Below are 123,026 nucleotides of genomic sequence, written 5' to 3'. Positions count from 1 at the left end.
TCGGGGTCACACACCACCAGCAGCACCCTTCCCTCGGGGTCACACACCACCAGCAGCACCCTTCCCTCGGGGTCACCCCCCACCAGCAGCACCCTTCCTCGGGGTCACACACCACCAGCAGCACCCTTCCCTGGGCCGTCGGGCGGCCTGACAGCAGAGCCTGTGCGGAGCCCCGCAGGAGGACAAATTAGCAACACGAGCGTGCCTGGGAAGCAAGGTGCTGCACAGGTCTTCCCAAGCACCCTGGCTCATGGTGTGCAGACGAGCTTAATGAACAAAGCCATTCTATGCTGGTGAGGTCAGGTCCCCAAAATCCCTCCAGCCTGCAGGGCACTGAATGATGACTCCAGCAGCAGAGCTCGAGGAGGAGGTTACGCAGCTTCATGCAACACAGCATGTGGCCCCCGTTGCAAAATTAACCCTCCTGTTGGCTGGCCATGGATGGTGCTTGCCCCAAATAACCGTCTGGCAAAGGCAGTACTTACCCACTACTACTGCGCGGGGCAATAACAAACACAACGATTACGCTGCTCGTTAAATGATCTGTACAGCACAGCTGTGATGTGCAGAATCGAGCTCTACAACTCGAGCAGAGTTACAAAGCACGTATGTTTATTGCAGTACCAGGTGCAAGGGGGATCGCTCCTCCTTACTTGCGCACCATGTCAACAAGCAGCCCGATATTTATTATACAAAGTCATGCATATACATAAGGTTTCTGAACATTCAGAACCTCCTCCCTCTGGTGCCTCTTCAAGATGTACTTCTCATCTTCTTGGGCACTTACCTAAAGTTCCTGTTTATCTTTGCATACATTAGCAGTCTTTGTCATTTAGTTTCCGTTGTCTTAAAACATCTGCTAGCTAAGGATTAGGCCTTCCTTACTGTCCTCTCTAAACATGTCAAGCTAATATATGCCCACTGGGTTAGTTTTAATCTATATCAGTGTGATCCCCAGACAGGGGATCCACCTTCTTTGCGTGGGGGCCATGTGTGTAGGAGGTTGCTGATCTACTACCACAATTACTTTACCTTGGTTTATTTTCTTTTAGCAGTTAGCACGTCCCCGTCAGAAGGCTCCTTATTTACATTCTTGTTGGGCTTATCTACATCGATACTAATTGTCCCTTCTCGAAGCGCTAAGCACTAAGATCCCACCCTTCGCTCTTTCTGGGGTGTTAATGTTCTGTTATCTATGCAACTTCTGTCTGCAGCAGAGTTCTAGGTTTTTCACTGTATCAGCCGCCCCAACCGGAGCTCACAAACCTGAACGCTGTCCTGAACATGGGGCTGAGCTTTGGAAACAAGGGGGTCAGCACCAAATTCTGCTCTCGGCCGGGCTGTAAGTTAGAGGGAAGTCACCCAAGGGCAGACACTGTCCCCTCCTTCCCTACACCACATCACCTGTGTGGGTTTGTATGTACATACATTAACATGCACAGATGAGCCCTTGTTCAATGTGGATTCACGAGGACAGAATCAGAAGGATGGTTTGTGCAAAGTTAAATGACTTCACAAGGTAGTAATTAAGAATAAAAAGTTCCTTAGTAGTTACATGCAGCATGTGCATGCAGACTGAAGCCATCAGAGGTTTTCAGCATCAAGGTAAGCATGCCTGAATGCAAATATTGCCCCCCTTAAAGATTAAGAAAAAAGCTGAAATCTAGTTAAATGGCCTATTTTCACTTTAGTTTTGGTTAATCACAGGAGGCAGCAATACATACAAGGCTAACGCAATACTCCTGGGTGTCAGAGATACTTAACCAAATTTCAGAAATGCCAGACAGCACAGAAAATACTGCAGGAGAGAGGGCAACAAACATGCACCACTGTTGGCAACTAACGGCAGCTTATGTTGACAGTGCAGGTTTGGAATGCAAAAGCTAGGGAAGCAGCTGAAGAACATCTGCCAGAAATTTACATTTAATGAATTTGCAGTGTCACAGCTGACACTTCACACTCTTCAGTAAAGCAAGGGAAAAGATCCTGGGCTGATCTATTTGTTTTCCTTTGTCCATCTGTTATTCCAGCTGCTTACACAACAGAAGGGTTGGAGATAAGATGACATAACTTCACACTGAATATATATTGATACGAACTTTGATATGTACAATATAATAGGGCAATAAACCAGTAAGTATTGGTATTGTATCTCATTACAGCTGCATTATCAGTCATCATTGACATGGTCTGGAAGGGCAGACAATAACCAAGTATCACCTCTCATTCAGAGGGGTGAACTGGAACCCCGGGGTAAGTTGTGCAGCACAGAATGTCTAATTTTATACTGCTGCTGCTGACAAAAGCTAACTGGGGATCTGGAACTGCCATCTCGTTATTGCAGCTCTGAATACCAACAAGCGGCTTGTTGCTTCTGCTGCATGCACATCAGGTACCTGGTCTGTCCTGCAGTGCCAAACTTTGGGAGCAGTTTGCTGTATTTCATCAAATAAATAACAGGTCAAGTTCATCTGCTGTTTGTGGAAGAAGCTCACTGACATGGGTGGGCATGATGGCTGTTCTGCATTCAGCCAAAGTGAGAGGTTAGCTCCTGCACAGGCTTGCTTAGCCATGAAATTGCCATCCAAAACACAAACTATTTGTGAGGTCGAATGATGCAAGGAACTAGTTCCAGTGCCAGCTGACTGTCAGTGCTGACATGAGGGACTGGTCTGATTGCAGCTGGGGTATGTGGAAAAGAAAGAACAGAAAGATCAAGAAAAACACACAGGAAGAGAAGGAAATTGTAGGTATCACCAGAGGAGCCCTTATAAATCTCCGCTGAAGAAAAGCTCAGAGAACTTTTTGGTAAAATTATGGTAGAAAGGCATAAAGATGTTTCACTACAGAGAAATTATCTCCCAGCGTATGATGTGTACATTTAATCAATCCTGTTTATATACAAAGATGTGTTTGAACCCATTACCTGTTTCTTCTCCTAAAAGAAAAGCTTTCAGGAGCCTCATTTTATGCACATTGAGGAAAAAAAAAAACCACCACAACAAACCACAAGCCAAAAAACAATTAACAAAAAAAAAAAAGTGTGCTTCCACACAGTAGGTGAGTGTCTGGGGATGATGAGCGCAGCTGAGTAAGAACAGAGAGAACAGGAAAGACCCCATGGAAAACTTTAAAAATATAGCATTCTATATAGAATAATTTCTCTGATGTGAATGAATAAGGAATACTTAATTGATAATCTCAGGTGCCTTGATCAAAGGTAGCTACAGTAACACAATGAGATTTTTTTGCCTAGAAAGGATGACTTCACTTTCATTACTCCATATAAAGACCACACGAAAGATTATTTTCCAGCTTTTTCCCTACTTATGCAACGCCTGTGAAATTTTTCTCCATGAAGAACCATTTCCTCATGTGCCTCTAGGGGTCTGCCAAAGCCTTTCCCCTGTGCAACCTTTTATCATCTCAGGTGTCTCAAGAACACTGTTAGGAAAAACATCAAAAAGCTGTAGCTTAAACTGTGATTGTCTAATGCCTTTTTTAAAGCAAAAATAATTGATCCTGGTATTCTAAGGAGGTTTTGATCTGGCAATTGTATAAGTAGGTGAAATTGCTATGACGTGTGTTTTAAAATCTACAACTGCATCAGTGCATCAGTACTTTGTTTCTTCTACTTAGTTTGTGTGTGTGAGAACTGAACCACCTGGTATTTATGTACTTTAAACTGTCAATGCAGACAGTCCAAATATTTGAGAATTATAATTGGGAATAAAGTGGCTGCTATCGCTTAGTCTGATTTTTAGATAAGCTGCACAAGGTGGTTATTAAGTGTCATTCTCAGCACTGTGTGCCATAGAACAAACTGAATTTTGTTCTCTGTGGTTAGAACATTTATCCTTTTCTGCTCTGTCCACTCTGTCAGTCATTTCTTCACACTAGGACATGTTCCTGTCTTCATGCCCTCACGTTTGGCTGTCAATGAGCTGTGCTACCAGGGACCTGCAACAAGCTGCAAAATCTTTCCTGGTCCTGAAATGCCAGAGACCTCACAGCATTTTGCTGCAGAAAAAGTGACCCTATTTGATGCTGTGTTGCTATGCCATGGCTCTGTTCTCATCACCTCCCCCAACGCGTGCTTGTTACATGGCCTCAGGTGCATCATGAGCTCCTGACACACGACCTGACTGATGTGGTCTCATGCATCCACCTCAAGTAAGATGAGAGGTCTGACATTACTCCATCATAAAGAGATTATGTGTCTCTGAATTTATCTTATTTGTGTCAGGGCATTCGGCCAGTTGTCTTGTTACTGTTGGGAATGTGATACGAGATTGCTTAGAAACTGAAACAATAGTGGGGATAAGAGGTCAGGCCCTGGCAAGGCTAGAAGGAGCGGATTTTCATGGATGAAGGCCCTGCTATCACGGGCTGAAGCGTTTGAGCTTCTCTTAGCTTTCAGGCAGCGGTTGTACTTAAGCAAGATGGAAAACATGGTGACTTTATACTGAAATGGAAAAACTCTGGTTTGGTTTTGTTTTGTTTCTATTACTGAAGAAAATAAAATCTTTCATTCTGAAAAGGCTGGTGTGAAATAGTGGGCTCTGTAGCCCACGGCGAGCTGGACAGCTTTTTCAGGGGCTGGATTTGAAGGTTGTTGCCTTAAGTGTAAGAAAAGGGTGAGACTCCCCTGCAGCAGTAGTAAAAGGCTAGAGGTCAGACGTGAAAGCAGCTGAATTTGAAAGATGAAGTCTTTAGAGGCACAGCTATTAGCTATGTAAAGGTTAAACTATGGGCAAAATTCATTGCAGTTCTGCAAAGGATTCATACTGTTCTCTCAGTTTTGGACAACAGCAGTGCTCTGGTACTGTTTAAGGGATATTTTATTGCAATCCACAAAAGTGATTGTAACTAGCATGGCCATAGGTAAAGACAAGTAGCACAAGTGTCGAAATGGGTGTGCCAGTAAAACGCTTTGTGGCTTATTCCTATGCCAAAGATGTTTGATTGCAAATTAGGCCTAAGATCACCAAAAGTGGTAGAATCTGGCACAAAATAGCAGATGGTTGACATAGCACTGCTTGACTGCAGAATGATGTGAAGGTCAGCAGCATTTTTCATTTTCACACATAACCACATTTTTAATCACGATTTTAATTTCAGGTTGCAATAGATCAATGTTAAACAGCATTAATTCGAGGACAGTAAATGCTTAGTTCTCCCCTTTATTAGTTAGAAGGAATCCAGCAGCAACTAGTGAAATTTAACTGTTAACCAATAACAGTAGCATATTTGGCTTCCCACACCCTGAAATTGCTCTTTCTGTAATGGTTAACTGCCCTGTTGTAACTCACAGCAGGGGGGCAATTCTCCAATCGAAGGAGGTAAGATAAAAGGAAAGAAAAATTCCTTCCATCACATGTGTTAAAATCCATTTGGAAGAACAAACATTACCTTACACTAAACAATTCCACCTAGGACGGTCTAGACCAGTTACAGTCTGGTGACAGTCTGTGGGGCAGAGAGGCTGTTAAAGGAATTCGGTTTGAATCTAAGGCATTTTCTATTTATTTTCTCTCAGGTTTCACAGCTTCTTGTACCCAAGGTGTGGCAAAAATCCACAGTGGAATCAAAGTCTCTGTATTTTATTATGCAGTTTCCTGGAAAGAGCAAAACATTAAAAAGTGTAGCCAAAAGTCATGTCCCAAGCGTGCCTAAAGTGTTTTCAAGTAAAGAGAACTTATCTGTATCCAGAATTTGTTTGGACACATCAGAGACACATCTGCTCATTGAATAAGTCCATAAGATGCATGCTTGATTGAGTTTTTACAATTTTTAATAATCTAAGGAGATTTTTTTTAAAAAATAGTCTACTATTTTGATAATGCAATACCCAAAGTTACTTCTTAAACATTGGACGATCTGGAGATGTTTGGCTGAGAATTAGCAAGGAAAATGCAACTTGCAATTGGATCATTCGTTTACGTATTTTTTTAAGATGAAAATGGTATCAGGATGATATCATGATCTGATATGTTTATGTGTGAAATCTAAGGGAGTCTTTTGATAATGGTAGAGGTTGGATCTGGTACTAAGTATATATATTAATGTATATCTGTATATACTATGTCATATCTACTATGTAGAATTACAAAAACTTACTTAGGAAAGAGTGCAACATTAACCCAGTCTTTGAGCCACAAACGGGTTATTTTCTTTTGCCTATTGTTTTCCTGTTCTATTCTGTTGATGTATTTTTGTTAAAAATAAATTGTGCCCAAGGATATTCTTCTAATTTATCAGGCTACTCTTCATGGTATATTTGAAATTCAAGCAAGTCACCTCGGAGTCTGATTAACTAAAATTATTCAGACAGAACTGCAGGTTTGGACCAGCTCAACAGAAGTGGTATTAGCTCTTGTGATAGATCACAGATTCTTAAGAGAACAAAGTGTAGCAGATTCAATCAGCCAAAGAATGATAGAAATACTGAAAATACTTTATTTTGGAAATAATTGGAAATTTATTTGGAAATGCAAATAACTAAATAAACTTACCCCCAAATACCAGGGGAGCATAGTTTAGTTTTGTGTTACTGGCCAGTTTTGCCCATTTGGATGGTAGGATGGAGGAGAAGCACCCAAACAGTGTCTCTAATGTTTACATACCATCTCAAAAAGACATTCAGAGGGCATCAAGTTAGTAGGCACATTAAATAAGAATATATCTCAGTGGCCCTTGCATATATGCAATTAATTTGTGTAGTCCAAGAGCCTAATTGCAACCTCACTGATAACTTTTTTTCCCTGCAAGATCACAGTCCAGCTTTATTTCTGACTCTCTGGAAACGTAAACAGCAAATGTCTACAGGCAACCTGGAACAAAGATCCACTTTTCAGGTGGTACTTTTAGCAACTGACAAGGAAAGTAAAAACAGACTAAATAATGGGAGGCATGATTTTTCAGTGGTTCATTTCCTTTGTACATGGACCATCCTGCACACACAAGTGGTCATCATTAGATGTTACTGATGAAGGCAAGGCAAAAATCGGGAACCAAGTAACTAAATCTCCAGTGGGGAAAGCGTGTATCAGAATCAGCAAAGGAATACAGAAAAGAACTCAGTGCAGGGAGCCTGAAGCAGTCACTCGTGTTGCTGAAATTGCCTTTGGTGAGGCCCTTACTGCCATGCTGGGCCAGCTGCCTCACATTTTCGTGAGCTTGTCCTGGATGGTCTATTAAAAGCCAGTTTTCTTCTTGAGAGGGGAAACCCTGACCCCTTTAGTAAGAACTCCCACAAACAGCTGGCCAGATGTGAATGAAATGCCTGTTTTCCAGTCACCCCTCTCCCCTGCCCACCCCGGCGGGGCCAGAGGCAGCAGGCCGCAGGCCACCGCCCCTGACCCCCGGCCCTCGGCGGCGGGGCCCGTCGGGGACAGGCTGGCGGTGGCGGTGCTGGAGACCCCCCGCCTGGCGCGGGCCGCCATCTTGGGGCAGCTCGGCCTCGCCCGGCCCGGCCCGGCCGCCGGCTTCCCCCCGCCCCGCCGCTGGCTGCGGGAGCGCGGTGCCGCCTCAGCCTGCCTGGCCGCCGCCGCTCGCCCTCAGGGCAGCTCGGCCGGCCCTTCCCTTGCGGCGGGGAGCCCGGCGCGCTGCCTCGGCCGCCGGGGAGGAAGCGGCAGGGCGGGGGCTTCCCTCGCTCCCTCGCTTAGGTGCGGTTCCCGCTGCCCCCGTGTGCACGACGCCTCCCCGTGCTCCCTCCCGCAGCCACCGCCCGGTGACTCGGCCGCCTCCGTGCCGGCCCCGCGCACCCTGCCCCTGGCCGGCGGCCCCGGCTCTGGCAGGCCCCCGCCTGGCTGGACACACGCCATGCGGGCCGCTTCCCTGCTGGGTCAGACCTACGTCCATGCAAATTCCCCCCCCCGCCCCGGGTTAATGTAATCCGCGTTAACGTCCCAGGCGCCAGGGAGCCGCAGGAGCCGGTTGCCTAGGCGGAGCTGCCAGGGAAGGGCTGCGCGGAGCCGCAAGCCCGGGGGAGGCTGCAGTCCCTCCCCGCGGCGCCGGGCTCCCTCCTCTGCCGGCCGGGAGGTGGGCCCTGCTGCCCGGGCCCCGGCGGGGCCGTGGGTGGGCGCCTCAGCCCCGGCAGGCTGTTGTCAGAGGCTCCTGAGGCAGGAATCCTCCCCGAGCCAAGGTGTGGGCAGCCCAAGCCCAGGAGCCCCGAAGCCCCCCAGCATGACTAACCCCGGCGTGAAGGGGTCGTGGCTCTCGCAGCCGATCGTGAAGAGTGTGCTGGTGTACCGCAACGGGGACCCTTTCTTCCCAGGGCGCCGTATTGTCATCAACGAGAAGAAAGTGTCCAACTTCGAAGTATTCCTGAAAGAGGTGACAGGTGGGGTGAAGGCCCCCTTTGGAGCTGTGCGGAACATCTACACCCCCCGGGGTGGGCATCGTGTCCGGCAGCTGGAGGAGCTTCAGAGCGGAGAGCAGTATGTGGCTGGTGGCAGGGAAGCCTTCAAGAAACTCAAGTGAGTGGCTAAAAAGTGATATAGGTTTTATGTGCAATATCAACATCTGGGGTTCGGCACTGTGGCAATACATCAGAGGACACCCCTCATCCCCTTTTATTAGGTGCTGCAGAAAGAGGACTTAAAGGCTGTGACCTAAGGCAAAGAGAACGGTACTTGTAACAATTAAAACTGCAGAAGAGCTTTAGAGGTGAGCTGTAGAAAGGCTGCTGTTACCATTGGTCACGTAGTGCCATCTCCTTGAGGTGATGGTAGAAAAGGAGAGACAGCCCTTTAGCCCGACATGTGGCAATGGCACGTTGCTGTGATGTGTGTTCCTAACTGAGGGGCAAGTGTCAGTATTCGTGCTCAGTGGTAACAGAGAGAAAGCTGTGGAAAGGTGGAGTGTTGACAGTCCTGCTGTGAAGTTGATGAGCCTGGGAATTTAATTCCCCACACTTTCTTTCTTGGCTATTTTTAAAATATGTTCTATTCAGCTATCCAACTCTCTATCCCTTCTGTTTATTTTGGGTAGCTATATAGCCTTTTTATGACCAGAATAGCTGGGTCCCTCCTGTTTTTTAGAAGATGACTATTTGCTTTCTTTTCCCTGCCTGGACACCAAGAATCAAGCTGACAGTTTCTCTGTAAGTGACTGGGAGAATATTGTGGAGGAGATCGGGGCTTTTGGGTGTGTTTCCTGAGTGGCTCTGCACACGATCAATAACGGTTCTTGATTCTGGCAGTGAATTTCATGGTCTCAATTTACTAATTAAGCGTTTTGTTCAGTCTTTGTGGGCATTTTTCCTTCAGCTGAGTTAAAAAAAAATAATTTCAAAATTAACAATCCCTTTCTTGAGGTGGTTGGGAATTTTTGTGATAAACTACCAGCTTTACAGGACCTTGCTCATCTTGGTTTCATAGATTGGAGGACACCACATTTTTCAGGAGAGCTCATTATGTTTCAGGATGAAACTTTGTGCAACTAACAGGATCTGTATCAGCATTCTGTACAATTTTTGTCACTGGCTGCTTCTGAAGACTTATTGAAGCTTCTTGTGCTTCAGTGGCAAAGCTAGAGAGAAAGATGTATGACAGGCTAAATATAAGCCCCTTTCCCTCTGTACTCTCTTCCATGTGAAATACAGTGCTCAGCTCTCAAGAAAGATCCACTGTATCTTTTTGGTATTAAATTATTAATTAACAGTATTAAGTCCTGTGATTCTGTGGATGGTTTAAAGCTGTTGGTTGTCAGCACATCATGTTTCACCTCCCTAAAGGTGTTTTATGTTCAACAGACATGCTAAAATTGTTTAGCATTAGCATGCACCGTGTAGAGAACTGGGCACTCTGGATTCATTTTGGATGGGAAAAAGCATTTATTTTTGTCATTTTGTGTTCTATGGTCAGAATTTTATGGTGTAACTTTTCAGGCTTTTATGGTTGCCACATGTAACAAGATAGGAAGAGAATACTTTAAGAAAAGCTAACCTAAAGGATTTGGTAAAAGTAGGCTGTGTTATATATGCCTTGATAGTATGCCATAGTCCTGTGCCCCTAGGATAAATGGGATGACTTGATATCTTTTCCATTTCTGCATTCGGAGTTGGGAGTTCTTCACTGTTAGTATTTATTGATACAGTGCTGTAAGTGTTGGCAGTGCCTTTACAAGCATTAAGACAGGCTGAAGGGCTAATGTTGGTTTTATCTCTTAACTGTGTTGTAGACATAATGATAATTAGGGAGACACCTTAGCTAGAAAAGTCATAGAGGCAGGGTTAATTGAAAGGGACAGTTTTCTGTTTTGTAGGAATTAAAGAAAAGAGCATATGTTTGTGTATATGTCACAGGCAAAGATAAAGCAGTTGCAAGTTTCTCACTTGTTTTGTCATATACAGGTGTGCTAAGTGAGTACAGGCTTTTTGGTGTATATGCAGTGAGGTGTGCTGGTGTATGGCAGTTGTTGCAGTGGTGAGTAAGAATGCACATTCAGGCCTGCACCCCAGTGGAGTTCTTCCCTGACTCTCAGCTTCCTGAAAGAAAACTGCCTACACTGGAGCAGGTTTAGGTTTTTAGCTTTTTTTCCCCCCAGCATGCTGCTCTACCCTCCTCCTTCCTTTGCCCATTTACTTGTATTTGTGCTCATTAATTAATGGTAGATTGTCCTCTCTCTGGCGGTGTCTCTTTAAACAACACTGTAGTTTCATCACTGGCTTGGATAGTCATTGAGTATTTCTGCTTTCTTCGCAAGTGGAAATACTTTTGTATTTTGGTCTGGGACTCTTTTGAGTGCTGTTATTCTAAGAAAAGCCTTTGGTCCTTGTTTAGACTTTTTCAGATTTGTAGACCCCTGAAATTTGACAACTGAATGCCCAGACCTCTGCATAGTGAATTTAAGCCTTTGACTATATTTTGCCTTTCTTAGTTCTCCTCAAAGTAATTCACAGATGCCCAGAAAACAAGAACCACAGTCAACAGATGTTTTATAGGCTGGTGGAACTATTTTACTGAGACATTGATTTCTTCTCAGTCTTGCAGGCTTTAAGACTTCTTTTTTTTTGGTCTGAAGAGCACTCCTTCCTGTTTACATAGAGAAGCTTGAAACAGTTGGTTTTGTTTGTTTTTAAACAGGAGGCTTAGATACTTTGTTTTTAAATGTTGCACTACATTGCTACATTTACCTTTTCCAAAGTATTGGCAGGACTTCAAAGGGTTGCCTGGAGGCCTTGCTGTGTCTTACTGTCCCCGCACACTGAAGCCTTGAAATCCTTGTGGTCATTCTGTGGTACATCGATAAGCAATTGGCATTCCTTCATGGAATGAACAATGCTTTTTCTTTGTCTCTCTCTCTGGTTGTGGTTTTTTTGTTTTGTTTTGTGTGTGGTTTTTTTGTTTGTTTTTTTTTTTTTTTTCTCCTCCCCCTTCCTTGCTTCTATGCCTACATTCATGTCCCATGAATTCTTAACTTTGGCCAGGCAGGAAAGTTTCCTCTGGCAAACTGTAGTGGGTTTGCATGGCAAGGTTTTGATAATGGGGGGGGATACAGGGGTGGCTTCTGTGCGACGCTGCCAGAAGCTTGCCCCATGTCTGATGAAGCCCATGCCAGCTGGGTCCAAGATGGACCTGCTGCTGGCCAAGGCCCAGCTAATCAGCAATGGTGCTAGCACCTCTGTGATAGCATATTAAGAAGGAAAAAAAATAATATCTCTGCCAGCGAGAGGGGAGTGAGAGTATGTAAGAGCAATAACTCTGCAGACACCCAGGTCAGTGCAGGAGGAGGGCAGGAGGTGCTACAGGTGCCGGAACAGAGATTCCCTAGCAGTCATGGTGAAGACCATGGTGAGGCAGGCTGTCTCTCTCATCTGTGGAGGTCCATGGTAGAGCAGATCTCTACCTGCTGCCTGGGGAGGACCGCACGCTGGAGCAGGTGGATCCCCAAAGGAGGCTGTAATCTGAGGGAAGCCTGCACTGGAGCAGGTGTGCTGGCAGGGCTTGTGACCCTGCAGAGGAGCCAGGCTGGAGCAATCTCTTCCTGAAGGACTGCACCCCGTGGAAGGAACCATGCTGGAGCAGTGTGTGAAGAACTGTCGCCTGTGGGAAGGACTCACATTGGAGAAATTCATGGAGAACTGTCTCCTATGGGAGGGATCAGTCACTGGAGCAGGGGAGGAGTGTGAGGAGGAAGGAGTGGCAGAAGCAAAGTGGAATGAACTGATCATAACCCCCATTCCCCTGTGCTGCTTGGTGGGAGGATGTAGAAAAATTGGGAATTAAGTTAAGCATGGGAAGAAGGGAGGGAAGGGGGAAGGTGTTTTTCTGATCTGAATAAATAATAAACTAATTTTCCCTGAGTCAAGCCTGTTTTGCCTGTGACAGTAACTGCTGAGTGATTTCCCTGTCCTTATCTCGACCCAGGAGCCTTTTGTTATATTTTCTTTCCCCTGTCCACTTGAGCAGGGGAGTGATAGAGCTGTTCTGGTGGGCACCTAGCATTCAGCCATGGTCAAACCACCACGCAAACGAATCTATTTATTTTTTGTCATTAACTAGGGAGCATGACATTACTGGAGGACTGCAGTTGCATTGTGAGCTCTGAGGTCTTTTGGTGACCCTGCACTGGTGCTTGCCATCAGGTATACCTGACATTCTTAGATAGGGTCTTCTAGTCTTAAAAGCCTGGCAAAGCATTTGTGGTTTCCCACTGAAAGTGGGAATAGGGAGAACCTGTAACAAATGCCCATTACCTAATGTTGGGTTAGATGTTCCTGGTGTGAAGTAGATGCCCCAGACATTTTTAGCTCTTGGCAGCAGGTGCTGAAAGGTGCTACTCTACTGAATTATAACTGCCCATGAAGGTATGTCTTCCTATGGTGCTGAGAACCAGAAACACCTTGCAGTACTGGCAGCTGCCGAGAGCTGCGTTCATGAGAAGAACCACTCTCATGGCTCTCAGAGTGCTGACAAGGGAAAGAAGTTAGCATAGCCTGGGTACCTGGACAGTTGCCTGTTTGCCAGTGTATGGGTTACTTATGCTTGAAGGCTTATTTACATCCTTTGCTTTGGAAAGGCAACATACAGCTAATCCATCACTGTGTGTTGTAACTAACACTTCTGTGTTAATGCAATGTTTTTGTGGGAATATGTACTCTGATGGAGAACAGTATTGTTCAAATAGATGTATTGTGTTCTCTTGTTCAGTTAAGGTTGTATTTTGTTTATTCAAAAAACAATTGTGAAGATGCTATTGTTTTGTCATAACCACAAGAAACCAGGATATACAGTGTTCAGATGTGTCCATGCCCTGTTGAAACACAAGTAGATCCTTTTAAACTTTAGCTGATATGCTGGGTTAAACTTGGGTATGGAGAAAAGCTTTAAATCTGTCAGAGACTTGCTGTGAGAAATTAAGAAGCAAGATAATGACTTTGAAAACTCTAGTAAGTTGATATTGTGCTGAGATTTATTGATCCACCTCACAGTAGCATGTGAGCTTCTTCCTGAGAAGGCAGTTGTTGATGGTCTGTTCTAATCACCGTGAAGGTAGGTGGTTGGTTCTCCCCTGTCTTTTGTATTAGCTCAGACGGCTAGCCTGCAGGTTTATATTAACAGTCCTTCATTAAAATCTTGAAGTAGTTATGTTTTATGTTACTTTGAGGCATGATAAATTGTAAAAGCTTCATGTGTGAAAAAACTGTAGAAATATTTGTATGGTGTAAGTTAGATGTTTCTGTAAATAATCAAAACTGTTTTCCTTCTGCAGCTATTTGGACATTGGAGAAACAAAGAAAAAACCTGCTGAAGTCAATAATGAGGTAGGATGTCTGAAGTATTTAAGAAATAAACCTGTATTTAATGTTAGTGATGTGCCCGCATTATGCCTTATTTTTTAATATATGTTTGTTATATTTAATAGTAACACAAATATCTACCATTCTGATTTCAGTGATTATTTCAGTAATTATTACTCTGATTGCTCTGAGCATGATGCACTGATTGTCTTCTACTCAGCTTTCTGAAGAGCCACATCCAGTCAAAAACCTTCAATAAAGAAAATCTGTTGTCTTCATTGGATCCGGTCATAAACCTAAGAAACCCTTTTTTCACGCAGAAAAAGATGATGGGAATGACAATTTTGGAAGTCTTAGACCAGCAAATTTTCTTCAAAACTCAGTATTTTCTCTGGAGAAGGGACGTTTTTATATGAAAAGATCACACTTGGTTGAAATGCTTTTCCCAGTCACTGCTGGTATCAGTTGTAAACTTCTGACTAGTTCTAGTCCATAATTCTCCAAGCTGTTGAACAGTTGTTTCTTTCAAACGGTGTTAGGCTATAGCCTGAGGAGATAACTGCAGGCTTCAGAAAACACTGTATGTGGATTTTTGTGAGATGCATGACTCTGCATTATTTTTACTGTTTTAATCTGTATGGAGATAGCAGTGATTCCCAACAAATGCTTGAATTACAGCTTCTGCCTGACAAAAAGCATCAGCTCATTTGTTTTTCAATTTCTTTTGCGTTGTGCTCTCATGCCACGTTCCCAGGAATTTAGTGGTTTGTGTGGCAGATGTCCTCAGATAGTAGGACACCTTGTACTAGAAGACCCTCAAAACTGAGGCCTTAGTGCCCTACATTTACTGTCATCACAGAATCACAGACTAGTTGGCATTGGAAGGGACCTCTGGAGATCATCCAGTCCAACCCCCTGATCAAGCAGGGTCACTGGAACAGGTTGCACAGTCACGTCCAGGCGGGTTTGAATGTCTCCAGAGAAGGAGCCTCCACAGCCTCTCTGGGCAGCCTGTCCCAGTGCTCTGGCACCCTCAGGGTAAAGAAGTTCTTCCTCATCTTCAGGTGGAACTCCTTGTTTGTGCCCATTGCCCCTTGTCCTGTCACTGGGCACCACTGGAAAGAGCCCGGCCCCGTCCTCCTGGCACTCGCCCTGAAGATATTTGTAGGCACTGACAGGGTCCCCTCTCAGCCTCCTCTTCTCCAGGCTGAACAGCCCCAGCTCCCTCAGCCCTTCCCCCTCAGGGAGATGCTCCAGCCCCTCATCACCTTCACAACCTCCGCTGGACCCTCCCCAGTAGCTCCCTGTCTCCTGAACCGGGGCGCCCAGCACTGGACCCAGCACTCCAGATGTGCCTCACCAGGGCAGAGCAGAGGGGCAGCATCCCCTCCCTCGACCTGCTGGCCAAGCTCCTCCTCACATCCCCCAGGGTCCCACTGGCCCCTTGGCCACCAGGTCACGCTGCTGGCCCAGGGGCAACATGCCCTCCCAGGCCCTTCCCCGCAGAGCTGCCCCCCAGCAGGCCAGCCCAGCCCGTGCTGGTGCGTGGGACTGTCCCTGCCCAGGGGCAGGACCCGACACTGGCCGTGGTTGGACTCCATGGGGCTCCTCTGCCGACCCCCCAGCCTGCCTGGCTCTGGCTGAGCAGCAGTGCAGCCGCTGGGCCACCAGCCGCTCCTTGGTTTGGTACCACCAGCAAACTCTCTGAGGGCACACTGTCCCTTCATCTGCTTCATTGATTCTTGCATACTTCTTATTCAGAGGCGATGAAATACAACACCTGCATTTTATAATTGATCATAACTCTTTTTTTGTTTCAAATGGGCACAATCAACAGGAAGATCAAGTAGAAGTCACAGATTTGATATGCTACTACAAGTACCATATAAAATTACTCCAAGCTGTATTTTCCTCCCCCCCCCCCCCATTTATATATTTATGCAATTGACCCAAACATTGTAGAGATAGTTTGTTGTTTTTGTGTAGCCATTCATTTCTCCCAGTTGTTTGGGTCTTTTTTACAAAGGAAAGAGAACAATTTTTAAAAATAGGAAAAGTTAGTTAAACACTGATGATGCAGTAAGGTTATACTCTGTTACTGATGTGTATATAAAACTGAGCAACACACCTTCATATCTGCACTACCTAAGCTTTCCCATGTCTTTTATTCATAAATTCACTTTTTGACCTCCAGCATTTTCTTATTCCAGTCCTGAGTCTCCTTTGATCAAATTTTGTAAATCTTGCTGAAACTAGTTACTTGTAGAGAATCAAGTAATTCATCTCACTTTTAATTGTGATCTAAGTAAGAGATTATAATTTTGTGGGGGGAGGTAAAATTTTGATACAGTAGCAGTATTGCATATCCCTGAACACATAAAACATAGTTCTGAACCAAAAAGCTTTCATTAGCTCCACCTCCTTTTCTTTCCTTCTTTCCTTGCTTCCTTTCTTCCTTCCCTCCCTTCCTTTCCTTCTTCTCTTCCCCCAAACCCCCACATGGTTTTAGAACATGATATAATTCGTCAGGGCTCCCACATTCATGCGCTGGACACCAGCCCATTCTCATGACCTCAGTAGTGCTGTTGTTCTTCAAGCCTGGAGACGGCAAAGACTGTTCTTCAAGCATGCTCCTGGGGATGGCCTCCCACCTTCCTCACCAGGCAGCTGGCCTGGCTCTGAGCTCTGCCCTCTGCCCTCAAGGGTGAGCAATCACAGCGATATATGGCCTTGTGCCCAGTACTCCTGAGGGCTGGTGGCGCATTCAGAATTGGTGCAGGATTTTTTGTTGCCCAGTGAAGGAGATGGTCTTGGAGCTCTTAGAGCTGGCCTGTCCTAGACTGAGTTTTGGAAGCACATTGAGACTGGCTTGGTGGTGGTGACAGTTTTTTGGTACCTGCATAGTGCTACTTATCAAGGATCTGAAAGCTTTAGAAAAGTAGCACAGAAATGGAGAAATTTGTGTTCAGTGATTAAGGATGATATCATTATGCTTAGGTACAAGGTTATCAATTCTGGTTGTATGAAGCACATATAATTTGGCATTTCCTACCTGATAAGTGTTTTTCAGTGCAGTTTTTCTCCAATAAAACAATTACAACTATCTATTTCCAATTCTGGTTAGTGAGGAAGGAGGCAAAAGGAAGAAAACTTTATGCATCAGCTGTATGTTGTGTATTTGTATGCAGCTGTAGTGTTTCTTTTGTGTTAGTTAAACTGCTAAATGTTTGACATCTGCTTTTGGGAGTTCTTTAATGTTGTTCTTCAAAGGCAGCATCTCAATTACTTTAAATTTGCATATAACTAGAAAATGTGTGCCAAACCAGAATTAAACAATAAAATTTGTGTTCAAGATATGGTGTAAGTACAGTGATCTGCATTCAGAAAGAACAATAGATGGGAACTATAAAGCACTGATTTCTTACTAAAATCTCTTTTCACTTTTCTCGTGGACTGACAAGACAGAATAAGTAGTCCATCAGAAACAGATTTATCTTCTCTAGTGAAATCTGTGAATCTGATTTTGTAAGGAAGGGGCTTTTCTTTGAGAAAATTAATAATTGTTTTAAAAATAGTTGAAGTATGACAGTAATAATAATGCTTTTAAAATTTTGCAAAATAATTGTAGTCTTGGTCTGTGAGGCCTAACCATCAATCAGAGTTGGGTCTTTTAAAAAATATTATTTAAAAAGCTCTTAGTCATTCTACTACTGATACAAATCAGGTTTGAAGGTGGTCTTCAATGAAATAATCTCATTATCTATAATTTCTTGTATCGATGATAGATTTCTTTAATCCAGTGCCTAGTTTCTTAAAATCTGGCTGTTTACCAGTCTAAGGCCTCCAAACAACTGAAATAAATGGGCCAAATGCTCAGCTGTTGGAAAATAGCTATTTTTTTTCACAAACCTACCCCAGATATGGCCTTGAACTTATAGCCCTGTTCTGGGTGAAGTATGATGTATAGACCAGTGTCAGTATAGGATGATGAATGAGGGAGGGCCTCTCTGACATCTCATTGCAGGAGAATAGAATTTATGATAGAAGAGCATGAAAATTATACTGAATACTCATTAAATGTTTCTAAGCAGCAGGAGTTCCAGTAGTGTCCGTTCATGCGCTGTCTGTATTTGGTGGTCAGTGACTCCGGCAGACTTTCAGCCATGCCCAGGGCCAGGAGGGAGATGGGATCTGCTGGTTAGGCACAAGTACCAGTGGCAGTTGTGATGCTTGTAACAGTCAATGGATTCAAGGATAGTTAGATGCCTCAATACCATTTTTACTTTTGGAAATCTTCCTCAGACTGTTGTACTTCTGCATGCGGTGAAGGGAATAGTTCAAGAGAAGGTTGGTAACTGTGCAGAAGGAAGGAAGTAGGTTATAATGGGAAAGGCCTGCAAGGTCCATTTCACTTCAGAACGTCAATCTGCAATTTGTTTAGTTTCACGTTAACATCCAGTTTCAGTTGGCTGGTTTCTGAGACAATCTTGATGCAGTAGCATTTGAGCAATTATCAAGCACATCCTCACAAAGTTATCCCCAGCTGCATGCTGCTAGAGCTGGTGGGATTTTAAAGCCACATCTCTGTCTTCCCACTTCGCCTGTGCAGTGTATTAAGTGTATTGGGCACTTCCTTGCCTGTTTGTGTTTTGCTGCCCTTAGCAACAGCAGCAGTGCAGTTTAGGAAAAGCTCCTTAGTTCTCACGCTGCTGTAACACCAGGTCCGTGTGCCACTCAGCTGATTTTCACGGTGCTGCAAATTCAACTGACTAGGAGTGTGCATGATGGTCAGAAGGGTGAGCTGTGGGTTATGAAGAGGGAGAAAGAAAGAAAGAAAGAAAAATCAGACCTAAATGCAGTGAGCAACTGTGGCGAAGAGAGAGACGGATTGTATGAGCAAGTTTGTATCTGGCTTAAGCATTTTACTGTCATGGCAATACTCCTTCCCTTCTGTTTTGCTGTTTATCCCAGCAGATAAGAGATGATACATCTCTTGCGCTGCAGCATTGTGGTAGTTGTTTTGCATGGAATGCTAGAGCAAGTTTCCTAGGAAAAGTCTGATTTTTCAATTCCCATTTGACAGCCTTTGCAACAAGCTAATCCCCTAGAATTACCGTATCCCATTTTAGTTTAGACCTTTTGGGGAGAGAGTAGGGGTAAAGAGTAAGTTCAGATTTCTGCCTTCTCCCTCTTTCAACCAGGCACAGCAGTAAGGGGGAAAGAGGACACTTGTTGCAGAAGCACAGGGCAATTGAGTGTCAGTCTCAGCAGATGGCAGCCAGGCTCTTGGCTGTTTTAAATCCTCCGGCAAAGCCCTCATGCTGTAATAATGTGTCTCAAAACTTTTTGCTGTTATGTTACTGGCAGGGAAAGTAGCAAAAAGATTTAATCCTGACCCAAGCTAAAGCTTTGGTACAAATGATTCCTCAGGTGTTTCCACCCACCACTTGCTCTGGCAACTGAACTTCTTGTTTTGCAAGAGAGATCCCTTCTGTACTGAAGGTGATTTGCAAGTACAAATACATTTTAAATGATGTGCTTGAGGAATCTAAAATTAATCTCTTGAGGAAGTATGGGACAACAGAGTTAATATTTGTTTACTGTAAGCTTAATTGTTTGTAAAAGGTACCGAATGTTATTTTCACATTAGAATGTGTTAAGTATGGACATTTATGTTTCTGTAGGCACTAGGTCGTCTCTCCCTGTGCACTCAAAAAGAAGAATTTTACTTGTCATTGGGGCTGGGTAAGCTGCTGAGGAATTAACTAGGCTTTTGTATTTGCAAATCCTATAAGCAACTATTTGTTTTAAATTGTCTTTGCTTCACAAAAATGTGTTCAACCGAAACTTCTTTTCTTCTTTGACTTCTTATGACCAACACTTTTTTGAACAAGCTGAAGTAAATGGGCTTTGCAATGTGTTTTTGTAAAAGCAAAGAACTGCAGGCACCTGAGAAAAGCAGATGTATTTTGGTGTTGCAGAACCATTTTCTTGCAACTGAAAGAAAAAAGGAAGGCCATAGTGTCTCTATGAAACAGCATCTATTACCTTAAAAGTTTATAGGGGGCCCACATTAAGCTGCTTTACTGACCATATAGATAGATTTGCCCTTGGTCAATATCAGACATTTTCTTAGGTAGTAAAAACACTGAGTTTTTTTGTCTACACTTCACTTATTCTCCTGGGCTTCTAGAACAAGGTGATTGTGTGGCAAGGTCTGACATAAGTATTTTTTGTGCTGCCCAAGATTCATTGTTGTTCGTGTTACACTTGTTTTTTTTTTACTGACTTACATTCTAGAAAAGCAGTTTTAAATTAAGAAAACTCTGCTTATATGTCTTACACTACATAAGGCACATCAAAAGTTAACTCTACACTATAAGGAGATAAAGATGATGTAGACTCCTTTCCTTAGGTTTACCACTGTTTTCTATGATGTTTAAGCAATGAAAACACCCTTCTCCACAATTTTATAACATTTGCCTACTTATGGTGTGTTTATAACATTACTACCAGTCGACTGGGAACTGCTGTAAGTATGAAAACAGGCGTAAGAGCTGGCTGGTTGTAGGCCAGGTGTGTGGCCAATTGAGGAAGGGTTGCCTTACCCAGTTCTTTGAGTGGTGGCTTCATTCCGGAGTGCTGCCATTTAGCATTACAAGTGGCTGTGTATGTCCTTTGGACTGTCAGATTCAATGATGCATGTCAGGGGCCCTGGTGCGAGGGATACACTAGGGACTCTGCCTGCCACCCACCAGCTCTTGTCCTACCTTTCCAGCTCGAGGTGCTTCCCACGTTCACCTGGGTACTCTGCAGCAGTTCTGTTGCCTGATGTGTAGTAGTTGTGTTCTGGTCACATTTCTCCAGTGATTCATCACTTTTTTTTCCCCACATAAATGTACTTTATTGTTCCATAACTCTATTTCATTTGCAGCTTTTTCTCCTATCAGGTGGTTTAGGTGTGGTGATATTTGAAGGAGTATTTGCAGAATGGAATAATCAATATTTTTACTTATGATTCTTCAGAGGACTAGTAAAGATTCCTCAAAGCTTTCATATATATATGACCTGAATATTTGTATTTGCATGCAACTCCAGAACATCTCTAGTGAAAACAGTTGATAATTACAAGGATCTGAATGAGCATTTGAACATTTTGAAACTTTCAAATTTCTTTTTCCAACCCAGAGCTTGTCAGTCCTCACATAAGTCACACACTGGATGGCACAGACATGTGCTAGGACACAGAGTAGAGCACAATCGCTTGCTAGGGGACTTCATAGAGTTTGTCTGTTCCTGTGATGAAACATGAATGCAGAATGAAACTGTGACTGGCAGAACGTGCCTTCTACTGGTGGTCTCCAGCTGCGGCACATCAGTACATGTTAGTACCGCTCCTGCTGTGGGGTCTTGCTGGCCAGGCATAGTTAATGGGCAGGTCACAGCCTAGGTCATTTAGTCACTGTGTTCCTGGTGAGATCCTGGGCCAGGAAAGGTTCCCTAGCTGTCCAGTGCTGGCAGAAGTGGGCACCATGACCTGGGGAGCTAAGGTGGAAAACAGGATGTTTGAGACTTGGAAGATCTGGACATACCATCAGAATTTTCCAAAAAAGCATCTGAAATGTTGCTATAAAAGTATTTTGAGGAGCTGCCAATTCTGCATTTCCCTCTGTTTCTCCGTATTTTAAACTTAAATTATTTTAGTATCATTTATGGCAATTTTTTCTTCTGCCTCCTTGAAGTGCATCTTTGTTGCTAGACAATGGAGTCACCACTCTTCTGTCAGCAGTGATATGACTGGATTAATCTGTAGAAATTTAATTTTGGAAGTTTATAATGCCTTGATTTCACGAATGATTTTGGTATGTTTATGCTAGGTATACCTTGTCCCTAACATACTTGCATTTTTTCCCCAAGGACATTCTCACGAAGAATCATAGTATTTATAATTATTGTTTATTTTGAACCTAGCATTTATCATATCTGATAAATAATGTACATGTCTAATCATAAGAAAAAACCTAATTTTTCAATGAGTGGACTCTTGGTTCACTTTAACTTTTGTCAATTAGAAATGGTTCATTGATATTTTCTCTGTACAGGAGATAGTTTTGCAAGGGTAAGAAAGTGCGTGAATATATATTAGAAATTATCCCAACATGTGCAAATTACAGCCATTTATGTCAAGTCAGTCTATCCTGACAGGATATTCTTTCCTAATTCTTTGCTAAGAATTAGAAAGAAACAAGCATGGTTTGTGGTACCTAAAATTACTGTGCACAAAATACTTGTATATCTGAAAGCGAATTGCCTATAAAGGTCCATTTCATACTCCTGTGCCAATATGCAAAACTAAACTCTCTTGCTTCTCTGTATCTGACCGGTTTGATTTCTTCTGTGCTGGTGTCACAGACTGCGTAAGGAGTTCCTCATTTTCTGATGCTGAATCATAATTAGGAATTCTAGTGTAGGTATAGTTTAGGGAATAAGTCTATCAAAATGCAAAGATTAAAAAACCCCATGATATACATCATTAGTCATCTGAGCAACATCTTTACTAGTTAAATCGTATATGTCATTGCTTGGTATTTAGTATCCTGGTAACATAATTAGCACAAGACATACAAAACAGATACTCTTCCTGACTGTTCATAATCTAATACCAGGCAGAATCAGAGAAGAACTGACCAGACATCCAGTGCAAACTTAAGCTATGTCCTTTTTTCTAATTGGGCCTATGAATTCATAAAACTTATCTTTATATGTTTCTGTATACCTGAATTGTGCGATTTGGAGTATTTTGATTAACAGCTTGCTTGCAGATGGATTTAGTGGATTTTGGAGCAACAGAAAGACTTGTAGAGGCTTGGTTCATACCACTGGAGAATTTAATGGTCTGTATTGAATTTGATATGAAACCTGGAAGCTGGCTCTTCTTTGATTAACATCTGCCTTGTTCTGCAGAGTTACTGCTTTTTCTGCTCTGTGAGGAGGCTGGCAAAGGAACACATGCCAGTACTGAAGCTTTTAATGAGACATGTTAGTCTTGTTACAAACTTGTTGATGCATATTAAATTGACTTACTGGAAACATGAAAACCTTTTACTTTTGATTAAAAATGATGAAAAAAAAAAAGATATTTTGGGGGTTGCTTTTTGGTCTTCAGCTGTCACTGTTCACAGGTTCAGGCCCTTCTGATCAGCCGCAAAGGCCAAAGACTTCCTTTTGGTTTAAATGACTCTAAAGAATTTGGGGAAAATACACAAACTGTGAGAGGCACAAATGGTCAGGATTGACAGTATTATGTCTGTCACTGAGTATATGAATCTGTTTTGCCTGAATAAATTCTACATTACTGATGCCATCATTGTGTGTGTTGTAAGCCATGTAGGGTATAGCGTCATGCAACTCCAGAAAGAGACAGGGGCTATTCTTGGGCTTCCAAAGCAACACAGGTATGATCTGTTTTGCAGCACTGCACAAACTAAGTGCCTGGGTACATAAGGCCATACCACTGTTTGGTTTATCCCAGCTGAATCTGGCCCCTAGTCCAATGCCCCAAAACTATGGCAGATCCCAAGTGAAACATTTTTGTTTCCAGGGCTTAGCTAGGTGAGGTGTGACTTACCCCCAGATGCCCAGGGGATATGAACTCCATTTCACTGGATGGCTGAAAAGGAGGGTGATTTACCTTGGAGGTGAACAGAGTGATTAAACATTTTGGGAATTTTGTAGGAGCTTTGTGGTCTAGAATGATCCCTGACCATTCCTTTGCTCTGGCATAGTTTGTTTCTGGCTCATCTATGCTTTACATGGGTTGAGAAGTTTGTGTACTGCTGTGGCGTTGTGACCTATTTCTGTAAGCCTGGAAATATGCTCGGTTAATAGCACTTTGAGTGGTACTTTGTATCCACACCAGTAGAAAGGCTAGTAGTCTCTTGCTCAAGGCTGTTTTATATTATCCAGTGTACCATCTAGCAAAGCAAAGGAGCCAGGGAAATGCGGATTATCCAGCTTAATTACTGTGTAGGATAACAGAAATGGTTTTGTTCTGACCAAATATCTCCAAGAGTTTAACTCTTCATCTTTCATCAAAGTGCATTAAAATGTCCATTTAACAAAAGTCATGTTTCTATTAAATAGATAAGATGTTCCCTATGCTGTAATAGCTTTAGAAAGCTTATCATTCTAATTTGCTTTTGATCACTGAACCTTGAACATTCCTTTCTTTCACATCACAGGGTGGTGATGGTGTGTATAAATGGGGTTTTGGTTCTTTTGACCCTAGTTCTACCCTAGGGGAATGCAAATATTTGTTCTCAATTTCCTGGGCACATTGATTAACAGGCCGTTGTAAAAAACTGGCAAAGCCATGGCTCATTGCATGAGCTGATAAATTTGGAATGTGACATTGTGTTGAAATATTTAAAACTTCAAAAAGTTAGTTATAAAGTGATGTGAATAATGAGTGAGATGTTCATAGCACCCAAGACTACATTAACAGAGCCATAAGTAAGGCCAGCTCTTAAACCTCTATAAATCAAACCAGCACAGATCATCAGGTTCAGGGAGATTACGGTTTTTGACTGTTATTTTGCTGCCGTAAATATGGCTTTAAAAATAGGTAGAAATCTGTAAATCTTGCAGTTGTTCAGTTGCCCCCTTTGGGGGGCACTTCTGGTAAGAAAAGGAATCAGGTAGTCATGCCATTTCTTGGCTATGGATAACTAGCCTGTGTCCTCATGTCCACTTTCACAGGCTGCCAGACCTCTTAGCATGTCTCTAATTATTTAATATTTAATATGCAATGGAGGAAAAAGAAAAGCTAAGGATGGCACATTTCTATTTGAAATTATTCTCAAGTGCATAAACTCGCCTTTTTAGAAACTAAATATGCAGCATGGTATGTTCAGAGGACAATTTAAATACTATGTAATGAACTGTATACTTTTCTGATATACAAGGACAGACCCTCTGAAGTGTCACAGGCCTCTTGCAGGTCCTGAGTAGCCAACAGGAGGTTGGGTGGTGTGCTGGGTCTCTCCCACTTCCCAGTCTATAGTTGAATAAGAAGCGTGAAAAGTATAACGTAGCATGGATAAAAGCAAAAACTTTATGCATGGGGATCAGCAGGTTCACACCTACCAAAACAAATACACATCATTTTGCTACATCTCCATTTTAGGGATTATGGTTTTTTACCTTTTAATGGTTAACACATTTCTGAAGAAAGAAATGAAGACCATTCTTTTTTATCTGTGTATTTCAAACCAGTGTATGGGTTCCACAGAGTCCTTAGGGGAACAGCCATTCTCAATAGTGATTTCCCTGTAATCCCATATATATAATGTGTATATCTCTCCCCAGTGTAACACTTCTTTGAGTTGGAAGCATTGCATGAGCAAGCCCATCCATAGTGTTCCAAAAAGGAGTTTTTAGTTGATCTTCAGTCTTTCATGTGGTCAGCTGAAGAGAAACATGATAGAAATTTTTGTGCGAAAATTATATTAAATTGGTGTATATGTATGCATACCCACGTTGTAAACATGTATACGCATGTGGACATGCACACACTAATTCAAAATGGTTTTTTACAAGATCTGTTTTTCATATTTGTATGTACGATAGTATACCTGAGGTAATGTTTTGTCTGCTGATCATTTTTTTTTTGTTTTTTTTTTTTTGCCAACAGTCAACAGTGGAAGATGTAAGTACCTGGAGTAGATTGTGCAATGTGTTGTTTGTGTTTGCTAAGTGTTTTGTCTGTGTTTGTTAAATTTCTTCATGAATATTTAGCATATTTTTTAGTATAAGGCAAAAATTTATAGAATGTTGTTATAAAGCAGCTGTGAGGATGTGCATTTTTTTTACCATGTTTCAGTTAGATGCTAATCTGCATCTTGGCTTTGTATTTTCGAAGGGATGTTTGGAGGCACTCAGCTGCAGCTAACGTTCAGCAGCACAAATTCAGCCACAGTGAATTATAACTGCAGATGAAAGCTGGGCTCTAAGAGAGTCTCTGTAGAATGTATTCTGAAATTTGAGTGTTTAGAGAGTTCTAAACCACTGCAGACTGATCCCCACTCCCAGAACCTAGCCTGTGTTGAATTTAGCTGCGTTGTTTTTTCCCAGAATCTGCAAGGTGCTTTGCAAAGTTATTTCACAGGCTGTAACTCCTCTCTGAAGCAAGAAAGATCCACACTGCTGTTGGTGTAAGAGGCACTGTGGGAAATAACAAATTCTTTGTAGAATGGGAAGATAAAAATTATGGTGGTTTTGAGTGTCTGTGATCCCATGGTGTGTTTCCAACTGTGTTTAGCTCTTGTTGCCTTGCAGATTCTCATTTTATCGACTGCCTCCAGCTAACTTACAGTTCCCTCTGAGTTTCAACTGATATAATGCTTTCTCCTTCCTCTTCTAAATACTTTGTGTTGGTGATGTATGTTGTCATGTAATACCTCAGATAAGTATCTTGCCACAAATTACGAAATGTTGGTAACATTTGTTAGTAGGATATGGAAGCTGACCTTGAATGGGTCTTTTCAAACAAACTGAAAATGTACAAAATTTAAAGATAAAATCATAATGGGGCCAGACCATTGATTAATGTAAATCTTCTTACAACTGCTGACGTAAATGGGAAAGTGCTGATTTACATCAGCTGAGAATGTGGTTGGTGAAATTAAAAGAAAATAAAGGGTTTAGGGGGCTAGTGGTGCTGGTCTCTTAATGTAAGCACAGACTTTCACCCAAGACCACATCGTTGTTAATATGTAACCCTGCAGTGCCAAGGAGGTCAGGCTAGTCCAGACACTGCAACGCTGTGGTACCTCCTACAAAACAGGAGCAGAACCAGGTATTCTTTAATTAAATCTTGCATCAGCTCTTCCGCTGGGGTGGTTTGGCATGATGCCATATACTTTAAAGGAACTACATTGATCCAGTGGCTGAGCACTTGGTCATTGTTAATGTATATTGAAATTAAGTGGCTTGCTTTTCATAACCATAAATATGGTCAGACAGAAGTTGTTCTAAACTCTTAGTAACTTGAAGACTGTGCCAACCCCTCCTCCGCCCCAAAAAAATCCACCAAAAAATCAAACCCCAAAACAACAGAGCAGCTAGGTTAAGAATAGAAGAACAGAAAATTATATTAGAAGAATAATGTATAAGGTGGAATTTTTATGTTTTTTAATTATTATTATTATTATTACAATTTTTATTTATTTTTTATTTTATCTTTTCTTAAGTCACAGTGCAGTGTAGATCTAGCCAAACTGTTTTTTGAAAAGGTGGCTTTGGAGCAGGCTACAGTAGCTTGTGCTGAGTTTTTGTGCTGTTGTGCTTGGAGAGCTTGATATACTATGCTGTAGCCAGACCACGTATTGGGCATCTATAAGAGTGAGCTGTTGTGTATTGTGGAATACCATGTTATATGATGTAGTTGCTTGCATGCCTGTATGCTTGCCAGCCTCAAAAGTAATGGTGTTGTACACAGCTCATTTGCAGCACTCCTGTGTAGGCACTTCTCTCTGTTGGTTCTTTTTAAACATTTTCTTATAATTTATATGTTTATTTTCTCCTTTCCTCTCTCCTTTGCAGCATCAGAGTGTTCCTGTGTTTACCTTTCTTTTGGCCCCTTAAGCAGATCAGATGTAAAACATGCCTTCAGGAGCAAGCAGACCCAAAGACATTACTTATCCCTCCTCTTCCAGACAAACAATAGCCTAAACAACTGCATTAACATATTCTTTTCCCCTTTTAATATAGGAAGTACATTTGATTTAAACAAGCTTAACAAAACAATGCAAAATTGTATTTCGTTCTGCTTTAGGCCTTGTTTAGGTAGAAAAGTCCAATATTAAGTCTTTGCCCCAAATGGTCCCATCTTACAGTCCCCTGCAGTTTGCTCGTTTAAGAACAGGGCTGACTTGTTAAGCCACAAAAGGCTGCCAGAAATATCAATGATTCTTTGAGAGCCTAACTCAGAAGACAGACTGGCAAGCTGATGCCACAGTATCTATTATTGGCAGAAATACAATCCATCGAATAATAAATGAGCTCTTAACATCTGTCAGGTTGCTTGTTTTCTAGGGGCCTCGTAACTGTATGCAATAAAATTATGGCCTTCTGAGGAGTCTACATGAAAATTAATGGTTTCATCAGCCTGCAGGAACAACTAAATAATTGGGCACACCTGGGACTATTCTGAAGGGCTCTTTTGTGCTTAGTGAATGCTTTCTAACTAGTTCCAGTCAAACCAGAGTGTTGCAGACTGGATCAGAGAACTTAGTGTGATGGACTGCTTGGAGTGTGTGAGAGCTTGAGCATAGGTATGAACAGCAAATAGAGCATCAGGAATGGGTGAGGAGTCAACTTTTAGAAAAAGTGGTATAAGGCTTTACTAGTATACATTGAATATTTTATGGGGGGCTAGCCTGGCGACCTAGCAGCTATACAGAAAAATGTAAGGGCAGCCAAAGTTAAATCACTCCTGTTTTGGATGCAACCTGTGTTTGGAGCCTAAATATTAGGATCTGATGCTATGGAAGTAAATCAGTATTGCCTCAGCCTTCAGTAACTTCTTTAGAAAGCTACCTTATTTTTTCTGTATTGTGAAGATCTTTATTAGGTTGCTTACATTGTGCAAATAGCCCTTAAGGGCTGACAGCAGCAATAGAAATGTTTTCAGATGTTGCAGTTTAAGGTGTGTTTTATTTTTCTTCCTAGAGACTCAGTAAATTTTCATCTTAAGTTTTGGTGACATGAACAACCAGTTATGCTCTGAAAAAATGTGCTTTAAATGTTTCTGCAAGAATGGCTGAGCTCCTAGATTATTTGGCAGTCTCTAAAAATTTCTTTGCCTCTCCTAATGAGCTGGATGATAACAACCTCTTACTCCTTTTCCAAGTCTGTGGTAGTAGATGTGAATCTTCCACTTGATTCAGAGCATACTGGAATTAACAACAAGTCTGTGAGTTGCAATTAGCTTAGGCATTAAAGCATAGCTTATGTACTGTCTTATACAGAACTTCTCATTGTATGAGGCCAAGACGAACATATCTACGAAATAGAATTTAAGGAATAAATACACCGCCTAGTTAATAGCTTGCAGAAAGGAAAGCTCTCCAGCCATTCCAGGAATGTGGACCATTCTAGCCTGGTCCACAAGCACTGTGGCACCATGCGGCAGTAACATCTTTCTTGCTGACTCTCACCTTGCAGAAGTCTCTGGCCAAAATACCCCTTTGCACTGAGCTTCATAGCACCACTGCCCTACTGCTGCTGATTGCTTCTGCTCAGTCACTTTGCCACGCAGAGCGCTGATGCTTTCCTCCCTCTGTGACCAGTGTAGGCTTTCGTGTCCTCGGAGTCTGTCAGAAAGCAGAAGACTGGGAGGGCTACACTGCTCACGAGGGCCTTTGAGAAAGGCGAGAAGCTGAAGTGAGTTGAACTCAGAATAGATATGCTTCTTTTTTAGCAGACGTTGAGAACAGATTTTGTTCAATAGATTTACCTGTTGCTGTCTTTCACTTGAAGTGATTGTACATCAAGGAATGCTAGTTTTGCTTTTGTTTTGGTGGTTGCTTTTCCTCCTGAGAGAGCTAGCATAACTCCGGAATTTATGTGCTTGGTGCAGAATTTGCTGTGTGAGGTCCTTTGGGATATGTGGGAAGTCAGATTTGATTATTTTAACAATCATTTTTAGCTACTTTGGAATATCTAGTAGGTTGAGCACCTCTCTTGCTTTTTCCAGTATATACCAGAGAAAGATCTGGAAAACAGTCTGGTCAGTACTAAATGGATTTGTGTGAAAATCGAAGCAAAGACTTAAAGCACTGGAGTCCAGAGACTTTTCCCATAAATTAAATGAGAAGTACTGGTTAAGTGAGCACAAAGTGTGATAAAGCTGCAACAGATTGTGTCATTAGACTGCTTTACGTAGTGACTGGAACATTGTCAATTTAAATAAACGTTGTAAATCTATTTGAAAGCATGTCTCTGTGCATGCTGTCTGTTTAGTCCTTTAAGCTTTTATGGTCCTTTTTTAGAAACGTAGCCAACTTGTTCATGCATGTATTATGGCTTTTGAATGTTTATTAGGGTTTGACACCTTACTTTGATTTGGTAATTATGGAGAATTAAAAAAAAAATCTTCCTGATGATTTTGGAGTTTGGGTTTATCCTTTTTTTTTTTCTTTTTAAATTTGAAAGTGTGTTTATAAATACAATAGGGAATCCTAGCTAGGCAGTATTGCATAACTTTCTGTTTAGTATAATGGTATTAATATTGAGCCACCTAATTGATCTCAATGCAGTGTTTGTTCAAAAGATTACAGGGAATAATGCTGTGAATTAAGTAGCTTATATTTTATCCTGAGAGCTAAAAATCTGCAGTTCACCTCATTTGTGAGTCATTACCCTTAAATGAGCGTAGTGTTTGGGAACTTTTATAAATCACTGATGGATTTTGGTATAAAGACCTGTACAAGAGCAGAAGTACTTATTACATAATAGCAGAGAGACCTAGAGATGACACTTACTGTTAAAAAGAGGAGACGGTTTAATTGCCTGGGCAATGGTTATAAGCGATAAAGACTAAGAAAGCAAGAACAATATTTCAAGTGTTGCTTTGGGTCTCTAGGAACAACAGCTGGGAAGTCACCAAAGATGTCTCTACAGTTCTGACCTGTCAGTGCAAACCATACGTTGTGCCGTGCTGCACTGTGGTGTACTATGCTGTGGTTGTTATTCAACACATATATAAACCTGTTGCAGTAATTATGTATGCTTTGTAGAAGGTGAAGCTTGAATGGAATAAAATGCATGTTTTAAAAACAGGAACTTCTTTCTGCAGATATGGTGCCCCTCTTGTTGGTGGTGGTCAGGGCAAACTCTTTTCCAGTGTGAAGGATGAGTAATTTCTCATTTTATTTTTTTTTTTTTGTCCTTTCAGGTCAAGCCTGTTACTCACAGTAGAATCACTGTGTCAGCACGGTTTCGAAAACCACTCCAGGAGCCCTACACTATTTTGTAAGTAGAATATTCAGTTAGTGAACTCCATTCCAGGGTTGGAGGTAGTGTCTTAACTTCAGATGAGTTTTGTCTAAAATGCTCCTCCAAATTATTTTACTTTGCTCTCTTTCAGCCTGATTGCTAACGGAGACCTTATTAGCCCTGTAGTGCGCCTCCTCATTCCCAGGAAAACACTGAATCACTGGGATCATATTCTCGAAATGGTTACAGGGAAAGTTACCCTCAGAAGCGGAGCCGTTCACAGGTACCAGGAAGCTGAATATTTGCAAGATACATTTCATATGCATCGATAAGTTTTTAAAAATGCGTGGGTAGATATAAGGGATCATTCCTGCTTCATGGGAAATTCCACTATAAGAAAATTAAAATACATCAAAAAGCCACAGAACGGAAATACATTGACTCAAAGTAATCTTCAAGTTTCATTTCAACTGCTATCTAAAAAAAGAAAAACCTCAATTTGTTTAAACTGTTATTTCTTGATTAAATATTTAGTTATCAGGCATGTAATAATACAATAATGCAATATATTTAGTACTAATAGTTAAGTTAATGTCAGAATAAAATAAATGAGCACAGTGAAGTTGGTGAAGAGTCTGCAATGTGCAGTAATAGATCTGATCCACGTTACCTTCTAATTTTGATGGTTCTTTAAATACCTTGGGGCAAACAATTTCAAGGAAAATATTATAGGTTCTTTGGTTTTTGAAGACCTGTGCTATGACTAGGATGTGCTTTATAGTCACAGCTCAGCCTCCTTATAAGAGCCAAGGCCAAAGCTGTAGTTGAGAGTTTGCCAGTTCCAGTATCTCAGCTGCTCTGAGCTGTTGTGGTGTCCCAGAAATAGGAGATGACCTCTTGGATAGGTAAGTTTCAGTCCCTTAAGGCTTTTGAAATGTAAAATAAACTCTCTAAAATAGTATATGGTAGTTGCAAGTTTTAGAGCAAAATGGTATATGCAGGTTCCATGAGAAACATTGCAGTGTAAGCGGACTGTCAAGGTGTGTGCAGGCAAATTACTGACATTCCAGTGCTGCCCCATGCAGAGTACATTACAGAAATCCATTCCTCAGATGGGAAAAGGCCTCTTGTGGAAAATCATTCTTCACAGTTTACGCAATGTCTGAGGCTAACCTTGCAAAATCTTTCTCAAATCAATGAAGATAAGGTAGTCTTTCAGTTTTTCTGATTACTTTCCCAGAGCTGATACAGAAATAAGAGATTAAGGTAGTGCTACCTGTTGATTATTAGTGCTCATTTAACTTTTCCTCTCAGCCCTGCATTTCTTTGCTCCTATTATCTGGTTACTTAGCACTTTTCTACACACGTGTTGCAGCTTTCTGGATCTGATTCTCAGCTAGTGTAACTCAGCAGTGAGCAAAGTAACAGCCCTTTACAACACATCAATTCTTTCTGCTTTCAGGTTGTTTAGCAATTTAAAAACATTTCCTATTTCATTCTCATTACTTGGTGTCACTCCTTGGTGAAACTGAATGATGTACATGAAAGTGTAAGTCATTCTGTACATAGCTAGGATTGCTTTCTCTTCAGTGCTTGGTTTTAATTGTTTAAAAAATAAGATAACATACATGACATTTTGAATTATTTAATGTTTTCCTTTTTCTGGTTTTCTATTAACCCAGTTTTCATTTTCTTTTCCTTAAAATGCTAGGAATACATACTAAAGACATTAGTAAAGTGATTGTTGTTCTTTAATAAGTTACGCATTAATTGCTGGGGTTTACTGAAAGTATGTTAGCATTATGGGAGGTCCTGTAAGACCACTGATGCTGGGAAGATATAATTTCTCATTAAAGAAGGCTAAGTGGAATTATGAGAAACTGCATTATGCATATGGCAGTTTTTCTTTTCCATGTTATTAAAAGACATACAAAGTTGCCAAGTCTTATGCAGTTTCACATGTGGCTTCTTAAAAAAAAATAATAATTGATCATCCCCATCAGAATAGTGATGTAAGTAAGAGATATGTGACCGGAGACTGTGAGAAAGTGGCTTTTCTGCTTGCCACATTGTGCATGGGGATGGGGTACAGCAGCCTGACAGGAAAGTACCTGGTGCATCAGCAAGTGGGAATTTGGGGATGTTGGTTCCACAGGTTATGTCTTTGCTGTCTCCTTTGTCAGCCTGTACGCTTGCTTTGTTTTGGCAACCACTTTTTGGCTTGGATTCAGGAAGGAAAAAGGAAGTCCACTGGCATCCCAGAGGGAAAGGACTAGGTCATCTGCCAGTGACCAGAAGAAGTGGTCACAAGGACATATTTGTTGATCACAAGGACATATTTGTTGCATAATACTAGCCTGAGAGTACCCCGCTGGTTTATGAGTGGTTGTGGCCAGGTGGGTGGGTAGAAGGCTTCAGAAGTAAGTGTCACAAAACCTGTGTGATGCTTGTTAAGTCAGTAGTTATTTATTAGTTTGAAGTTCCATTTTTTTAAAATGCATTTTTAAATTCACTTTCATCTTCAGGGACGGATTATGTTTGATTCAGTTATTGTGATTATTATTTTCTAGGTGAAAGATACAAGTAGAGATTGCCAGATAATCCATAACATTTTCAGGGTTATATTAAGCAAACAACTTTTGTGCATTAAATTTAACAGTAAAACACAAGCAAAGTGGAAGATTGTGAACAACCCCCCACAGTCATGTTTGTATGTACCCCTGTATACCTGCAGCACCACACAAATATATAATACAGTTCTTAAATGTGGTATATTGATTTGCTGTTTTTTTCCCGAGTTCATCAAAGCAGCATGTAATCTAGATTAATTCAGAAATAGGCTTCTTGCTGATTTATAGATTGCTTCTTTTATTTTCATTGTTTGTGTGAAACTGATGTGTCTGCACGGTAGTGAAAGGTAAGTTGCTCTCTGAATCGCTGGCATACCTGTGAAATGTTTGTACTAAAAAGTAAATATGGGTAATACAAATGGATTGCTTCAGAGTTAGCATACCTCTTCGCAAAGAAGCAGCAATGTGGTCAAAGTTTTAAAAAGCTGCAATTTCACTTTTGAGAACTTTTAGTCTTTGCACTTAGAAAACCAAGGTACTGGCAGGAGGCACCTAGAAAATCAAGGTACTTTCATGAGGGGAATATAAGAAGGACATGGACATGCTGGAGCAAGTGGAGCAAAGGGCCCCAGAGATGAAGGGCCTGAAGATACCTGTTATGTGAGGAAGTCTGGGAAAGCTGGGACCCTGCAGCCTGGGGAAGAGAAGGCTCAGGGGGATCCTGTTAATATGTATAAATACCCGGTGGGAACGAGTGAAGAGGATGGAGCCGGGCTCTGTCTCAGTAGTGCCCAGTGAAAGGACGAGGCAATGGGCATAAACTGAAATACAGGAAATTTCACTTGACCAGAAGGAAAAAAAGATTACTGTAAGAGTCATCGAACACTGGAACAGATTGCCCAGGGAGGCTGTGGAGTGTCCATCCTTGCAGTTATTCAAAACAGACCTAGACACAGCCCCAAGCAACCTACTGTAATTGCTCTTGCTCTGCATGGGGTGATGGGACTAAGTGGTCCCCAGAGATCGTGTCCAACCTTAGCTATTCTGTGATTCCTGGTTCCTATAATCTGCATCTTTTTTTTTTTTTTTCTTCTGTGTTTATTCAAGGCTGTGTCACCATGCAGCTTTTTCTCTATTAAGTTAAGAATTTTTGTACTTTGTAAGTCAGGGGTGTTCTCAAGGCTGGCTTTTGATACTCTTCCTAGAAGGTTAATTGTATACATGTATATATAATTTCATATCCCCTTGCACTGTGCTGAAATTTCTGAGTAACACCTGTAGTAGCTCCTGTGGAAGGCTTCTAGAAAGGCAGTTGAGACAGTCATTCAGCATTTCGGAACTTAAGAGTTAAATGCAAAACAGTTAGTGTTGCCTTTTAAATTAGATACAAATATTGTTGAGTTTTGGAATATGCTTCGTGGGAAAGAGCTTATTTGTTATTGAATGTTTCCTTCTTCCTCATTGTTTTGACCATCCTTAAATAAAATCACAAACTTGAAAATGGGAAACATTTCTATAATTTCTAAAATGAAATTATGCTTTACTTAGGAGGTCTTTAATGTCTTTCCTCTGATCCCTTTGAAGGGATCTACTCCATGAGTTCCTGACCTCTCTCTTGCCAAGTTCCACCTCCCGTCAGTGCTCTGGGCACTGTGCAGTAACTTGGGAATAACAGGACGTGCATGGCCCCACGACTGAAAAGCCAGGACCTGTCCACTAACACAGACCAAGCGGATAACACTACACTTACACTGTTATATTGCACGGATCAGAGGGGCAGGGAATGGCTGTACCTGGTGGGCTAAGGCTGGGAGTAGCAGCCAATACAGCAACATTCTAACGAGGGGCTATGTATCTTAGGCACCTACAGTACCAATAATCAATGTCTGTTACATCAGATAGATTTTTACAACAATAATTTCTGTTTGTACCCTTTATCGAGAAGGAAGAAATGCATTTGGGACCAGACAGGGGAGTGTCCAACACGTTATTTTTACATTATCCCGTTTTAGTGAGCTTAGATTAATGTAGCTTTCAACACTTTTAATACGCCTACCTGAATGTTAAGGTTTATTATATTAAGCATTTTTTTATTTTTCAGACTGTACACTTTAGATGGAAAACTTGTTCAGAATGGGTCAGACTTGGAGAATGGGCAAATTTATGTTGCAGTGGGCAGAGAAAAGTTTAAGAAGTTGCCGTATGGTGATCTGCTGTTTAGCAAATCTACAGTGAGAAGGCCACAGGGGTAAGTTCTATAGGTGATAGACTTCTCACGTGCTTGTGTGTGTCAACTTGTTTGCAAAGTACCGCCAGTAAAGCACAAAATCATCATTCCAAGAATGAGGGAGGGAGGGAGGGATGGATGGATGGATGGATGGATGGATGGATGGATGGATAAAAGCATTAGCATGGATGCAAAACTTCATTGATAACTTCAGAGAAACTTGAGATAAGAAAACCAAAAGAGAAAACAGAAATTCACAAGACATAAACCTGCCATTGATGATGTATCACAAAACTAATGTCAGAAAAAGGATTATTTTGACTAGGCTTAATTTGTTTTTTCCTGGGATACAAATGTGTACAGCTGAATTAGATTAAGTGCAGCTACACCATTCTAGATCTACTCTTGCTTGGTAATGTTTTGTGGAATATGTACTCCCTTAAGAGTGCTTTATGTTTGAGTCTATTTTTACAGGCTAGAATTATCACATAATAGAGTCCTAAACTGGGTGTCTGTAGGGAGGAACTTGGGCTTCTAGCATCTTTGCAAACATGAAAGTTGGGAGCCATTTCATTGAAATAAATGGAAAGAAGTGGAAATTTGTCCTACAAATGGTGTAGTTTAGAGAATTTGTCTCATATTCTGCATATAAACCTGGGTGTAATGTAATTTTTTTTTTCAGTAACCAACTGTAGACAATGTGAATAACTGGAAAGTATTTTAGGAAACAGCATTTGCAACAAATGAATTTAAGGACAGTGAAAAGCTATGTTGATCAATTGATGTAAACAGAGTTTTGTGGAAATTGCTGGAACTTTTAATTATAATAGTTGTATGGATCTTTCACACTGAATACTGCTCTGCAGATTTTCAGTGTATAAAGTATGCATTGTGAGGAAATGTAGTGCATTTTTTTCAAGTTAATGGTTATGCATTTAAATATAGTCTAGCAAACAGAAACGAGTGATTCTTAGTAAAAACACACAATGAATGAAACAACTCTGTTGTCATAGCTGACTTGGTTATAGATACGTAGTGTCTATGATAGTGACAGTGTACACATTTCTAAAATATGGTTTATTTCTGCAGTTCCAAAGCCTCTGTACTACCTCCAATTGTGGGATCTCGAAAGTCTAAAGGCAGTGTAAGTAACAAGTGCCATAATAAAGTTTGTTTCTAATTTTGCTTAATTCCAGCAGATGGAAAGTCCCTCTCCTTTGGGTTTTAATTAAATCTGAGGAGAAAAAATCCTCAGCCACCTGGTGGTATGCTTATTAAAACTTGATGAATCTGTAGCTATTTGCAGTCTCAATTAGACAAAAGAAATCTGAGAGAATATTCTTGCAATAATGGCTGCATTATTTTTTATAAAAACCTCCATAGCAAAGATCAACTGCTGCTTTGAGGTCTTTCCCATAAACCTTGTCAGCTATCTTTGTGTATTTATTTATTGAAATTATACACCTAAAGGAAAAACACAGAACCTTTTAACAAAAATATCTTGCAGAAGATGGTGTTTCTGCATGCTGAGTCTTAATATGGCCCTAAACCAGTTTCCCATCTGGTGTGTTTTGTCCTAGCTAACCATTAAATACAGAGCTTGAGCGTCCACTGCTTTGTATCCTGTATAGCTATTTATTTGTGTACAAAATGAGTCCACTGTGGATTTAAACCAGTGTTAAATCAGAATATACGTATCTGTTGGCATCGATTCTGCACCAGTGCAATTTACTGTACAAGACAGGGGATAGTCAAACTCACAGTGTGTCATTATAATTGTGGGTGTTGATCATGCACATTCATTGTTTACAAGATGAAAAACCCTGGAGCTGCTAAACAAAAGAAGCAGTAAAATATAAAAGTCTCTGATCCATTCTGTTGAAAATAAGTAGAAGATAAAACCTCACCAAAGAACCTACTTTCAAGTGGTGCTTGTTTTTAAAATGTGAGCTCTGCAATTCTAGCATTTATAAGAATAACTCATTAGCAGTTTTAACTTCTTGCCTCTTCTAGTATTACTTAACATGTACAGAAAATTATTTGATATTCACTTTTTTTTCCATTTTCATCCTAAATCACAGCACTATAACAGCTACTAGGAAGAAAATTAACTCTATCCCAGACAAAACCATGCCACACACACTGATAACAAGTGTCAAATCTTAAGGAGGCAAGATTATGTACCTCTGCTCTTAAATATATAATGTAACACTTAAACTGGTATAAATCGTGCAATTGTTTACTTCAATTTGGTATCTACACTTTTTTACTATTATTGCTTGGGAGTAAACTGTTAGAATTAGAAGAGACGGGAGTATTGCCATGCCGTCATTTTTCTTTACAGAGAAAGTATAAGTGGTAGATTTGATGGTATTGGTAGATAAATGGTAGATTAGATGGCATTTAAGTAAGATATTTTAAACAGAACTGATTTCTAGAAGAAGCACATAAGACTGTAATAATGTATGCCTGATTTTTAATAGAGATGTGGGATTTTGTTTAGGACTTATTCTTCTGAAAGATTTTAACTTTATATAGTATTACCTTTTTAACTTTTGCAGTGAGGTGAAAAGAATTGTCCATGACCATTGCAAAATGAAAGGTCTTTCTGGTGGGCAAATTCTAAAATGGCATGAATAGCTCATGCAGCTATACCAAGTGAAACAATGAAGTAGAATGAAATCTGCTGTGACTCAGCTAAGTTTGTGATAAGGTGAACAGTTCCAGATACTGCTAAGGTTTTCTACCCTATCTGCCTGAGTATTTTGTTGTTATATGGAGTGTTTTGACAGAACTGGATTAGGAAGAAACTACGTGTGCTGTTAGACTGGCCGAGGTAGGAGGATGACAGCCTCTAATGAGAGGCAATGATGAGGGTGTTCAGTTGGTAAAGACTTTACGCAGCCTAGAACGATATAAACAGCACCCTAAAGACCTGTTGTGTACACTTCAGATTTTTATGATGTTGATTGTGAACAGGTTTAGACTGAATCTGTCTATGGCTGGTATGTGTATGTAAGAATGTGTATGGCTGGTACACCCAGCATCATACATACATCGAAGCTGTAAAAATAAGGACCAAGTCTCTGGTTCTGTTTCTAGATATATCACAGAGCCAGCAGAGGAACTGGCTGATGGCCTTGGAGGTGATTCAGAGGTGATGTGTGGGCAGCCCTCTTTCTTAGTGTCCACTTGGCAGTCAGCATTACTGCCACCTGAAGATTGTCATCCTCTTCCAGCTGCTTTTGACACTTAGATTAATGGCCATGTGTCATTTACACAGGCAATGAATTATTCATGTTATATGTGTTACATCTTGTGGCTTTCCACACATATGCATAGATCAGATATAGCTGTATATCATATGCATGCATGTATAGATTCACCTAGCCATTCTTTTAATGAAATGAAGCATTATGTCATTGTAATAAATGTGTTACTTTCTTTTGGGAGTTGTTGAGGAGCATTTAATCAGTGGGATCATACAGTAGGTTGATTAGATAGTTACAGTTTTTTGGATCATTTAAGATACCGCTTAACTGTATTGGTTGTAAGTTAATATGCTTTAACACCTGATATGGATCCTTAGTATTAAAAGGTTGAACTAATATTGAAATTAAAAAAAAACATATTGACAAAAACCCAACAACTTAGTCATTTGCATCAGCGATAATTACACACACTTCTTTTCAGGGAAATGATCGGCAATCTAAATCTACTGTTGGATCCAGTGATCAGGGAGAAAACAGTATCTCACCTCAGCTTCCTAAAGGGAAAGATAAAAAAAGCCAGAATCTAGAAGAATTTGTGTCCAGACGACACTCTAACAACTCTACAAAGGTAAAACAGACACTAAGAGCAACAGCTTCCACAGGAGTCCTTCAAGATAATGGTCAGTACTGAGAAAAACACTATTGTAACATAATGGCTTTTGATCTTCAGTTAAAACAGTGAATTAGTTGAATAATATGCTTATATAGTTCTTGAATTGTCCATTTACTCTGGCTAACTGAATTTAGAAAAGTTATTTCTGCTTAGGAAGTGTACCTATGCATAACCACTACATTCCTGGCTTCATACCACGGAAGGCTGTATATGATTTTTAGCATACCTTGGCAGTTAAACTAATACAGTCCTATCTTTATGCTTTTGATAAAAGCATAAAGAAAACATATTTTGACTATTTTCCCACTGTTTTGCCCTGCAAAAAAGTGAAGAAAAGGAGCTGTCTGATCAAAGGACACCTCCCTGTCCCTCAGGATTCCTGGTTAGCTGCCTGGCTCAGTATAACAAAATGACCAGACCGTGGGGGAATGATGCGGACATGAACGGCAGTTAGCTGCCTTGGCTAATCATGCAGCCGAGCTGCTGGAAGCCCTTTCAGAATTTCCCTGCTCCCCACCACCCCCCATGTTGTGGCAGCAATTTAGTCATGAACATACTCTCTGAGAAACTCTTTTTCTTATCTTGTGCTGTGATATTCCCCTTCCCTCCACTTTTTTTCATGGCTGAAAGGCTGGTGCCTCACTATGGATGTTGCTACCATGCTGGGGTGGCTGGTTTTCCTCATTAGTAATAGTTCCAAAAGTCATTAATAGTGGCCAGTTAATATCTGCCAGGAGAAATAAATTATACTTTTCATAGGATTTGACATTTCTTCTCACTGATGTTTACGTGTTAATAATTAAGTGTGCAATAACAAATTGTGGTCTAAAACTGCGGTATACGGCATCCAGCAGCACAGCCATGTACCTTGTCTAGAATCATGAGTTGTAAATTTACTTTGAGTGAGGAACACATTTGTCAATTTGAGTTTTAAAAGACCAATGAAATATAACCATCTGTAATATAATTGTTTTTTCAAGAGTTAGCTTGTTGAATTTCAGGTTTATTTTAGTCTTGATTCAAATACCATTCTATCATTTTGCTGGTAAGTAAGAGACAATTTTAGCCAGAACTTTTTTGATCTTTTTTTCTTTTTTCTTGCTGAAGAATAATGATTATGTTATGATGAAAGTGACAGGAAACATTTGTCCTTTATAACTCATGGAATGACTGAATATATTCTTCTCCTTGAATTCATCATGGTGTATCCCAACTTTTTTCAATTTGAGTGATACATGCTGTTGTCCACTCTGCATATCTTCAATTGTTGATATGTTTTCTGGGGTTTTTTTGTTTGTTTTGGGTTTTTTTTTGTTTTGTTTTTTATTTGTTTGTTTGTTTTCTGAAACAGATGCATTGAATTCTGTTTGGATATGCCAGTACAGAATTCTTCATACAGATCTCAAAATCCACATGTTCTGGTCTGGTCTCCTGTTCAGAGTACTGAACTGCTCAGAACTTCCACGTGTGACTAGACAGATCTCAGTCGTCTTACATTAAGAACAGTCAAACCATGTAGTTTTCCTTATAGGTATAGTGCCATTATGGTGATTTTTCTATATGTTATTTTTTCTGGCCTGAGGATTTTTGTAAATAAGTTTTCTGCAGATGACTCCTGGAAGCAAACACACTTCTTTTGCCCAGGGGAGAGAAATTTATTCGATGCCTTTGTCGGCCTTCCATTAGGTTATCAGAGGTTTCTGATAACTTTTTTTGATTTCCCAGTGGAGGGAGGAATACTAGAAGCAGCAATAGTTTCTCTGTCCTTTCAGCAGGCAGCGGCTAAGAGACAAACCTTACTTTGGTAGGTACAGACAAATACAGGGAGGTATTTACCTCTCTATATTTTAGCGCTGTTGCTGCTCCACCTGCTGACAGAAATGGTTGGAAATCCAGTAAGTTTATTGAAGAAATGACTGCTTGCTTCTCACTTCAGCTTTTCCATGCTTTGTGAGTCTTGTGTAACTAGGAGAAGCTGTTCAAGGCAGCCAGTTCTCTGGTCTGAGCTAAAGTGTATGTTGGGAGAAGTTCTGTTCTTTCTGTGCTCCCCTATTTATCCCCGGTATATGCAGACCTGCTAGCAGAAGTGGGAAGGGGCAGTCTGAGCTGTTCTGCAAGTCTAGGTAGACCTGCCTAGCTGGTCATGCAGGCAGGTACTGAGGGAGATGAAGTCTCTAGGTTAAATTCCGATAACAGTGTGGGGTAAGAAATCCAGAGCCAGGTACCAGGTTTCTGGTGGAGTACAATCCCTGCCCTCAGTGGATCTCTGTTCACGAGGAGATGTATACTGAGTCAGGGAGAACTGTTTTGCCAAGCCCGAAAAGCAAAGTATCTCATGCTCCTCTAAGTCTTTAGGCCAAGCACAGTGACAACTGCCGACTTGTGGACATCTACAGACTTGTCTTTCCCCACTTAAGTTTCCTAATGTTTGTTCATCCAGATCAAGTGGAAAATATTCCAAGAAGCAGTTGCCTTAAGCTTTGCATCACAAGGCTACTATTCAAAGTGATCTTCAGCCCTGCTTCTATTTTAACAAGAGGTGCATCGTTATTATTACATTATTCTAGTTCAGCTTAAATGTAGTTCTTTGCCACATGATTCAAACTAAATTTAATGGTATTTCATGTATTTAATTATTTATTTTCTCCTTTCCTTTCTGGTATCTTCTGCCCCTTCCTGGTACTTTGCAGTAAGTATGACAAAAAACTTTTCTGTGATCAAGAGCAAAATTAGGATGTCCCATTTCCTGCATTTTGCTTTACAAGCCATCAATAATAGTAGCTAATACCCTGTATTCACCGTTTCATGTGAGAAACCATGTGTAATTGTTCTGAATCTGTTAGTTCCTAGTGGAAAATTTTTTTGCTATCATGTTTTTCTAAATAAGTGGTTTGTCATTGCTTGGTAAACATTTGTAGGGTGCACAGAGGACTGTAGAGAGATCCCACTTGTCTGTTTTCTTTCCTTTTAGTCATTTTGGCTGGAAATTTGTAAGGAATTGCTGCAGGTCTCTTAAAATCCACAGAGGCTGTTTTATTTGTTTGCTTTGGACTTTTTCCCCTCTCTGGAAGAGGTACAGCTGTGCTTGTTGCAATAGTTTTTGTCACAGTAGCCAAGCAATATACCTGAACCACATTCTGAAATAGGTGTGTCTCGTAAGAGAGGGTGATTCAGCCTCTGTACCCAGTTTATTTTCTGACTTGTCTCAAGTCTCACAGACTGGTAGTGGTAACAGACCTTTTAAAAAGGTTGCTGTTGGCAAAACTTTTGATGTTCGTTTTGACCCACTGAGGCAAATGGCGTGTGTCACCATTTAAAGAGAAGCAGAAATAGCCTTCTGGGAGTGGGTGGCATGTGAGGTGCAGCATTGGAGAGGACGCCGAGCAGGACTAAGAAAGAGCACTGACAGCTGTTGCTGCTTCTACTGCAGGAAGCAGGCAAGGCATTCAAATCAAATGATACATTTTTTTCATAATCACCCTGTTAACCCAGCCAAACCCAAAGACTCTACACTGAGTGCCGTTTCTTTTTTGTTTTGTTCTGAAGTATGGTGATTTGAGTAACTTACTCATATAGTGGCAAAATCTAAACATTCACGATGTTTAATCCAGTGATGACTGTATACAAGAACTTTTTAATGTGCTCTTCTTGTGAGTGTGGGACAAAAATGTAGGAAATTATTCCATAGTGAAATAATTAAGGTGCCAAAAAAAGTCATGTATTTCACCATTAACATTAAGCACTAAAATGCACCTGTAAGATCATACCTAACACCACTCAATTACTTTGAAATTGAGTGCTTCAATGTACTTAGTATACCTTTCCCTAGGATGCAATAATGCCTTTCAGAGAGATAGGAAATGTCTAGATTCATAGCTACATTTGTTTAAATTTACTTTTATCTTTGAGAATCTCTGGAGAAAACATTTCTTTTAAAAAATATTTTTTTTAAATTTATTAGTGTAATGGTAGCTTTACAGCTGGAACTATTCTTGAGCAATATACTAATAGCACACTGTGTGTTACTCAGAACTTCTCTAGGTTTTATACATACAGACAGATAGTCTATTTTGTTTGTTTTCTATTCAAACCTACAAATGTAAAAGAGTAGTTAATACACCATGACATGTTTGGTAACCAAAGTCTATCACTATATGTTCCTTTTCATTGTGCTTTCCCATGTAAATGAACAGTGGGCTTCTCTCTGGAGAGTCACAAGCACTAGGGTGTGGGATTTGTGATGATGTTGGTTTTGTTGCCAAAGGCATATTATTTTGTGATTTGATAGCCTGTCTCGCTATCAAGTTTGTTTGTTTATTTCTCATTAGCTGAATATTTTTCACCTGTGGGACTATCTGTTGAGTTAAATATAGCACAAGAGCTTGGTTAAGTATTTCCACCAAATTATCTATCTGCAGGTGGGAAGTGGAAGTTCTTAGCTGATGGATATACATTATGGAACAGAGGTAGGTGGCAGAATAGTCCCCTTCAAAAGCTTACCCTAGAGTGCCTCACCAGTCAAGTCAGCCTTATGAGCCCACTGACTGCTCGGTCAGCGGGGGATCTGAGAAACAAGTATGTGTTGAAGTAAGTGAAGCCTGAAATATTCTGCCCTTGTCAGCTTTGGCATCATTTTTATGGTGCATCATAGAGGAGTCGCCTGGCTCAGTTTTGACCTGTGCAGCCCTTTCTTGACCAAAAAAATAGCTCGCAGTGGGGAAGTCTCAGTACCGTGTTTCCTTGCTAATGAAAGAAAAAGCTTGTTTGCCTCTTTCAAGCAGACCATGTTGTGGCTGGCTTCTCTGCTTGCTTCTTTTGACATACTAAGGTGACCTTTAGCATACCAATGAAGCATGAAAGAAAGAAATGTTAGAAATATGCAAACACTGCAATTATTTTCATACCCAGATGACTTAATGTATCTGTATCCTACAGCTGGTTGTTCCTGGGTCAGTAAGCTGCTTGGGTTTAACCTGCCTGCCCATCTCTTGCTCCCGTGGAGTACATCTGAATGTACTTGCCTTCTTGAAATAAGAACAGAAAGTGTGAGCATCATCATTTGCAGTGTTCTTTGGTATGTTATCTGAGGGACCAGGTTTGCCAGGTATCCTGGCAGGTATTTCCAACTTTCTGTATGTCAAGCAACAGTGTTGTCATTGTTCTTGTCTGAGTGTTCCCAAATATACTGCTACTGAAGTTGCATTTCAGCCCACTATTAAAAAGTTCATTTCTGCACTTTGCAGAAATCAGTACCCTGAGTGGGCAGGTCTTCAAGCAGATCTGTAAGTTAAGCCCACTGCTTGTATCTGGGTCCTACTGTGGGGAAAGCCTTCTCACCTGAGCCACACTGTCTCTGACAACCTTTGTTCTGATTAACCCCATGCAGAGATCCTAGTAGAGAAGATGATCTGCAGAAGTTCCCAACTCCATTTCTACTTGTCTTTTTTTATCCGTAGAGGACATCTTGTAGGGAGTTACTGCTGCCTGCTATGCTTTCCATACTGTTGAGGTGATGCATCAGGGAGAGGCCGATTTCTTGCTAATAACTGAAACAGGTGACCTTCAAAAGCTTTCTAGTTTATACTGTAGGCTGCTGTGATGCTTTCATTCCTGTGTCATTGCTGATTGCTCATCTATGAAGCTGAAGCTGTTAATAGTGTATGTATAATTCTTTTATCTGTCTTTTTTAAAGAATATTCGTAGTCAATAATTTTTTTTGAGCCTTTCAGATTCTCTTGTTATTGGAGGTTTCATTAAGCATGAGGGGGGAAATAGGTAGAGAGCATCTAACTTCTTTCTAAGGAAATAAACCTATTTCTGAGGAATTTTTTCCTCCTCTTTGCTAGAACTGATTGAATTTGTCTTTTCTTCCTTTTCTCTCCATCCTTCTAGCTCTCTGAAATGAGACTTTTAGTGTCTGCCATATAATAACCTTCTGTTTTCCATATGAATGCAGTGGTAGTCTGGTTTCCCTCAGAAACGTTTTCTTAATGCCTTTTCAGATCTCTGATGTTGTTTTATCCTTACCATAGCTGTTAAGTGTTGTTAAGAATGGTAAAATCATAGGAAATTAATTTAAAGAATTTTGGCGATAAGTAAGGATGACTGACATGAAGTATACCATGAATTCACTAATGAAGAACACTGGTAAATCAATAGGCTTTTTAAGGCAGATTAGAGATGGGAGGTAGAAAACACTCTTTTTATTACTCTCTTGATTTGTTTCAGGTGTATTATTTAAATATTGTTAGTCTCTGTAATTTTTGCTGAATGCAAAAGTGCTGCTGTCTGAATATATGAATATATATATGAATAAGTTCTATAAAATCTATAAAATTTGGTTAATCTGGGCAAAGATGTGTGTCTATTTATTTATATCATAAGAACACATAGTCTTCTACATTTCCAAATAAGTTGAGTCAATTTCTTCTCCAAGTGTATCTAAAGAGGTGGATGATACTGTGATGTGAGTCAGTGCATTAAGATTACTCCTCTGGCTCACTTTATTTGGCCCGTGTTTTGAATTAATCCCTGAGTCCCACAGCATGGCTTTCTTCTGTTAGGTCACAGCTCAGATAAAGATTTTGTAACTATCATCAGGTCTGAACTCTAAGATCTCAGCGGTGAAGGGCACTGTGTGAAAGGGTCTTGCAAGAAGAGCTGTGGGGTTCTGCAGGAGATGGCATGGAGTCTGAAGATGAACCACTATCAAAATAGCCAAATTCCAGTATGTGCTTAAGCATGTATTTATATTTTTTTCTCACCATGTTATGCTAACACGCATGCTTAAACTTTTTAAGCATGCAATCTAGGTATCATTTCTTTAACTGAGACTTTGGCACCTGCTTGCTTAAAAGTAAAGCAGTATGTTCCTGAAAAGACCCAATTTGTCAGTCACATATCACTTAACTGTGTCTTTGTTAGGCTTAGTCATGCTTAAATTTAAGCATGGACATGTGGATTTGGAAGCTCAAGGCTTTACACATATTTACTCTGATGAAGGAGCTATTATCCTAAACCTAAAATATATAAATCACCACACAAATCATTGGGAAACCATAGGATTTTGTTAAGTGCTATTATTTCATATTTAATGGTAGTTTCCACACACATGGTGTTCTCAGTATCACCATTAAAAAACGTGGAGAAAACAGTTATATTTCATTTGACGCAATTTGTAGTCTCTGTTGCAAAAACAGAGCTAAAAGTTAATGATAAAACCTTAGAGAAGTATATAATTCCTAACGATATTAATTACCAATGGCTGATGTAACTTTCACAGAGATTTTCCAGACCAAAACCATTATGCAGGATATAAGTGATCACATGAGCGTATCTGCATTGCTATATTAAGTGAAAGAATCTATTAATGCCAGTGATATTGATAAAACATTTTTAAAAAATAATATATAAGCCAAGCCATATAAAAGCCTCTGATCTCTAGTTGTCACGTGTAAACATGTGCCCGTTGCACCTTTAGGTTTTATTCTTGTCTTCATTTATCAAGTGACAATGTTGTTAAGGATGCTTCTGTCCATCGTAAACTGTGCAATTTAAAATATAAAATGTACACACAGCTCAAATGAAATGGCTGCAGAAATATTTGAATATCCTGTCATTTTAATTGGGTGGTGTGAGTGTTCCATTAATACAATAGGAGGCTTATTTCAGTTATTTTTTTTTGTCGTTCCATTAGTTCAATAGGAGCTTATTGCATTTATTTTTTTCTCTTTATGGAAATGTTTTTAAAGGAGTTTTGGTTAAAACATTGGCATTTAAATAGCTCTTAGCTAAGACTGAAGACTCTCAGGCTGAATCAGTCTTAATGGAGAGGATTGAATTAGTCCAGAGGCAGGATCCTGCTTTTTGTGGAAAGAGGAAAAAACATGTAATGTGTGTTAGTATTTAGCAGGACTTGCAGCATACTGCTTAATTAAAGTAAAGAATGTAACCCAGCTAGTATAGGTCAATTTACTCCTTAATGGCACTATCAGTATTTTCTGACTGCAGCAAAATTGTCAGGTGACCCCAAGTTTGCCAACAGCTGGATTTCATACCTGCAGTTTTCTCCATTCCTGATACTACCGTGGAAGAAAGATTTGTGTGTCTGTGAAACTTGTTTCTGTTTGTCTTAACTCGTCCTGTGGCACCCATGATCGCTGTGGCGAGCTTACCATAACAACTCCTTCACTGTTTACCAGTCTGGCCTCCCTGCATACTCTCCACCTCCTCTTTGCTCCCTTCCTCTTCCCCTCCCATCCATCCCCACTCTTCGCTATTTCCCCCCCTGCTCTTTTCGCTACTTTCTTTTCCAGTTATTATCTGATGCTTTTTCTTGGGTCCATGTAGCACTTCATTCATTTTATCTGATGTCATCTGTTTACTTTCTATGCCATTTGTGGTCTTTCCTCAGGTAATCCTTCCTGTGCGCTGCTGATTCACCAGGATCTGGAGGTCTGGTTTCGACCCCTTTTCTGTTTCAGTCTTCCTGTTCAGCAATTGCTTGGGCCTAGATACATTCTGCAGTCAGTGAAGTATCTACAGGGAGAGAAATGTGGGTAACAGGAGGCAGTTTAGCCCTCCTAAGCTGTTCCCACCCCTCTGAAACATCCTCCATGTGGCTAAAGGCCATGTCAGGGAGCAGCTGTGGAAACGCTTGGTTTGCCAAGGCTCTTCTGGACTTGCTGCATAGGGTCAGAGGTGGTGAATGGGAAGACAAAAGCTCTCCTAGCTTGCTTCTCCACCTGGTTATCACAAGTCTTTCCTTTAATCAGCTTGGGAGCAGGGACAACTTGCTATTCTTGTCTATTTTTCTCCTCATTTTATACTTGGCCATGTGTAGATTTGCACCAAGTGGTGACACATGCTGTGGTTTTGAAGAGCAGACTTGTCAAGAGGCTGCATCAGCTGTATAACAGGCATCTCTATAAAGTAACTTCATAGCTTGAAAAGTTTTCTTTAGACTTTATTCAGGTCATAATTCATGGCATTGTAGCTTTCTTTTGGAGTGCTTTCCAAGTCCTTACATGAGTGTGAAATATAACCTTTCTCTGAGTAATACAAAGTTATTCTTTTGAATGTATCCATTAAATATATGACCTGATGCTTTTTAAAAAGTTCTTGGTATTCTTTTGATGGTTGATTTATGGGCTATGGCTTTTTAAAGCAAAAGTAGTTTTCTGTGCAATTGCAGTGTACTTTGTATCAAAATAATGGAAGTGTGTTGAGAACTCAACAGAGCAAAGATTATTGGTTTCTTGCATTTTAAGTATTCATTGCAAGTTAATGTGAATGCTGTGCTACGACTGTACACAAGAAGAAGAATCTTTAATTCAGTTAAAAGGAAAGAGGCAAACTCTCTGGACAAATTTTGTTAAAAACTAGAGAACTGTTTAATTTTTAACAAAAAAAGTCTCATTGAAGTTAATGTTTAAAGATACTGAGCCTCTGGGTTTTAGAATACAAATAAGTGAGCACGACTAACACTGACTGGCATGCAGACATGCTGTGTGTGTATTTGTGCTTATACACAGGAAAATAGTAACAATGATTGCTCCCAAGTACTGTTTTGATCAGTATAGCTCCACCATCTACTGTGAAGGCTCATTGCAATTCCTCAGTTGGCTTTGCAGGTTTATTCCAAATAATTTCTTCAAATTCAAAGGCTTTGGATTGAATAAGGGAAGCACTTACCACCATCTTACAATTTTTATTTTTTTTTTCCTGATGGATTGTCTTTTTCACTGGAATTTTAGTTATCTGCATTTGGCTGTCACTGATGTGGGATTAATTTATTTTAATCTGAAACCAATAAACTGCACAGTGAGTTTACACATGCACATTTTGGAGTATACAGAAATAGATAAAAAGAAAATATTCATAGTAGAAAATGTATCCCATATTCTTTGATGTCCTTTTCCCTGCCAATTTAGTAGCTATGTGGAATCTCCTTCTTTTGAGTGCCAGATTGCTTGAAAGTGATTGTTTCCTGGGACTTAACATCTGAAGAATTATGTTCATAATGTCTTTAAAGCTTAACCTAATCTTCCAACAGAGTTTAGTTGGGCTAGCTATGTATTTACTTTGAATGCCTTTTTTAAATACACTGAGATTTTCACCAGCATGCCATCCATATTACAACGGATCCATTTCATAATCCTCTCAAATCAAGATGATTAAAGAATTTTTTAGTGTTGAAAGCTCTTTGCAAGATTTAAATTCACACTTCTTAGAGCAAATCCAGTACACTGTGAGCTGGTGCTAGGTTTTTTGTAACTTATAAGGCATACTATTAATGTTATGCTTGGACTCTCATTGCACTGGTAGAAACCTAAATAATATTGAATGTATTATATGTAAAAATAATTGCAACTGGAAATGTGAGGTTTAGAGCTTAGACTAGTGCTGCTGGTTCAGCAGAATTTGGGCTTATGAAAGTGACACCAAAGGCACATTTAATGATTCGCATCTTGATTTATGGTTTAAAAAATAACAACAACAAACAAAATCTACTTATTTTTCGGTTTGTACTATATTCTGTAAAGATTATACTGTAGGAAGTTGAACAGAAAAGTAGCAAGCGTGTAGAAGATTCTTGTAAGAAAGCACCCTCACTTTAAAGCCTATTCTATTCAAATACAGTATTTTAATTGTAGTCTCACATCTTGCAAAGTAACCCCCTACCCAAACTATAAAACAAGTTCTAGAGATAATACAATGTGAAGTTTGAGTTCTTGCTGTGATTTGGAGAAGTACTACACTGGAGATGGGCTGAGCCACTCCACATTTTTTCAGATCTAGTTTGGAGTATCATGAGGTCATAGAAGTTTAGCAAGCATTCCAGTTTCCTGGGTTTACCATTGGCTAAAAAAAGGGTGGGTGGGGGGGTGGGGAAAGGCCAACCCTTAGTTAAAAATGCTGCACAGAACATCAGATACAGCAGCTGCTCCTGCTATCATCTCAATTACTTTCAATAAAATGATGGACTTGCCACAGAATATCAGCCTGGACTTCTGAGTATCAGCTGTGCGTTGTGAGCTAAAATAGTTGTCCTTTTTTTTCTGCTAACAACTTTTAGGGTGAAATAACTCTCTGTAGTTAAAGCATAAACACAAAGACCATATCACTGCTGTATGGTCAAAGCAGGCAAAAACTGTGCTGAAGAAATGAGATCATCTCGTTTCTTATTTGCAGAGATTTTACAGGACCTGTAGGTTCATTCCTCACATAACAGAGATAAAATCGCAATCTATAGCAAGAAATGAGAAGCCTTGTTGCTGTTAGTGTGTGTTGTTACAGTGCTGAATTGTGGTAGCAGCACATACTAACATCAGTGGGGAACCAAGGTGATGGTAAACCTTGCAGCCTCTTTCTCTGAGCGCATGGTGAGTTTCTTTGGCTTTGCTTGTAGGAAAATGAATACGTTGCAAAACATACGATGGGCAAATTGTACTTGGCAGCAGGAAGGCCAGGTTGCTTAACTCGCTGCAGGATGGAGTGTAGGTGTACTGGTGCTTGCTTTGGAACGACTGGACCAGTGCAGACGTTTCAGGGCTTTTGCATTTGCTTAGTGACAGTTTAGCCCTTAGGACTCAGCTGTAGCCAAGAGAAAGCTGCGTTTTGGAACAGACATGGAATTAAAAAAGATGTGGCTTAACAGGAACTGCTTTATTATTTTCAAAATGCAAATGGTCTTAATGATCTGTCATTTAAATAAATGAATAAATTAGATGCTTAGAAACATGGAGAATAAATGAGGTGAATGACTGAAGCAGGGAGAGGGAAGAAAAAAACCTTGTATTATGACACACAGTCCTTTATTTTTGTAGCTGTTTATATATATAAAGTTGACTGAGCTATCGCAGCTAAGGCAGCTTTTCCTCGGCTCTAGCACTACTGCATTTCCTATCAGTAAAGGATACTGTTCATACAGGGTCAGCCTCTAGAAGCACCGTTTGCAGTTTCTGTTGAGGTAATCAGATGTCAGCAATCTATAACGGTGTGAAATCTTATTAGAAATTCAATATTTTCTGAAGAGAGGAAGTAATTGCTTAGAAACTTGAGGCTGCAATAGTATCAGGTGAAGAAAAATAAGTATTTTTTAAATATTCCCAATGGTTTCATATGTCTATTGCTACCGGTTTATTTTGAATTCCATTACTTTTTGATGACAGGAGCCACAGGCACATACATGTATGCAAACCAAGGCAATGGCTTTTTGCTGGAAATGGGCCTTGTACAACAGTGATATTTTGCAATTAAAAAACCCCAAACAAAACCACCACCACCAACACAACACAAACAGAAAAGCAAATTATGTTGTAGACAGGCATAAATGCATGTCATCTGTATTCCTCATAAGAATCTATTCAATTTAATGAGCCACAGATTTTTCACATTTTGTTTTTAATTTGACTTAATGTTTTTATGAGGCAGCCTCTGTGTAAGTCACATTAATTTTTTTTTTATAGTCACATTAACTTCCTTGCTTACATACAGAGCTTTCAGTTAGTAAATGCCTCTGATTTCCATAAAATATTCAGGGCAGGCTATTATTACAATGATTTTTTTTTTTATCCCTACTGTTAAACTTCAATCGGTTTAAAATTTCAGCTGCATTAATGACTGTATAATGTTGTAATTTGTGCTGCAATAAATGTTTTACAGTTAATACTGGTTAGAAAAGGAGCTTATATAAAGGCCATTAATTGCTATGCTTAATTATTTAAAATATATAGATTTCTTATGAGTTAGTTCAATGTACAACTCCATTTCTGTTCAATAAAGTCATAGAACTTTCTTGTTTATTAAAGAGCACAAAACAGATTCCAGCTGAAATACTGAATGGTATCAGACAGAAAATGATCTTTGCACTTTAGCCAAGGTTTGCTCAATTATACATGCACCGATTCATTGCTTCTTTGTGTACATAGTGAACAGTGACTGCACAATACACTGAACACTGGTGTGTTGAACTACCTGTAACGTGTCAGGTGAAATGTCAGAATGATTTGGGCATTTATGAATTTGCTGTTGCTGATAATTAATCTCTTCTCTACCTATCGGGAGATTAGCCAGAATATAAAATACCTAGAACATGCCCCTGAATGGTCAGTGGACTCCCTTTCACACATATGAATTCTCAGGGGCTGCAAAGCCAGCATAACTGTGATGGGTAAGGGGACAGGACAGAGTAGGGAACTCTGAAGATGAAGATCCTTAGCTATTAAGAGCCATTATGCAAGAAGCATGATTCACAACAGTCTTAACATTGTCTTAAATTCTATTGGGGTTTTTTTGTCCATTTGCAACAAAGTCACAGAGGAGAAAAAATACTGTAGGAAAACAGTACCACCACCTTTTCTTGTCTTTGGTGAAACCAGCTGAGGACCGAGCTGCTTGCTTTATGAAATAGACCTTGGGCAAGTGCAAAATCAGAACCCCCACACCCTATTTATCAGTCATCATATTTTCTCAGGTTTTGATTCAAATGTGACCACTCTGCCCTTCTCATACCCATAGCCTTCTGGACCTGATTTCCAAAGAGCTAAGCCTTCTGAGATCATCCTCCCTCATGTAATTTCACCACCCTTTTCTGCTGAAAATGTTCTTTTGTTCTTACTATTTGTGTGGCTCCATTGGTGCTAGCTGTAAGCCAGTGTTTTAACAGCTGTGTCACTTGACTTCGCTTGGGGAGGGCTGGGTGGATTCACAGCTTTTTTGAGACACTAGCTACCTCTCTTCAGCAGAGCTGTTGTCAGGCTCCAAGTGTTCCCTTTCCTGGTAACCCTCACAAGGCTTTGGGGAATTCAGCGCTTGAAGCAGTCAGGGTCCTCTTGATATTTCATCAGCCTTTCCTTCTGGGGGATTACAGAGCTGGGGAAGAGGTGAGATAGAGCATAATTCTTCAAGACGCTCCTTAGGAAAGCACTTGCGATTGCAGTTTCCGTTCATCCTGAAGCCGAAAAGCGCTGTAAGAATTCTTTCCCCAGGCTGTAGGGACACTATACAGAGCCTTACTAAATATTGTTTGTTGTAGGAATAAATAAGAATAAGAAATCAAGAAAAATATTTGCCTGACAACAATGAGCGTTTTTTCATTGTTGCATTTTGCTGCACCTCTGTCACAAGTAAGTATGTGTGGGAACTTCTGAACATAGAAATTCAGTTGCAGATAGGTACCAGTAATACAACATTCCTCTTCTCAGGCTTTCCTGAAGGAATATTCCTTTAAGAAGCCTAAACTGGCATGGGTATCTGCTGGCTTGTTCTGTCCTCCCCTCTCATTCTTCCAAGCTTCTACTCTCCCCCTGTACACAGCCCATTTTTCTGCCTTCCTGCCAGCATGCTGGGCCCCATTTTTTCCCTTAATTTCCACCTGTGTTTCCTCATCTTTCTATTCGCTCTTGTACAGTTCCTCATTCCACACATTCCTTATTACGTTACTGTGCCCTTGTCATCTCCTTCTGTGTCCATATCCTCTACCCTCTGCATAGCCCCTCTGTCCAGTTGGCTGCCCCTCATGAATGCCTTTTCCCTCTCGTTCTTCTTTCCCCTTCTTCCCTGGATTACTGAACATGACCCTGCTTTAAAATAATGGGAAATAATGAGAGATGTTTGTTTAGGTTACCTTCCTTCTTTCTGTATACGGTATAAAAAATAGTGGTGATTTTTAGCTCAAGACAGTCTGTTTTCACCCAGTGACTGGCAAAACCTGAAAAATTCCAGTCTTTTCTGGTTGTCTGGACATAGTAGAAAAATATCCTCACAGAAGATCAGGAGACTCCCAATACTATTTCGCTTGGCCTGTTGACAGAAGCAGCACTTACTGTGGCATGGGGAACTGAGAACCTAGCTGAAATCTATCCTCTGATTTATACTTGTCAGCAAAGCTGCAGGGAGACATTTTGGAGCTCAAAGTGCCCTTGAACCCTTTGCTGCCATCAAAGTCTACTCTGCTTGGAGCAAACTGGTAGAGTATGCCAAGGCTGATGGCGAGCCTGTGCTTGCCTGCCTTCCTGGCCCACTCCTAGAGGTCTGCGCCTCAGTGTTGCCATGACCCTGACTGTGGCCAATTCTCCATTAGTTTGAGGCACAGAAAGTCAGAACTGGCTCTTGTATGAGAAGCATGTTTAATCTACAACATTTTATGAACTGTTTTGGGTAGGCATAAATGTTACATCTAATGGAAGTGTCAGGAATTCTCTTTTCAGTAAGGTACAATACTTATTTCTAATTTCAGTGCAGATTGCAATATAAGCACATAACTATAGAATGAAGTTGTGCAAAAATATTTTTTCATGTAATTTATAGCATTTCGTAAAATGCCTTCTTGGTTTTTCCTCCCTCAGAGACGTTAGAAACTACACTAATGATTCTGACTAATGATTCAGGGACAGAGATGTGAAATATTGCATCAATAAGATTATTTTTGCTTTTTTTTCCTAAATAAAAATGATTTCTGAAATGTTTCCTACAAACTATGAGGCAAAATTACCCAGCCTAACACATTTGTTTGGGAGGTGCTGAGTAATTTGCAGCACTGAGAATAGTGATTCATGTGGTCTGCAAACTCCTGCTGACAAGATCCTGACACAGAATCACATAAACAAGTAATATGTTGGACTTTCACTCGGCTGCCCTCCTCCAGATATTTGTAAATACACGAGCAAAAACCATAAATGCCTCTGGCTGAAGCAGAGTAGCAACACTATTGGTGTTTACATTTTAAGCTGGGTTTTTTTTAATGCTCCATTTGGTCATGTTATTTTTGTGTAAATTACTTTACAATTTCTGTATTTCGTTCACTTTTGGTACCAAAAGACAAGAGTAGATGTCCTAATGTAAAACCAATTTAATTCCTTGTAATTTTCTTTGGAATTTTTAATTTTTGTTCAAGTGTTACAACTTTCCCATTTTTCAGTTAGTGTCACTTTTCTTCACCTGTTTTGGCACATTTCAGACTTCAGCATTTTTCTTCCTTCCCTGACTATTAACAGTACCTGTGTTTTGGACATTTGTCTTCCATACTCTCATGTTTGTGCAGAGGTAGATAATTCATTTCCCTTTTGTGTATTTTTTTTTACTTAAATGTTTTTTCTTTTTCTTTTCTGATAATAAATCTTTTCTGCCATCCCTTCAGAAACCAACTATCGATCTTTTGTGTTGTATGCATTTGAAATATGCTATTCTTTAACTACATGTTTTCATTCTTCAGAGAATAGAGCTGTTCGGAAAATGGGATAATTTCCCATTTTGTTTGAAAACACTGTCCTTGAAGTTTTTTTGGTGAATTCTGTGGTTGCTATTCTTTCCGATTACAGCCTGCTATCTAGTTTTGGCATCTTCCACTCTATGGAAGAGCAGGAATGCTATTTCACTTTAGAGTGCTTTCTGTGTGAGATACACGGTGGTATCCTTGAGAGATGCTTGAATGTTGTGCAGAGCTCTTTTCAATTAATCCTTTTTCATTTATGACCAGCTTTCTGAGCAGACACCTGTTAGAATATGCTAATGTGCTTGGAGGAGATCCCATGGTGGTTTCAGATTTTGCTTATAGAAATCGCCCTGTCACTAGCTTTTTGTGTACGCTGTTTTGAATGGGAAAGGTGGTTGCATGACCTGGGCAGAAACTTACTGTCTCCTTCCCTCCTCCCTCACTCTCTCCTGTTTTCATGATTAAGGTATTTGAAAATACTGCACATCTGTCTCCTTGTTCTGGGTTCTTCCACGTGGCCCCAAAGCTTATCTACTCTTCTAAGGAGAGATCCTTTACAATTGTATCCTCAATTGTTGAGATTAATTTTATGGATTTGGCCTCCAGGGCCAACATATGTTTCTCTCTCTGGTACTTCTTCTTTTGCCCTGCTGGAGGAAAACCTGGTGGGAGTTAACTCTGTACTAAAGTCCTCTAAAGGCCAGAAGAAAAACCATTTTGGTTGAAAGACTTGGGTATCTTGAAGGCAAAGGTCTTATTACAGACGCAGTTCTCTCAGACACTGACTTGACTTTTCAGGTCAATGTTCAGTGAGCCAAGGAATCTAGGACAAGGCTATTTTCTTAGGTACTTAAGGGAGAACCTTGAATTAGGAGAGTCATCATGGTGGCTTTCAAGGAACAAAGTACATTTTCCTCTCAGAATATGGTGGCGATCTATGTCTCAGTTGAGTGTCTATGAAGAGGTAACAATGATAACGTCAGGTAAAAGAAACAGAACTTTCTGTCCCTTACAGAACTCAGAAAAATGGAAAATGTGAAGTGCATTGATTATTTGAATAAGTACAAGTCGTACCCGTTCAGATATATTTTGTTGCTACTCTCTACTGGTCCATGTTTTTATTGCTGGATTTCTCAGAAAAAGCCCTGTCTCAGCAAAGGGGATCTGTAATGAGATATGTACACACAGATTGTCCAAGGTTTGCCATACTGCCAGTAAATATTTGATGTCCTTAGTTGGTTTCAATGAAACATACTACAACATATGCATTATATTTAATAGTACACACAAAAAAAGGAAATTAATAAAATAAAATTATTATCTCCATGCTAAGTGTGAAGACAAGACCTTTTTCAGGATGTGTGAGATATTTAGGATAAGAATCCAGTCAATGATGCTAAGAACTGCATGGTATTTCCAACACTGGTACTTCCAGAGGATGAGTAATACGGATCATTTGGCGGGATGCGGGGCTTCCTGTGGGGCTGATGCTCAGGTACTCAAGCTGCTATGGCCATCAGAAAATCTCTCTCCTAAAATGCAGCCAGCGGTACCATGCTGGAATATCACTGTGATGGTTCATGTGCTTCCTATTCCGGCCTCTTCATTTCAAACTGTGAGAACGGCTTTCCTTTGTGGTGCCCTGGTCGGTGGCCTGTCAGTAGACATCTAAGGCCACCTGGATGAGCTGGCACCTCCCCTCCAGCTAGCCATTTGCAGTGTACCTTTGAATGTTGTTCCCAAGGGAAACTCTTCCCTTGGATTTCATGGTGATGAGAAAGTAACTGGAAAACTAACCTTCATAGTAGTCAGTGCTGACTTTTTATGCAGGTAGACTCCAGATTTCTCTAAGTCTTGGGTTTTAGCCATTATTTTTTCCTCCTCCTCAATGGTTCTGTCAGTGGTTCAGTGCTACGCCAGGGCTGTTTATTTAAGTGTCCAGCAGCGTAGATCAATTTGCATGGTCAGTTGATATTATCAAGTTCACATTGTTTTATGAAGAATGAAGAGGCAGTCCAAAACAGTACAAACATTTTTTCCTCTTATTGTAGTTGCTTATTTTGTTGGATATGAACACATCAGCATAGGGGCATCTGTCCTTTCTAGATAGATGGTGGATAGATAGATAAAGTGGGATGATTTGGAGTAACCTGTGTTTTAATTTCTGGGCTGTTTTCATTCTGGGGGAAAAGGGGGAGAGGAATGTGTGTCACTTGGAAACTGCTTGTTTTCTATATGTACCTGTCTTTACTTTCCTAGTTAGCTGGTACTGAAAGACCTGTCTTAGGAACTTCAAAGACCCCTAGTTATTACTTACACTTGGGGGGAAAAAATGACTAAATGGTGTAATATCTTTGAAAAATTGAGTATCATTGTAACCATTAACCTTGTTAGCTAGGAGTATGTGCTTTTTTAACGTGGATGTGGAGTTTCAGCTATAATTCTACTTGCACATACCCCAGGGTGGGGAGTGGCATTAATCTCAACTGTTTGGGTTAATCTTTCACTCCTGTTGTGGTTCACCACGTTGATTCAAAGCCTGAGATTTTTGCTAGATGTGTGTTAGAATGCTAATTGCTAGAGGGTACTATCATTGACTGTAGAAACAGAAATAATACATTGTTGTTGTAATGTATTAAGTTCAGATTCACTACTGACTTTGCCAGAAGTGAAGGAAATTCAGATACAGGGCTTTGTTCAGTGTCTGTTCCTTTTCCCTTCCCTCTTCCCTTCCCTCTTCCCTTCCCTTTCCTCTTCCCTTTCCCAAACGGTGCAGCATGTAAGTATTTGTTATTAAAAAGGAAAGGAAAGGAAAACAAATTGACAATAATGGGAGACTGAAAACTTCATTAAAAGACCTGTATAGGGAATGGTGGGTCAGCTCAGAAACCTGTTTTCAGCAACCACACTGAATGCAGTTCCGTGGTTGTGCCACACAGTGTCACAGTTGGACTTCACTTCCTTCCGCCTGTGTCTTTCCCATTGTAGGTGAAGATATTTACAAAGCCAGAGAAGAGGAGTCTGAAATGTGGGGGGCAGCTGAAGTGCAGGAAGATGAAGATACTCGTGTAGAAGTTCCACTGGACCAGGTATTGATCAAGCTTGAAGTAAACGTTTTTTCTTTAGGATCACAGGTTGTGTGTTGTTTTTCTTTCCCGGGTTTCTTTCAAGTGTATAGCATGATTCTGTGGGGATGACGTTAACAGCTCTATGATATGGCTTCTTTTATGGGAGCTTTAGCAGATCTTCCTTTCTCTGTTACAGTGTAAAATACCAGTTACCTTTTCATCAGCTTCAGATCTGCTCTGAGAGCCCTTATAGGGCCGTAGAGACTCAGGATTCCCTGTCACAACCTACCAAATAAATCCACTGGGATTGCAGTCCCTTTATACTGGTGGAACAGTGTAAAAGGACTATGCACAGAATCAAGGTCAGGATCCCTGCAGTCCTCAACCACAAACAGGTGTGGATTTATCTGATTTTTAGTAAAGCTGCCAGCATTTTCTTCTGTTGGAACAACATGATACTTAGTTGGCCAGATTTTAATTGTAGGCGTTATGTACAATAAATGGGTCTTGATAACCAAAGATAAGATTATATCCCTTTGTTTTACTTTTGGTTTGTTTTAAAAAGAAACTCCTGTGAACTGAAATAATATAAGAAAGAGGTAAGCTGAAGTTTATTCCAATGGAGAATAGAACTGCTTAAATTATTTTCTGAAAAATTACCTTTTTTTTTTTCCCTTCCTGCTTGTGAATTGTTCACAAGACAGTCCTCTTTTTCAGCTTACGTCTTTGTAGAATTTTCCAACTTGTTTGACTTTGTGTCCAGTCCACAAGACATTGCATTGTGCTTTTGTTGTCTGCTGATAATGGCTCGGGGAGAGCCACCTAGGCCACAAGATACTGTTTCTGATTCATGCTGCAGTGTAAGGAATCACAGTTTACCAGACAGATTTCTCAGGCTAAAAATCATCCAAACAACATAAGAGATTCTTGATTCTTGGGCATTTTTCTGACCTCCTGGTGGTTGTCTCAGTGCTGAGAAACAGTTGTTAATACAAGATTGTAAACAAGTGGGAGAGAGGGAGTTAAAAACTGTTGTTTGTAAATAGACTTTAATTAGCCAGGGCAACATGATGGAGCACAAACAATCCAGGAGATTTCTGGAGTGTGTTGGAGACAAATTTTTCATGTAGGTAGTGGGAAACATGATTAGGAGAAGCATTCTGCTGGATTTGCTACTCATGAATTAAGAGGAGCTGGCTGGGGATGTGATAGTGGCAGCCTTAGCTGCAGACAATAGGGTTCAAGACCCTGAAGAAAGTGGGGATGGAAAATAACAAAATAAAAATCCTGGAATTCAGGGGAGTGGACTTTAGGTTGTTTGAGAAACTGGCAGGCAGGAGGGTCTTGTGTGAGGCTGCCCTGAAGTGCAGAGGAACACAGGAGATGTGGCTGATCTCCAAGGGCATCTTCATCAAAGCACAAGAACTATCCCCATGCACAAGAAGACAAGCAGGCACAGCAAGAGGCTGGTTTGAGCAGACGACTCCTGACCTCATACTAGAAGAGGCAGAAGAGGGGATGGACTGCTAAGGAGCAGTATAGAGACATTGCCTGGGCGTGCAGGGGTGGAGTTGGGCAATCCAAAGCTTGGTGAGAAATGGAAACTGATGCATGTGATTGGGAATAACCAACATGGATTTACTACGGGCAAATCCTACTTAACCAGCCTCTTTGCCTCTGTGATGAAGTAACTGGCTCTGTGGATGAAGGGACAGCAGTTATTGTCATTGATCTTGCTTTTAGTGTAGACTTCCATTTTTGTAGGAGAAATTCGAAGAGTGGTAGATATAGGGATGTAGATATTTTTAAAGAAGGTAGGGACTGGATTTGTGGGCTACAAGGTAGATGAAAAACAACCTGGTTGGGTGAAATTAAAAGGTCAATTGTCTGAAATTTAACTGGCACCTATTTATGGATGGTGGTCCTTAGAGTTTGATAGTGAGTCTGATACTTTTTAATATGTTCATCAGTGACATGGATAATGGCATGGGATGCAGCCTTATCGAGGGCCAGTAGTAAAGCCAAACTCATTTATCAGCTGATATGCAAGGGCTGCCTTCCAAAGCAATCTCAAGAGCTTGAAGGAACAGGCTGATTTGAGCCCCATGAAGCTCAACAAAGAGAAATTTGAAGCTGGACGCCTGGAACACAGTAACTGTGTCTTGGTATGGTCTTGGCTAATGTAGGCTAGGGAGCAACTGCAGAAAGGGCCATGTGGCTCCTGTGGCTAGCAAGCTGGCAACGAGTCGGCACTGTGCCCGTTTGGTGATGAGGTGGACAGTGCAGGCTGGGCTGGTAAAAGCACAGCCAGCACATCAAGGGAACTGGTTATCTTCCAGCCAGCACATCAAGGGAACTGGTTATCTTCCTTGGCACCTCTGGGACTGCATCTAGGATATGTTGTCCAGTTTTGAGTCCTTCCCAGTACAAGAGAGAGATTTACAAACAGGACAGAGTCCAGCACAGCAACATACTAAAAAGTTTTGGGGTCTAGAGCTGATGACACAAGGAGAAGCTTGGGGAACTGCATCTATTTTATCTTGACAGCTGAGCACGCGAAGGCAGATCATACTGCTCTCCAGCTGCAGAGGCAGCAACAGAGAAGGCAGAGCCAGGCTTCCCTCTGTGGTGCACAGAAAAAGGATGAGACAATGGTCAAAAGTTGCAGCAAGGAAAATTCTAATCAGACATAAGAAAAATATTTTCAACAGTGAGAACTGTAAGCACTTTCCTGTCCAGAAAGGGTGGGGAATCTTTGCCTTTGGTGATATTTAAAACTAAACCAGAAAGGGCCTCAAAAAACTCACTTTTACTTTGAAGTCAGTGCAGCAGAGCGCTGCCCTAGATGATCTCTGGAGCAATAGTCTTCAAAGTGGAGTGTGCCCAGCCCAGGCTGTGCAAGACTATCCATTGGGATGCAGGAAAAAAAATTAGAACTTCAGTAGCACACGTATATAATGTATAAATAAATAAATAATCATATACTGGAGATTCATGATCAAAAAGTTTTCACTGATAAAGCTGTGCAATCAAAACAGTTTGGAGACCACTGCTCTTGAGGTCTCTTGTAGCATAATTTTTCATTTTTGTCCATCTTTGATTATTTCAGTCCTATAGTCAACTTTTTTTAGTAACCTTTGGGGTTTTGTGCTAACTACTGCGTTGATGTTTTTTTTCACTTTATTTGTATTGGGTAAAAGAATACTAGACATCTTTACGTTTTGCTTGTGTTCTGCTTTTAAAAAATGTCTGAGGGGGAAGTAGAAGAATTATGACCTTATACTTTCTATATCAATTTCTGCCGCCTGTGTTACTAATCTGTACATTAACAAAAGCCACATACAAACCTGCTGCTTAGCCACTTTGAAGAATGGCACCATACCATCTGAAAAAAATCTGGATCTCTCATTTCATTTTAGGCTGCTGTTTCTCAGAAGGATCATTCTCAGTGATTTATTCACTTTAATGGGAAGGAGTGTTGCTCAGCTATTTTATAGACATTGTTCTTGAAGACAAGTGAATCAGGTGATTGAAAGAGGCAAGAGCATGACTGTCCTGGTCCCTGATGTAAGGAATGCTACAGCTGTATCTTTTCACAGCAAATACCTGCCCCAGCCTCAGAGACTTCTGTGCTAAACCCTGTTGGGCTCGTCAGCCCTGTTAATTGCAGTTGTCCTCATGAGGTGTTGTGGTAATTAGGATGTGTTGGGTTGTACTGATAGTACTGACATTGGGGAAGAACATGCCACCTGTCATCTTCATATTTGTTTCTTATGACATCCTGAAGTATATTCTGCCCTGGTCTTGACAGTGTACTAATCAAATTAAGAAATGATTAGCCTGTTTATTGGCCTCTGAAGGTGTGTAAAGAATTCCGCTGGGTCGCATAAAGTATTTGACAGTGTAAATTGGGTTGTCAGGTCTTATTTTTTAGGTCGACTGCAATTCATATGAAATCCAAGTACCCTGGAGATGGCTGCCTGATTTCTCCATGAGATCCCACAGTGCAGGCAACAGCTCTGCCCATTCTGCCCTGTGTCTCACCAGTTTGCCTCAGCCAGAGGATGATGGCCATCCCTAGGGAGGCGATAACAGTTAACGCTCCACTACCACTTCTGCACTTGGCAGCGGTAGCTGCAGTTGCTGATACAGTTGCCCGTGAGCATCAGTTGTGCTGGCAAATTTGCAACGCTAGGAACTTGCTTGATGCCTCTAAGCTCATGTACCAAGGCCCATTCATCGTCCTCAAATGGAAATATTTTTCAGTTCAGTTGTTACCAACTGATTTTTCAGTTGCTACCAACCTGGACAAGGAACTGGAAGCAAGTGTGTTTGAGCGGGGAAGAAAAAAATTAAAAATCAGTGATGCGCGATATTAATAATCTGATGTTCATATTTTCAGAAAAGCAAGACAAACCCCCAACATTTATTGCAACACAAGCCATGGTTTATTTATCATTTTAAGACTTCATGTATAGTTTCCTAGGTAATCTGGCAAGAAGCCAGGTCCTTCTGAGTACCACTGAGTACTTTTTATTCCCAGATAACTGAGCTTGTTCAGACCTTGGAAGCATTTATTTAGCATTTTACACGTTCAGGTTCTTATTAATGACCATTTTAAATAGTTTTAAATTCTGTGATGTAAAGCTTTATAGCTTTTTCTTATCTGAACTGCAGTTTCTGTTTTTTCTAGAAATATGGAAAAGGACAGCCAGCCAGGGCTTGACAATCTTGCATAATGCATAAATATTTACATGCCAGCTTTCACCAGAATGCTGACACTTCTGATATGCTATCATTTCCATCAGGCACATAAATGAGGTGGTGAAGATAGAGCTTAGTCTTTCTTCTTTTTATGCACCTTCTCTGTCTTGCCATTTGAAGTACATGGTTGAACAAATGCCAGATTAGCCATTAACTAAACTTAGTGTACTGGCTAGACACCCGCTTATGTCCTGTTCTGTAAAACGCTGTCTGCCAGCTGAGAACACATTAAAAGAAGAGGATTTGCTTTACTCCAGACTAGCTGACAGTTGTACTTGAACATCAAGAAGGAAAAATCAGTGTTTTGCCTAAAACCAAACCAGATCCTTCTGTTCTATATTCTGTACTAAGACTGCAGCTTCCAAATGCGAAATGGGTAATTCTTCTTTTGACATGCAGACTTCAGGTTGGTTGTTTACATCACGCTGCCAGCATCCATGGGAACTGGTGACAGACTATGAAAACAATTGTGCAAATAGCAAGGGAACAAAGTGGGTTTAGTGCAGTTCTCAGTTTCACTGAGGCAGCAAAACAAAAGGGTTTTTTAATTTGAGATTATAATTAAGTGTGTTACTTTTGAGTTCATTTGTGATAATACAAATCTATTCAAAGTAACTTTCTGAGAGAGAAAATTTTCTAACTTGTAAAGCTTTCAGAACAAACTATTACATTTCCTTTAATTTTATGTAAGTTGTGAAATACAAAAGCGGCAGGTGGTAGTAATAGTATTGAAATAACACTGCAAGGTTGCGTTGGTTTATCCATTTCCATAAACACGTTTGTTCATCTCCCATATGAAGCCTTTGGGAGGTGGGGTAAGTATGAGAGTTATGAGATAAGAAGTTGTCCATTGCATGACCCCTACAAGGATTTCAGATGTTGTTGTGCCAGCCTGCTTCGCCATGGGGTGTATGATACTGGCTATTAAAGATTTTAGTGTATATAAAGAGTGGTGTAGAATTAATCTGGTGGTTTTTTTTTATTCCTCCTCCAGATTCATCATCCCCATCTCCCTCTCTCTTTCCGTGTTTATTTGTAAAAATCATTGGATGATAAATTTGTCTAACAGGCACTGATTTGGAGTTTTTTTGTAGATGTTGACACTCTTGGTTCTTTCACTAGCCATTTGCTTTCCATTATTACAGACATGTCCACTGATTAATGTAGTCCTGCTGCCACTCATTATTCCCCATTTCCTGGGCTGTAATGTGATGTGAGGTCATGTAGCTCCCCTAGGTGCTCTCTCTGTAGCTGGAGTGTATCATCAGTAGCAGAAAATTTGCACCTTTCATTTGCAGTTTTCATTATGGTGTATACATTTTGCCTTAGAGACCCAAGATTCACCTCAGTGAACAGAATAAAATGTTTATCTTCCCTATTGCTAAAGGCAAGTTGTTAAAGTGTGCATTGATTCAACATTAAAACAGGCTGACTGCTCGAAGAGATATTCCTTGATTAAAAAGGCTAGAACTTTTCATGAGGAAACATTTTGTACTACATCAATAAAGATTTCAAAATGGCATTTGGAAAGAATACATGCAGAACTTTTTATGTTCAAATTTTGCTACAAATGGTACAGCTGTAATTTAAGCCTTCTGGATTTTGAGTGCTGCCAAGCCAGCGGATAAGGTTTTTTCCTTGCGTGTTCTTCTTTCAGCTCCACTGATAGACACTGAATTTTTTTCATTGCCTGCGTGAGATAGGGAAACTTGCTCTGGTTGGTTCCTTGTGGCTCAGAATGAGAAGACAGATCTTCCCTCAGTTTCTTCGTTGGATGACTGTGAATTCCGAAGCTATGGCAGCAAGGTCTGACCTTTCCTTTAGCAGCCTGCATGGCCAGCCGTTGGAGGGCTTTGCTCGTCCCGAGCAAAGCCTGCCGGCGCGCTTCTGTTGTAAAACTAGTGTTGTACTGCATCGAAAACAGCTTCCTCTCTGTGTGCCTGTCTTGAAAAAATATAGCAATCCTAGAGCAGACAATTTCTTAGTTTGCTTAACTTTTAGGGCATTCTTCATTCATCATAGAAGAGTCCATTTTTTTGTATATTTTTGTATATTTTTGGAAAAAAAAGGTCTGTTTTTTTGCAGCCTCAGTAGGGCTTTTAAAATGCTTCTCATTGTCTACAAGGATGCTCAACAGACCGTACTGGATTGGAGGGTGTGAAGTTTAAGCAAATTTTACTGTACGCATGGAAAATATTACGGAAAAACTAGGCGTGATTGTCAGTGAAATAGATGTAGAAAAATATTGTTGACTTAGGTGCATCTCAGAGAAGTAAACATCTGATCAGATGTTTTCTTCTCTGCCATGGCCATGCTTCCAGTTAGCACACAATGAGACTGAGGAATGGCCTTTGAAAAGCTGTTTTTCTATGCTTCAAGTTACATGGTTTCCATTCCTTCCAGTTAGACTTCTGGGTGCTATGATCTTATGAAAAATTAGACTCTGTGGACTCAGGTGCTGCATTTGTTGTAAAAAAATTGAATAATTACCAGCAAAGCATCCAACTCATAAAATGGTTGGATCATTAAATGTTGTGGTGATAAAGAGTTTTTTGCCTTCAGGAACAACAGCACATTTACTATGTGGGAAGTGCAAGACTGATGAACCCTTAACCCATTTACTTGCTTTTTAAGAGCCTGAGTTTTGTAAATGATGTGGAAGGGAAGAGGGCTGCTGTCACTTAGCAACCCTATCTTGTTTGGGAACAAAATGTTTTGCTGTTGGAATCCGTGCAGTGCTGCTACAAAGCATTCCTGCCTGGTAGGAGCCAGGGCAGCTCTGTTCTGGAGAGGTTTGGTGCAATACAAGTTGAGTGTTCCTGACGCTGCATTTGTGAGATGTATTCATGCTGGTGTTTGTGACAACTGAGATTTTTGTTGTCTACCTCATTGTTTGTCTGTTGTGACCATTAGCCAAGTAAACATTTCCAAATGGCTTCAATAAAGCAAAATTATGTTTTATGTTAATGGCACAAAATAATTTCCGCCCGCCTTAAATGATGTGTGATACTGCACTTTTCAATATTCTAGTATCAGTCATGTAAAAACCTTCTGAGAGGTTACATTAGCATCCCTAGAGGAAAAGAAACCAAATGCTTCCATGTCGGAAGATTTCCTGACTTATTGCTTTTGAATGATGATGGCATTTGGTAATGTAGCTCTTAATGAATGATAGCGTGATGAGTGTAATTAGAATACATCTTTCTTTTTTAAACACTCTGTTTTTGCTGAGATTAAAAATACCATCAAGAAATCATACTTCTTGAATGCAAAATGAAATTCACTCTGTTCCTCATCAACCTGCTAGTGTGTCAGGAAGTTTCCAGAAGGCAAGCTGGGTCCATGTTTCCAGCATGAAGTTGGGAATGACTTCGGTTGTTCTACATAGAATCCTGGAATGGTTTGGGTTGGAAGGGACCTTTGAGACCATCTAGTCCCAACCCCCCTGCCATGGGCAGGGACACCTTCCACTAGACCTGGTTGCTCCAAGCCCCATCCAGCCTGGCCTTGAACATGCCTTTGGTTGAACATGCCTTTCCATATACATATACAAGTCTTTTGTCAGTAAGTCTTTTTATTGCTAGTCTGCGACAAGCGGAGAATTATGCTGACATTCATGGTTTGAAAACTGGCTATTTTAACCACTGTACATTCAACTGGGAAACTGCAAAAGCATCATCTTCATGTCAAATAGGCAGCCAGTAACACAAGAAAGAAGGTTACTTACTATTTTCTTGCAACCATACAAAAGGCCAAAATGACAAACCGTATTACGAGTAGTTCTGATGACAGGAGTAATGAGGATAATCCATCACAGTCACCAGGAAAGTCCCCTGTCCTAGAAGCTGCTAACTTGTCTGTGAAAATTACTTCAAGCAATAAGAATAAAATCACCTGATGCTTCTCCAGTCCTGAATTTATTGCTGTCAGGTTCAAGTGGTGCTGTTGGTTTTTGTGATGTGGACACAGGACTAAAGTAACACAGGAACACTTATTCTGTAGTTCATTACAGTATACGTGTTTAATTACCCTGGGCTACAACTGGCTGGGTGCTTCCAACATGAATTTTGGAAGTGCCCCTTGTGCTCTGTTACGATCCTGGAATCTCTCACATTGACATGTCGATATTGGCCTTTGATGCTCATGTCCATTCAGGTCTGTTACAAAGTGGTGACAGACCTGTCGCTCAGGGCTGGAGATAGAGCTGGTTCTTTGGATTTGAGACACCCTGAGCTTTTCCAGGATTCCCAAATGTAGTGTACCTGTACGACTTGCTGTGAGCCAGCATGCTGGCTGAAAGCTGAACTGACTTCTTGGGTGCAGAGGGGAGCAGCAGAGTCCCACCTCTGTCCTGGCTATCAGCCCATGCGTTCTACATTGGGAGCTCTTACCAGGGATATTCTGGCTATTTAAAAGATGAGTGACGAAAGGCTAAACACTAAGATGTGAAATGTCACTGCCTTTCCTGAAGTACACAAGATTATTGCTGACCTCTAGAGATGAGTCTGATAATTTCTGCAAGGACATGTAGGTCTGAATCAGCGCACACCTGTTTTGCTTTCCATACACCCATTCTGATTTATTCTGACTGAGAGAAGACAGCTTGCAGGAACTTTGGTGTATACATTTTGTACAGTTGTAGGTGGGGGGATGGCTGGAGTGTATCAAATTCAATGGAAAGGTTCCCATTGACTCCAGGGAGCTTTAAATTATGCCCTGACCCCACAAGCACTTTGATGTAGGCTTTAGCTCACTGGTTCAAGTTCACTGAAATCACTGGAACTGTTCAAGAAGGTGAAGTTAAGCATGTACAACATCTACAGGCTTTGGACCGTAAAAACCTCTGGTTTTCTCCTTTTTTCTGTTTTCCTCCCTGCATGTACATATACACATAGATGTTCTTCCCTCGACGTGAAAAACCTAACTTTTGCTGAGTATATGTGTTTCTCGGTGAAGAAGGTGTAGTTAAAATAGAGGATGCTAATTTATGCATAGCTAGTAGATCAATTAGATCTCAGCAGAAAGCATCACACTCTCTGTGTAAGGAGCAGTGTGTGATGTGCTGGGTGGTTTTGGTGTTCAGTCCCCTCCCTGCAGCGCAGCCCACAGGGTCTGCTGTGCCCCGTGAAACGTGCCGGCCGTTCCGCAGCCCATGGCCCCGCCAGTTGTCGGGACCGTCCACATTCCAGGTGCCTTTGGAAGGTCTTTTCCTCTGGATCAGTGTTGGGTTTAACTTGTTTAAAATGTCCATTCTAATGTAGTGCAGCTTGAAAACAGATTAAATGAAGAAGACATTTTGCTTTCCAATTATTAGGTGTAAACATGACTTTTTATTTTTGTCTGTAGTAATAGCTGTTGTTGTAATATGCTCAACTATCTTGAAATTTTCAGTTACTATAAAAAAAATTACACTTGCACTGACGGGGTTTGTTTTACTGATCTGGTTTTGTACTATTATTTTTCAGGCAATTTAGCTTGACTGGTCCACTTAAATTAGTTGAAATTTGAATGTTATTTCATGCCAGTTCCCTGTGAGCTTCCATTGAGTTTCTGGGTACGGTTCAGTAACACTGTGTTTATTTTCTGTGTTACTCAGCTTTAACTCTTAAAAAATTTGCATCCACAACCCATTTTAGACAGATAAGGGCTAATGAGTCTAGCTAGTAGCACCTTAAGAAATTACCGCCTCTCAAACATCCACTGTTTCTGTGCCAAAGACTGCTTCCACAGCAATGACACCAATAGAAGCATATGCATTATGATACATAGGTTTACACCACGGAGTAAAGTCTACATACCTTCTTCTGCAGTCCAAAATGAGCCACCCCACTAAAGCAGTTCAGGCAAGGGCAGATAGTTCCCTTCTGATCCTACCCACCATCAGGCAGTTGTTACAAAAAGCAGGAAAAAATAATATTTTGGATGGCTGCAAGAGTTAACTGAGAAAGCCTGGTTTGCTTTTCTTCTGCTCCTCCCCTCTCTTCATTTGGTGGTGTAATGTTGTGTCAAGCAGGTGTCATTAAGCAACAGCAAAACAGCTCGCTGTTAGTGAGGTGTCTGGTGCGTTTAATTTGTCTCACCCTCCCCTGTTTTTGGTCAGAATCCAGAGCTGCTAATTTCCTTAGATGACTGAAAACAAATTAGTAGGTGACATGCGTAAGACTAGCAGGCAACTTCTGAGAATTTATGGATTTTTGCTATCTTTGCATGCTGGAGGTTACCGAAGCTGTCTCAGGTTTGCTTTGGATGGTGCCGTCTTTGAAGGTGCCTGTAAAGACTTGGCTTGTTTAATTTTTATTTTAGTGGTAATAAGGCTGGTTTGATGTTACTAGATGAAAGTCAGTCAGGAAAACTTGAATAAAAACCAAATAGAGGCTACTAAAAAAATTACTTATGGAGCCATCTGGTCAGGTAACCATGTAATATTTCTAGTTATTTGTCATTCTATGGATTATTACAACACAGTCACTTGTCCTTTTTGAAGCTGTGTCAATGCAGTATTGTGCACTGGCGTAATAAAGTTGTCTTATCTTGCTACTTAAATATCAAAACAAAAGCGAGGTGTTTCATCAGGAGGCTTCAGTTATTGACATTGCTGGTGTTGAAGGCTTTTACTGGTGTTGAAGGTGATGAGAGAATTCTTTTGAAACGTTAGTATTAGTGAGGGAGACATACAGGTCTGTAGCATATAGCTGCACATAAAGGAGCTGCTAATGATAGTAAGATTGCAAATACTTTTGATACAGAGAGAAACTGTTGCTCTCAGCTTGTTTGCATTAGATTTAGAGTCTGATGAGCTTGTGTGGGAGGCATACATCCTGTCACTCCCGTGGGCTTTTTTTTTTTCTCTTTATTTTCATTCAGACCTTAGCACAAGTATACAAGTCATCTTGGCAGGGGGGGCATTGGTCCACTGAATAGTCAGGTGGATCTTCAAAGGGAAACTGGAAGACAAATGACAAAGCTTAGAGAGCATGTGCATCGGTCTTCCAGGTTGTCATGAAAGGATGCTGCTAGCAGCTATAACTACAGTGAGTTTTGCTTACTCCTCTCCAATGTGGGACAAGATCCTTTTCCTCCTGTCTGCTGGTCTGCCTCTGTGTAGGAAAAATTAATTGCTAAATGTCAAACAAATCCTAATTGTGCCACCTTACACAGGGGTCTTTGGGAAGGGGGATGATGTTATGGAAGTGACCAGTAGGTCTACCTCATCTTTCTTGCTGCTTTTCTGTGGATGCAAAGGCAGCTGCACAGCAGGACCAACTGGCATGGCATGGCTGGTCCATAGGTAAAATGCTTCTTGGGGAACAGTTTGTGGGTTGGTGATGTATGGTATTTTGTTGGGACAGGATTTTATAGACAAGTACATACTAAATGTTAGAATGTCGGAGAACCTGGAACTGCTGCAACAGTATAGCTGTTGCTGTATTAATTACATCTAGCTCATTCCGGTTGTTTTGGGTATGGTCAAATGAATTAACCCAGTGTAATACATTCAAATCTCACCAACATATTTTTAATGTAGAATAAAAGTGCATTATGGGGTATTAGTACAAGAGGAGTGTTTTCTGTCTGTGTAGACAAACCTCAAATTGGCATACTTACTGCCCAGTGATGATGTAATTGTGATTTTGATGTCTGTCACGTTTCAGAATTGCGTGGAGCATTCTGATTAAAAATGCCTCATAATGCTGCTGCTTTTCCTTTCACCAGAGGCCAGCAGAAACCGTAGATGAAGAAGAAAATGCAGAAGAGGAAAACGACAGGGGAGAGGAGGCATATAAAGGAGAGGAAGAATATCCAGTAGTGAATGGAAAGGAAAGTGGGGAAACTGTTACAGGAAGAAGTGAAGTAGAAAACAAGAAGAAACTGAATGAGAGTTATGAAGATGAAGCAGAAGAAACAGAGAATGTTGATGAAGCAGAGGAAGAAGAACTTATCCATTTAAATGGCAAGAAAAACGAAGAAAATGGTGAGGGAATGGAGCACCTCAACTACCAAGGTGATCTTCAGCCTGAAGCAGAAATAAAAGAAGAGGATTCTAACAGTCGGAAACAGGTGAGTGTTCATTCTTTCAGTTTGTTGTTCTTAAGCTATAGTTCCTCATTCATCTCAGCCTTACGCTTCTCAGCTAGTCCCTAAGTAGCTCACTCCTGATAAGGTCCTGAGAGCATTTACAAGAACGTCAGTTTGTGGAAAAGCTGTTTTCCATCTGTACAGATCAGTTAGATCAGTAATTACACTATGCCCTCCAACTGAGAAAGCAGCTGTTTCTCGCTATTTGATGGATCTGCATTTCCTGCTTTCCTGAGTATCATAGAATCATGGGATGGTTTGCGTTGGAAGGGACCTTAAAGATCATCTATTTATGAACCCCCTGCCCTGGGCAGGACACCTTCCACCAGACCAGCCTGCTCCAAGCCCCATCCCACCTGGCCTGGGACACTGCCAGGGTTGGGGCATCCACAGCTGCTCTGGGCAGCCTGTGCAGGTGCCTCACCACCCTGTAGTAAAGAATTCCTTCCTTGTGTCTAATCTAAACCTGCCCTCTTTCAGTTTGAAGTCTTTCTCCCTTGTCCTATCACTACAGGCCCTTGCAAAAGGTCCCTCTCCGGCTTTCATTTCATTATGCTGAATTTCATTTCCGTATGCTGAATTTTGAAAAAAAAATAAAATACAAAAAATTCTTGCAATTTCCAGAAAAGCATAATCATTGTATATTTTTGCATTACCTTGTCCTTTAGGACAAAGCAAAAGGGTGTGCTCATGAAACCACAGTGCCTCACTATTTTGATGCGTTGACTTTCATGGAAGTTGCATTTCACAAAGGGCTCTTGCCATGGCTTTGTGGGACTTTCATCTCCTTTTCTTAGAAATTGGAAAAGACAGTGGAAATGGATAAGATCCCCAAAGCACGGTGCTTAAATTAACCAGTTTAAAAGCAAATATCCTATTAATTTAGGAGACATGGTAACATGCTGTTAGCTTAGTTGGAGGCATGCAGGCCAGAAAGATAAAGGGGACTATGCTGACTGTTCAGGTGAACTGACCAGAGAACAGAATGTGGGAAACAAAATGTTTGTTTAATGGGGAGAATCCAGATCTCGGAAGAGTGGGGCTCTTAAGCGTCAGAGGTAGGACACCTTGCTGCGTGTTCCCTGCCTGCAGGCTGCTGGAGAACAGTCTCTGTTCTGTTTCCACTGATGCTGGGAATGGTTTCTTGCATCTTACAACTTGGCTTTCTCCTCTTTCTGTATGACACACGAGAACATTTTTTCAGTTAAGAGAGCTGAGTAATGTGACGTTTTCTTGGGCCCTGAATTTATTCTATGCTGGATATATTGATTTTTAAAATTTATTTTTAGAAAAGCTGAAGTTATTTATGGAAGTGGAGAAAGTGAGTGAGCGTTCACTTTAAATGAATGTGGGTTGTGGGTGGGTGGATGTTTGATGAAAGAACTGGGGGGAACCTCTGATCTGTGTACTTTGTCCTCTGGAAGGTATATAAGTATAAGGTAAATAACAATGTTAATGTGATCACTCACAGAAAACATTTTTTCATGTGAAGAATACCTTGTGGAAGTTTTAGTATGAAGTGCTAACATTGTATTGAATTGAAGTGAAATCTTTGTTACCCAAACCAGTCAACAGTACCTGTCCTTTTTCTCTAGGTGGATTCCCGTCCTGAAAAAACATCCACAAATCCAAGGGTGACTATCACCAGCCCACAGGAAAGTGAAAAAAATGATCAGAGTAGTGACTATGCTGCAGTCGCATAGATAGAACAAATGTAGTGAGCAGAAAATGAAAGATTATAATACTTTAAATATAAAGCGTGTTATTTTTTGTGATTGATAATTTACAATGGGAAGGTAGGTTCAGTACCCACATACTGAGTCTTGAGATGATAATGGCATATGGACTGATATAGAAAAGAAACATTAATAGTTTTCAGAGGAACAGAGAATTATTTTTACAAGGTAAGATTTTACAAAGTAATATTTTCCAGTAGAATTTGAGGGGGGAAATACAAGAGTACTGTATAATAGCACTAGAAATGAACGAGCTATTCTGTGGTATAAGGTGGTTAGCAGAATAACCACAAAAATTACATTATTCCAGAAAAAGGTAAAAAAACCCCACCCAAATTCAATGTCAGAACTTCTTTGCAGCTTTGTTCAGAAAAGAAAAAATGTTTTACTTTTAATGAGGATATATGCAATTTTTCCTTTAATATTCCACATGATATATATGATTTCCAGACATAACATTAAGATATAATTAAAATATGTTCCTCACTTAATGGACTTATGCCCACAAAAAATGGTGCACTATAATGAGGTGTCACTCTTAATGTTACTAAATAGTGGATTTTCAATATATTAATTAGAATGGTTAGTTTGTGCATTCACAAGTAGCACTTACCGGGCACTATGAAGGTGTGTAGGCAGCCTGCAATCCTGCAGCTTGGTCCCATTTCCAGCAGGGAGCTGTGCTGATTGTCCTGCACCGATTCCCCAAGCAGTGGATTGTTATCAGAGTGGAGAAAAGATAATGGAAGATTATGCAGCAGATGAGTTTCAAAAGTTGACTTTGGATAGATTTGTGGTTCAGTCTATGTGAAATCTAATTTATTAATGAAAAAAAGTGAATAGGCCTAGATTCAGACTGAAATTGCCATGAAACCATTGCTGTCAATGGAGCCATTTTAATAAGAAACACATTAGGATGCGCCTACCAGTTTTCTGTAAAAGTCAGCAACAAATGCTGCATTTATGAACCCTTTGCGTAGCTGTAATGGCTGGAAGTGTCACCATCTCTTTGAGCAAGCTGGCTCCTAGTAGGCTGTGCATTGGTATATAAGGCATTGATCCACAGTGTTAGTTCTCTTAATGACACCAACTCCATTGTTATATATCCCTGTTAGTAAAGCGAATAATTTGTTGTTCATAGTAATACATCTCTGAGCATCATGTCTTTAATTATACAAAAGAAATAGTGTGTTTCTTTATCATTAATGCTGGAAAGTTATTACTATGAGAAACTAAATGTCATTTTCATTGATTTCATGCCATTAAGACAAAAATTACATTTATGAACAAATTGAACTTGAAAGACTGTTTGAGGAATGTGAAGAACCACTTGTCATAACTGAAACTCATGCAAACATCTTCACTTTTTCTACTATTAAATACATTTTCCAATGGAGTAGCAATACATAGAGATCCTTCAGCGTGTTTCTGAGCATTGGCAATGTAAGTATAAACCCCAGAATGTTAAAAGCTGTATGAACAGGATTAGAACAGTTTGCCCTGCAGCATCTCTGAATTGTCTGAGTTGTGTCCTCTGTGGGACTGTCTGACAAAGAGCTGAGGGATTATTACATTTGTGATCTGTTCAAAATAAGCTCCTAACTTAGCCAAGCTCTTTAGCAAGTATGTGTGCTTCCTTTATTTGATACAGCAATTAAGCCTATGCTCAAATATCTTTGTTTTAAGCCCATGCTCAAATATCTTTGATTTCACTGAGATTTAAGAAAATATTTAAAGTTAAGCAGAAGTAAAAAAAAAGCCAACCAGCCCTCCACCCCAGCCCACAAAAACCCCCACAGCAGAATGAATAAAATAACTACGTGCTGGTGAGGAAGACCAGCACACAGAAATCCTCTAGGTACTTTTAGAGTTAATCCTGCACTGGAATAATACCTGCAGCAGCATCAAAAGCCCTCAAACAATGCTTAACCAGCCAGAGGAGGCAGCTCTGTCTCCTGGGGCACTCAGGGGAATTTACCTGCAGACCCCGCTGTGCAAAGCTGGCCAAGGGAAATGCTAAGGCTGCGTCTCTGCTCCCCCAAAGCTGGGTAGCTCGTACACTCACCGGTAAGGGTGGGTTTAAACACCTTGCTGGATCAAAACAAATTATGCTAATCTGGCGTCGACATTACTGGGAGTGGGCTCTTCACTGAAAGGTGATAGAGTACCAAAGAGAGGGCTCTGCCTGCCGGCATCTTAGTGCAGATTAAGACTGAACAACCTCTGAGATGTCCTTCGTCCTCAAAAGTGTGAGGTTGAATCGACATCCAAAAATATCTGATGGAGATAGTTAATGTGGAGAACCTCTGCCTCAAAACATTGTACCTAGAAATGAAATTTAGAAGAAAATGAAGGATTTGTGCCGTGATACTTTTCTCCTTTTGGTTTCTATTTATATAGCTTCTGTCCACCAACGGTTTCTGTTGTTTCTTCCCTTTTCCCCAAACGTTCGGTGTCTTCCATGCTTAAAAGACTTACAGGTATCAATAAGAGTACTTTAAAAGTTTAAACTAAATTCTAGGGAAGTTTAATATGATCATTTTCTTTCATGGGAACATGAAACCCGTCTGAGTGCTATTCAGTTTTTAAAATGCTCTGTTTTCTTGTAAGAAAGACAGGATATGTTTCTTCAGAATGGCAAATCAACCTTTTTTGGAAACAGAGATATAACCATTTTATCATTCACCTTACAACATGGACAGCATGGCTTTTGTATCAGGTTCTTTTATATAGAGAAATTAGTTTATGCGTAACAAGTAATTCTGATGTTAAAGTAGAAATTAAACAAGAAACATACAGGTGGTCTCACTAATAGTTTTTCTGTCTGGGTTTGCTGTGTGTGATGGCTTAACTCTGTTTTATATGAGAAATACATTATTTCCTTAAGCTTATGTAATGTTATTTTATTAAGCTTATACGCAACAGTTCTGAGGCTTTTATTAAGACTTGTTTGCTTGTTTTGGTTTTGTTTTTAAAAACAATTTGCTATTAAAGTAAACTATCATACAGGTATCCCTGTGTTTTGTCTCTTATCAAGGCCTGTTTGATGTTAAGTCTATTTTTGGGTGACTGGCTTTATAAACCTGGTGATTTTGCAGCTGATAGGTTTCTCCCATAACTAGGACTTAAAAAAAAAAATTGTATTTTTTTCCTCTGACAATTTAGCTGTTACATAGTTATAAACCATAAGAATAACAACACAGTTAAACTGGCCACTGGTTTTCACTGTCATCATTCAGGTTAGGGCTGGGTTATCGGTGTGCATGTACTGTTCAACTGATACTCAGCAAACAACGTGAGTTTTATCTGTTCACTTGCAATACTTGAGAAAACTCCCCAAACTTCTAGATGTCTCCCTGCTGAAATTCCTTATTTCAGCAAAGCATTAAAGCATATGCTTAAATCCCATAGGACTGCAGTTTTCATTAAATTTTGTCTAATGCTTTGATGCTTGGACATATCAGAGCCAAAATAAAGTTAGTTTCCAGAAATAAATGGGTGAAAATAAGGTAAATATAATCCCTGCTCCCTCCCATCTAAAGTAAAGCAAAATAAACCTGCTTGCAGAAGAAAATCATAGGAAGTATTCCGATTACTTGAAAATACAGGGAAAGGATTGTTGCTTGGATATTTTGACTGATTATCCCAAAGGTACATTAAATAACCATAAGACATTAAATATGAGTGCAAAATGAAGTATCTTGAGGAAGGGGGAATTTGTTAAGTAGAAGCAGTCAGAATGATTTAATGGGATGCAGCTCAAGGATGTGTTGTTTTGGGTGGCTGATAGCCTTCCATCTAAGTTTTAAACAAAAGAAGAGCTTTTGACGTGGCGATAGACAGTAAAGCCATCTGCTGTCTTTATGTTATTGTGCATGTGCATATTTGTGGTGTTAACGTACGGGCACGTGTGTGAGCGCTGTAACTGAATGCCTTTGCTGTGTGTTCACACATACTGCATATGTAAATAATGTGCATTTATAATAATGTTAGTGATGGTAAAAGATAGTATTGATTGTAGCTGAAATTTGCTATAATTATATAAGAAAATAGAGCTAAATCTAGTAATAACTAACCCCATAAAAACAGTGACGCATCTTTTTAAGTTACGTGTGTACTTTGGTGCTTCGCTGGGCCAAGCCCAGAACGCTTGAAGCCCCAAGGTAAAATGGAAATAGCAGCTTCAAACCGATGGGGAGCTACACGGGTCACAGGGGTGCGGACAGGATTTGGAAAATTCAAGAAAGTACAAGTCTTTCCTGCAACATGTGACACCAAAACTTTCAAAGGCCTTTAGTACTGGCTACAGTGCAGGGAACATCAGATATAAGCAGGGGCGTGTTTTGAAAAAGTAGGCAGGCTTCCAACAACCTGTGTGGCTGCTAGGAATGCCTTTAAACGTTGATATTTTTTCTGCAGTCACCTACAGCTGTGATGATACTTAGCGCTAATATTTGTGATTTTATAAATGAATCCCTAATTCAGTGGTGCTTTTCCTTGTCCTTCCACTGTCCTCAGTGGGACCAAAATGTAATTCAAAATATGAGTTCTATTAGTTGAGACATCTACTCTCTAATCTAAAAATGTTTCAAAAATCTCATTTGGTATAAACTAGAAGGAATCTAATGCTCTATAAAATGATTCACGGTTCTGTGTGTCAAGAACATGTAGATTGATAATTATGGTTAATTGATTTTCAAAGGCACGGGGTTCATGCCTACTGTTTATACTGTGGACTCTCTGATCAGCATCCATGCGTTTCAGTGTAAACTCAGGCTCAGGTCTCTCTTCTGTAAGAACTGTTTGCCCCGACCCCAGCCCTCGTGCTGGCACCCACACGTGGGTGCAGCAGGTAAAGTCAAGCTCCTAATCCATGCTCCCTCTGTAGAATCATTTTGGAAGGCATTTGCTTTTTCCATACTCTAAAATAAAACATGAAAAACTTTTGTCCAAGGCTAAATCCCAATCCTGAGCACCCAAGTTACAGCCTCAACACTGGTGACTTCCAGGAGAGGGGTCCTGCCCTGCTCCAGGCTTCCAGGTGTGCAAGGAAGCTCCAGCCAGGTCCCCAAACCACCGCGCTCGGCACGTTTGGCCTTGGCGTTGTACCGGCTCCGGTCCTTAGGGTCTTCAGGTTGGGACTGGTGAAAAACTGCCCTCCAGAGGGTGGTACCACGGATCTGAGGTCCCGGCTGAGTCACCCTTAGTGAAAGGCAGCTTAAGAATGAGCCTGAAATGGGATGATGTGGAAGGATAATGTCCATTTGGCATCCGCTTCAAAATCCTCCCCCTTCCTCCCCTTCTCCTCCTCGGGAGCTGACTTTCACAGGTGGGAGGGACGTTGGCTGGCACTTGCAGAAGGCAGTAATAGCACGCCATGAAGCATTAACATAGTACCAAAGCACTGCTGACCCTGTAACAACTCCCGTGGCGTGAGATGAGTGGTGGGCTGTGTCCTCCCTCTTCAGCACCCCCAGACTTCCCCGTCTGGTCAGAGGAGAAGAAAAGGAATGCGGTGAGTTATTCTGTAGCTGCCCTTGCCACAAGGTTAAGCATTTTTTATTTTTTTTTTAAACAACCATGAAATGAACTATAGCTTGCAGAGGTGGTATGTAGATTGAGCCCCGTACCACGAAGTGGCGGATGCTTTCGGTAACATCAGGCAGGTGTCTGTGCGGAGCCGTGTGCTCTTCTGCACTGTGGTGCCTGGGGCTGGGCCTTGTCCTCTCCTTCCCCCTGTCCCCAGAGGAACGGCGGGTGCGTGCGGGCTCCTGCGGGCCGCAGGGGAGAGTTTGGCACAGAAGGGGAGGAAAGTGGATAAAGGGAAACGTGCTGACACACCGAGGAGGGCCCCAGCACCACCAGCACAAACTTTTCTACAGCCACTGCCTTGGCCTTCGGCTGTCGGGGCTGTGGTGGCAGGAGAGGCATCCCTGGCTGCGCGCAGGGCGCTCAGCACTGGCATTACAGGTAACCTGGTGCTTGCGTGGACAGCTGGCAATCAGAGCAGCTTTTGCCTGGAAAACTAAACTGCTCCAAGCCTTACCATTTGGAGGAAAAAAATCACATTTTCCCCGTAGTGGGAGACTGTGTGGAGATGTTGAACAGAAGGTTTATAAGAGGAGTCTAAGGGCAACTACAGTTCCTAAGACTCGCTGCATTGCTTTCCAGCCCTGCCAGTTTAGGGCATTCCTTCCCTCTTCTTTCTCATCCTAGCTGTATCAGAAATGAACAAAAACCAGTCTGGATTTCAGCTTTCAAATGCACAAACATTCAAGTTTCCTCCTCCTTCAAAAACTGTTCAACTCTGCCCAAGGAAAAAGCATTGCTAGGAGCGCATATTGCAAATCCGATGCATCGTCTGATAGGAAAGATCCTGTCAAGATGCTGGAAAAACCCAAGATTATATAATTTATTTTTAAGCAATTTTTTTTTTTTAAAGAGATCATTAAAGAAATTAGTCATTAAGAAAACTGCTCCTGACCCCTTTTCTCCTGTAGCTGAGCAGGACCTGCTGGCACTGTGACTGCATACTGGTGACCAACCCAGCTGCTTCCCAGGTGGATGGGATGCGGAGACTCCGGCTCCCGGGGCCAGGGGGTCAGGTTTGGCTCTGGCAGTGTGGCCAGTACCACTGGCTGCAGCCCACCCAGCTTCTCCCCCTTCCCTTCAGGGAGAAGCAGCCTCCTGCACCCTGCAGAGCTCAGCCACAGCCCCCACACAGCTGCACCAGCTGGTTGTGCCCCTTACCCCCACCTCGGTCACCTCCCCCGCGCAGCTGAACTGTGTGAGTGATGCTCAGCACCCCCTTTGTCACAGCTGCAGCCTGGGAACAGGCTGGTGGGAGTGTGGGGCTCCTGCTTGAGGGGCTATGCACAGCCAGCTCTGGCAGGGGAAGTACCCCAGCCTTCAGCTGAAACAGTTTCATGGAAGAACCAGCTGCATGTCATAAAAGCAATGATCTGGGAACCGGGAGACCCCGAAGTCAGTGTTAGAGGTAGAAGGGAACAACTATTTAATTAGCGAGTGCTTGGGGGGTGGGTGCTGCGCCTTTGCACTTGGATGGGTGATTAGATGCTCCTGCTTTTCAGGGAAGAAAATACCTTCAGACCTCAGTGACATGTAGATCTTTTGGCTTGTCTTGGTTGGGAAAGCCTTCTGGTTTGACTAGAGATTTGAGTGGTTGGAACCCCTCTGCCTCGGTGATGAAGCAGTGGTGTCAGAGGTGAGTAGCTGTGCTGCTGCTGCGTGTCACACACCTGGCTTGGTGTCCTCATGCAGACGCTGCCCTTGTTTCCTCTGCTGCCATGGGTCACAGTTTCACTGCTGCACATCATCTCTGCAGCCTCCTGTTTCCCTGCTGCATTTGCCTCTTCCAGTTTGCTTGTGGGAAAAGACATTTCTAGAAAGAATGCCTGTGCTCTGTGTTATTTCCCCCTTGGAAGTCGTTGGTGCAAGGCTGGGGTCCTCAGAGGAGGCCTGGGCGTTACACCTTCCCCTGCCACTCTCACTGCTCCCACTGCTGCCTCAGGGCTAGCACCAAGCAGGAATTAACTCGGTAAGCTGAAGGCTAAGATTTTAAATCCACTGTCTAAAAGCAGTCTCCTTCTGCAGAGGGGAGGATGAAGGCTCTTCCTCCTTTTCATGCAACACAAGGCCTAGGTCAAGATGACCAAAGGGTGCATCTTGCGCAGCTCTCTGACTGCCTGTGCCTGTGGTTTATCCTGGGATGAGGAAGGTGGGGCCACCAAACCTCCTGGGTTCTTCTGGCTGGGGATCTCACCCTCAGGCACAGTGATGCTTACAGATGGCCCGTCTGTGTGACAGCGGGCAGCCGTCTGCTGCGGCGGCATCGTGCCCGCTGCGGGGATTAGAGCCTTTCCCTGGCAGAGCCTTCTCAAGTGCAAGTTCCTGTGGGCCAACTGAAACAGAGGGGTTTTGCATAAAAGGAGCAGTTTTGGTTTGGTGGTTTTTTTCTTTTTTGGAGGGAGGGGTGCATAACTCATCCCAAAGACCTTGACACTGGTGTCGGGCTTGCTTTATTTACTAACACCTGCCTGCTGCAGCTCCGCAGGGAGAGCCATGCTGCGGAGGGCCCTTGGGCTTTGCGGCAGGGGGTGGGCAGGAGCCTGGCTGGTGCACAAGGGGAGGTTGCAGTGTGCTGGCTGACCCGGCAGTGTTTGTCCCTGCTCACAAGTACCTGCTTCTCTGGAAGCCTGTTGCTTCCACCAGTGAGTGAAAAGGAGCTGAAAGGAGCGATGCACGTGTTGGGTGCTCAGCAGCCTGTGTATCTCTGGGTACCCTGCTCCAGCCACCCGCAGCTCGTTTCCCCAGTGCTCCCAGCAGCTCTGCCCCCTTCACAGCTTGCCCCTGCTTACAAGCAACGGGCATATATATAGCATAAATATTTTTATATTTGTTACATAAATATATATATTTACATAATATATATTATAATATTTTTATATAGAGCAAATATAGTATAAAAATGCTACATTAATTCCCCTGCATGTGGGGTGTGGGTTGCAGTCTGACACCTCTGCTATGCGCTTTGCTGCACGTGTGCCTGAGCTCGGGTGTGCCACAAGCAGGAGACACGGCCAGTGGCCTCCCAGCGGAGCAGGGCTGGGGGACCTTTGGTACCCACTTTGGGGTTCTTCTACAGCCACATCTGGGTGCTCCCCAGCTGGGTGTTTCAGAGGTGAGGATTCGGTGGACTGGTCTACGCCACTCTTGCGGAGTGGTTTGGGAAGTGCCTCCTGCACGCCTGCCTGCTGGAGGCTGCTGGCAACCCCTGGGACAGGAGCTGGCAGTGTGCTGGGGAGGGGGCAGAGCCTTCCCAACAGGGATGCTGTGGGTGCGTCTGCAGAGAGAAAATAACCTGGCTGTCTGCTCTGGAGCCACTTCTGAGCTGAGCCCTTTGGCTTGGGCCGTTGGTTCAGGCAGGTGAGCTTCTGCGTGATGTGAAGGACGCTTTCATGACCTACCTGGGGTAAGCGTGTGTGGCACCCAGAGAAAGAGCAGCTTGGGTTAGAGGGCAGTGCTGGGCAACCCCTGCTGGTGGAGGGACGTGGCAGGGCAGAGGACCCTCAGAATGTTCCAGGTCAGGGCAAAGATTCGACGCCAGCTTGTGTAGACATATGGTTAAATGCAAAACACGTTTAAAGCAACTGCCTCAACCTATTGCTTTCCACAGTTGCCTGGGGGCCAGCTCAGGCCAGCTGCAGTCTGTTCTCTTGGGATTTTGAGCTGGTTACATGCAATTGTTGCCAAAATATCGGTCAGAGAAACTTCCTAAGACTTGTGAAATTTAGAAGGCAGGCAGCTTTTATTATGGAGCTGGGAGCACGGGGGATATCTCCTCTTAATGTGTACACCTTGTCCTTGAATACATATCCCTTATATTCTGTATAATCATACATATGCATTGCATTTCCCCCAAATCCCACACATATTCCATTCTCTTCCTGGAATTCATTTACATGAGTCCCTCCTCCTTTTGTACATGCATCATTTCTTCTGAATTGAGTCGAAGGGCTGCCTTTGTGACCACCGACCCAAATTAATTTCTAAATACTTCATGACCTGGTCATCTTAGTCCTTTTTATAATGTTTTCTTGGCAAAACCTGCTAGGTTTCCATGAGGTTCAATCACTTCTTTCCTTTCATCCTAGAAGCTCCTTTCAAGTTAGATCATAAATCTTGTCCATACAATACCAGGTTTTCTCGATCACAATCTTAATAATTATACTAATGCAAGGACTTCTCAATTACAATCTAATAATTATGCTAAGGTTATACATTAAACTTCTGGTATCTATCACAGTCATCTCTCAATGGGTGTTTGTCCCAAGGGCCCCAGCTCCTACCACAGCCCAAGTCACAAGTCCCCCAGGAGATGGTGGTGTCTGATGCTGGGAAATCAGAGACCTCCGCTCGGGGCATGTGGAGGAAGTTCATGGGTTTGAAAAATGCTGGAGCTGCCCCTGCCCTCAAAGCTGAGCTATGGCAGAGAGCTAAAAGAAGCTGGCACTGGCTCCTGTGGCTGTCCTGGGTCTCAGTGGTGGCCCCTGCTTTGCCGCGGTGGGGTGCCTGGCCCATCAGCTTGGTCCCCGCGGTGTTGCAAGGGCAGGCGCTGGTGAGCCCCCCTGGCTGTGGCTGCAGCGAGCCCGGGAGCCGGCCAGCCTGGGGGTGGCGAGGAGCAGGGGGCTCGGGTGCACGCTCCTCGGAGGCAGTGGCAGTGCTCGGCAGCCTTCGGAGTGAGGGGGTTTGTCTTGGCACACACTCGCTCCAGTTTCAAGAGAAATGCCTCTGCAAGGGGTCAGCTGAGAGCTGAACCCAGCCTGAGCAACAGCTATCGGAAAATATTTCATCATCGTAGTATAATATAGGAAAAAATGCATCCTCTCACTGGAGACAATGCACTGGACCAACAATAAGGTCCTTGTGCTTGTCTAGCCATCTCTGGTGGACAGAATACTGATGCTAAAAGTTGATTTCTGTTGGTTTGTTGTTTTTTTTTAAATGTCTGCTTCCATAAAGATTTTAGCCACTATTTGTGTTGTTCTGGCCACAGGTTTTAGACCCACAGCCAGTTTTTCTGTACTTTCAATTTCCACTGACCGTCTCTTCTAACGTTCAATGACAGATGGCCAGTACTGATGCTTGAAATGCTGCGTTTCACCCTGGGGATTCCTTCCCACTCACCTTCTCACCTCATCCATCCCCCTCCTGCCTGTGCTGCAGTCCTCCCTCCCTGGGTGGGAGGCATATTTTGCATCCCTCGAGGCGCCTCGGGCAGGGGTCCCTCTTGCCTCCCTCATCCCTGCTGCCCTCCCGAAAATAGGCACGGAGGCTTGGGAAGGAAATGTCAGGGCTCCACGTTCCTGAAGGAGACGGGGAGAGAAAGGGCAGCAGGTGCTCAAGTCATTAGGTAGAGCAGGCACAGGGAAATGAGGATATTCCAGAAAGTTCTCTCACAGATGCATCCTCTCAGCCTCAGCCTGGGGGTGCCTTTGTGAGCAGTGTTTAAAAATGATCTATTTGCAAAAGCCCATGAATGGCAAGTTGTGGAATAAGTGGGCTTTTGAAAAACAGCTGCAAATGATTAGACAAAACAATAAAAGAAGTTACTTGATGCTGTCTCTTCCGTCGGCAGGGCTGTTAGAAGTATTTGCCTGACCTACCGTTAATCCACAGAGATTATTTTCATACCAATCCCTCCGTAAATTATCCGACAGCAGAACTGAGCTTTGCCCCGCTCCACGTACACAGGCGAAGTGACGCAGGAGAGGTGCCCAGTGTGATCCCCCACGCGACCAGATAAGAGCTGAAAAAAAATCGGGGTGTGGATGGATTGTTTGCCCAGAGATGAGATGGCTCCAGAAGGAAATAGATATTGGAAATAGGAGGAGACTACAGGGGTCTCCCCATTTGCAACGATGTTCCTCAGGGGCAAAGTGTGCCATGGGGGTGACCTGGCCGAACTGAGCTGTTGTTTCTGTAGGAGGTGTGTGGGCATTAGCCCCCAGCGCCGGCTGGAAGGGAATGCTCCCTAGGGATGCTGCTCTCTCCGCTGTGGGAGCGGCAGGATGAGGAGGGAGCAAGGCTGTGCCCCCAAAGGCTGCTCGGGGAGCATCACGCTGTCTCGCTGCGCTGACGTGTGGAGCTGAGGGCAGCCTGCTGCGTGATGGCAGGGGGATGGTCAGCATGGAGGGAGCCGAAGCGCTAATTCCTTTATTTAACCAAAATTTTTCTATTAGCCCTTCGATGGAAAGCTGCTGGTAAAGTGCCTCCAACGAAGGTCCTTGCAGTCTTTTGCTGTCTCCCTTGGATTTCACGCCCTCGAGGGCTAACAGCCTCCCCGGTGCGCAGGTTCTGCTGCTGCTCCCCCCACCCAAGCCCCTCTCTGCTGGTCGCTGCTGGGGGTGCCGCAGTGCCTCCCCTCTGCTGTCACCACTCTCATGGAGGGCGGTTTGCTTGTGCTTGCACATGATTTAAAAAAAAATAATCTTGTACTTGGAAGCGGCAGGCTGGGGCTGTAGTAGAGGCTGGAATTAAATCTGCCTACAGGCAGCCCGGGAGGAGGGGACGTTTCCGTGTCTCTGCCTTTGCTTGCGGTTCCCTGTGCACTGGGGACAAATGGGGAATGAAGGGCTCAAGGCAGCCGGGAGCGGGGAGGAGAGAACAGATGCTGAAGAGAAAAGCATTTTCTGCGCAGTGCGGTAGGGGAAGCAGACCTAAGCTTCAGGAGAACATGTATTAATGAAAATGAAGTCAGTGATTACTACTCAGACTGAAAAATGTGACTTCTTTCACCACAACTGCAGAGAAAACGGTGTTGGGCTAAGAGGGGTTGTATTGTAATTTTAAGCCAAATGAGGCTAGGAGAGGAACAAGAAATCAGGTACCGTGGAGAAACTGAAAGAAGCTTCTTCACCTAGGAGGACAGAGGGTTGGAAAAAGAAGAGCTCGGCTGCTTAAGCCATATTTTATTTGCATTAGGGTGTCCATTAAAGTGCCCTTTGGAAAGGCGATGGCAGCCAGTGCTGGGAGGGGAAGCCCCAGGCAGTGCCGCTGTGGAGCCTGTGCTGCAATTTGGTGAAGATGGGAAAAGGGAAAATGATATATGGTGGGCAAACAGTATGTGCAGGGACAGAGCACCCCCAGCCTCACTGGGAAGTTCCCTAGGAGCTTGGCTGCCCCTCACTGCTCCCCAGCTGGAGGCCATACCCTAGGCGTTTTCCATGAAGGCAGCAAAAAACCCATCTCTGCTGCTGCTGCTTCAGTTCCTGCACCGAAGGACAGAGGTGTTAAAACATTACAAGGAGATGGATCTTGAGAATGTTTCTGGCATGTCATAACCTTTCCAGTATGTGGCTTCTTAATAGTAACAGAGTAATTTTCTGCTTAGTATTTCTACAAAAGCCCTGTGTGGCACTGATTCTCTGCTGTGAAGGATTGCAGCCTCCGGAGGTCTCAATTCTGGAAAAGCTCTAAGCAACTGCAACACGGGTTTAATGAGATGAAATGTGTGTGGCAACGCTAGCCGTGACAGCGTTACCGGCTTTGCTGCTGCTGATAAATCCCAAATGCATTTCTGAGCCCAGCAAGCTTCAGTAAGATCCTTGAGGGTTTTTCTTTTTCCCTGACACCTGGGTAATGCCATGCATGACTCATCCTCTCTCGTACTGTCAAAGCACGTTCAGTTCTGCAGGAGTGATGCGCAACGTGACCAAGCACCTGGTGCTGGGGTCAGCTGTCCTCTGGACAAAAATTTAGCAACTCTTATTTGCATGTGTGTCCCACGTGAGGTGTGTTTTAAGGAGAACTGTACACCTGTATAGCTACTTCAGGTAAACAAGCCTGACCTCTGTGTGCTTTTCCAGCTGGAATTCCAGTCAAACTTCTAGTATGGCGTTCACAAAAGGTATGTGGAGAGAAGGGACTTGTAATCGCTACAAGAACCCTCGCTCTCATCTCCTTTGGTGAACTTCACTGTAAAACTTAAAATGTCTTATTTCCTGCATGCACAATTTTTTAATTAAAACTCTCCATCGGAAAGGTCAGGAGAGCTTGACTCTCTGCTGCCCACATGCCGATAGCCTGACAGCAGTGAAAGCTAATGGCAGTAAATAAAATTCCTCCCAACCTGAAAAGAAAGCGCTGAGGACCCTCTCCAGGTGGAATAACTAACGAAAGGTTAGCTCCCATGTCCCAGTCCTGCCACGTGCCCTGTGAGTAATCTCTACCCATCACCCCTGTTCTTGCTGGTTTTCTTTATAAATAAGACACAGCTCCTCTTCTTTTCCTCTTCTTTTCCTGCGTTGTGTGCTCCTCCCCTAAGATTACAATCTTTTTTTTAAGCACTGGGTGCAACGTGCTTTTGCACTTCTAATATATATCTGGGTGCCAGTGAACCATCACACACACCAAAACCTGCTTCATTTCATGCTCTGTAATCGCGTGCATGCAATGAGCTCTTGACTGTCCACCTTTCCAGCGCTGATGTTTGGATGCTGCAATTGCATTGCTAAGATAGGCACTTCCTTTGCAGAAGAAAATTTTACGCCTGATGTTCTTGCCAGCTACGATAATTATTGTGGATTCAGCTGAAACTTCCAAATGTGTATGTTCTGGTTTATTTAAGTTGTGGCAGTATGAACCAAGTCACAGACAACAAAATGTCTTATCAGTGAGGGAAGGAGCACAGCTGTTGATATGTGCCTGTTGTTAGTGTGCTGGAATCTATTTGATTCAGCACCAAAGTGACTTCCCCACCTATGGGAGCTACAAAAACAGGCTGCATTAAGAGACCAGTGAGTTTCAACTGCCCATTTTCCTTTCAAACTGAAATATTACATGTATAGATAAGCCTGCTTGACTAGAAATAGACTTTTCACAAAATCCATGGTTGGCTCACGCCTAGAATTTTATTCAATCCATTCAAAAAATAGACAGAACTATAAGGTGGCACATATTGTCAGAGAGTACAAATGTCACGTCTTTCTTTATACATTTTAATTTAAATCCATAGATTAAGACAGTGAAATAATTGCCCTGGGTGGGAAAATAATTAAGGGTCTTCCATGAAAGGACAAGTCTTCAGGTAAGCATTTACACAAATGTATCTGGTTAAGCATAACTTTTTCTATCCTCTATAAAAATATAAACAGCATTTCAAAATGTCTTTAGATAAGTATGTTAAGGTCATCTAACATGGCATTAATGTCCTGACAGAATACGGGTCCTGGGCACGTCAAACCACACTTAGTAATCTGTACCCAGCCAAAACCAAAACATTTTGTATGAGCTACAAACATAATGCAATATAATGAAAGAAAAACAGTATCAAACCAAAGATACACAAGTATGACGTTCCTCCTCCCAGATGAATTCCTTATCTTTATTTTGTATTTTTTGTTAATATGGCAATGACTAAGACAAAAGTGGCAGTTCTACACAGGTTAATTGTAACTCGGGACCAAGTATAACTTGCTTTTCCCAGAAACTAACATCGCTGGGAAGTGACCTGCGCCAGGACTGGATTAAGGGCACTCACTGTCATGTATGTCTCACCTGTGCAGTATTACTTTGATACAGACCACAGCACATGACAGGAGGACAAATGCAAATTACAAGGGCAGAATCTTGGCTTCCCAGACAGCAGAACCAGGCTGTAAAAGTGAAACTAAACAATATTTTGAAGGCAAGAAGAAAATTAAACAAAAAGCCAACTAATCTAAACTTTAAACAGTGGGATGTAGGGTGGTCCTGGTACAGCTGTCATAAACGCACCCTATGTTTTCCAGGGATGCAATCTGATAAGCTAAACACCTAATCATTGTTGCAAGGACTTACTGGTTCAACACTGATTAAAATGTTTGAATACACTGAATATATTGGTCACAGGTCTAATCACATACTTTCCCTTTTCCCAATCCTAAATTTGTATCGGAGCAGCTTCCTCATCAGCTGTGTGTTTGTATAGCAGAGCACTCGATGTTGTAATTGACTAGCACGTACGCCAACAACGGCTGGTATTTTCCAGTTAAAGTGATCTACAAGTGAGAAACAAAACCTAAGGATAAGGGTCAGGTTTCAGATAAAGGTTGGACATTTTGAACTTTGGACAAAGTAACAGGTATCTTTGATTCTCCTGGTGCTGGCGCTTTTGTGACTGGGTTTGCATGGGCTTTTATATCAGCTATTCTCTCTTTAAATCTTTGCTGGAGGTACTTTTCTTCTTTGGAGTAACTTTTGGCAAAAGCAGACATCAGCAGACATGCTGCCATGGTGGACCCTCCAACACAAAACAAGATTGCTCCTGCCAGCTTGCATATATCAAGGGACCCATTAAACTGAACGGCACGGGTATCCACCACAACAAAATCATCTTTCCCAAGGGCTTCGATTTTCGGTGGCACAAGAAAACCCACTACAAGAACCGTTAAACCTATCAGCATAAAAGCCGTCCCAGAGATGAGTCCGACCTGGAAAACAAAGAAAGAAACAAAACCCCCAATTAATATGCCTTTCCAGTTTTCAGTTGGTAAGTGGCCCTAGGAGGCGTTTAGCTTTCATTGTCTCGCAGGGACAGTTCTCTCTTTTAGGAGAGGGCTGATACTTTTTTTTTTTATTTAGGTCATATGTGGCCCTGCTAGAACTAGAATACGCAGAGAAACTGTCTTTTTACAATTCATATTTATATAATTCAAAACCGACATTTCTGAAACAATGGAATATGCATCTACACATTGAAATAGCATTTTGTGTCCGAAGGCCCCACGACAGAGGACTGCAGTTTGACCTCAGTGCCCTGTGACTGATTATTGCTTTAGCTTTAGGTGGTGGTGAGCACCAGCAGTTCAGTCCCTGCACAGGGTCTGTCATATCCACCCCTTGCTTTTACTCCACAAAATGCTGTTCCTTTACAGGGATTAGAAGAAGTTACCATTGCTGGGAACAGATCACAGAATATTTCTAGCACCTTTCAAGTGTGAGAGCACACTTTGGTTCACACAGATCAGCCCTACCATCAAAGCAGAGGCTGGATTAGATGGTCTCACAGGCCCCTTCCAGCCTGTGGTCTTCTCCAGTTCTGTCAGGTTCTCTGGCCTTAATGCGGACCTTGTGGGTTTCCTGATCCCTAGGTCACACAGTCCTGGGGTTACTGCTGTTAACCTACCACTCCTGTTCCCAGTAATCTGGCAGGACTACTGTGGGTGCAGGGCAGAGGTAAGCTACTTTGAAGCTATGGGTGGGGTTTCCTGCGCAAGACTTTGATGGTTCAGTGACATGGCTCTTTGTGACAGAGAAACTATAGGATCCAAAGACCCCAGAATGCCCCTCGGAAGCTCCTGTATTTCAGTAAGAGCACCCTGCTTTCAGACAGATGGTTATTGAGTCATCTCAAGGAAAACTGAGCAACAGAAGACCTTTCTGGATTGAGACCTAAACCCATTATTTACATGTGAAAGTCTTGAAATGGGAGTTTCTCCCTCTCTAGTAAACAGCAAGAGGCAGTACCTTCCAGAATGCAGAGCTCCACCTGCTAGGCGATCTCTGGATCTGAAAATCATCCTCATACTCCCAAATTGAAGCTGTGCAGTCCTCATAAAACTGATGCAGGTAGGACCGAACTCCATAGCGTTGGTACCCTCCCTCGGTGCTGCCCTGTGCATGCTTGGACCCACAGATGTCAGCATAGGAGCTCATCCTTCCTACCTGCAATGAAAGGTTTCACGCAAAGGAGATCATTATTAATGTGGTGGGAGAGAAAAGCTGGCTACAGACTCTCCAGATGACACGAAAAAAAGCAGCCCAGGAGAGACCTTTCCTTCACTTTTTTCCAAACCAACAAACGAGCCTGACAGAGTTGCATGCGGTGACTCAGCTCGAGCGAACTCAAGCATCTTGGCACAGCCAAGGCCTGAAGTTGCTACTGGGAACATTCCCTCCCATATGCAGGGTGCCGTCTCCCCATCTTTCACACTAACATGCTACTGCGTTTCCGTGGAGATTGGAAAAAGCAGAATATATCAGGTAACAAAAGCCAGCATCCCTCAAGGGCTCATGCTGCCTCTCATCCAGACTGTTTCTATCAGTCAACCAGTTTGCAACCTTAGGAACTTCCAAAACTGCTGTCCTAGGTGTATTTTTTAATGTTTTTGCTGAAGCTTTTGAAGTGCAGGACTAAGCATTGATATAACCATATTGATAGCCATAAGGAACAGAGGCAAGGTAGTACTAGACTGATTGAAACTGTATATATCCTGTCATATATATGAGACATATGTCATATATATCCTATAACTTAAATATGGATAATTAAAACCAAAAAAGATGGAATGCCATAACAGCACCAGTCTCTCACTGAGGAGAGTGAAATGGAAATACTAAACTTGTGGCCAACCACTTCTCCCTTGGAGAAATCAATGCCCAGGTTCCTGCTGACTTTAATAAAACCAGAATTTTGCCTGCTATGAAGACTACCACCAATGTTCCCTACTCTTTCTTTCTATTTCATGGAAGTTCTCCTAATGCACAGTATTTGTATTTAACTATGCAGGTCCCAGGCCTGAACTTGCTTGCACAGACGTGACGCTACCAAATTCATTGAAGCAACGTTAGACCCTAAAACACCTTGAGCAACAGGTCAATGCTACTTAAGCTGACTGACTTCTCTTTAAAGAAGTTCAAAAAGCCTTAGTCCAAAGGGAACTGTTAATCAGTATGTGCATCTGAATGTCACAGCTCAATTTGTATCAGCTTCAAGCAGTTCATCTGATTGCCACAGTAATTTTACTTAGAGGGAAGGAAGAGAGGTTTGACATGCTCATGGCAGCTAGAACCTCCCAGTTTTGCAGCTCTACCAGTCCTTTGCCCTTCAGGACTGGGTGATCTTGCTGGGAGCAAAATACCAGAGTATGCAAGAAAAACAAATGCCACTGCATTTAAACAAAGCAGAAGCCAGAAAGTATCGATGGGGAATGGCAACAGCCTGAATGAAGTTTTCGGTTGGCTCCAAAATCGCTGCTGGTGTAACAGTGATCTTCCAGCCTTTTGGAATATGCTTGTGTTCTTGGCTCAGGGATAAAGAGGGGCTTGCTTTTTCTTCTTTATAAACCCCAGTAATCTTGGTTTTTATTTATTTTCTACATCTAATATGTATTTAGTTCAGTATTTCATGATCTCAGCATCTTATAATTGCAAATCTCCCTCTGTAACTCGTGATGAGGTTTCAAGGCTCTCAGCAGTCATGACGGATGATGGGGGCCCTAGCAAGGGCCAGAGCTCCCGTCAGGCGAGGAGGGCACAGTGCCGGTGGCTGAGCTTTGCCGAACTGCAGGGGTGGCAGCAGGCACAGCTTCTGGCAGGAGCTCCTTCTTTGAACCCAGAACTGCTTTTGCATCCCCTGCAGGTTTCCCTTTTCTGCCTCAGCCACGGTAAAGTGTTAGGAAATCAGAGAAGTGCTCTCTGACTCTGCGGATGAGCCTGCTCTCTGGTGATGGTACAGCATCAGTGCCCTCCAGAGTGCTCAAGGTGCTGGCCTTCCCAGGCAAAGCAGAAAAACAGGCAGGGTAGACAGAGACCTTGAGACAGCAGGAAACGCCTGGGCAGCGCCAGCTGCTCACCCTGTGAGCAGAGAGAGCCTGGCACCTGGGCCACCTCCTGTCAAGTTGTATGTTGCTAATACTGATGTTTCCCCACTACAGTTAATATATTGAAAAAAATCTGTTGTGCTCTTTTAAAATGCTATGAATCTCTGAACACTTAGAGGTACAAAAAAAAAAAAAAAAGTAGTATGGATACATGTATATAATCTGAACTCTTGTGGGGGAATGTTGGAAGTTATTCTACTTTTGGAGCCTGTTTGCTCTTTTGCAAAGAGCTCTTTTTGTTTCCCTTGAGAGTCCCTCCTTCTGCTCTTTATTCCCTACTTGAAAAGAGAGGAAAAGTAGTCCTCTTTCCTCACTGCCACCGTTTCTTCAACAGCTAGCTACCCTCTTTCACAGGACAAGCACTGAATAGTTCTCATCAAATCAGAGTTCTGTCCATGTCATAAAAATACCTTAGGGTGAAAGCAGAGGATGAAGCAATGGTGTAGTTTACCGCAGGTGCCCCAGCTCTCACGCGCAGGATCACACAGCCTATACCTCAAGGTTCGGGACAGTTTCTGTCTATATCCCTCAACATACCTTCTGGTTATGAGTAAGCAGGTGCTTTATCTCCCACATCAGAAAGAGAAAAAAAGTATGGAGGCTAACAAAAGCTCTGCGGAGACTCATTCTCTTGGGTCCATACTTAGATCTTTATTCTCACATCAACCCTACCTCCGTAAGTAAATTATAAATTAAATTAAGTAAGTTAAAAAACCTCCTTGAACAACTTAAGTCATTCAGGTAAGCATATTCAGCATCGCATAATGAGCAGAGAGAGAGGTGTTTTCCCCAGGTGTAAGTGACTCCCTAAGGTCAACAAAAGGAAGGACCAGATCTAACATGACCAGATAATGTGGTTTGCCAAAGCTCACTTGCATCACTCCAGCTGCCACCCAGGAGAGAATCTGAGCTGCTCTGGCTTCTCCAGAATTCAGAAAGCAGGTGAAGCAGATTGCTGAACCAACAACTGTATTTATTGCAATGAATTTAAGGAAACTCAACGTAACGTGACAGAAAGCCGTATAAACACTATCTTGCATTCACTGCACTGTCAGTAGGTTTAGTCAAGAGAGAGAAATGAGAGTGTAGCGTTTCTAACAGCTTGATGAAGAACTGCCTGTAAGAACCACACAGCCTGAATCACTTACATTACATGCAGACTCTTTTTCTTTAGCAGTCTAAAATGCTAATAGGTGGGTTTGGTCAGGCATATGAGCAAATGATAAATAACAGCTGGGAGGTGGAATAGAAAACACAAGAATGTTCTTTTCCTTGAAAGAGTTGCAATAGCATCAGGTAGCATGACCTTTTAAAATGGAAGAAAAAAAAAAAAGAAACTGCCAGCATCATTAATTCTTTTCAAGCACTGCCTAATATTAGTCCCACTGAACATTTTCTTTATGCTCAGACTCTTCCACTTCTAAGTAATGCCCTGTCTTTTGCTATCTCATTCCTTAGAGAAAAGAGAAGGCTTCCCAGCCCTACATGACTCATTGAAGCAGCCTGGTAATTTGGCCTAAGATGGTCTCTATTCTCAGCTACAATGTAAACATCATGTTTTTCTTGCTACTTAACAGTTGGGGCAGAGGAACTGGAACAGTCAGAGTAGGGTGGGAGAAAACGGCTCTCCATAAATAAGGAAACGTGTGTCACAGCATCAGTTTACATTGGATGAATAAATCCTGCAGTAGCTATGATCTCCTGAGTGTTGCGCATTTGCATGTCTCACCTTCATGGCCGAGAAACTAAATGCTGAAATGTTGGGAAACTTTTGCTAAAAAGAGAATCACTGCTGCCCAAATCAGTGTTACACACAAGCTTAGAACATGCATCCAGGCCGCAGGAAGCAGTTTAATCATTAAAAGTTTTTCAGTGCCTAAACCCGAGGTGCCTAGGAACACGTGGGATGTATGATCACAGCTTCGGAGCACACCACTGCGTAGTAGCAATCCATCCCCTAGCAACTTTTGTTTCCATGGCAAAAGCCGTCCTGTTTACTTTGAGCTTTACTATTCTCCACTGATCCGGGGAGATGTGACTGGATTGGTGAACAGGCAGATTAAAAGATGAGCAAACTCCAAGAAAAATCACCCAATCATTTTTTTTCAACTGTTTTGCTTTCATACTGAAGGGTCGGACACATTTGGCCCCTGAAAGGCAGGACAAAGCAAGTAAGGCCATGCCAGTGCTCCGCCGCCGCGCCCAGCCGCCAGCGTGCGGCACAGGCACGGCGGGTGGCGCCGGCGGGTCCCCCGCTCCCTTCTCCGCGCTCACACGCCCCGACCCTTCCCTTCGGAGGCGCGTGTTTGCAGCCCCTGCCCACAGAAGCAAGAGCCCTGTGGGAGCGTGAATCCTGGAATCAATAACCCGGCTCCGGCGGCAGCGCTGCGCTGGGCTCCGGATGCCTCGGCTCCCTGCCGGCCCCACCGCCACGGCCAGGCACCCCGCGGCCGGGACCCCGCGCAGCGGGACGGGGGCTGCCCCCGGGGCCCTCAAGCTACTGCCCCCGGGGCCCTCCGGGGTGCCGGGCTGCTCTCGGGGCGCCTCTGCCCCCCGCCGGCTGTGCGCAGGGCCTTCCCCGGGGCGGGGGGCAAGGCCGGGGGGGGCTGCAGCGCGGCCTCCCCGCCCGCCAGGTGGCGGCCCCGCAGGCGGGCGATGGCCAGGCCGGAGCGGGCCACCCCGCCCGCCGGGCAGGACGCGCTTTCCAGCGCCCCTTTCCCCAGCGAAGGGGACGATCCCCCCGCCCCCAGCCCGGCAGCCCCGAGGCCAGAGCACGGCCCGGGCTCCCGCAGCGCGCGGCAGCGGCCTCCCCCCGGGGCGCGCCGCTGTGCCCCCCCCCGCCGCCACCCCCCGCGGGAACCTCCGCGCCCCTCCGAGCGCACCGACGGTCCCAGGCGCTTCCCCCCGGCTCCCCGCGCCGCCAGTGCGCCCGAGGCGGCGGCGTTACCTGCCGCTCCCGCCGCTCCCCTCCGCCGGTCGAGCAGCCGCGGCGGCGCTAGCTGCGGCCCTCCCGCCCCGCGCCCATCGCCGCGCCGCGCCGGCCCCAGACACCACGTATGAGGTACGGCCCGGGGCGCCGCGCGCTCCCGCTCCGTGCCTGCGCACTGAGCGCCCTGCGCCGAGCGGGGCCGGGCCCCCCGCCCCTCGGGCCCCCCGCCCCTCGGGCCCCCCGCCCCTCGGGCCCCCCGCCCCTCGGGCCCCCCGCCCCTCGGGCCCCCCCGCCCCTCGGGCCCCCCGCCCCTCGGGCCCCCCGCCCCTCGGGCCCCCCGCTGCGGGAGCGGGGTCCCTGCGGCTGCCGCACCGCCGGGGCCGGGGGGCGCGCTGGTCCGGGGCGCCGCCCCCCGGGTGCCCACCGCAGCCGTGGCCATGGCGGGGTCGTGCCAGGCGGCGGCGGCAGGAGGGGGCTCGGCCACTGTGGTGGGAAAGGCGGTGTCAGAAGTACTTGGTGGGTCGTACGGGTGCTGGGTGTAGGGCACCGGTAAGGTAACGTCTGGGGAATCGGTTCTGGCTGTAGACTCTGCCCTTGCAGCTCAAGCGACCCGACGCGTGAACGCTCCCTTCATGGGCTCCGCCACATCCCACTGGCACCCTGTGTCCTGCACCCCGCATCACACTGGCACCAGCACCCCGTGCCCCCTCGGCTGCCCTGCCGCCTTCTCCTGCTGCCCGGCACTTGCAGTGGCTCCAGCCGGGTGGCTGAGGGGTGGCAAGCAGCGGTGGCCGAGGCACAGAGCAAGGTGCTGGGAGCACGGGAGTGTAAACCAGCCCCAGCCCCAGCCCCAGCTGGGCTGAAGGGGCGCAGCGATGCCGAGCGCCGGGCACCGGTGCTGGGCCTGCCCTGCCGGCTGCGGGTCGGCTGTTCAGCGGAAACGGGCTTCAGTGAGGCGGCCTGAGGAGTTACTGAAGCGAGCGAGGGAAAGGCATGGCAAGGCGCTACCGGCTGGAGATGCTAACATGTACTGCGCGAAGTAATTCCTCTGAAAAAATAACCAGATAACCAGACCCTGAAGGGCGAGAATGCTGAAGGGTCCTTGCAGTGCTCACACGAAGACATAGATTGTGGTTGCATGTGGGAGAGGAGGATGGAGAATGTCTGAAGAGAGATGTATGAGAGGAGGATGGAGAATATCTGATCTGACAGGAGATTAGAGAACAACTGATTGTTATGAAGGAAAGTAAGAAAGATAAACAAGGTTATCTAGCCAAAAGGTGTCTGCGTGCTTGTAGTGATATGTAGCTATGTAACTGCAGGAACAGTTTCTGCCCTGAGCCTGGTGGTACCTGCAGCTGGAATTTGTATCCGGGCTCAGAGGTATAAATATGAGCTTCTCTGTACAATGAAGTGTCTCTGGTTGCACCACAACCAGAGTCCGTACCTTCATATGCCACAGTTGCATGCAGAAAAACCGAAGTGCATTAAAGCCAAATGGGGTAAGTATCAGCCAACGGCAAAACAAAGTCTTTTTAAAGTGCTTAAATCACTATAGTGCATGAAGAAGAAGATGCGATTGATGGTGGTTTCGTTAATAGCAATGCCCAAGCTCCTTTGAAAAAAACTTGCACTTGATGACAACAGTAAGTTTGGTCAATTGCAAACTAGGAATCATAAAAATAGCTATTAAAATGAGCATGTAAGGGAGTACGTTTGGAGGAAGAAGTGCTGATTTCAGTGGATTTCACCCTGTTCTTCCAAAGCTGTGGTGCCTTTCCCGTTTCAAGTAACAAGTGATGCCAACAGTGGTTCCCCTGACCTGGGCAGAGGTACTTCCACAGCAGTGTTCTATTCGGTGAGTAGCGTGGGCATACCCCAGCCTGAGGCAACTGACATGGTTATAAGCTGACAATTGATTGTGAAAAAACAGGAAAATACACTGCAGTGATAAATGAGTGAAAAGCAGGATGGAGTATCAGTCTTCAAAGGGATTTCCTGATTGATTGCCCTGTAAGGCTAACACCAGATTTACATGGAGTATCACAGCTAGGACTGAATGCTGCTTTATCCCAAATCAGGAAGATGTCTTCTCTAGAAAAAGCAATTAATCTACACAAGCTGCCCTTTATTCCCAAAGCTAGCTTCTTTTCGTTACTTACCTACTGACAAAGGGAATAAATAAAAGGAGTGTGAAATACCTGTATCAGCCCAGTACAGTTTTGTTTCCTCATATGGACATGATATGCTCAGCAAACCAAGACAGATTTGCACTGTAGCAATGGGCACATTTAAAGGAATGCTAAAAATGATCTGTGAACTCCAAATAACAACCCTGAAGGCTAACCACTGATAATCTCAGAAGTTGCTTTTAGGGTACTTTCAGTGCATTAGGAAAACTGTGAACTCAGTCTGAGATCAGAGCTCTTCTTGAAGCAGAGCTGAGCTTGGTTGTGAGAGGTATCAAACAGAAGAGTGTAAATGTCCTGTTTAGCCTTGAATTCAGTAATATCAATGCAATGATGTTTTAGAATATCAGAGTCTATAGGTCACAGTGTGACTCAGGACGTGAGCTGTTGTTATATGGCGGAATTTCTAAATTTAATTTTTTTCTCAGTTCTTAGTTTTTGCAGAATTTAGGCTGTGTTTATCCTGAAGGCTTCAGCAGGGAGTGGCATGGAGAGCAAGTCTAATACTCTACCTCAAGCCACAGATGTTGTTCACTTGATTTTATTCTCTTTTGTGGAGACAGAACCCAAGCCTAGTGCTTTCCTTATCTTCCACCTGCTGTGCTATAGGCTTCTGATGGACGGTAGTGAGCATGCCAAGGAAAACAATCCTGTATGTCAGCAACTTCTGTAGGTGGTGGTGTTGGTCACCCTAGAGTTTACGGGCTTCTTTCTCTCTTACTGAGAAGTGAAGTGATTATATCAGCTAGTTTGGTGAATGCAGCTGAGTTAGTTTCTGGGAGTCTGTGCTGAGTAGGAAAAATTACAGCTTCTGGAAAACGCATTTCTCTGGTAGCAAAATACAGCAATTGGTATGAGACTCATGTTTGCTGAGTTGCAGGTGTCTCTCCCTATTTGCTTGACAGCGATGGCAAGCTTCCAGAAGCTCTGCTTCCGTTTCATGTGTTGTGGAAAGCCGTGGCCTGGATAGTTCTGCTGTAGTGACATGACTGACATGGTTGCCTGTCCTTCTCTTCTTAGTGCCTGGCTCACCTTCGCCGGGGAGCTTCCTCTTCCTGGAAAATCTTCAGTTGCCACAAACCCACAAGGAGCAGCTCGGCCATCTAAAGGTGATCCCACCCACCTTCCACACTATAAAGGGCAGCAGAAGAGTGGTGGGAGAGTTCCTTCCACTGCAGGAGTGCCTGAAGAGGGCTGTGAGGAGCAGCAGCTAATAGCTGTCCTCTGCCATGCCCCTCGCACTGAGTGTGCTCCAGGAACTGTTGCTGCCATTCAGGTGGTGCCTTCCAGTAGGCAGGAATACTGGGGAGGAATGGGGCAAAAAGGCAGAGGCCAGTTCAGGTTGGTGGTACTTTTCTGGTGCTCATTCTGCTGCCACTGTGGCAGTTCAAAATGACTAGAGGAGGCTGAGGGGAAAGGTGGCAGTTCCTCATCCCCTCCCCTCATTCGGAACAGATGCTTCTGTTAGGATGCCTGGGATCCACACTGTTTTCTGATAGCAGAACCTGGAGGACAAATCCGTAGCTGTCAGAAGCGCAGATTCAATGTCCTGGCTTAAAAGACATGGATGCCTTTACGAACATATTGGGTACTTGCCTGCCTTTCTGCTGCTAGAAATGAGATTGATGTCCTCTTCCAGCTACTTTTGGAGAGCGATCTGGTGAGACAGGCCGGTGCTGGGGGAGTCAGCTGTTGCCATTCGCTCTGCAGACTGGCTTGAATCGAGTAGACACAGAGGGTATTTTATAACGAGTATCTTATTTTTCAAAACTTCTGATTCAGAGCATGGTCTATGAATGGAAGGAGTGGGGTTTTTTTCAGCATCTGGACACATACTGCCAGCTGCTCGGTTCTTGTTTAATCTGAAGTGGTTTGCTTGTTGATACTGTCTAGAAATCTGTACTTGGCTACTTGTTTTTCAAATACTGGTGTATCTCCTAGTGCTTTCTTCAGAATGTTCTAGCTAGAAAAAATGATTAATTGTGATAATTTGTCATATTCTGCCATCACCATCTTTCTATATAGATTTGTCTTTGTCCCCTGAGCCAGAAATACAGAAGGTGCTTTCTTGACAATCCAAATCATAAATCTAGGTGCTATTTTTCTACCTTACCCTGAAAGTATATGGGCTAGGAATTGTTAATTCTATTTTTCATTCTTGTTGTATTTGTATTTGTAAAATGTACACATTGCTGGTGTATTTGAATAGTGTGATAGCAGGGAATATTTGCGAGCTGTCTAAACCCAAACACATACAGACAAGTGATTGAAGATATGGCAACAACAGGGAGTTTGTATGTAGGAGCAAACATTTGCCCGTGAGGGAATGCTGGGCAAAGAGGGATAGGCAGGAGGAATTAGAGGTGTTCCAGTGACTGATCTTCACTCCGCCTATCATGTTTGTGTTTCCAGAGTTCTGTAAGAAATTTGCTTGCACTTAGGCCTGGTTGTTTCCAAATAAGCTTTGCAGATTCAAGGTTTAGAGGCAAAAAACCTTAATATAGATCCACACGAAATGGCACAATGTCAAACCCACCTTTTTCTAGAAGTGTCAAGCGTTGGACAGCAAACATGTGCCACAGTAAGTATTTTATTTGCAACAGCTACTACTACCGCTAGACGGCTGTGTTGTTTTAAAATACACTGCCTATGAAGATTGGTGGCTAGGAGCTTGGGTTAATTTGTGAAATTTGGATTCTCAAGGGAAGCGTAATTCAACGTCAAGGGCAGGTGGGGGAAAACTATTCAGAATCATTCTAAGAAATTCAGTGTCTCAAGAGGACTTGTGGTGTAAAGTACGTTCAAGTGTTGAGCATCCCTGTCAAGAGCAGACCTGCCAGTGTGCTCAGCTCCCAGCGGGACAGCCAGCCAGGGGCCGAGTTTCTGGCTGTGCTGAGCTGTGGCTGCCACGTGTGTGACTTACTGTGCTTGAGTGGGTTTGGCCATATCGGATGAGTTTCTCTCTGTGCTGTATTCCTTCCTCCTGTGCCTGTGAGGAAAAATGTGTGAACCAAAGTGTCTTTCGGTAACTCTTACATGCCTGTGCTTTCTGTCCCCATAGGTGAGGTTGCTAAAGATGCCCGAGTTCTTCTGCATTTTGGTGCCTGCATGGAAATGAAGCATCTGAAAACTTGACCGCTACTGTGAATGCTGAAGGTCATGAGGGTAACATTAGTGACTGCTCTCAAAATACCGTAGAGTCTTAACATTCTGGATGATTGCTATCCCAGAAGTCATTATACTGCTTCCTATCAGCTTTTGATAAACTGGATGGCTTTTATAAAGCAGCCTTTGAAAGTTAATAACACATTTACTCTGTGGTTGGTCTCTCATATACCTTTATGTATAATCCAAATGTTGACAACATGGCAGAGTGAAGATGGTACACAAATACAGTGTAGTCAATGTTAATGGAGTTTGAAAAGGCATATTGTGATTGTGAGGCCAACGATGGGAAGGATGACACTGTGAAGTTGTTACTGTCCTTGCATACTGGCAGTGCCTGCGAGTGGCTGTTATCAGGCAGGAGCTGCGTTGTCTAGAAGACACTGTACAAACCTCTGTGCAAAGGCATCTTCTGCTTCAAGAAGTTGTTTTTGTTGTCTGAAACAGTGTAATCACGCTGTATTTGTAATGTAATTAGACATCGTATCAAGTGCCAATTGCCAGGCTGTCATTGATTGTCTGTTAATCTGTATTCCTCATTCAGAAAACACTGCTGGATTTTGGTGATGAAAGTCTCTCTCCAAACAATTACTTCTCTGAGGGTCGTGAGAAGGATTAGATGCTTTTGCAACCAACTATATATTTACTTTCAAGAGAACCTGTATGCAGCTGCAACCCAAAGACAGCACCTCTGTTGCTATGAGGCTCTACTGGAGTTTTAACCTCTTTTTGGAAGGAAAAACCCCAAACAGGAGAGCTCACACTGGTTGTTCACAGGATTTATAGATGTTATGACAAAATAAATGTGTCAAATCTGTACAAGGTGTTTGAATAAAGACATGAGGGAAATGTTTTCAGCCAGTCCAGTAAAAATTTGGTTCCGCATTTGACCCTAATGCACTTTCAGGACTGGTAGGATTACAGGCAGGTACCCTTAAGAGAGCAGAACACTACTATTTCTGAACTAAAAAAATAATTGAAGTTCTCTAGTGACATTGCCCACCTTAATTTACTGATGATGTTCAAAAGTAAATAGGCAACAACCATAGGCAGACAGGTTCCACTCTCATGGGCACCTGTGAGTGAGAAGAATTACCCTGTGCTGTTTGATGTATAACCCAGCCAGGTTCCAGTGTGAATATCGTCCTTTTGACATTATCCTCAAACCTGCATGCGGGACATTTAAAACATTGCTGCCCCTGTGAAGATGTCACAAGGATAAATTGGTTGATGTAAGTCTTCTGCTTGTGCCTACAGAGTTTTAAAATCCTTTTGATTTCTATAAGCATATTTCACTGGGAGTGCGGTGCGCTTGGTAAAGCTAATTCAGCAGAGGACCTTTCCTAAAGTTGTTTTTTGCATTGACACCCAAAAATTTCATTGCTTTTTGCTGCTCCCCAGGGATGAATTACCTGCACTTACCTTGACTAATATTGTTTCTCTTACAAAGAGAGTGTGATAATCACTTATTTGGACAGAGTAGAATAACAGTTGCGTGCAGACTTCATGAGGAAATAGCACATGTGTTCCCTAATAAAATCTGTTTCACTGTCTGCTTCCTGCTGTCTGCTTGCTTGGTGTGATATGCTGTTATATGCTAGCTGCGTAAGGCTTGAAAGAGGAGTAATTCCTTGGAAGTCAGGGATCAGTTAGGAGTACTGGGAAGTCCTGTGTCCCTCTGTGTCCCCACCTGCATCTGATGGTGGACAGCTGCAGGTGCTTGTGGAAAGATTATAAAAATGGGGCAATCACATGGGGTTCTCTAAGTTCTTAGCTTCTGACAGCATGCAGCCTAGGGACTTATGCGCTAGAGGAAATCATAGCCAACCTCTTAATGTTTAATAGCCGTTAATGAGCCTTCCCTCATGGGTTTAGGAATCCCACTGCTTTTTGAATCCTCTTTTGCTTTTGGAAACTGCTGAAATGGGTTGTGGCCTTAATTCACTGTGAAAAGGAATAGCGTTCCAGGTATCTCTGCAGAACAAATTTTTTAACTGGGAAGTCAGGTGCTTTTTCATTCTATGCCCTTTTTTAATAACATGCTCAGGATAGCCGTTTGCTCCAAGTGTTCTGTGCAGAAAAGATTGAAGACTAAGGCCCAGATATTAATACCTGCTTTGGGATCTACTTATTCTGGCAATGGTATCACATCAAAGAGAGCTAAGCACTTTGAAACCAAGGAGATGTAATTGTCTAAATAATATATTTGATTGCTGATTTTTTTGTTTTAATCTGAGGAATTAGTACGTTATTTTTTTTACCACTTCACGCTCTACAGTGCATTAATGTCCCAATAATTTTTTGCTTGGTGATAAGATGACCACAACATCACTGACATGGTTTGGTGGGTACTGACAAAGCTTGGAACTTTCAGTGGGTCACCAGTTATGTCTTTTTAGTTACCTGGCTTTAGGGGGTTTGGATGCAATCTGAATGCTTCACAGCTAGAAGTGGAAAAGCTAGTATTTTACATTCATGATTGATATACCTGGCATTCAAAGAAAATTTTCTTTGCTTATGTTATCAATTTTAAGGCTGAAAGATACCATTATGCTTTGCTTCTCAACATCTCTCTTAACCAAGGGCAATAATACTGTTCTCCAACTTCCAAAATTATTTTTAACTATTACATAAATGAACACATCATTTTATTTTGACAGATTGTAAATTCATTTAAAAAAAAAGTTTCTGGAGGGTTGGGAAAAGGAATTGTTTTTTATTTGGTTCAGTGAAGAAAGCAAAAAATGGAAGTAGGAAGTAAGGATTTTGGAAAAACATTTTGATAAAGCACTATTCAAAATGAAATATTTCAAGTGACATTTGACATGTTAAAATATTTCTATTTTGAAATGTAATCCTTTGACTCCTCCGTTTAAAATAGTGGTTTGGTTTTGTTTAATAAATGACCAAGATAGAGAGAAAAAAAGTGAGAAAAAGAAATGGAATAGTCCCAAAATGAAACAAAACTTCTCATTTCATGTCTGTCCAAAATAAATGTTTGTGTTTTGCAACCAAACCAACCAGCCCTTTGTTTCTCCGGCTATAGTGGGGGTAATTACTTTGTTACTTATTCGGGTGGTTAGATGGTCTTGCTGTTGTAAAGGTGCATCTTGGTCATAATCTGTTTAATGACATTGGACTAGACTGTGGCTCTTTAGTTGATTTATAGCATTTTCATTGCTGTAATCAACACTGCGGCTATTGTAATAGAGGTGATTTCTGGTACTTAATGACTATAACCTAAGAGAATATATGGTATGGTGATAAAGGTGTTCAAAACTAATGCAGTGCTAATGCAGGCTGGAAATGAGGAACGTTATTCTAACTGAAAGGCTAACTAATTGTTTCAATAATTTGACTAGGAGTTTGATAGATTCTCATCTGTTCTATTTCTTAATCAGGACTGGCAGTCCTTTTGGAAGATGCCTCAGTCCACAAGAAATAACTTCATTCAGAAGTTTTCTGAGATCATATAGCCTGAATTATGCAGAAGATGAGAAGACACTTTTGTGCTTTTCAATATTACCTTAAAAGAGAGTAACACTTCTTATTACCTACTGGGCAATAGTGTAGCTCCATTGAAGTCCATGGCAAAATTCCCCGAAATGTCAATGGAGTTTGCATTTCAGCACTGACTCAGCAGTAATTGCTTCCTCATTTTGGGTGGCTGTGTGGAATAAAACCTGCGGCTGCCTCTGTCTGAGCCTTAATTGTATGGATGGGGGTGATAAAAGTGTTTTGCCAAGATGTTTGTCTTCCTGCCTGACTGTTGTAGCAGTGGCTTCCAAATGCAATTTCAATGCTTACATGGAAAAATAGCCTCATAGCACTCCTTAGTCTCAGATTCCTTCAAGCCTTAGGCCAGGGACATTTCCAGATGCCTCTAGTATCTGATCTACCGAGGCAGCTCACCACATAGTGTTCAGAATTACTACACAAAGATCAAGTGGTATCAAAGACTTTCCTTGGCAGGATGGTAAGGTAGTTTCTTCAGACCTTTGCGCTATCCAGAGTAGGGGTTTGCTGGTTTTCTTTTTTTTTTTTTTTTTTTTTCAATTAGACTTATGCTAGGTAATGAGTTAGCATTTCAAAATAAGACTATTTTGTTTTTTCATGATAAATCACAAAGGAGGAATTGCCTCAGCAGACAACCCAATTAAAACCTGCTGCCATGATGGCTCAAGGGCCTCCTGAATACATGATTAACACTCTTATGCCCTTTGACTCCCAGTTAATAGGTATTTAATCTATTACCCTATTTAAACCCAGCTTCAGGAGTGCATTATAACGAGGGTCACACATGTGTTGCCTGGGCTATAAGGGAATGAGCAACTCAACTTCTTTCTTGGTAAAGTCATTAGAAGGGCTGTGGACCTGCAAGATAGTGGATAGGAGATAGCTGGTACCAGCCCTTTCCATTCCTTGGTATGTGTAATGGCTGCTAATTAGTTTCTCAAGCCTTGGCTTTTTTTTGCATGTTGCTTTTGAGAACAAGTTTTGTCCCTGGGCTTGCTGGATGGAAGGAAGCCCATCGACTAGTTGTGTGAGTTGGATACAATTGCATGTACTTCTACACTGAGGTTGTACACTCGACAACAGCGCCCCTTGTAAGTTGACTATTATGTACATATGCTTAACTCTGAGTAAATATTTCTTTGGAAAAGACAGAGGAGAGAACTAGGTCTTGCCAGCATCTTTAATGTTTACTGCTGCCTCCATCTGCTGCTGCTGCTATGTTTTCATCTCTTGAGATCCAGTTTGTTATAACTCTTATTCCCCTTGTATGTTAATTACATTCATGCTGTGCTCTTATTGATGAGGAAAAAGTTGATATAGAAAGGCCAGCAAGGAACTTGCTCCTTGTTCTGTGTATCTGTTTGCTTTGGTAAAGTGTGGCCATTCTTCTATTATACTTTTTTGCATGCTTCTCTGTGATCTGGTCTTGGAAGCTATAAGGTAAATTAGGAAAAAACTGTACTGAAAATCATTAATGCAACAAAAAACAAATTGGGTTTTGCTATCAGTTATTGTTTAATTGCACCAGATATTTTATAGACTTCTGGTGTCTTCTGTCTCCAAAATATGTTACCTGTTGGTTTGTGTCTTTTATTTAACGGGCCTTAAATGCATTTTGTGAGAGATATTGGGTGCAGTGCTCCGTAACTGTGGGGGGGGAAAAGAACCTGTTGTTCTTGGCTTTCGGTCTGATGACTGGATCACTTTATTTATTAAGGGCATGTTTTTGAGGTAGCAGGTTCTCATACCCACTGTTCTTTCACCTGAGAACATCCTGAACCCTGGGTGGCACTAAGGCAATTAATGTACTTTCTGAGAAGGAAGATGTCATGCCAACAACATGTTCATACCTCACCATAGACAATTAGCCCAACATATAGCTACAGGTAATGTATGCGGTGACTTGGGAATGCAAACCGGATTAAAAATGCAGCTGTGAGGTCTTATTTCTTAGTCTTTTGGGTAGCTTAGCACACATTCTTCAAAAATCGATTCCACCCTTCTGCAGCACAATCGTTTGGCATATAGATATGTTCAATGTCTGGTATCTTTTGAGTGAGGTAAGGCTGGAAATGAATAGAGGCAGTGATGGAAATAGGGTAAGTGGTTTGATACCCATGGATTTGGAGACCTATAATTTACTAAGTTATCTGGTTGTTTGCCTTTGTATACTACAGTGACTTCTCATTACATATTAGCAACTGTACAGCTTTATGGAAAGGCATAAATTTGATCCTGAAGGCATGAGAAAAAAATGGCCAAATTTGAAGGCTCAAATGCTTCTGAAATTCATGGAAATACATCAAGATTTTTATGTTCTTGGACCAGGCAATGAATTAGGAAGTGGAATGTGGCTGACAGCTTCATCAAGGTTACCTGAGGAGGAGGTGTAGATGGCTTGATTTATGTTCAGCATTATGTAGGCTTATTAAATTCTGTTCCTAAAATCTAGCTCTTTTCTGCTAAATACAAACCCTGAATGTTACAGGAAACTTTGGTAAACCACACTTCTACTCAAACCTGTTGCTGTATTCCAGTGAGACACAGCAGTTTATGAAATTGGGGTGAACTTAGAAATGAGGTTCACTTTACACTATGACTTACACAATTTATCTCATATTTGTGTTCAAAAATCAGTTCTACAATATGTGCTTTAGAGCCTGGTGGTTGCATTTTTGTACTCATAAAAATATTCCCTTTCCTGGTATGCAGACATCTTGTGAAAGAGGAAACTGCCTATACATTGTCAGTATAATTTGCAAACACTTTGTATAATTTGTTACACAAAAATTACTCTCGGGTATTAGTGAGATATAATGACATCTTTGTGTTTTTAAGGAGAAACATGTAAGAATATCAAACAAGTTACAAAGATAATGATGTCTCAAAAACTCTGTAAGATATGATTTCTGGGCAAATGAAAGAAAATTTGATCCCAGAGTCTTTGTAGGTAATTCTTACAAATGCCATAAGCTTTTTTTCATGGACACTTCAAGGAGGAGTCCAGAAACCTAATTCACATTATATCCCTCTGTGGGGTAAATTGATACGGCTCTGTCTGAAGCTGGTAGAACTGTGATGAATTTTGTCTTCTGGGACCTGTGGCCATAAAGCCAGAAATACTCTGAAATTTGAATTACATTGCAATACTCTTAATCTTGCAGAAAGGTTAGGGTTTCATGACTGGGTTTTCTGAGTATTTCTTCAGAAGAAGGTGGCAAGCCAGGGATTGGCCGTTGGACGGCTATGGGATTCTTACATCTCACAGCACTGAAATGCAGCCAACAGTTAGGGCAGACCTGTAGTGTCACAAAATTTGTAGCACATGGTGTTGATGCTGAGCAGGATATATAATAAGTGTCTTGTCTGGAGTGTCTGTCCAGGAAGCCTTTTCCGGAGAAATATCAAAATGATCCAGAGAAGATGCTTTTAGTAAGAGACCTGCCTAAAATTGGGTAGGGTGTGACAATGCAGATAGCTACCTGCTTGGTCACTGTTTGTTCTTGTTCCAGCTGGGTACCCCAAATAGTTTTAACTGTGTCAGGAAGTTTCCCAGCTGCCTGTTGTGGAAGTAATCTCCTCATCTAAAGCAAAATACTGCTTTCTTTTGCTCACTGTTGGAATGCTTCAGGGACCTTTTAAGGACGGGTTGGCGATGGGCAATGCTGTTTGGATGACGGGGCTCATCACAAGCAATGTCTTGCTGTGATGTATGTGAGGGAGGAGGCTTGATCAAATTTTCTTCTCGCTGTGTCCTCTGGCGTAAGGTGCTATATTTGGGAACTGCCTTTCCTATCTGCTGACTCATCTATGTCAAAAATAAAAAGTATGTTAGGCTTTTTTTAGACCAAGGAAACTGGTGTAATTTTTATAGTACTTGGCATCTCTTGGAAGCAATTGTCTCTGCAGTTCCCAGTACTTCTATAAGGTATGTACCTGTCAGTAAATTAGACAGGCCAGGTCCTTCACTGTGGTCCTGAGGGCAACTTGGCCTGGCCTGGCTTCTGTCAGCAGGGCTACGTGCGCGTCTGTCCCCACTTTTGCCTGCCCTCCATACTGCGCACGAGAAGCATGCTTTGTGACAGTGCCCTTGCCTTGTCTGGGTGACGATGGGGTCAGGCAGCGTGACAAGCAGTGTTATGAGGCAGTGCTCATACCTGTGCCGTGGCTGGCTCACTAGGATAGGCATGGTCATGGGGGATGGTAAAGAAATTCCAGGTTCATGCTTAAGAGTCATTTGTACAGTGACATCCCCCTTCCTCTGCTCCCTTGTCCACATCCAGATCTTTTGTCTGAATCTGAAGGAACTTGGTTTTCAGTTCTGAGCTTGGAAGAGATTATCAGTCAGCTGTGGCTGGAGGAAATGGCTCTCCTGATCAGGATGTACTGGAAGAAGCCTGGAAGGGCTCCAGACCCATCTTGGTTTGATGGTTCATTGGCTGTATGTAGCCAGAGAATGATTTGTCACCTGAGGCCTTTGGATGTCTGACTTTAGCGGGTATACAGAGGGGGTCACCTTTCCCTCCTTGACACAGACACAAAGGATTCCTCTCTGACTCAGTAAAGCTGAGCACAACTCACTACATAAATTAATAAAATAATTAACTCTTTAATTGACCCACTTCTCGAAAGCCTATGCTTTCATATTTTCTTCCATGTCACCTGTGCTAGTTAAATTCATTGCTAATCAAGAAATAAATTGCTTAATTGCACCAAGATTCTGCCTGAATCCTGAAAGTGTTGAAGTTGTAAATTATCTGGTCCAGGCTGCTATGAAGTTATAATTGCATTTCAAGAGACAACTGGATTACCACAGTGATGTCTTCTGTTGGGCATTAACACCTTCCTCGGGTGGTAAGGGCACAGTGTGCCGTTTCTCGTTGCCTTCCTCTGCCTTTGGTCTCTGTTCTTAGATTTTGTGTGCTTTAATTTTCAGTGATGTGGGCAAATACATTTACAGGCATACCCATTTATAAATCTTATAATGACATGCAATAAATGCGCAGTTCTTGTGAAAACACATATACTGTGTTAACTTTTTTCTCCCCTAGACATGTGAGAGGAGAATATATAAACACTGTGGACTAGTGCCCCTCCTCTTCATGGTTTGTGGTGTTCAGATATTGAGATCTCACTGGGGCTAACATGGGAAATCCCGTTTGCAATGGTTCAGAAGATATCTGCTGGAGAATCTGGGAGCTAGACATTGTTGTGTTTGTACAGCAGGAGAAATGTGTTGCCGTGGTCACTTTGCACCTAGTTTCAGAGCCACGAAGCAGGTGCCAATGAGCTTTGGTAAGAACATGGAAACTGAGCCAGATAACCATGGTTAAGTCTGGCTTAAGCACATCTCTATGAGTTGCAATCGCATCTTGGAAATGCAGCGGGGCATCTACCATTAAATAACTCTAAGCAGGGTATTTTTTTAAATAAGTGTGCTTTTTCTAAAGGCTAAAATAAAGTTCCTTCAGACATGTTTGTTCTGAGGTGGTGAAAGACTGGACCAAAGCAGGTTTGGTACCATTAGCAGTCACCTCATAAGGACTATTAGAGGATGGGTGTCACCTTGGAGAACAGGGAAAAGGTAAATGTGAGGCCTAATTTTTAAAATGGTTGAAGAAAGCTGAATGGGAAATAGAAGTAGAGGGCATGGAAAAGAGCTAACAGAGGCTACAAACATAACTGATCATCAACATGATGCTCTTGCAGTGAGGAGATACCATTCCACAGCTCCTGAACAGGACAGTTCTGTACAAGGTAATGTTCCTCTCAACAGCATTGAGGCATTGCTGAATTCTTGTGTTTAATCCTGAAATGTCCAGAAAGAGTGTGTTGGAGATTCAGAGGTAGTAAAACTAAAGCTTTCAGAAGTATGCTTGTCAAAGGAAGTACGCAGGAATTGTGCTCTTTTTAAAAAAAGTAGCTGAAGTTGGGGCATAAGATTTCAAGACTGCTACAAAAATGGGGATAATCAGCTGCCCACTAACACCGCAGGGAGTGGGACATACTGCGCAGCAGGAGTTTGTCTGCGATAGTAAGGACTGTTTTTCTAACTGTGAATTCAGCTATACAGTTAAATATAGTTGTTCTTAAAACTGTTACTCCAAAGATATTCCTTAAGATAGACCACCTCTGTCAGGTTTTAGTCTATAATTAGTCCTGTCCTACTTTTTTTTTTTTTTTATGACTAACTCCCACAGGAGCCAATGGGAGAGAGACATGTTTGAACATCCCCTGCAGTACATGCTGAGGGCTGATCTGTGGAAGCCCCTATGTGATAATGGGATTTAAATACTTGAAATACCCCTGAGAAGTATGAGTATGAGGCCTTCCAAGGTTTTAAAACAGTGACTGAAGAGCCCTGAATTTGAGCCTATGTTTTCTGAAAATGAAACTAATGAAGTGTTGAATATCTCAACAGGCTGCTCCAGCCTCTTGAGAAGCGCCTTCTCAGACACTGTCTTTTCTGTGGTACGAGTGTACTCGTGGTACTGTGGTACCAGTTTTCTGTGGTACTGTGTGCATATCCTTTGCATTTAAGCACATGCATACAACTTGCTCAGCGCTTCTGTGTAAATCTTGCCAACATTCCCAGCCCCTCTGCATCAGAAGATTACTGATTTCCAATACGGAGTGAATGGTTCCCAGTTCTGCAGACTGCTTGCTGTGGGGCGAGGGCTTGGGAGGAATCTGAAGCTAGCTAGCAAGGCTTCTGTCCTTTTGCTTAGATCTTCACATGTGACAGGTTGAACTCAATTCCTTCCTTGTACTGATTTCTTACAAGTGCATATTCTATTTGGGGGAAGGATTTCTTCCAAATGTCTCTGCTCTTCCCCTGCCTCATCCCCCAGTGTCTGTCTTTGTGTATCTCCTGCCAGTGAGGTTGGGTTGGCTTTGTGATGCAGGAATGAAACTGAAAAATCCATAGGCTTCTGATTTTGAGCTCAGAAACCTCTAAGTGTAAGAAATGAAGTTGCATGCAGCTTCACTGTGTATGAGGCTTTTGGTGGACCTGGAGAAGGACGGATATGTTCTGAGGGTGCCCTGTGACCTGTTGTGCTCTGAGCCCCTGTGAAGCAGAGTTGTACCTTGCTTTGGTCCTTATCTGTGAGATAGCTAGAACAACAGACATGAACTTTGGAAGCAGTCCTTGAACAAATCTACTGACAGAAGGCTGTATTCCACCAGTCTCAAAAGCCATGCTTATTCTCCTGCTTTATATGCCATAAGCAGCTGGATTCCCACTCCTCAGAGGACAGAGGAAGGACAGAAATTTTAGTGCAAGTAAATACAGAGCTATAATTTTTTTAAATGTAAGATTGGCACCAGAATCTGGCAGTGCACTGTCTTGATCAACATGAAGACAAGCTTTAAAAGCGAAGTGAGAATGTAACTTTTCCCAGCAAAGGAGATGTAAGACACTGCTTTTTGTAGGCTTGCAGGTGGTTCTGCGGCTAGGATGCCTTTGGGATAAAAGATGCCAAAAATAAAGTGGTGGACGTTGCAGTAAGGGTGCATGCTAGAGGCACTTCAGGTTGGAATGCTGTTCCAAAGGCCATGGAAATAGTAGCCGCTTAGTCTGGTTCACCTTAGTCACTCAGTCTGTTCAGTTCAGCTTAGTCTGAACTGCTTTGGGGCTGGATTCAAGTTTTGTCTCCTACAGCTGTACTCTGACTTTCTGTAGCAAAACCCATGCTGTCTCCGTCCCCGGCAGTTTGCAGTACAGCTCAACTGCACTGTAAGAAGTGTGCACATCCTCCATCAAAGCCAGTTGTGCCAGTAGCCTCGGTGCTCTGCGTGATTAATCTGTCCTATGTGTACCTGAGTCAGCATCACCCCCTGACTGTTTCTATCAAAGATGCTTGTAATGGAAAAGGCGTTAACAGGGAAGGGCAGAAACAGGAAAGTTGTTAACTTGGAATTTTATATTTTGAAAGTCAAAGGGGCATGTGCTCCTGCTGTATTCACTGGAAAGAAAGTTAAGAAAGTAACCAAAATCAATTATCCGTGTGATAGCTGCTCTTTGGGTTCAAGGTTAAGTGGACAAATTTCTAAAATTAAACCAAATGCATGCAGCCTAAACTTGATGAAAGGGCAGGTTGCAGGCTATACACATACATCAAGAACTCGTAAGTTACTTGGTTTACATAAACTAACACATAAAATTCAAGTCTAGATGTTTAAGAAGTGCTATCTAATTTATGTTTGCCTCTTTATATTGGGGCGTGTATGTATATATATGAAAAAAAAATATTATTTTTGGGAGTGTATTGAATTCCCAACTGCTTTTGAGAAGGAATATCAAGGAGGAATCTTCCATAAGCACTGAGGCTCATTCCAAGGATGCTGTTTGGATGCCCAGAGAGATCAGAGCTTTTTCTATACCTTTTTAAAGATGTTTAAATCATTAGGGTAATTTTCAATTCCATTGCTAGTTTTGAAAAATATAATTATAAAGCCTTTTCCCTCAAGGTCTACGATGACATTCTCAGTTTCCTTTTATTGCTACTTTCAGTTCTTGGGGATGGTAGTGTACAGAAATAATTTCTTGTCTTGATATTCCAGCTTTGTTACTTAGTAAATATCTCTCTCGTGTGCCTGACTAGGTTTTGTTCTTCAAAATCCTGAGAGACTAGCTTCTTAGAAAAGCATGAAAGTGAGATCTTAATTATATCCTTTAAATTGTACTTGGATGTTAACCCCCCTTTAACTCCCACAGAAATATCATGTTCTTTGGGTCTTTAGGCTACATCAGGCAAATTGCTGCAGTAACACCAAGCTGTGTGAAAAGGTTCAGCTCCATTACCCAGGCAGTAATTAGTGAAGTGCAAGAAACTACAGACATACCACTGCTTTGCAGTTCACTTGCTATTACTGCTTCTACAACTGTTTCTAGGATGGTGGTGCCTAACTCATTGGGCATTTAGAGGAAACCAGTGTGGTTTATGCTAAGCTTGCAAGCTGAGGGGTGGTATGGTTAGGACCCCTGTGCTCGGGCTCTGCTGGCTTTACTCCCATAGATGGAGTGAAGGTGGATGAAGTAGAAGTTCGTTTAGTCCTCAGTGAGTCAGTCTAATATTCTCAGGTATTTCTCCCCCCCGCCCCCCCCCTCTTTGCCCAAGTCATTCCTAAGAATATTGAATTGCTGACCAAGCACAATAGTCCTGTGATCTTACAGGAGTATGAAGGCAGGCTGACTGTCACAGGACTAATAACATGGGTGAAAATGCTGTTCTGCTGTTGCAGTCTTCTCTGTCAGATAGCTTGCATGCTAAGCTCTGCTGGTACGTGGTCTGGAAAGGAGCAGGCCACCTTTCTGAGGTGCTGTGTTAGAGTTTCTCATGCTCAAACTAGAAGTTACATGTGTTGGGGAAAAAACCCCAACCAAACCACAGCAAGAGACTGAGTTTATCTTTTGATGTGAGACAAGATACTGTGGATTGGCTAAATGGTGGCACCTGGCATCTCACTTTTGTGATAGAAGTCCCCTGATTCCTGCTGCAGCCTGAGCAGGGACTTGTTGCTTCTCATAACATCTCTTTAGAGACTGTGATCCCTACCTTTGCGTCTTCATTCAATTCTGCCTATGGTTCTTTTTTCTTGGCCCCATGAACCCGAGGGAGGGGTCTGGAGGCTGACCTGACAAAGTGCTGGCAGCACTACACCAGCTTAGACAGGCTGAGCCTAAAAGCATCTTCACTGGATAGGTGAGAGAAGGAACAGGCAGCTTCAGGAGTCCAGAGTGGGACTTGGAAATAATATTAGTTTGAGATGCTGGAAGTGAAGGGTTGAATCTTCCTCTAAAAGAAGTACTGCTCCTTGTTGTATGGCTGTAACTATATAGGTGTGGGTAGATCCATGCAACCCTATGTGAGGATGCTCTGATGGGAATGTGTTGGCTTAGATGTCTATGCATGTGCGCAGCTGTTAAACTGTCATAGTATACCAGCATAAATACATACCTTGGGCTATACAGAACACATTAAATCTTGCACATTGTGGGGACCTGAAAATAAAGCCCCATAATTATCAATGATATTATGGTAATCATCTCCCTGTTCTGGTAAGCAGTCCTGCATACAGAAATGCTAAAATATAGCCATTAGCAAGTCCTCCAGGTTAAAAACTTTTGTGTGAGGCTTGGTGCATCCACAGGCTTATGTCTTGTAAATTGACAGCGATTTGGAAAGGAGAAGCAGTTTTACAGGTGACCAAGCATTCCAAGTAATAGTGGAAGGCATTCAGGTGAAAATATGTAACCTAGAGGCAAGGGCTGTTAAACAGCAGCTGAGGATCTGAACTTGATTATTAAATAAGGGATGTGAACCTCTGCTCTGGGACATAACCCATCTTAAATTGATTGAAGGAGAGGAAAAACTGAGTAGCTGAGCACCACACGGCAGCCAGGCATGGACTTTCTTGTGCCTTTCTTTAAAGTGCATATAGACCTGGACTTGATTCTCATGCAGTCTAGACGAATCACTTCTCTGCTGCACTCTGAAAGTTTCTCTGTCCCTGTGTGCAGACTCCTAACAGCATGCCTGTGTTTTATTGCATTCAACATCTTCCAGTCTAAATATAGTTTGATTGCTTTCCAAATAGGCCTGGGTCTGCTACTCATTCTGATTCACCACTGCAAACTGTTCTCAGTAAACAGACACTCTGGGAGGCAATTGGTGATTATTTTAAAAGAAATCACTGCAGGATTCCAGGCTATCATCATTCATTCTTCAGGGTACGATCGTGTCACCCTGCCATCAAATTCTCATAGGAAAAGTTAAAAAGAAATCCAGACACCCCCCATACCCAAACCCCATATCCCTAATTGCTGCAAATTTTAAATATTCAGTGTGCATTTTAAAAATTTTCCAATATAAAACAGTTTTGCTGTTTCTTTCAGCATGAGACAGACTGTGTGGTACATCTTTATCACAATAGCATCTTTGATAGCATGGTGACTCAAGTATTATTCAATGGCTAATGCAAAGGTATCTATTTAGTTGAATGTATAGTCCTAGAATCTTTGAACATGCCATTAAAGTGCATCCATATGGTTATAAATGTAAAAAGGCCAGATGGGCAGTTCACCACGTTCACAAATTGCTCTGGCTACCACAACATGTCAAGAATGTGCAAGAGAGTATAAGAAGTGCCATTATGCTTTTTGCTTCTGTGGCACGTCTTATTATATTTGTGATAAACGTTGGCAGGTTTCCATGGTTAGGGAGCTGTTCATGGCCTCTGTCTAGTCTGCTGTGATTTCTATGGATGTTACCATGGGCACTGATGGAAGGAAATTCGTATCGAATGGAAAACAATCATGGAAAAAAGGCAGGAGGCAGAAAAGGCAGGACAGCGATAATTGCATTGGGGTCAGGATGGTCTTGTAACTATAGAAGAGCTGTGAAGCTGTGATGGTGTTGTATAGTACAGAAATACTCAGTGTATGTTTGCTGCAAATATGGAGGGTGGGAGGAAATAATGCTGCCAGCCCAAGAGCAAATCTATGGCTGTCATCCTAATCATCTAGGAGCATCACTCTTGAGCTCGCAGTGCTAGAATAAAAAAAAACACCCTAGTTCTCTATAGACAATACAGTGTGACTTTGTATCCCTAATTCGCTCCTTTAGGAGCATGCTGCCTATCTATATAATCACATTTGTGTGTCATCTTGGAAGTACTATACATATACTATCCATATAACAACCAGGCACCTTCAGTGACGTGAACAGCTGTCTTGGCTGAGACAAGGACAGCACGTTTAAGGAAGAAGACTAAAAAAACCCAAAGGCACATAAGCACATACCCACCCCACCCCCAACAACAACAACAACAAACCCCAATACCAAAACACCACCAAACAAAATACCTAAACAAAACAAAACACCCAAGATTCATGCATATTCCTTTGCTGGTGCTCCTGTGCAGTGTTGATTTCCCAATATAATTTAAATCCCACATAGTTCTGCTAGTGTTTACGATATAAGATGTAGAAATCTATGGCCGTGGACACTGGTGATTCCCTTAGGCACAAGTGATCCTCATGAAGTTGGGTGTATTGAGAGGATGAGGGCCACTGACTGGGATCTCTGATGTTCTCATTTTCAAGAGTAGAAGTAATGTTTCCAAACGGCCCATCTTTCATAGCCAGCATCTCTTCTACCTGCAGCTTTCCCGCTGCTGTCATCTTTGCTTCCCGACACAAAAGCAAGCCGCTCTTCTGTGGCGTGCCAGGAATGGGGGCTGCAGGCAACGTTTCATTCTCGTGGGGCTTTGAGTTAAGTTGCTGTGAAGAACATGAGCATCCAGTGGAGAGCGGGAGCTGTCGGGTGGAGAATGCTGGATGCACCTGGCAGCATGGGAGGTGTACATGAGGAAAAGCTGGGATGGGATTCAGACCCTGTATATCGGGAGGATTTAGAAAAGTATGTTGTGTGAGGGAGAGGTGGCAGGTGACAATCCTTCGCTCTCCTTGTACATTTTCATTCTTCAGCCGCCGGCCTTTTGTTCACAGTGAAGAAAAGGGAGTGGTGTCCTGACTCCTGTTGTCCTCCTAAGCAGCTTAGAAACCCCACGGTGTGAGCACAGTGGACCTTGTCTCTGGTGGCTGCTTGAGCACTTGACTCTGTCTCTTGGCTTTTCGTGAGTGGCAGTTGACCTGCTGCCAAAGGCTTGATGAAATTTTTTTTGGAAAAATGATTAAATGATGCGTAGTCATCTAAAAAGTAATCTTGTAAGATTTGGAGTTGTAGTTTTCCAAGCTCTTTCTGGATATATCAAAAATATTTCCCTATATTATCAGTACTTTTTCCCCAGAAAAGGAAGCACAGAAATTTGAAAGTAAGAAAACAACTTGTCTTTGAATATCAAGAAAAAGTCTGTGTATATGAAGAAAAGACTTTTGTTTTGTGTTCAGTATTCCCATCTTTAAACTAAGTCTTTCGCAAACCACAAGCATGAGCTTCTTTCTTCCCCGTTCTCCTTCCTAAATCCAGCTTTCTTGTGCCTGTGGTAGAGGATCCCAAATCTGTTCATCATGCCACTTATGCCCTTCCTGATTCCTTGTGGTTTCCGTGCAAATCCATGTAAGATTTTTATAATGAAGTTTTACATCAGTCTTGCACTTCTGTAACTTAATAAAGAAGCCCCAGGGCAACGGTGAATTGATTTCAGAAGCTTTAATAACGATGCAGCATTTCTGGTTTAAGAAATATTGTTTTAATCTGTACGTTTAAGGTTTTAATGTGAAATCTCAGAACAACTTTTGTACCCTTCAGTGTAGCACCTTTTTGGTGGTAATTTTTTTTCCTCACTTGACAAGAAGTATTTCTGACATACTACCCCTTCTTATTAAAATTTCCAGTATCAGGAGCTAGTCAGTGTGGACAAGTGCAATGCTTTTCTGATGAAATCATGTCAGTTCTTCCTTTCACAGCTTTTCCTCTAATTTATTTTGAGGAAAGTGAGGGTGAGAGAAGATTGCTCTTCTAGTTGGCAATTTTATAGTGGCATCTTAATAGGCCAAAGGAGATCAAACTATCATTCATGTTTACTTTTCTTGTCTGGGTTTTTGCAAGAAAAAGTAAGATTTAGTGCTCCTTTCTGTTAAACAGGTAAGTGTAGTTCTGTCTGCACGTTGGGCAAAGAATGCATTTTTTGCTACATTTCAGTCTAAGGGAAATTGGGGAAAGTGAACAATTTTCCCTTGAAAGTTATGAAGTGCCGCTGTAGCAAGCTTCATACTTGCTGGTGTAAAATGGGGTAGTTGCTGTCAAGATTATTTTCAGGAGACCTAAAGACTTCTCCTGTTAAGTGTTTCTCTTTGGTTTACTGCTTTTACATCACTTTGTCTTGCTTTATTGCTTCTGTTTTTCCTGTTACGTGTTTTTCCTCTTACATCATCCCTTGTATTAAAATGAATCTGGAGATCAAGTTGCAGTCCTCAATGGTCATAAACATGTGTGGAAAGAGAAAAGAGCCCAGGCGTGTCTGAATGCATGTGTGAGGAGTGACAACGTGACATTTTTATGATTCCTTTTCAGACCAAGAGACTCTTATACCTGCAGCTCTAAGAGCTGGGGCACTAAATCTTTCCCTTCAACCTGTGAAACCATCAGATGGAAGATGGAGGCCTGGTGCTCCATGCAGGCAAAGTCACTGGGAGTTCATGACCCCTTTTTCCCTGTGGTGGTTGCTCAAATTGGCCTTTGCCACCGTAGAAACCATGCTGTAGAAGGAGGGTGTGGTAGGGCAGGAAAACACAAGTGAAACTGGAGGGAGATAAACCCCCGCAGCTGAGAGAAATGAGTGGGGAGCGAGAAGGACTGGAGTCTGCATTGGGCAGGTCGCTTATGATCATGCAATGGGAGGAAAACTCCCCCAGGGACAGCAGCAGGAGAAGAGAGAGGCTAGCTGCTAGTCTTTCTTTGCTGGCTGGGTCTCTCCGAATACATCTCTAGTTTTTAAGGAGTTAAGCAGCACCTCCAAAAGATACTCCCGGAGAGGGAGACTCCTTCAGTGGACAAGATGAAGGGACATTTGCCATGGCTGGAGGGAAGGTGATGGCAACTGATGGCCAGATAGATGGTCCTCCTTTCTGTGGGGAACCTGAGGTCATTCCCACTGTGGCTGCCAGATCAGGAAAGAGAGAAGATAGCAGCAGGTGCCAGCGATGCCCCTCGTCCCAAAGGGCTGAGTAAGATGGGGAATCCTTTGATGTTTGCACCCATATAGCTCCTCTGTGTATTTTACATGATTTGAACTGACTGCGCTACTTTATCACTCTTTTATTTTGAGTGCTTCCATGGGCTAGATAGTTATCAGCTGATCTGTGGTGTGTGGAGCAATCCCAGCCTCTTGGCCCCTAGGCTGTGGACATCTGGGAACCCTCTGTGATACTTTTTCTCTGCTCCATCACTTCTAGCAGTTCACCCCATTTCCATGTTAAGGTTGGAGTTCAGTCCTGGGGATTTGCAACTTATTATGGAAGCAATAACAGTAAACCTATGATATCCACTAAATTATGTGTTTTCAAAAGAAGTAGGCTCCCTGGAGAAGGGCTGCTCTGTCTTTGATGGGCACTTTCCCCTCTGCTGGCGTGAGGCTCTGCAACTTGCAGTGAATGGAAGGACTTGCTAGGATGACTTTGGGGGTGGGCAAAATTTTATTGTATAAGCATATTTCTTCCTATGCAGCTTTCAGAAACACTTTTTAATAGTAAGGGCCGCTGACAAGAAGGAAATGAAGAAGAACCTTCTCAAAGGATATGGTTTTAAGCTAATTTAGCTTCCCCTTGGCTTGGCTGTTGAGAGGGAGGTGCACCATGCCCTGGTGTGTCTCCCCATTCGGCAGATCCAAAGCCCTTTGGCCACGTGCCGCGGCTCTCTCCTTGTCACGTGGAGGAGCAGGGGGCACCTGTGCTTCCCCCTGATCCCTGGATTTTGGGCAGTGTCCTGGGAAACAGTTGTCTGGAGTCTGCATGGTCTGATTCTTGATTTCCCTATCCAAGCAAAATTGCAGAGTTTTGAAAACTATACTTCCCAAACGTAACCCTGACCACAGCTGCTTTGAAAGTGCTTTTTTGCCCTCATTTATTTACTTGTTCGAATGAGGCTTAAACTTTAATAACAAGAGGTAGGACTCACTGACCCAAGGTGTAGTTTCCAGAACTGTCTTGCTAGAGATGTTAAATCTTTTCTGTGTTTTTTCTTGGTTTGTTTTTGAGACAAAAATGCGCTGGAGTGTTTCTGAATCTTTGCATCATTTTTGGATAATGAAACAACTCTTGGTGCTATAATCACTGTAGTTATTAGCTAGAAACCTATATTCTGAAATATCCTTTTTTTTTCTAATTGGATTTATAATGGCCATAGTTATTTTAACTAGTACTGATTCACTGATTCATATGTGGTCTGTCTCTGGGTCTGAGATTTCATCGGGTTCAATGTCAGAGTGAACTATACCTATAAAAGATGCTGCCTGTGCCTCTAGGAGAGGTGGTAAATGCCTAGAAAATGTGTAGAGGTGTTCTTTTAGCAGTGGAAATACAAGCAAACATGTTTTCTTTTGTGTTGTTTTTTTTTAATCCCTTAACTGATTCTGTAAGTGTAAAGCCATATGTTATCCGTTTTCTGCCTCTTCTGAATTAATTAGAGCATGACAGTGTTTCCTGACTAATGAGGCACACACTCTCATTTAGGTTCATATGTGGAAAGGTTTCTATCCCTGTACAGATTTTTACACAGCAGCAATAGCAGTTGCTGCAGTGTGATCGACAGAAGAAGCTGCATTAAGATCAACAATTATGCAGGGTGATAAACAGACCTAATTGAGTATTAGAGGTTTATGTAAACACAGACCCACTTAGCTGGTGGTGCATTTCTGTTGTTACTGGAATGAGATTATTTATTTTATAAGAGATCTTGATGTGTGTTTTTACTACTTTGTGTCTAGGATCTTCTAAATACAGATGCTCCTCAGAGCAACCCTGATGTACAGACAGACTTAACACCTGCTGGATTCAGAATGTGGGTTAAAATGGTTTGCAGAAGTATTCACTTTACTACCTGCCTCTCCAGCGATCTTGAGCATCTTAGGAAGGGATGCTTTCTTCTTGCTTCATGGTCTGGGGTCAGTTGCAGCGGCCCTAGAGCTGGCAGCACACGGCTGTTCTTAATTATAATAGACTAATGCTATTTGGTTTGCAAAGGCCACACTGCAGAAACTCTGCTTTGTGTTATGCTTAAAGGAGGCAGAAACATGTGCTGCATTTTCACCGGTAGGACCTGTGGTGGTTTAGTTCCCCCCCAGTACTGCCCAGGACAGTATCATACCTGAGGGGCAATGCAGTGGTGGTTCCTGTGTTGTGGGCCAGGAGAGGGGCTAACAGCTTCCAGTCCTGAAGCATACTGTTGCATGAGCATCAGTTTGTACCCGTGTTAATAATCCTTACCTATCAGGCTGTGTTTGCTCAGCTTCCTGGCCCTTCTGGCTCAAAGTATGACCAGAGCTGTGAAGGCATGCAACGTGAAGAACAAAGTATAAGTATTAAAAGATTGATTTTTCTGGGACAGGTTTTCAAGATATCACTATTTATTCTAATTAACTTACATTATTATGTACTCCTGGTTGCATGCATTTGTCCTGCTCCTGGCAGAATTTGTACCCAAGGAAAGCCTAGCAGAGTTTTCCCCTTGTAGCAAAGGGTCTGGAGTGCTCACAGATGGACCAGGGATGGGTGGAAAAGAGGAATGCCGAAACGACTGCAGAGTTAACAAAAATTGGGAAAATGGGGCACTCCATCTGCGAGCCCAGTTTGTGGCACCATGGCCCCAGGATTAAAATGACCACAGTGCAGGCAAACCCCTCGGGGAACAGGCACGGTGGCTGTGGGATTTCTAGGGCTGTGTTGGCATGGTCACCTCTGCAGGATGTGTGCTGCTGGGGCTGCATTGCTCTGACCTGTGGGAATTTGTGTGAGTGACATTGGATATTGGTGTTGGGAAGCAGATGTCTATACTACGTGTAGTATGTATCAACACTGTCATCTTGATTTAATCATGAAAGTGTTGGCAGGCACTATTGCTTGTATTTTTCTTTACCCTTCTGTATGTCTCTTGGTGCATGTTTGTGTGTTGTTGCTCTAAATACTTCATGTTTCTTTTCTGCTTGGTGTCCCCCCCCACCTCAGTGGGTAATCTCTCACCCTGGGTGGTTACATTGCTGGCGTGTCTGTGATGGGGTGGCACAGAGCAGTTGTCTCAGTGCATAGCTCAGATTAAATAGGTGAGAAGGTAGGTTACAGGCACAGACAGCAGGACTGTACAGATATGCATGTCTGTATGCCATGAGGGGCCTCTCTAAGGTCGTTTCATACCCGAGGAACAAGTCTCATACGTGAGTTGTCAAGCTGATCGTTTGAGCTTTGGTAGTCGAAGAAGAACATTAGCTCATTGCCTCTTGTGCAGTAGAAGAAACCCAGAGACAAAGCAGAAAGCGAAGCTTGCAGTTGGACAAAATAATAGGGCACGAGGCTTGTGGCTTGCCGGGAGCTGCGGTTACTTGCAGCTGAATGAATGAATATGCAGGAGAGTGCCTGCAGCATCCCTGGGCGTGGGGCAAAGCGTGTCAGCATGACTTCCTCCGCACTGCCCTTGGAAACAAAGATTTGAACCTCATACTGGTCTTCCCTGGCAGTAGGATATTGGATTGGCTGTTTTCTTTCAGAATCCTAAAAAGAAACCCTCAAAAACCTAAACAAAACAGAACACCTGCCCCCCTCCAACCCCCACCCCCCCACCCCCCCAAAACCAAAGCAGCAAAGAAAAGGTGTTGGTGAGGAGTGTCATCCATACACACCCAAAGCAGTGTAACAAGCCATGCTGTGGCACAGGACCGTTCTGCCGTTTCTGTGCTAAGCACCTTCCCAGGGAGCTGAGACACTTCACATTTCATACCTGCCATCATCCATCAGGACACGCTGTTACATCCTAGAGCAGTGACTGTGTCTTACACGCTGACTTGGCCTGCTCCCATAGCCGGGGGGGTGGGGTGGGGGGGCTCAGCTGGCTGGGTTTTTGCGGTGTCAGGTAGTACCCCTGCTAGCCTTGTCCAGCTTGGGATGGTCACTTTTGACATCCATCTTTCAACAAAGGCAAGGCGCTCTTTGTATGTTCTGTTTCCCCCCGCCTCTTGGTTTGTTTTCTTCACTGTCTCTCACTATTTCAGGGGTCTCTTTTCTATCTGCTATTTAGCTGTTCTTTTCAGCTACCCTCCTAA

General features: G+C 42.4%; 2 protein-coding genes and 1 long non-coding RNA gene across 4 annotated transcripts; 2 read left to right on the top strand and 1 right to left on the bottom strand.

The window, feature by feature from the left end:
• Positions 1-7,937: 7,937 nt before the first annotated feature.
• Positions 7,938-76,299, top strand: DCDC2 (doublecortin domain containing 2). 2 transcript variants are annotated; one of them, XM_055800958.1, is made up of 11 exons: positions 7,938-8,480; positions 13,720-13,771; positions 25,440-25,454; positions 30,705-30,781; positions 30,897-31,028; positions 35,417-35,563; positions 36,632-36,686; positions 39,236-39,434; positions 58,632-58,732; positions 71,189-71,533; positions 73,147-76,299. In XM_055800958.1, exons 1-11 carry the CDS (start codon positions 8,188-8,190, stop codon positions 73,252-73,254), a joined length of 1,524 nt encoding a protein of 507 aa, XP_055656933.1. In that variant the 5' UTR covers positions 7,938-8,187; the 3' UTR covers positions 73,255-76,299. The 2 variants fall into 2 exon arrangements, with proteins under 2 accessions (XP_055656933.1, XP_027644617.2); XM_027788816.2 differs by lacking the exon at positions 25,440-25,454 and having other exon boundaries at positions 7,939-8,480.
• Positions 76,300-87,693: 11,394 nt separating this feature from the next.
• Positions 87,694-95,590, bottom strand: NRSN1 (neurensin 1). The gene is made up of 3 exons (XM_055800944.1): positions 95,398-95,590; positions 90,316-90,513; positions 87,694-89,279 (listed from the first exon to the last, which is right to left on the bottom strand). Exons 2-3 carry the CDS (start codon positions 90,502-90,504, stop codon positions 88,881-88,883), a joined length of 588 nt encoding a protein of 195 aa, XP_055656919.1. The 5' UTR covers positions 90,505-90,513; positions 95,398-95,590; the 3' UTR covers positions 87,694-88,880.
• A 2,985-nt stretch (positions 95,591-98,575) lies between these two features.
• LOC129784174 (uncharacterized) lies at positions 98,576-102,248 on the top strand. Its single transcript, XR_008746618.1, has 3 exons — positions 98,576-98,677; positions 100,630-100,733; positions 101,278-102,248. It is a non-coding gene; the product is annotated as an uncharacterized LOC129784174 (long non-coding RNA).
• Positions 102,249-123,026: the final 20,778 nt, after the last annotated feature.

Source organism: Falco peregrinus, chromosome 3 (genome assembly GCF_023634155.1).
Source record: "Falco peregrinus isolate bFalPer1 chromosome 3, bFalPer1.pri, whole genome shotgun sequence".
NCBI classification, from domain to species: Eukaryota; Metazoa; Chordata; class Aves; order Falconiformes; family Falconidae; genus Falco; species Falco peregrinus.
The sequence above is the reverse complement of the archived record's forward strand: the minus strand, read 5'-3'. Positions and strand labels throughout refer to the sequence as shown.

What these genes read in the sequence shown, in the direction of transcription:
- DCDC2 (XM_055800958.1), top strand. Translation starts at nt 8,188, where the DNA reads ATGACTAACCCCGGCGTGAAGGGGTCGTGGCTCTCGCAGCCGATCGTG. An exon ending in CTCGAAAGTCTAAAGGCAGT is followed by an intron (nt 36,687 to 39,235) that starts GTAAGTAACAAG and finishes ACTTCTTTTCAG; the next exon opens with GGAAATGATCGGCAATCTAA. An exon ending in TAGAAGTTCCACTGGACCAG is followed by an intron (nt 58,733 to 71,188) that starts GTATTGATCAAG and finishes TCCTTTCACCAG; the next exon opens with AGGCCAGCAGAAACCGTAGA.
- NRSN1 (XM_055800944.1), bottom strand. Translation starts at nt 90,504, where the DNA reads ATGAGCTCCTATGCTGACATCTGTGGGTCCAAGCATGCACAGGGCAGC. An exon ending in GGAGCTCTGCATTCTGGAAG is followed by an intron (nt 89,280 to 90,315) that starts GTACTGCCTCTT and finishes TTTGTTTTCCAG; the next exon opens with GTCGGACTCATCTCTGGGAC.